A 144,179-nucleotide genomic window follows, 5' to 3' on the forward strand; every position below is an offset into this window, starting at 1 on the left:
TAGGAGAAGATGTGTCAGACACACAATATTGTGGTTGGGTCTGTGTTGAGAAACTCTCCATTCCCACGTGACAGGTGTGTGACTCCCAAAGGTCTAAATTACAAGTGATACCAGAAAATAAAATTGTTATAATTAAAATGGGTTCAGAATAGGTGAGGAAAACTTAAAAGATAGGAGAAGATGTGTCAGACACACAATATTGTGGTTGGGTCTGTGTTGAGAAACTCTCCATTCCCACGTGACAGGTGTGTGACTCCCAAAGGTCTAAATTACAAGTGATACAAGAAAATAAAAATGTTATAATTAGAATGGGTTCAGAATAGTTGAGGAAAACTTAAAAGATAGGAGAAGATGTGTCAGACACACAATATTGTGGTTGGGTCTGTGTTGAGAAACTCTCCATTCCCACGTGACAGGTGTGTGACTCCCAAAGGTCTAAATTACAAGTGATACCAGAAAATAAAATTGTAATAATTAAAATGGGTTCAGAATAGATGAGGAAAACTTAAAAGATAGGAGAAGATGTGTCAGACACAAAATATTGTGGTTGGAGCTGTGTTGAGAAACTCTCCATTCCCACATGACAGGTGTGTGACTCCCAAAGGTCTAAATTACAAGTGATAGAACAAAATTCAAATGTAATAATTGAAAGGGGTTTAGAATAGGTGAGGAAAGCTTAAAAGATAGGAGAAGATGTGTCAGACACAAAAGATTGTGGTTGGAGCTGTGTTGAGAAACTCTCCATTCCCACATGACAGGTGTGTGACTCCCAAAGGTCTAAATTACAAGTGATAGAACAAAATTCAAATGTAATAATTGAAAGGGGTTTAGAATAGGTGAGGAAAGCTTAAAAGATAGGAGAAGATGTGTCAGACACACAATATTGTGGTTGGAGCTGTGTTGAGAAACTCTCCATTCCCACATGACAGGTGTGTGACTCCAAAGGTCTAAATTACAAGTGATAGAACAAAATTCAAATTTAATAATTGAAAGGGGTTTAGAATAGGTGAGGAAAACTTAAAAGATAGGAGAAGATGTGTCAGACACAAAATATTGTGGTTGGAGCTGTGTTGAGAAACTCTCCATTCCCACATGACAGGTGTGTGACTCCCAAAGGTCTAAATTACAAGTGATAGAACAAAATTCAAGTGCAATAATAAAAAAGGGTTTAGAATAGGTCAGGAAAACTTAAAAGATAGGAAAGATGTGTCAGACACAAAATATTGTGGTTGGAGCTGTGTTGAGAAACTCTCCATTCCAACGTGACAGGTGTGGGACTCCCAAAGGTCTAAATTACAAGTAATAAAACAAAATTCAAATGTAATAAATTAAAGGGGTTGAGAATAGGTGAGGAAAACTTAAAAGATATGAGAAGATGTGTAAGACATAAAATATTGTTGTCGGGGCTGTGTTGAAAACTCTTCATTCCCATGTGACATGTGTGTCATGACTCTGAATGCTCTAAATGTCAATCAATACAACATAATTCCTATATTAATGCTCAAATTGTTTCAGAATAGGTCAACAAGAAAGAAAATTGAGGGAAACATAGATAAGTTACACAATTATGGTTGTTGGGGATGTGTTGACAGACTCTCAATTCCTACGTGACAGGTGTGTGACTCTGAATGCTCTAAATGCAAATCAATACAACAAGATTCCCATGTCAATGCTCAAAATGATTCAGAATATGTCACCAGGAAAGAAAATGAAGATAAAATATATAGATAATTCCATGCTAGCGGTTGGACATGCGTTGAGAGCCTTTTCATTCCCATGTGACAGGTGTGCAATTTCAAATTTTCTAAATGTCAATGGATATCATAAAATGTCAATGTCAATGCTCAAATACAATATGTCACCAAGGAATAACATGAAGGAAAACATTGATAAGCAAAACCATTATTATGAATAGAGATATGTTGCGAGTCTCTACATTTCCACGTAAAATGAATGAGATATGGATAAAATTAAGTCATAGTCATAGTGCTGCAACAGTTGTTGCGTCTCATTCCCTTCTGTTACAAGTCTATCACAAATGACAAAAAAAATGATACTCACTTTGTGCTCATGCACTTTCTCTATTAACAAATGTGGTGGTTTCAATCGGGTTCGAACTCACAACGTATGGTACCCTGTCACGTAGCGGAGAAGACTGTACAGTTGTATGCAGTATAGATATATGTACGAACAGCAATAGTTATTTGAGGGAAGCACTTGCGCAAAAGCCTGGCCTATGACCTTTGATCTCATATTCCGTGACTAAACGTGAGCATTCCCACATGACACATTCATTTCCCAGGTGACAGGCTCCCTGTCGCGCGCACTACCCCTATCATCAGAAGCGCAAAGGATGTTGCATCAGAGCTGCTCTCGAACGAAAGAAAATTGCACTTGGCTGGAGAAGGGCGCTGTTCACACGAATTGACACCGTGGTCACAGCACAGCTGATCCATCCATCCGGTTGTCAACATGGTGTGTTCATAGCTCTGTTGTGCTGTGTCCCGTGCTCCATGGTGTACCAAAATAGTCTTCTCTCCTTCTTACGCAGCAAGGTAAGTCGGTAAACTTTCATGATGTGAAGGTTAGTTTCACAGTCTTCTCGAAATGAGCAATATATACCGTCGAGGGTTGGTCTATGAGGCCCATGCGAGAATTACTGTTGCTACACAGGGAAAAGAGTTATCTGGGTGTTTAATTTTGTTGTTTTTGATGTTGTTTTGTTTATCAGGGTTGTTATTGTGCAATGAAATTGAAGAACACAAGCATTTTCTTTTAGTTGATTCATTTGTACTGTTAACCCTCTAAATAACTGTAAAAGAAAATAATAATTAAAGAGCTTCCAAAGCTTTGAGGTGCCAAGATTAGATAGAGTACAGCGTCGTGTCCATAGTCGTTCCTATATACACAGTGCCGGTGTCCATTCTTTAATAAAGCTCAACAAAAACAACAACATTTAAATCCTGCTTGTTCTGTTCGCTGTGGTTTCTATCGAAACATTGCAAAAGTGATATTGCTGTGTGTAACCTTCTTGTTTAACAAAACCAGAGCAAATTTATGAATGGAGGCAATTATAGGCAAGATAAGCTGATAAGCTGATCCATGATCCAGGTTTTCAATAGTTTATAGGCAGGCGCATGGCAAGCAGATTCATCGGTTCACGATAACAATGCAAGTGACAGTGACACCCACATTGACAAACGGCGACAAAGGCTGTGTTGAATAGAATAGTGGATGTAAACACGTATGCTATCATGGACCCCATTAGGGTCTATGACGCTATGTGGTTTGTTCAGGGAACAAAAAATGCTAAAATGTCTTTTTTTTTAAGTTACAGTGCACTGCGTGCATAGAAGGTTTTCATTTCCATCTATAACTCTGCATACCGGTCCATATTTTTCTCTCTTTATCATTCATCATTACATCATAGTGAATGCTTGAGAGTGGAGTATGAGTCTACTTATTTAGTTTGGCTGAAGGTGACCCAGCTTTTGTCATTTCTGAATTTATTCGAGGATTACTCCCCGGTAACACATTCACCTTGAGCTCACCCACATACACTGTACTGTCACTTGAACTGATCCAAGTAAGTACAAAAGCAATTACAAATATGACTGATTTAGTCATATTCTATGATGCATTTTACCTGTAAAATATAACGATTAAATATTTTTCATTTTTTCCCTTCTTCAAATTACTCAATCCCAGATTCTCTGTGTGATCAGTTGTTGACTTCTCAGAGTGTCGATGGCAATCAACTTCTGTCATTCAGCATTTCAACCTCATGTAAGCACATCGGCCGTGACATCGGACGGTTATGGAGTCAACAACCTGTGCACAGCTAGTGAGAACATCTTCCAAGTTAAGGGATTCATGGTGGAGTATTTCATCAAACCACCAATCGATATCGTATTTGAGTTCCCTTGCAACATCCAGCTTGATCAAATCGTCATCGACCCTAGTCTCGGATCACAGAAGTCTTGTGGTTTTGAACTGTTTACAAAGAGTGTGCCCATGAACATGAGAGACAAGTGGCTGATTAGTTCAGATGAGAAGGTGCAAAACACAACACAACATCGGAGGCAGGGTATACCAGATGTGGCCAACCCGATTGGTAGGGCCTTCTTCAGTGACACTGGGATAAGACAAGTCTGTTTTGTGAATAGACAGTTCCGACCAAGAGCGCCATTTCAAAAGTCCACCGAGTATTCAGGACAACATGCGACCATTGTACGCGAGCTTCGTCACCACTACTCCCAGACTTTGGCCGATGTCAGCCATGTGGTTTTACGCATCAGTCGTGTCTTTCAGTGGGAGCGTTCCGGCGTTGCGAAAAGTTGAAATTTATGGTCAGCCTGCCCGGTCATGTGGTCGGGAGATTGAATCGTCCATACTGGCTATTCGTGCATCCCTTATTGCAAGATCCAAACCAAGCACTCCAGATATAATTCCCATGAAACATGAATCAGCAGATGCTAGTAGCTCAAGTCAAAATCAAACAGTAACTCAGTCATCTGCCAATAGCATCCAAGAAATCCCCACTGACTTTGCTGATCCAATCACCTGTGAAATGATGTCACTTCCTGTGCTCTTGCCTTCCGGGCACACCATCGACCAATCAACGCTTGACAAACACATCGCAACTGAAGCCAACTGGGGACGGAAACCGAACGATCCGTTCACAGGTGTTGTGTTCACAGACAGCATTAAACCAGTGCCAAACGTGAAACTGAAAGCAAGAATTGATCAGTTTCTCCTTGGAGCTGACGAACGGTTAAAAATGGCTCCGAGAACCGTGGGCAGAGCCTCAGATTTGCACAACCGGGGACTGAAGAGGACAGGAAGTATGAAGGGAGACTCCTACTCTGGGGAAACAAGATGTTCTGATTCAAGTACGGCATGTGACTCAAGTCATTCTGGACATCAGATCAGCTGTCAAGCCAAAGGAAGTAACTCTGCTGGGATGGATTCTACTCTCAGTGATCATCCCAGCATCACTGGTGTCCGTGGTGACAGCACTGTAAACAAAAAACGAAAATACAGGAGTGTAAAATCACAAAGAGTTGCAAACTCAGTGATAGTGCCTTTCCCTGGGAACAAACAGATGACAGGTCACCTGGATCTGAAATCGGACAAAAGCACAGCAAATACATTTGAGGGAGGGAGCAACCACGCGCCCAAGAGACCGAGGTTGGATGAACTTCCAAAACACCATGATGACTGTGCAGGGGGATCGAAATATCTACGGACACAAGGTAAAGAGTAACAACAATGTCTTTTGTCTAGTTCCATCTGTACGTTACTTCCAGTGTGGCTGCAAGTGTTGATATTGTGTCTGATGCAACCAAGTCTCCATTTTATTCCTGTCGCTACCTCCTTGTGTGTGTTTTTCTCCTCACAATCATGAATTTTCTCGATGTCATTGTCAAACCGAAATGACCAGCAATCTGTCTCTCTTATAAATCTCAAATTCATTCTGACTTCAGTTTATCATTGAACACTCATATTTTCTTCCTAAAAATTTTCAATTCTTAGCCATTGATCATGAAAAGAGACTGGCCATGAGCTTGGACGACGCTCTCAGAAACACCCTAGGAACGATGAGATCATTTGGCAGGGCAGACCAAGGTGAGATATTTTCAGGCACTCAGAAGGAGTGTTTCATCAGAATTGCTTGTGAGCTAATCCACATTTATCAAGGTTAAGGGATCACCTATTGTTTGTTTCAGTCAAAGAGAGTGTTTTGGTGGAGTTTCTGCAAGTCCACAGTGTGAACAAGAAAGGTGTTTGGAGAAAAATAACAGAATGCCAATTTTTGACACTGAGGGCGCTATGCAACCCCCCATCATCAACGTTGAAAGCCCTGGTTCTTGGGAACTTTTTTTGTGGTGTCAACTGCAGCAGCCAAAGCAGCAGCCAATAAATAATTGCAACTATAATACAGAGCAGTAGACACATATATTCCAGGCATAGTGATGTTAATGAAGAAACTTAATGATAGAGACTACAGGAAGGCTGTGTCAATATAGAGGAAGGGATTTTGTAATGGCAGCCAACCAGAATGCAAGTTACTTAATGTTCCAGGAGGAGTGGATTATTAATATAATGCATCTAAAGCAGTATTTGTACATTTTTGAAGCCATGCAACTCTATTTATGTAGAAATAATAAAAATGAATGGACTACAACCAAACCAGGAGAGAGTGCCAAAACTATGAAACTCTCACGAATAACCTCTTCATGTAAGCATCTTGTGAAAATTCAGAAAAATGAAAGAATGATTTCAAACAGAAATATAACAGAAAATACAACTTTTTTGTTGAATATGTACCAAATTTCAGCCTTGATCATCAATAAATATTTAAAAATAATACATTTCCGCATTTTCAGGTCCTGGAAGCTCCCAAGCCCTGGAAAGTAGTGTCTGTTCATCTTGCAGATTGTCGATAGATTCTCTTAATGAAGGCTGCCCGGCCTACACTTTACCTTGCAAGCACATCGTCTGCAGAAAGTGCTTGCTCAAGACAGATGCTTCCCAGGGGTCAATGCTGAACCATGTGACCTGTCAGAAGTGCAAGAGGTCATTCCCGTCCAATCAAATTACCAGAACACATGCTGTATCGTGAAGGAATCTTGGCGAACAAAGAAAAACAAGTTTTGTGTTATAAATATTTTTCTAATAAAATATGGTTGAAAATGGCAATAATGTGGGTTGTTTTTCACTGTATAATTCAAGTTGCATAGTGTGATGGTCTACAGTTGAATCTGTAAATGGAAATGATTCTTGTAACTTTCCTAGCTGTGTAACAAATTCTGTCTGTCATAGTGTATCGGGGACTGGCAGGCCAGTTGTGACTTTTCAAAAGTTAGATAAATCTTCCATTTCATCAAATCGTGTGGAGCTGTTGGCTTCACCGGTTGAATGCTCATGTACCATGATGCTTCACTTTAAGTGAAGTGAAGATTATGGTAATGTGCATCATTCTCAAAATTCAAGTTTTAAATTGTTATTCACTCTTTTGGCAGTTTGGCCTTTGAAACGGCCTGAACAAAAATGGGCATAAACTTGGAAGTGTCTGTGTACTCCTTTGAATTGGAGAGCCAAATTACCCATTCTATTTGAAAACTAAAATTCTGTCAGTGTTTACATCTCTGCCATTTAGGAAATAGTGAATTCTTCTGGCCTGTACCATTTCGGGAGATCCGCCACTTGTCGTCATTCCTGTAGCAGCGCCCTCAAGCGACAGACATTCCTGTCTGTCTCTGTCTATATTTGAATGAAAGGTGTAGGCGTTGGTAGAATATCAGATTATATTAAATGCCAAAGATTGGTAATTATCCATAAAAGACCTGACTGAAGTCAAGTACGTGTCAGAGGAGGATGTATCATTTTGTTTCCATCTTGCTCTTTGTTGACCGGAGAACCGTGAGAGGAACGTTGACATCAAGAATTCATGAAGTGTGACACCAACAACTACCAAATAGTAAGGTATGAGGTCTTTTTTCCAAATAAGGCGCTTTAAATAAAATTCTTTGTTTACCGTCCGCATGCTGACAGGTTTTCAGAGAAAATGAAGAAAACTAACACAATTATCGTTTTCCAAAAGAAACGAAATAAAAAATGAGTTCATGTTAATACACTTGTGTTTTTTGTCTGTGTTTGTTTTTTTCCCTGGCTGGCTGGTAGGTTTTTCAAAAATCCAAGGACTGCAAACAAAGAATTTTCTTTAAATGTCCTAACAATAGATCCGAACAGAAAAAGTTCGAAAACTTGATATCTGCCAACTTCTCTTTCAGGGTAAAAAACTGTTATCTTTTCAGGATCGTCATCTGTTCCATAATCATGTCAACAATAATCGCGTTATTGTATTCTCATCTCAATGGGACCCTATATCGTCATAGTCTTAGCTTTGATCAGCATTCTACACTGTCAAGATTATTATTTCTTTGTCTATTTTCTTAAACCTTATGGACTTGACCTCTGTTGATACACTGTCACTCCAGACCAACTGTTCAAATTTCTGTGCAGCAGATATTTTCAGCGCAAGAAATAATAATCCCATTGTCAATGTCAAAGTCATGATTTGAAAGCCCTGACAGATTATCCTAATCCTTCCCATATTTCGCGTCACTGTCAACGATGCTGAACTTACCAAGCTCATGGTTGTCTGTTTATTGTCAACTTAAGCTTACATCTTTCTCGTAAAACCAAGAGGCTATAAATGCTCGTGTTTGAATTGTAAATCCATGGGGATGTTTTCATTTATACAGTTGCGTTCAAATCGCAATCAATTATCAATGTGTTGTATATTATTATATCAGTTCTTATCGAAATCTGTGAGACTGCCCGTCGTTCGCCCGATAGTTTTCAAATTTGGCACATCCACTGGGTCTAAAGATATTAATCTCGTTCAGGTATGTTTCAATTACGACGACGACTGCCACATCGTACTTTTGAATAAATTTTGTTGGATTTTCTTTAAAACATTTAAATATCATAGAGGGGGCTATATTTCTCAATAGGTTATATATTCTAGATTGTGCGCTGTAACCCTTTCACTACCACGGTTTGACCCAAAATCACTTTTTAATTTATCAATGGTGATTTTGGACCTGTTTATGGGGAATCGGGGTTGAACTCGTGACTCGTGTAATGTTTGATCGGAAATAAGAAGAGCGAACTTAGAAGTAGGCATGATTGTATTAAGACGAGTTAAAACATAAGTCGGTACTAGCCTAGCAGGGAGACCTAAGTTTGAATAAACTCTAGCATTGATGAGATAACAGTTACACGCCTTTTTGCAGAAATATGAGGTTGCCATTCTGTAAGGTGACATAAGCAATAAAATTTCCCGATTACGCTCCAATAGCCCAAAGAATCAACTGAAGGTCTTGAAACACTTTTTTGTTTGTGATGAGAGTGACTTTCCATCCAGAACCAGTAAATATTGAAGAGACTCGTGACGGTCGGTTTACCGCATTTGCACCGTGAAATGATCATAATCACCGTCTTTGTCACCTCCTAAGGGGGATATGAATGTTTTAAATGAGAAATTTGTCTTCTTAAGGTGAAATCTTATCTTTCAGAAAGTTACATGTGAAACCTACAGGTTGTCGTAACACACATTCAGTCAGATCACAGACAGAATGGGTCAAAAATATAAACGATGGCACAAATTTCCCAGTGTTATGGCGAGGATCTTTTTGCCCTAAAATAATTAGTCATGGTCGACATTGTTTGAGTCCGTGGCTGGATTTGTATATAAGTTATTTAACGTTTTCGCCACAATTCGCCACAAAACTCAATGTTATCAACGTTGAGTGTGGCCCTGTCTGTAGGGAACGGGCGGGGGTGGAAGAGTTTAGTAATATAGGGGAAAAGACAAGAAAACTTGGCTTTGTCGTTTTATTTACGCAGTAAGGGACTTTCCAGGAATGGGAATGACTGCCTTGGTATATGCCCAGACCTGGCATTACCTTCCACATTTTGTTTTAGCAAGTTTACAGAAGAATACACATCTACGAGATACCATTCACCACGTTTCGCTTCTTTCTTGTCTGGACGCATCTGGTGAATAATTAGTGTAACACTGCTTAATGTTCACAATCATGATCTTTTTTTGAATGTAACTCTTCTATATTTGGTTTCAACGTATCTCAAAGAATACTTCTGAATGTCGATCTTGTCAAATTTATTGTTCTGCAGTGTTGTCCCGTTCATCATGTAGAGTAAAAACCTGGAAAAATCCATGATAATCTCGCGTCACGATGACAGAGTATTGAAGCTGGGACAAGTATACCTGTTAGGTATACTAGCCGCGGATGGAAGCGACCATTTCTTGCATGGGATAGGCAGGGGCAATCCCCAGCTACATGGCGACGGTCTAAACATAAATAACAACAAATACAAACAAGAAAACAATAAGAACATGCCCGGTTCAACACGTCACTCTCTTTAGATCTCTGTCCCCTTTTACCGCAAGAAATCTATAAATAGAACGATGAATTTGCAGCTCTGCATGCTAAATCTTCCCTCTTCAAGCCATTGTAAGATCGAAAATTAATGTTTTCGATTTGCGCTGTGCAATCCAACTTCACGCATTTTGCATAAAGTTCCACAAAAGAACCTGTCATGAGAAAATTCGTCCAACGATACAAAATACATCTCAAGTCGATCGTCGTTTGCGGACAAATACTGTCAGAAAACATCGCTGATCCGATTTGATTCTCTAAGCTTTCATTTATGATATACATGATTCTTTGAACCGTAATTATCGTCGAGCTGTAGTGTAAAATATTAAACCATTTAACTCAACGGATTTGTCAGAATTTATTCGACCTGTCGTACATCAAACGCTTGCGTATTTCCTTAGGAATGAATTCTTTATTTCTTCTTAATCCTCATAATCGCTTTTTTTTTAAAACGGCCATTTTATTCGAGCGATTAAAAATACATGATTTTACAAAAGCATGAAAATATCATCCCGAAACATCAATTTCCCCTATCCCAACCGATTAGTGTCGATTAATTTCATTGTCGTAGGAGTTCCCATTTCAAGAGAGAAATCAAAAGTTTGTGCATCACTGTCAAATCCTTCACAGAAGATACATTATTGCTCGTTAGAGTGTGTCGATTATATACGCCTCGTTGCTGCCTCTCCAGATTTTCAAAACGACAAAGAAGTGTTCAAAAGACATGAAGAAAAGAAAATATATGTCCCGACAGCTCAAGGATATCGGCTGAAATGCAACATATTGCATCAAGTAATCTGCTCCCCCGGGAAGACACCTGTGCGTTTTGAGAGGCTGAGCATACATGGTTCCACGACACACCTGTCAGGGCTCGAAATTAGCGGTAGTCCCGTGTCCACATCAGACTTCCAACTTTTCTCTAAAGCCATGAAATGGTAGCCGACACGGACTACCAAAGCCTGGGACATACTTGGCATGCCAAAGTCCGGTCAGTCACTTTGGAACGAGCCGGCTTAATGCAGTCAAACCCAGCTGGACACAGAAAGGCCATACTATGACTTTGTTATGCAACTTACGAAGACGACCGGCCATGGGTAGAACTTTGCAACAAAGTTTCAATATCTGAACTGACTGACTTGAATGACAGGCACAGGAAATGATGGCCAATGAAAACGCATTTTCGTTGCATTTTGATCATAATGTATCAATCACAATTACACGGAAATTATGCCTCCTCCCTACAGAAAGACCATGGTCTATTTTTAGCCTACTACAGTATGTCTCAGTGCTGGGATGAGAAGGTCGTATCGTTGTCATGACTACTATCAAAATTTGCATGCAAATCTGAGAGTGACAGGGGTTTTCAAATAGGTCACCAAACTTTTGAGTATCCCTATCGTCCATTATACCTGATTCCTTCAAGTTGGGTATTAAAAGTGTGCAATATTCACATCAAATTACTAGAAAATTCACTTTATGGACAGAATCTAGAGAAATAGCCTTTTCTTGTCTGATCAAAGAAAAAAGATATCCCTGAACTAAAATATGCATGGGCTACCAGCCATTGTCACTGGACTACCAACTTAAGAAAATGGTAGCCCAAGTGGACTACCAGGGGAAAAAGTTAATTTCAAGCCCTGCTTGTCATTTAGAAATTTACAAATAAACCTAACATCTGCAGGAGTAACTGATGAAACTCATCCAATCAGAATTTGCTTCGGGAAAATGATTTTATCGGCTTACACTCCTACAGACCCGCGGACCTCAATAATCCAATTTAATATTTCAATCTCGCTTTGGTTGGAAATGTCATGAGTTGTGTGTTGTCAACGGTAACAGCGGGAAGCCCACACTTGGCAACTACCTTGCCACTTCTCGCCGCGAGATATAATTTGCCGGAGTTAGAAATTGACCGCAGATTAATGAAACGCGCATGGCGACCCTCCCCTGAAAGAATGTTTGGAGGTTCCAAAGTCCGACGACGAAATTGTGATTTGGAACCCCCCCCTATTTATCTAAGACGATAAATCGCTGAAATAGGTTTCTGGGAGTTTACTATACTGACAGGTTTTAGAAAGACTTTTTCAAAGCAAAACCTGAATGGTGATAGAGTATCACGAAGGTAATTTGAACGATCATGCAGTAACCGCGACGTTTGCATAGTGTAGTTGCGAATAAATCGACATGTACTCTGTAAACTGTTCTTTCCTCTGATAACAGTGTATTTGGTCTGATAAATAATTTTGAAAAAGTAGCAACATATAAACTTTATGGCAAGAAAACCCATATATATGTGTTTGACTGGTGACCCCCCCTCCCCAACCAATTCATCACGGAGATGAGTTAATCCTGATTGGCCAATGTCTGGATGATAGGAGAGCCTCCCCCGTACATCTGTGGTCGTCATACTGTAAATACACCGGGCGCAGTGAGGATGATCGTGCCGATACCAGCCATATCACCCATGATGAAGATAACAAGAAACAGTCGGTCGATGACTCTGGCTGCGTATTTCCACTCCGATTTCAGCTGTAAAATTAAAACAAAGATATCAATAACAGGATAAAGAATTTGTTACTGCGTTTGAAACTTTCCTTGTCATTATCACTAGTACCATCATCATCATCATCATCATCATCATCATCATCATCATCATCATCATCATCATCATCATCATCATCATCATCATCATCATCATCATCGTAGTAGTAGTCGTCGTTGTCTCGTCATTATGAAATTCAGATAGCCTTAGTCGCGTGAGCGTGAACGGAGCTTCACTTTGAAAACACAGAAGAGCTTAGCGAAAAGGGTTAATGGTTTGGAAGATTGGTTGACTTTTTGACAAGCGTTTTCATATCTTGGCCCTTGACGACGAATAGTTTACTGTTAAGGTAGAATACGCCTTTGGGACAAATATTCGGACGCTCAAAATTTTACAATTCTTTTCTGATATACCACTTGTGAGGGTTCATCTTAAAGCTCTTGGTGTAAGAAAACTTTTCATCAGCTTAGTTTTTCTAAATTCGAAAATTAAATTTTTCTCCATAAAGTTGACAGAGGGATGGCGGCCATTTTGAATTTTAAATATTGGTAAATCTTGTGTTATTTGTTTCTCTTTTACCAAAATTTGCACGATGACCGCCGATTTTTATTCTTGATTTGGAAAGAGAGTGGTTGGAGGATTCATTAAGGAAAGTTTGAGCAAAAGTTTAAGTCTTTGACTTTCGAGGCGCATACTACCTTAACTTCTTTTCTCCTTTTCTATCCAAGGCAAAAATCTTCCTGATATTTGTTCTGTCAATGCTAATTTGAGCTTTGTCAAAACGAAGCAAAGTTTTTTCCCCCAAAATCTTCCAAGCCCTCCCCCTCCCTTGATGACAGAGAATTCACCACATGTGTGGAACTAAGTATGTGAGCTGAACGAAAGAACCCTTACTTCAATCTCTTTGTCTTTATCCTTTATTTTGTCGGCGATGAATCTTAAATTTGAGGTAATGCATTTCTCAAACTCGGACCAGTACTTATTTTCCCTTCGTTCATCATTACTCCCTATTATCGGCGTCGTGTCGTCAAGGATCGTGATTTCATTTTGTGAGCCGCTCTTATTCAGCGAAGTCTTATCTGGCGACGCGTTCGGACGACTGTTGGAAAGGTCGTTCCCACTTTCAATGCCGCCGTCTGGTTTGTCCTTTTTGGGGCGTTGGTGGTACGAATTCTCCCTGGCGATGCGATAGCCGTAGCTCGTGTAACTGTTCCTGAAACGCGGGATTTTCCGTATCCTTCTAATTCCTTCGTATTCCTGCATGCACAATATCCGGGGCAGAGTGTACAAGAGTTTTCTCCTGACCGACAGGGGTACCGGGCGCGATCTATACGGACCCCGGTGAATGTTCAGGACGACCACTGTCAAGATGAGCGACACCGTCACCATCATCATGTTGAACGCCAGGTACCGACAGATCAGCGGCGTCGTTTCTGAGGTCGGCGGCACCACTTCGGCCACCGTCAAGCTGAGCAGCGATAAGGCGAGTAACGCAGACACGCTGAGAGTAATTTTTTCGTGGAAATCAGGCGGAACGCAGAAAACCAAGCTCGTGATGACTGAAAACAGAAAACAAGGAAATATTACGTTGACCAGGTAGTACAGCGGACGGCGGCGAAGCAAGAGGGTGTAGATCACGACGCTATAAACTTCCCCGGGGCAACATTCAAGTTCTTCGTCGACGGTGCGGACGCTGGTTTCGGATAGCTCCCACTCAACATTGTCGACAAACTTCTCCCTGACGACATATTTGTCCATTGGCTCCAAGTGTACTCGTTCGCTGGTGTACTCCCATGGACCGAAAGAGAGCATACACGTCTGCTGGTCGAAGGGGAAGTACGCTACGTCCATGTCGCACTGGCTGTCCAGCGTCGCCGGTGGCGTGATCCACACCGTGCCGTTGTGGAGAATCGTCGCAAACTTCGAGACTGGTAAATCTGGGGTTCCATGGACACTGTAAGATATATTGGCGAAATCAATAGGTATCTATGTTTAACCACGGTCACTCCACCCTCTGGTGAGGAACCGGAACAAGAACAGAAAAAGGCGACTCAATTGACAAGAGCGTATATAGTCCAGTCAATCTACGACATTTTGGCACCCAACCCACCACAAATTGCAGCAGATTTTTTTTTCTTCAGAATTCATTTTAGAGAGGTACCCAGAACAACATATTAAAAGTTTACTCGACTGTGCCTCGGGGAAATATGTCTAATTTGCATAAATCAAATATGGCTGCAAGCTACCTGACAAAATAACATTATGGCCATATCACATGTTAAACAATCTAAAATAAGTGATTTTATGTCTAACATTACTAATTTGGCACAGGGAATCATTTTGGAGATATAATGCTTAACATAGGAACTTTGATAATTTGCATAAATCCAACATGGCTGCCTAATCAGTGCCCCATTGCTTAACAGTTTCTAATATGAGTAAGGTTCTGGTATATTTTTAGCACTAGGAATCTATCAAAAAGGAACTGAAGTCCTTGGACGTTTATTTTTAAAATATGAAAAATATGCTATAAACCTATATAACGGCCCATTTAACACTGAAATTCGATTTTAATAGGTTTGTAGGGCACCTGAATGTGTTAAAATACTACATAAATATACTGTATTTTGTAAAGAACGTTTATGCCTATTCTGGAGTCTTCCATTCGTATGCTGTTCTGGGTACCTCTCCAAAATGAATTCTGAAGAAAACAATTCTGCTGCAATTTGTGGTTGGTCTAACCCTATTTTGACTGGACTAACAAACTTAAAAAAACCTAGTCGTGTATGAATACTCCACTGGCCACCGTGGGGTCGGGGTGAGTTTGCAGAGACCCACCACATGACTTGATCTTTCTGTTTTTGGGACATACAGAGCGTTTCGAAATATGGAAGGTGGTTATAACTGCAAAACGGACAATTTAGCTCGTCATTTCAATGAACATAATCACCACTTATGCGAAAAAAACATTCAAATTGTATATCAAACTGTATATCGGCGCCGCAACCTGAAACTTACGACACGGTGCCCTATGGACAATTAAAAACTATTCATCCCATTCTTAGGAACTCTTTCTCACAACAACGGAAGATAATCCATCCCCATATGTTAGATTTGGGTATTAATATATCGCCGCCACAGGCGAAGGACGTCTTTCGATGACGAATGTATTTTTTTCTGCCTTGCGCACTGTCCTCACGAAATGCATGTATGCGTAGGTGTTGCACAGTGCAAGCATCTGGAACATATCCTAAAATAATTGTGGTCGCTTTCTGTACATATTTCACCACATGCTGTAGTTTGGTAAAACTTAAATACAAGTGCAGGTCACACAGTTTTGTTTTGCTCTTCAAAGTAATGCATTTCACTCAAATAGTACTTTCAGCATATCCAATATCAGTTTTCACTGAAAATGCACAGGCGGACAAGGCATTTATAGTCAATTCAAAATACGTAAATAATCACGAAATCTAAATATTATTTATGCAGTTAGTTTGATATTTGATCAGAGATGACCGTTCTTTCCGTTCTACAACACTGGAAAATCACGGAACGGGTTCAACAAGGTTTGATCACGTGCGTAAAGATATAAGTGTATACAAATATACTATATTGGACACGCCGTGCCGTAAACGGCTTGTTAATTGCTACCACGGGCATTCAGTGACTTTACGTGTAACTGCATAGCTGAAGGGAAAGTCAGCCCGGATCAAATACCAAACTGATTTTATCAATATTAATTCATATTTCGTGATTATTCATATCTTTTGCTCAGACTATAAGCGCCTTATCAGCCCATAGTTTTGTACACATGTACAGAAACTACTTCACGTGGCGCCACTTTGGTTATCTTTTGTCTCATATCGTGTCGGGTGGCTTTGTACGTGTAGCTTTCCCGCGAAAGCTGCTTTCCCGCTTTATATTTATCTGGTACACCAACTTGCAGACGGTTAATTTCTGATAGTATCACTTTCGATCATTCAAGCTAATGGCCTGCCAATGATATAACGATATTGGGGTCACTATGCAAATCTTTAGGTCATAGACATCAAGATTACACCAAGTATACGCTTATATATTCCAGACTCCGATCAAATTGAACACATTAGTTCACTGTGTGCGTTCACCTCGAACACATAAGTTTACTTTAAAATCAAATTAACGTACTTTAAACTCATTAACTTGCTCGAGATTGCCAAACATCTTTTCGCACTGAGACCATTTTTAGAGATCGAATGGTAGGCCCTCAAGGGCGATTGTTACTCTGTTGTCTCACAAACGAAGGGATTTCTTTATATCACATGTCGCAAACAATTAAATAATGCATGCGTTCATTTAAATGTTTTATGCATGCATATACACTTGCATCCGAATATACAGCTCCCATCAGACGTTCTGAACAATCACTCAAAGGAAACCGATGCCTATACCGTTCTAGCTTTATTCATGGCGTACAAGGAACATCAGAATAAAATTGACTTGAGCTCTAGAGAGAAGGGTACATTTTAACTTTATGAAAACAATAACACCGACGAACATACAGACTGATATTAATGCTACGACCCCTTGTAAATACTGAGAAAACAAAATTGTATGTATGTATGTATGTATGTATGTATGTATGTATGTATGTATGTATGTATGTATGTATGTATGTATGTATGTATGTATGTATGTATGTATGTATGTATGTATGTATGTATGTATGTATGTATGTATGTATGCATTCATGCATGTAAGTGTCTTGCCTATTAATGCATGCATGCTTTCATACCTGTTATCATTCACCATGTCTGGATACCAGAGCCACGTTGATGGAACTATGACGTAATCGATACCCTGGTTGTCGCGGGGATTCCATGTTAAACGATAGTCTCTCCAAATCTGGTAAGAATGAAAGGACCATGGTAATTTCATTTGCCAAGGCACCAGAGTTGTATGGATGATAGCGTCAAGGAATGGCACGCGATCATAAAATATGAATGAAAGGAGCAGATTATATCGCTGAGAATATTTCAACGGAATACCTGAGACGAATTGAAAATAGTGTACGGAAGCCTCAGATGGTTTTGAGAGTAATTGTTGCGCTCAAGATATGAGGAACATTAAGGAGAGAGAGAGAGAGAGAGAGAGAGAGAGAGAGAGAGAGAGAGAGAGAGAGAGAGAGAGAGAGAGAGAGAGAGAGAGAGAGAGATGGTCAATCTCACAAAGAAATTGAATCCACTAAAAAGTTATTAGACTTTCCAGCACTTTTGCAATCATAGAAAAAAATACCGCCGCAATTATCGGCCTATGGACTCACGTATGTATCGGGGGAGCAATATCATAGCTTCATAGGTTAGGCTTAGGACCCAGTGGGCGAGTGTTTTACTTCGCTAGCTATTACTGGGTTCCCAGATGTGGAAACCCTTCGGTGATAACTACAGCATATCCCAATGGAATAAGTGGATTGTTGTTCACTGGTAATAAAACATATATACGCAGTACCTATACACTTTGCAGTTGCCCTCACCTGGTTCAACCAAACGTGTGTGGAAATACTTTGATCTTTCTCGTTCTGGAAAAAATGAAAACAAAAGGTCGTGTTGGAATGCAAATTATTAAGTTACTTTGTTCCTAATAAATCCTATCGCCATCGTAAACAGTAATAACCCCTTTATTAAAGAAATCTCGAAAACAATATTACATAAGAAAATAGCGTACACTTTCCTGTTGGCGATGTTACAGGCACTGCAGTTCCAGGATAATTTCACGGAGACGGAGCACAGAAAGTTTGTTTTCAAGGCTTTTCAAGACTGACACCAAGTTAGGCGTATATGCAAGGTAGTCACACATACTAGGTCGAAATGAGGCCTTTAAGACTTACGGCATGCGCCAGGACATCTTCAGTACGAAAGCCATACATGATTTGTTTATCGTTGTGTACAGTCAATCTCATGCTCGATCAGAGCCTCTAGAGGTTCTTAAACCAACCACAAAACATTTTACGTACAGAGACAACGAGCACACCAATGTGTGGTGTTTCATTTGTAAAAAGTGTTTTTGTCCTAAAATATTGTTTCATTCAGCAGCATACACAGTGATATACACTGCACTGAAGTGCTTGTGATGTCATGTAATGTCACTTGAGCGTACGTCGACTCCATTTTGTTGTCATCTCACGAGTAAACACAAAATTTGGCGGCTGCTTTTGAAAAGACGGTTCTGTATACAATAATTGCAAATTGAACATCAAAACTCCTGCCCGTAGAACTGATTTGGAGTCTACCATGTATTTGTACAAATTAACCCCGGGACGTGGGTGTAAGCAGGTCGTGTGGTGCTCGAATTACATAGATACATGATAACTTTAAATAGTCCCGCAAGCTGGACGGGTTATGAACGCGCGGGTTTATATACGGTTGACTCGCGGCAGAGATCTTGTTAGTTTCACGTACCACATCCAGTAGCTGGTTTATAGACAGGCCGAACTGGATCAACACGCTTTCGCTGTGGTTCTGAACGGGGCGGACGTACTTGTTGTAGGTTCTGAAAAGCTCGCTGTGTAACCGGTTCTCAATCTCGGAACTTACCACACCTGAAAAGACAGAAAAAAGAAGAAATAAGACCGCGGGGTAAGTATGATGCACGCAGCTAAGGTTCAACAAAATGGCATGACGATAAAAATAATTTTACATTGTCTGTAATTTGCCTGCTTTCCCCGTGTGGAAAGCAGGAACTCAACCACATATTTAATGAGATTCACGGTTACTCGACGAAGCATGGTTGAAAATAATCTTGTAATGGTTCAGAATTAGGTTACAGCCATTCTGTTCATGTAGAATATTTAACAGGGCAAATTCTATTTTGCAAATCTGAAGCGTGTAACTGCCATCTGCGCTGTATACCACCCGTTTGTCATGTTGAGATATTTTTAATAAGCGATTTTCCGCCAAGAACGTTTATGAGGTTTCTCTGCAGTATGTCTCGAGAAATATCGACAGTCGCTCTTTGGAGAAGGTTAATTTAATCAAATTCTATAGCAATATAGGCTACTTTGCTTGCTTTTGCCCTTGCCGCCAGTTTGTTCCATTTTTCTGTTGAGTTCGTTATTGCAATTTGCGACCGTAGGAAAGTGCGGGCGAGGCTTGCCAATCCTTGCCATCTGTTCAAAATGGCTTATTACTCACGCTTTGCCAGGACCTACATCGCTACCAGCGAAGACGTTTTACCTTTTACAAATGAGCGAGCATATTAAACTCAAATTCGTATCCTATTGAGATTGATATTAAGTCACCGAGAGCGATTCGGTTTTGACCTGGACCGGGCCAGTCTCGCGTCCGGAAGGTGTGATCAGCTGGGCCCGTAAAAAATTATCGCCCTAACACGTGAAAATTGCCTCTTTTATATATATATATATATATATATATATATATATATATATATATATATATATATATATATATATATATATATATATATATATATATATATATATATATATATATATATATATATATATATATATATATATATATATAATATATATTAAATTTTTTAAAGCCCCAAGAAAACTTTGATGATTCGCAATAGAACAACACAGTGTTTGATCAGTTAAAGGCAAACTTTGTTTCTTGGTGTAAACTTGATTATCTTGATGAAACTTCAAAGGAAGTACAAGGTGTCAAAAAGAACTTATGCGAGGACCAGGGACTGCTGCTTTGAGTACTCAAACGTTTCATCCAGCAACAAACTGAAGGGGATCTAGCAAACCCACTTTGTATTACATGTATTCTTCAACCTTTGGCCAGGTGTATTTGCCAAGTTCGTTTGTTGCGGGCATTGTTAGCTGCCCTGTTTACATTTGCTGTGCATAATGCTGAGCATTATGTGTATGTCTCTCTAAAGGTGAATATTTATAGCTTTGTGATAATTGGTGGGTTTCTAGCCACTGTACAATCGTAATGAATAATTTAGAGAAATGCCACAATAGGTTGCTTTCGGGCATCTTCTCACATACTTAAGGCGCTATGACCTTCGATGGGTTTTAACGGTATTGGGTCTGTTGGGATTCAGCTGGGAAAGCTTTCCTTAAAGAAATTTCACAATGTTGTCAACTTAGCTTTCACAATCCCAAAGTAGGGAAGGTTAGGTGGAAGTAAAAGGCAAACAGAATCTGAACCAGAGACAAGCTATCATTTGCTATAATAGTGTACTATAAATATCAGCATAAAATTAATTAAAAGGTGTATCAGTGGTGTGAATTTTGCTTGAGATTTGTGAAGTGTAATCCTATCAGATACCAGAAAAGTGTCAATTGACATCTAAAAGAACCCACAACCTAAATGCAACTTTTTCAATACAGCAAAATGTAGTTAGTCGTAACTTGACTAGCTGTTTGCATCGGTATTAAACAATTTGAGAGAGAGAGAGAGAGAGAGAGAGGAGAGAGAGAGAGAGAGAGAGAGAGAGAGAGAGAGAGAGAGAGAGAGAGAGAGAAGAGAGAGAGAGAGAGAGAGAGAGAGAGAGAGAGAGGGAGGGGAGGGAGGGAGGGAGGGAGGGAGGGAGGGAGGGGTGTATAATCCCATCTTGTTCCTTTCACCTGTCTCTATTGTTCTTCGCGCTTTGACCTAGCTCGTTGGTCGTCTGCCAGTCAAATGCTTTTGTACGTGATTTGAACAGTATATCTGAAGTCAGTCCAGGGAGCAATGGCGACACTAACTTGAGTGTCGCTGAGTTTCTTTCTTTTTCTTATATCAATTGTACGTGTTACCGTGGTTAGTTGGCGGATAATGTAACAGCTTTTCAATTCAATTCAGGTCAGTGTCTTTCTTGTTGATTGAGAGAAAAACCGAGATCGTGCGTTGATTTATTTTTGCAGTGCAATTTGCAGCAACTGTTCTTCAAAAGATGCAAAAATGGTAGAACACGCACTATTTCAGTCAAAATACTGTAAAGTTATGACGTTGGAAATATATCCAGAAAGGGGTGAAAGAAAACCGTTCTTGATCAAGGAAACGGGACCTAATAATATTTTACTTTAAGTGCCATGCGAGGAACATTAAAAGTGGCCAAACGTCATAAGCAAGTTCAGCTTTCATGTTTAAAGCGAACTCTGCAATTAGTTAAACAGGTGGTGCGACTGTGCACACCAACCGTATTTTCAGAAGCTTCCATTTGGTCACAGATCTCCAGTGCCGCGAGCGGCGAGCAATTTTTATACGTTCTCTTTTTCTGTCCAAAATGGTTATATTTAACTCAAGGGAGTGACATTTTAGTCATTGCAAAAAGTTGAACGATCAACGATCAGGATTTAGTATGCCCTAGATAACGTTATTTTTGTATCATATTTCTACAGGCTTTATAGTATATGTGTTGATTCTTTTTGTACGTGTAACATTTGTATGCAAGTAATCGAAACACTGGCCTTTAAGCAAATATTTTCTTTTCATATATATAATTAAACGGATGATGAGTATCTTAAAAATATGAATTATGATTATATGGTACATGTATATATGATGATATTTAAATAATGTGATTATAATGTGCATATAAGTGCATATAAGAGAGAGAGACAGAGAGAGACACACACGGGGGAGGGGTATACGTTTTACCCATTGTTGTTATCCTCATAGACACTGTATATGCCTATGCGAGTTTTCCGCGTTTACGTTTGGTAATATGAGCAACCTTTCTTAAACACCAAAAGAATCTGCAAGGTCTGCATCCGAAAAGTGGTATCCGAAAGGTTGTATTAAGCGTGGAAATAATCAAAAGGGTTGTCAATGTGAGGGAAGGTCTGTCAGTTAGGTTGTTCTCTGTCGCCCCTGTCTGCTGATGTATGTATTGATGTCCATATCTTTCGTTAATCTATTCATGTTTGTGTAACTGTCTATTTCAACTCATTCCTTTCAATCGCTGTAACAAAACAAAGGATATAAACAAATATCGGGTATTTTTCAGTATCATCTGACATTCACCATCTATAGTTGAGAATAGATGCAATCGCCCACGGTACAGTTTCTCCCCTGTATGGATGTGCCTCGGTATGGAGAGAGAGAGAGAGAGAGAGAGAGAGAGAGAGAGAGAGAGAGAGAGAGAGAGAGAGAGAGAGAGAGGAGAGAGAGAGAGAGAGAGAGAGAGAGAGAGAGAGAGAGAGAGAGCTGGAACGCATGCTGATGACGAAGAACGCCATTTTTTCAAAACTTCGACTCTGCTATATACCGTATTTGTCTACTAGCCTATTTATAAATTTGAACTATTCATCTTTAACAACTGGATGCATGTGGGCTCGTAAAATTTTCATCACAAATTTGCTAAGTTCACAAGTGACCATCCGGTGTTGACACATCATCCAGATATGCATATGGTGTCCCCGTATTATGCAAATTAAGATATTCTCCTTGTTCTCCATATTCTTAATATATTACAAACATATGTTTTCCTCAACGTGATATCCCATATAACTTATACTTTTAACCGATGGCGTTTTAACTGACAGTTTGACATCCGGCATTCCGTCGATATGGAGTAGGCAAGAAGTCAGAGATCGCTAAGTGTGTTAACCTATTTCTAAGATTTTAAAAATCTTGCGGGATAAAGTTACCTTCTTACTCATAAAAGAGTTTACATAGCACTATTAGGGCCTATATCTCTATTATTGATTCAACATTTTGGAGTGTTCATCGCAGAATGAGATATGCTTGAAAATAATAATTTATTCTTTCTCACAAGTGTTCAGTCAAAAGTTTTATCAAATTTGTCGAGCAATTATCGGCAAACGACAACAAATTCCAATCTCAAATTTTTGACTCCGTATCAAAGACAGAGCAATGCCCGCTGGTTGAGGGGTCGTTGGCAGAGTTAACATCCAAAATGAAAACCGTATATTTTATGTTCTGCAATTATTACAAATATGTGTGAACTGTATCAACTTTATTGGTCTCTACGGCCCTATTCCAACGTGTCTGTGGCTTGTCGGTGGCATATGTTTTATGGCGCCGTGTCTCCCGATGTCATTACCGCGCGTGTGGCTCGAAGTCTGACAACGCTCGTCAAGTTCATCACAATCTGTTGAGTAGGCACCTTGGAGGTGCATTTCACAATTTTGCTTGTCCTTCACTGAAGGAAACACCGAACCGAACCCTGTTAAAATAACGGAAGAAAAATTGGGGTCGCGGGAGAGAAATTGGGGTCACTTTGCATAAGGTGTACAACGCGGCTCGAAATGAAAGTTTCAGACGATACCTATTATTTGCGCTCACTTTGCTCAAATAAACTTGGACTGAACGTCTTTAAGACCACAGAAGAAAAATTAGGGTCACTCTGAGCTATTTTCAAAAAACAACTGCTCCAAACTAAACCTTTCTCTTAAGGTAGAATGAGCTTCGGGGACTGTACTTTTCTGATCTACCGCTTGTCAGTGATCGTTTTGAAACTAATGGAGTTAGTAAACTTTTGACCAGCTTAGACTTGTAAAATTCGAAAAATTGATTTCCTCCATAGAGCTACCACAGGGCGGGCGGCCATTATAAATTCCAAATATCAGTAATTTGATTCTCAGAGTTTCAAAATTTGCACAGTGACCTCTGATTATTGTTCTTGATTTGGTAAAAGAAGGGTCGAGAGTTTTAGCAAAAATTTTAAGCATTTCCGTTTTCTTGAATTGGTGCATATTAACGTAGTACTGGGAGGGTGGCCGGTCAGCTGTGTTACGTGTCACAGTATGATGATAAAAAAATTGAATAGCGATTTTCAAAAACAAGGGAAAGACGGAAATTTGTCTCTGTAGCAGAGACAATCAGTGCGAAGAGCGGTAACATATTCTAAGTGTAAATTTATTCAAAATATTATCCCAAAGGTGCGATCATTTTGATTCACACTCTCCACACATGATAACCTGTAACGATAACACTGGACATCATACATATGTAGCTTGTTCGGCAAGATGAATACCGCAGCGGGTGTTGAAGCAGACAAATTGGATTGTACAATATTTAACAAGGAATACACTTGAAATATAAGGAAAATATCACCCAAAGTCACTTAACAGCGGCTAACATTAATTTCCGCCTTAAGAGAATGCTTTTATTTCTGATTTCCCTTGGACACTTCACAATAACAGCAGTGCCTGTTTACTGCGACCGGGAATATTAATTGCCGTGCAAGAAGGCGTTTGTCACAGCGCGAAACGTGACAATGAACTCGTCAACTATACGCACGAGATCTGTTGAAACCTACGACATCAGCGGGAAGCCAGTCATGCCATCGGGGGATGTTCGTTTCACGTTTGAAGTGATCAAACTAAACGCGGCGTTTTCCACGCCGTGTGGCTGATGAAGCTACACGCCAAGGAGAGACGGTGTTTTATTGATTTCCGTATATGGCCGTCGGGCAACATGGGGGATCCGGACAAGAAACATACCTAACGGCATAGCCAATTAGGCCAACGCTTAGCGACATCAAAGGCAAAACACAATACGAAAAAATCCCCCTCAAGTAGCACTTGTTTTGCCGTGATCTGTCTGGGAAACGAAGTTAATATTGGATTTTATCGCCGATCGAAATTTTGAAGTGGATTTTGAGACGAAGAGTGTTTGTTTTCAGACACCTATTTCTTTTGAGAAAAACAACCATTCATCCAAATTCTTTCTTCTAAACCGTTTCAGCCTTGCGGCTTTCACAAGGGAATGACTCGGACCAAAAGAAATTTATCCAACGTTTGCCCATGTGTTTCGGTTCGTGTCACAGGCATAGAGGCTGTCAAATGAACCGTACGTATGTCGAGATTTTAGAGTCGATCTTTTCTTTAGCGGAAACATCTTCCGTGTTTTTTCACAAAAAAAGTCGTGTATAAAAACACGTTTCAACCTGCCTAGCTGCGTGTCTTATCAATATTGCACATTCCGGGGTGAATCAATAAAAAAACTACTGGCTCTATACCGTACGTGTTTTACATACAAAACGGCCTATTCGCTTTATGATTCACCCGGTGTACTATTTTCATCCAACATTCTTATATTTACGCGCCGAATAAATTTATGCAAGAAAGCTCTTTTTAAAATCTGACTCACGTCTTGTGATATCGTTGAAAATATGCTACTATGCCCAAAATACGTGCATTCTCTCTACAAGAAAATTCTGCTCTCAATACCCTTGCTGCTGGTAAATATTTCAAAAGCCACGATTACTTACTTTGCCGTTGTGTGGATTTTTTTAATTTTCTTTTATTTTCATCAATAAATTCAATACTAGTAATTCATTATATTGCTAATTGTTAAATATTTTTCACATTAATGATGGGATTTGACTTTCATCCGTATTTTATGCTCACTGTCTTACTGACTACGTATTTACAAACTGAAACAAAGTGAATTAAAAATGTTGAAGGCATATAAACTCTGCCTATCACAGTATCTAATGCTGATACAGTAAACATTACTGTTATTAAATTTAAGGTAGTATGCGCCTTAAACTTTTGCTCAAACTTTCCTGAATGAAATTTTGAACCATTCTCTTACCAAACCTACAATAAAAATCGGGGGGGGGGGGGGTGTCACCGTGCAAAGTTTGGAACTAGCGAAAACAATTACCCGACATTTTGCGATATTTGAAATTCAAAATGGCTGCCATTCCCGTGTTAACTCCATGGGGAAAAAACGAAGACGTTGAAAGTTTTTTTTCCCAAGAGCTTTAAAATGAGCCCCTAAAAGTGGTAGATCGGAAAAGAATCATTGTAGAAATTTGAGAGTCCGAATATGTCCCCGAGGCGAGGTCTACCATAAAAGATATAATTTTTTTACTTTTGAATACGCACAAGGTGTTCATCTAAGGTCAGATACTCAAAGGGGAGGATTTTCAGAAAAATGAGTCCTTCAAAGATGTCCTTTTCTGATATAACGAGGCAGACGAATCGTCTTTCTTAAAGTTACCTTGAGACATTTATTATAATTAAAGCAACCTCGCTTTCACCTTGGCTAGATCACCGCGAGATAGCATCAAGCATTAGCTAAATACCATTTCACTGTATATATTTCTTACTCGCAAATTTTATGACTCCCATGTGATAGTCAGCGAATATACTGTATTCTAATCAAAGCAGCAGACGATATTGTTGTAACTGTTACCGGAGAAGTGAATTCCATACAACTCAATGCGCTGAATTACGCGCCTTTGCAGCTGTTGAAGGTTCAATATCTGTGAAAATCATTTCATTCCAGTGAACATGTATTCTTAAATGCAGAACCTTAGTCTCAGAATGACTTAAGACTAAAATATGCGACGTTATTGTTGACAAGTGAACGAACGGAAATTTAAATTTACGACGTTATTGTTGACAAATGAACGAACCAAAATTCAAACGTGCGATGTTATTGTTGACAAATGAACGAACTGAAATTCAAACGTGCGATGTTATTGTTGACAAATGAACGAACCGAAATTCAAACTTACGATGTTATTGTTTACAAATGAACGAACCAAAATTCAAATATGCAACGTTGTTGACAAATGAAGGAAATAAAATTCAATTGTGAATAGCATTCGACATTGAACAAAATGTACACTTTATTGACGAGCCGAAGAAAAGTCATTGCGACACGATTTTAAAAAAGGAGAAGAAATTGTGTTTTCCAAATAGAGCAAAAAGTACTGGAAAAAACCTTGGTCCAAAAGTTGCAGCTAAAGTAATTAATGTAATGTAGCCAACGTAGCTGTAATGTTGAATGCGCCCTGGGGACAGATATTCAGACTTTCAAATTTAACGATTATACTGTTTTGGTCTAGTAATTGCGTTGGCTCATTTTGAGGCTCATTTTTGAAGCCGACTTAGTTTTGTGAAAATCGTACATCTAATTTTGATGTGATGTGATGTGATGGGATACGATGGAGTTCACACAGGATGGCGGCCATTTTGAATTTCAAGTGTCACTGGTAATTTGTTTCTCCAGTACTGTTTTAATAACATTTTGCACGGTGACCAGTGATTATTATCCTTAATTTTGAAAGGAGATGGTTTCAAGTTACCTTACTGTAACTTTGAGCGAAGTTTAAGTCTTAACGTTCTACACACCGCACGCAGAAATCGTTCAACATTTGCGCGTTCTTTGATAGACGCGACAGTTTCCATTTACGATGAAAGCAATGCAGATAGGAGATCATATCAGCAACATTCAAATGTTTGGATACATTTCATCAATCAAAATGACTGTGATTCTTCATGTTTTATATAATGGATACGCCCTCTTTAAACAACAAACATTTGCCAAATGTGTTTCGATGATACCTTTGGAAATTGAGCAACAATACCAGCCTTTAGGCCGACGATCTTATTTAAAAGGGTAGCGGCGTCTTCATAGATAGACCAAGTGCAGTCATTCTTGAATTTTTAATCCTAGCGCATACTTAACTCCACGGCAGCGCAAAAGTCTTAAGACATCCCTAAGGAATACGACTGTCTATGTAATATCCATTTTCAATGGTCTTGAAGGCTTAAGACCTTTTGCACCTGATGTAAGCTTAACTTCTCTACTCCCTATCGCCTGGAGAGCCTGTTCTAACATGCAACTGGTGAGCAAATACTGTAATCTCTACCATGATTAGGCCATGAAAAGTGAATCTTTCGGCCAAATCGTGACATGTGACCCTACAAAGACGCGATGAAATCGTCAAGTTTTGAATCCATCACCAAGTACAGCTCGCTAGAACACTCCCCTTTGACGTACGCAACGGCAAACGTGACGTTGAGCTTCCGAAGTGGATGGACTTGAGTCTGAAATTCGATAATCTTGATCGGGGATCGCTGATTGAAAAATACCGGCGAGCGTCATTCTGCCATTCTCGAGTGACAATTAATCTAAGTTTTGTCAATACATGCGAAAGGACTTCACCAGACGTCGATAAGAGATGTTGGTCCAATATCGACGTTATACGAAAAACACAAAGGACTAATAGTCGCAATTATTGGATTTAGGGGGATTAGAACAGTCAAGGAGATTTACTATGCAAATAAGAACTCCCTAAAGTATTGGAAGTCCATATTGAAGAATCAATATTTAATATGGTGCCGATAAACACATTTTCCACAGACGGCACTTCAGGCGGGGAATATCTAAAATTCCGTGTCGAACTTTATTTTCGTAGATTTGTGATTTTAAGACTTGTCATAAAGTAAGACACAATAATGGGGTAGACTTGTCTGCTTTTGAATAAATGGTCGCAGACGACATGACGACTTGCAAGGGGACGCCGCCATGTTGCCGCCAGACGATGGAAAGTTAAGGGGGCTTTCGCGCCTGTTTCTGCTGAACGGCGGATCGGCATAATTGATTCAAACTCAAGGTGTGACAGGTAAACCAACTGGAAGGGAAACGCCTCAAATGTGTTACAGTAACTACAATGTAATTTTTACAGTTTGCGAAGCACATTTTAGGTGAACAAGCCTGTGAAGGTAGACAGCGGCGCGATGATAAGGATTTTCATTTTGTATCATTTTATCAGTCGTAGATTTCAAGCCAAAATCCACTCGGCATTTCAACAAAGTGACAAGATCTACCAGCCGAGCTTGAACGACCGCAGGGAACAGGATAAATACCTCTTATCGATTTACCATAGAATGCTCGCTTGCTTTGTGAAAGTTCTTTCAACTCCGTTTACAGACTGCAAAATCAAATACCTTGTTAAAAGATTGAGTTATCTCTCCATCTACAAAATTTCTAATAGCCTAAAGAAAGGGCCATCTATTCAATGATAACGAGCTTATTCGTCTTTTGATGGAAGCAACGAATTGCATTCAATATTGACACCGGAGATGCATGATTTTAAGGCACGGAGATGTGTTTGCCGACACTTAGTTCAAAATCTAAAATTCAAGGCATGCCCGGAAGCCATAATTGAATAGAAAAGGCGTTTGTGTGAGCCAGAATCGATGATAAATTCAATTCATCGTCTGGCGGCCCTCTACCATGCCAATCCTAATGGAAATAAAAACCCTCTATTATATGTCACGTCTGTACACAACGTTTCTGTTACGTACAGGGCTTTACTGTTGTATACGTTTCGGGGCTGATTAGCCTCGTTAAATAAGTGTCGTTGGTGAATCAATGGTTTCAAATGACTTTTGTTAGTCTGTGTTATTTGCCGATTCCGAACAATGACAAAACATTTCACAAAGAGGAATCATTGCATTTTTTACTAACATCTGAATGTTTTACCCCATTTATACGTATGTATGTATGTATGTATGTATGTATGTATGTATGTATGTATGTATGTATGTATGTATGTATGTATGTATGTATGTATGTATGTATGTATGTATGTATGTACGTATGTACGTATGCATGGATGCATGTATGTACTTACGTAGATGTATTTCCTTAGAACCTGCATTTCCATAGTAATAACATGGCTACCGTAATGCAGTAAAGTACAGTTTTACACATAACTTTGTAAAAATTACCCTAAAATTAATCAAGGTTTTGGCATTCTATTGTCACGAGACTACAAATGGCGGTAGAAAGCTATTTTGATTTTTAAAAAAATTCTACTCCTACGGAATCGGAAAAAATGTATTTGTGGCCTTGATTCTAAAGCTAGACAATAGCTCGCTGTCTCACTTTGAAATCGCACCTAGTACATTGCAACAAGGATGCAATAATCTTTATTCTGGCGAGCATACTCTTTTTTTAAAGTTTAATGTCTAATTTTACACGGATGTGACCTGTCATAAAATATTTATTATGTGTGATATTATAGATTAACCCTTTGCATGAGATCTCATATAAGTTGCAAACAGGTTTTTAAAAGGTGTATTCCTTCATTATTTGATGGCAAAATAAAACAGTTTCGTCCCAAAAGCAGTATATTTCATGTTACACAGAGCATGATTAAATTTAGGATGGTTTTCAAGAAATAATTTGCTTAAGAACTATACAGTACGTCATTGTGTTTATGACGTCCCCTTATTGATGTAACACTGAGCGACTTAAATTTTGCCGCGATGTTCAGTTGATTAGCAATCTTTTTCGGGGCGACTTTCAAAGAGAAACCAATTTATTGCTCAGCATAGCTTTTCATGCGACTAACCTCACCACAGCTTTCGCTCATTACAATGCCAGGAAACTACAGCAACTAGATATAGATAGCCTCGCTTCTTCTGTCAATGCAGCGACCGAGGATTTCAGTATAACAAGTGTTAGGCAAGGTGCAACTCCAAGGTCACTGTCAAAGTTTTTGTGAATAATTTACAGTTTCAGGAGTTAAGTAACGATTAAATGTAAGCGAAAGAAATTCAGATTCAAATGCAGGAGAGACATAGACTTCTTTTTGCCCCTGTAATAACTATATTTATTGAATCCAATTTATCTACTACACCAAAGCACGATCCCTCTACGTGACCAAAGTCATTTAACTGTTTGCATAATAAATGTATATAATGTGATGGTTAAGTGACCCTATTAACTCACCTGAGCGACTTCATAAATGTTTATACGCGTTTGTAGGTCAATTTTGTCAGAGCTCGAAATAATTTATGTGTCAACTTCATCGTATATATTCTATGTTTGTCTTGTCTAATATTGAGAAATATTTTATTAAACATGAGCAGTCGAAACAAATCGGATTCAGCGCCTTGTCTTCGGCCCGCTTGTCTCTTTTATTAGACAAAATCGACGGGCATACTTTCTTGAAATCTTCTGACAGCTTTTTTGAAAAGAGTCTAAAAATGTTCTGTCGATGTTTGACAAATAGTTGAGCTCAAATCCAAGCGAGCTTCAAAGGCCTGTACGGCGTATTTTAAAACAAGCACTTTGCAATATGAAGCAAACAAACCGTAATGAAACAAGCGATCTGATTGGCTGTTGCCCATTTTAGAAGCCTAGACCACTTAAAACGTCTTCTTTCTTGCCATGGTAGCGACGGCTTATTTTTTGTGTTCTTCAATTGAACAGTACTGCAACTTTTCATACTTCAAACCAATATATCAACATTATCTTTATATGTCAGAGAATCCTTTCATGTTGTGAGTGGTGTTTGTATTGCGCAAGAATAAACACTCGAAAAGACCACATCATGATTGCAAACTTTTCCCCACGGAATAGGGCAGCGGGACAGCGTCCCAGCCTTTCAATATTCCGGTCAGCGACACCGTTCCGAGACTGACGCAGATTACGAAGATATAGGGCACGTAATGGGCGAGCTCTCCTGGGCGCTTCACATGTCGATGTCCTGAACTCGCAAAGTCTTCCTGACTTTCGCTATCAGCATCTCAAATGATATTCATCAAGCTACATGTAAGTTAATATTGGGAAACACGACAAGCAAGGCATTAGCGGGAGTACAACGAATCAACTAGTACACAGAACAACTGTGTTTGTGCTTTAAAATGGTGTATGTACATGTTAAAACCATTTAGGCTGTCGTCTCACCGTAACGAGTATCTTTCCTGGAAGGGTGTCAATTTCTTAACTTCTTTCATGTGAGTTTTCGGCTCAGTCACCGGCCTCAGACGTACTCTCATCGAAGTTATTTTTTAAAACCATGAAAAGGCAGTATTTTATTACACCGTGTGCATTTAGACGTGGATTATTAGTTTGTCGCTAAAGAAGCGCCACTTCGGAGGAAAGTGATCTCTAGTACCAGTCGTGCGGCGGAGAGGATATTGGCAAGTCAGTTTATCCAACATTCCAAGAGCGAAGTCACTGTCCGTCGTAACTGCTACCGTACGCAAAAAATTTGCATCGAGCCAGAAAAAAATTCTTCCTCGGATTTTTTTCGCAAAGATACAGGGACAGGAAGCGAATTTTTTGATATGACGAACTAGCAAAATCTCCCAATAGTTACATCGCTACTGATGACCTGGAGTCTAGATTTTACAAAATGTCCACAATAATAGAGGTATTAAATATACCGGCGTTACCGACAGAACAAATTTTGAGCATTTTCACATGTAGGAAACAAAAACTGTAAATTTAAATATATAAAGCAAAAAGGCCCTAAATCGAAACAATAGCAGTAAATGAGAATTTACCGCAATCATGTAGGAAAAAATCCAAATTGGCTAAAGTAGAAGCGGCTATTCCGAGAAACAATGACATTTTCTTACTGGCCTCATGTGAAAAAAGTCGGTAATATTGGTCGGAACACTGACATGATGATGAAAATGCCGTAGACAAAATACCACTTCAGCCTTGTTGGCTGACTTGAACAATGAAGGAAAAAGTGACACAATTTTAACGTTTACCAAAATGCATTTGATCGCATAGATTAAGAGAAGCATATCACACACGGACATTTTTTATTCAAAAAGAATTCATATATTCAACTCTGAGTGAATACACAATGACTCAGGAGAAGAGATGCACTCAACAATCCAGTTTCCCTGGGACACTATGCAACACGACATATTACTTCAACCATTACGGACCTTGATATTTTGTGATTCCCAAGATAGAATCGGTAAGGCTAGGTTGTCTTCTTTCAGTTTCTTTCTCTACGCCAACAATGTCCCTCCCCGCTTTACGAATGCAAATTCTAAGAGTGGGAATCCACAATGAATAGACATGGACCTTAGATTCCGAAAACCTCAACATTACAAAGAAATGAGTTGCCGAGAAGCCAATAGCAACAACCCCAACAATCTCAGGCAAAAATTTACCGTGTCTATCTTGCATGTCAGCCCTGAGGTTAGTTTTTTTAAAAAATTTGAGCATTTCAAGCTAACGAACACACATATGAAGAGATGCAGTTTCTCCCGAAGTCAAAATTGATTTTTCTGTACAGCAAGTTCGAATACCCGTTATTCCAAAATACAGCGTACTTTTGGTTCCGCGCGTAGAAGTCGAGTGTTTTTATCAGCTTAATTTAGCAGCAAATTTGTTTACTACTGTTAGAATTTTAATGGCTGACAAAAACTGACAAATCCCCTTAATCCTCTTACCACCTAGAACAAACTTTATCCAGAAGATCGATTAACTTGGCCTTAATCTTTGTCACTTCGGCTCTCAGAGTTTGAGTTTACCAAAACAAAAGTTGTGTGTGTGCACATAGACCCTGGAGCGAAGATTTACGGTGTGAAATACCGTAAATGCCTTCAAAAGGCACATGCATGATGGGAAAAGAAATATTCCCCAACATCTGGAACTCGCCTGCTTCAAGGGAATAAATCAACTTTCCCCGAAACATTTATCACCTTTAACTTTCTCTGTCAAAAAGCAACATATTCACATCATGTCATCGCGACGTGTACATCACCATCCCAATGAGCAAAGACACGATGATGCAGACATATTTTTTTTATAAAATGTCATTTTTATCTCACCTTATACACATGGCGGGATCTGGGGAGACAAATTGATGATCATACGTCGACTATAGAAGGCAAAGTGCATTTAATTTTGAAGTCCGTTCCTTTCCTAACTTAAATTAATCCACAAGGAACTTTTACCGTGACCCGAATGGAAATTCAACATAAGCTTCCGCGCATCTTCGTCGTGTTGTCTACTCAGCACTACGTATGTATTTGGTGTATTGACATTTGTGACATAACTTCTCCAACTTGTAAACTTTGAAGGTTGGCTTAGAAAGCATAGGAATGGTGAAAATGCAAAGCTCATTACTATGGACAAGGCGTCCACGCCGTTGTAGTGCGAGGATTAGTGGGACCCTGCAACACCTAGCTTTAGATACGGAATTATGCATGAGGCGACACTGCTAACATAACTCTTAATTCACATTTAAGAACCCTCATTTCCAGCGAAATGATTAAACACAAGTAAACGGTTATGTCATGCAAAGTCTGTACGATTAAACTTTTTTTTACCGAAATGTCACGGAAATGTCACTATTGATGTTTTTTCTCGCTGATGGCCCACTTGTGCCGAGATTTGGAAAAGTTTATATGTCTAGTTGTACTATACTGGAAAGGTGCATACCGAACACAAAAATCGCCTTCATAGGACGTTATTCTGATAATTTTTGTATCATTTCGTCATGTTCGTACACACAAATACAACGTTTTGTACTTTTAGCATCGTTTTATAATACATTGGTTGCTTCCATGGGAACAGATGCAGAAAACGGTATCTCAAGTCATACTGTCACCATGCAAATGTCTGTGTAAAGTGCAATACAGTGAGATTGTATTTCACTCACATCATATCATATCATACATCAACATAATATCTGACTTCATAGATTGTTGTTAGAACAGTATTTCAATGTTTTGTTTACATAAACAACAAATAAAGAATACGTTTTGTCCCTTCGGACAATGGAGTCTAAATGGCGCTGTAACTTTCAACTTTTTTTGGTACTCAACGCAGTTTGATCTTGCTGTCGTATGACAACTGAATATGGTGTTTTGGTTTCTGCCATTCCGCAGTGTTTAAATGCAACTTACAAATCTACTTAAAATATATTTCCGATGGCGGTTGGCTGTCTTCAGAAACAAGTGGCTGCACGTCACAAATACTGAGTCCAAACTTAGGAAAGACATAAATGCTTACCGCCATAAAACAAAGTCAGCGTAGCCACTGCGAGAAGAAGAAACTTCGCCCAAACATCCATTCCCATGATTGCGTGGTAACCCGCCTTCACGGCTTTCGTGTGACAGCACCGGTACGAGCTGTAAAAACGCCGCTTTAGTAGTTTAAGAGGGACTCAGTGAGATACGAACGTAGGATTCCCATCTCCTGGGCAGACTACAACTGAAAACGCGTTCAGAATACCCACATCATCGCCCGGTGTTTTGTGGATGGCCGCTGGGGACTTGTACAGACGTCTTGTCTACTTAACTCTGACTTAAAACATAGCACGGGCATCGCGTTCTTTCAGCCCAGCTCTCTCGACTTCCCCGGATTTGCATTATCGATCGGTAATGACGGGCTGCCCGAGGCGTTCCCGACAATAAGGCATTGAACGACGCTGTCGGGAATCTACTACACTTAACGGATTTACAACGCCGAATTTTGCGGGAAACCAAGGTCCCATTCAACAGGTTCTATATATCATGCTCGTTAACTCTGCGGGAGTTAAGTGTACATCACCCCTGTTCTACCTTTTCCCTCTTCTAAAGTGGACTTTGATCAGGCATCGCACCCTACTCTGTGAGAACCCGGGTCATCAAAACGACAGCTATATCATTATCTTTTCTCTGGAAGGTGTCAAGACCCTCCTTTAACGCAAACACCATTTACCGGGAATAACTTCTGCATAGTGATCTTCAAGAGATGTTACGCTAATTATGCCTTTGTTTTACCATGGTCGCCCTTTCATTTTGATAATCCCAGAATACTGCACTTTCTGAGCCCTTTCATTAAGTATTTAGGACTTCTGTTAATTTTTTGTTGTTGACCGACACTGTCCAGCAAATGTGTGGGGTGAACCCAAGACGGAGAGTGGAAAAGCCCCAGGAATTTATCTATCGCCAACTTCTGCCTCATGAAACCATAAGCTGAAACTGAATAAGCAATAAACACAACCGTGCGGTTTTAATTTGTGGTAACGGTTAAAAGATGCATATAAGAAGCTTATAAGCGGACAATAACACAAACACCATTACATAACGGATAGCGGGCAAGACTGTTACATGCCATCCAGACACAATGAATTGATTTACCCAAGATGCACCTGTGATACATCCATTGGAAACTTTTGAACAAACGATGTCTTGCCTTCTCTTTCAAGTCCTTTATCGGATTAAAATACCGTTACACCATAGCTATGCTTTTTTTTGAAAACAAGATGACGCTAATAAAAATACAACAACAGGAAACACACACGAGCAAATCCGCATGCACAGAACAATCACACAATAGCGGGAGGGCTGCGGACGTGACATTTTTGTATTAGAAGAGTTAAAAAGGAACGAAAGTGTCCTGCAGAAGGGCTCGACAAATTGGGGAGGTCAAATGAATTATTTTTAGAGGATTTGGAATATCCGTGTTTTGTTCAGTTAGTCTTAGAGGAGCCTACACGATGTGTTTTATTTGATCGGTTCAAAATTATATAAACGCCTCTTCACAGACCGCCTTGCACAAATGGAAGACTGTGAACATACGGCGTAACACAATAGATTCCTTTTGCCAGCCCGGTATATGCTTCCATATCCGATAATTTTAAAAAAGTGGTTGTGCATAACGTTATGACTGTTTTAAATATGAAATGAACTGGTCCTTTCCCCTCAACTACATAACTTGATTTTTAAAGCATTAGTTTATTATTATTTATCAATTATGTCGAACAACCACGTGACCCTTGTTCACAGCGCGATCGTACGATGAGACGTGACAATGTTGCCCTTCTCACCTTCTCCTTTCCCCCTCCTCTTACTCGCCTGTCTGTCAGTCTGTCTGTCTGTCTGTCTGTCTGTCTGTCTGTCTGTCTGTCTGTCTGTCTGTCTGTCTGTCCGTCCAGCCGTCCCTCCGTCCGTTTGAATGTCCATCCGTCTGTCTGTCTGTCTGTCTGTCTGTCTGTCTGTCTGTATGTCTGTCTGTCTGTCTGTCTGTCTGTCTGTCTGTCTGTCTGTCTGTCTGTCTGTCTGTCTGTCTGTCTGTCAGTTTGGCTTTCTCATAACCTTTCGTTTACACTTGTTAGGTCTCGTTGCTTTCAAAGTTTTTGTGCACCATTAGGTGTTTCAACTGTTCATCACTTTTCAGTAGGCTTATTTTGAGATCAAAGAGCGATTGAAATTCACCATGCGCAGATGAAATCATCTATGACCAACTAGGCAAAGCCGTCTATGTCCAGGAATTATTATCCATATGCTGTGTTCAGCTCGCCGAGCAGTTCAACATGTTGACGAGTACAACAACCTCGAAAGCCGCGCGGCCATGAAATTATCATTTAAAGGAGTTCGTCAATTGACCATTAACTCTGTAATTTCGTCCTTGAGTAGTTTGCAATAATTCGCCACTTAGGTGGCCAAATCACGTTTTGATTTCGCAGTGTCGCAATTCTACGAAGCAATGAAAGAAAATATTTGGCTTTACGAGAAAGAGGTCGTTCTTTTCTTTACGGGGGTGAGAGAACCAGCTGATCAATGCTTTCTTCAAGCTTATAAATTGTTTTTCGATGCTGTGTGTTTACGTACTTAAAATCTGAAAATATATACCTCTGGGCGAGACGTTAAAAGCAAGTCGTTGATTACGAGATATATTCTTGTTGTGGAAAAAGATGTCACGTAATTTTCTGACGAAATTACGTCACCCCCCCCCCCCCAGAAAAAAACCAAACCAAACTTGTGCACTCTATTTCAGCTCGAAAAATGAAGAAGTTTCGTTTTCATAGGTTTGCCCAATGGCGGTGTCGTGCACAGCGCCCTCATGAATGTGTCAGTGACCTTTGTCCGTAATACCGCATTCCTTGTTAACAAGAATTATGCCACGTGCTACGATATACTTTGCACACGAACGCATTTCCATGAACTAACACGGTTAATGGAAAAAAATATCAGAGAATAAAATCTCCAAGCTATGATTACTTTCTTAATGGGAGTGAACAGTATTTAGAACTTGACGGTCTTTGAAAGTCTTCAATTTACAACAATCAGGAACTGGTACAAAGTTGCGAGCCTATGTCAATGTACTTTCCGGGTCACTGTGTATGTAGGCGCCAAGACGAAAGGACTTTCCCTAATTAGCAGTTCGAACTTATTATATTTACTGATAATTAGCGCCTGCTGAGTATATCATAAGTACAGCCAATATTATATTATTTTATACATTATCTATCTATCTATCTATCTATCTATCTATCTATCTATCTATCTATCTATCTATCTATCTATCTATCTATCTATCTATCTATCTATCTATCTATCTATCTATCTATCTATCTATCTATGTGTGTGTGATTGAAAGGTGCTGTAGGTGGTTTAGTATGCATAGTACTGAGCTAATTTGCATAATGAGCCATTTTAGAAAAAAAGATAATTCATCCCTAAAGTTGATCGTTGCATTTTAATCACTAATCCTAACAGTGTTCACCTCAGGGCCAAAAGCAATTTAGCAAAGTACTAAAAACGGTCATAGCAGAATGACTGACACGTTTTGAGTGAATGTTACAGGGACATCCACAAGTAATCTTTTATCATTCTCTCACAGTAGCACTGTTCCTACCGATGTTTGTATGTATGTGTGTATGTCAGTCCATCGGTTCGAAGTCTAAAGAACAGATGAATTGGTAAAAAATCGTTGTTAATGGCTGCATGACAGTGTGGGCAATAAATGTAATTTTACAAGGGGTAACAATAAATGGGAGCGGACTTGTAGATCTTTTCAGTTTACATGTATAGAATCTGATACAGAGGGCTTCCTGTAGTGCTCTCAAGCTCAGCATGTGGTTTTATCCACCAGGCGGCCATTTTGTTTCCAGCTTTGTTCATGTTCATGTTCATAGCACAAACTCAGACATACCTGCACCACTTTTAATTAAAACTGACACAGAGACAAACATCTCGACCTAAAAGAACATGCATGTCATTTTTTTGCAGATTTATCAAAAATGGCCGTCAGTTGGCAATATTGTCACAATTTATATTGTTTTGGCGCCGTTACTCTGACATAAGTTGCCTGATTTGTGTCAAACTTTGTAACAGAACAATATTTCATGGCATGCATACACACATTGATTGCCCGACAGGTATTTTTTTACAGGTTTGCCAATTTGCACGTTTGATGTGCACCGACTTCTATTGCAATCAGATTTGGTACAGAAACAATATAACATGAGTACTTCTTCACGTCAAGTTGCGATATGACCCAATCGTCTTTAACCAGTTTTTGCAGAATCTTTGATCATTTGAATAATAAAACTTTCGAAAAAAAATACGCCGTAACTGTGATCTTTTAAAATGTGATTGCCAAAGTTTCCACAATTCATTGTAATCATTATCTAGGGACGATATGTGCGCAAGACACCATATGGGATTCGCAAAAAAATTATGACATTTCCAATATACGTTTGCCCGCCAAACGGGATATGGAATTTTCACTACCCTAATATACTCGCCAACTCCCACATTCTTGCAATATGTACGTTAGCAAAAAGATGCAATTTGATATAGGAGTACATTCGACGCAAAATGACATTTATTCAGATGAAATATAATGTGTACACACGTGGCCTCTCCGCAGTATCAGTGTTGATTTATTGTAAGTGGTATACCCTCATGGCATTACCGCCACACATACCGTATCTCTACAGTCGCTGTATTTCCAAGTACGGATTACACGCTCCAAATGTATCTGCATCTTCAAACCCTCTTGATGATTCAAGGCTGTGAGCAGACACACTAATCAAACAGGCTTGACATCGAAAAAAAATGCGGATTCAAGTGTAATATCCGCCCATGACTATCCTCTTAGGGCCGTAAATGTGTAAACAATATTTTTCGGGTTTAGGGAGTACCATCTACGTGGGTAATAAACACTGATTCCGTCATATGACGTCATGAATACACACCAACCGCTGGCACTCCCGTACGAAGACGAAGAAGAATCTCCTCCTAGTTGTTTTAGTAAGTTCCCCTCCCCGGATTTCAGTCTTTTGAGTGACGAGCCAAACTTTAACTTTGTGACTTTTGACAAGTTAAATTACTATACCCCGATGAGAGCGAAGAGCACACAAGTTGGCATTATACCATAGGGAACCCCGAAATTTGGTTGTTGTTGTTTGTATTGTTGTTTATGTTTGTTAGTCGTGTTGTTGTTGTTGACTAATAAAATTTAACGAAGATAACTGTTGTGTTTTTGTTGTTTCAAACGTAATGTAGATGTCATTAGAACCGCTACAAGGACACTATCATTATTTGACCCTATGCAACACTCTACCAACGTACACTCTCCTCATATGAAGAGATTTCTGGGTTCCCTATGATGATACATTGTCCCTGTCCTTCTGTGAATGTTCTTTTCAGCCCAGCACTTCTTATGTCGCTTTGACTTTTGACAGCTTTTAAAATACTACACCTATTCATATTCCCCTCACAGAGTACATTGCCAATAATTCATTTTTTGCTCACGTGTTGACACACGTGAGCATATGTCGCAGCGATGTCTGTGTGTGTCTGTGTGTCTGTGTGTCTGTCTGTCTGTCTGTCTGTGGGTCTGTCTGTCTGTGGGCTCAGTATCTCAAAAACGGCTCATCAGGTCAGAATAAAATCTCGTACATAGATTCAGTTTGCAAATGGTAAGAACTGATTAGTTTTTGGTGGGTGTGGCTTGCTTACTTTTTGGTCATTTGCATAATTAATGATTTTAGAAAAAACGGATATACATTGAGAACGATTGCACGCAATTTGATGAGATTTGCTACAAATGTTGATCACATCAAGATATATCAGCTGTGAAAGTTATTAAAGGGGTGATGTGAAAGATAATTACTAATTTGCATATTTAATGAAGTTTCCTAATTAGGCGTATATATCTGAATTTACTTGATCAAAATTGACAAAACTTGGTATGCATATTTAGGATACTATGATTAAACATCATTGATAGTCATTAAGAATTTTTACTTCATCCAAATCCTAATTTGTATATTTAAATACCTTTTGAAAGTAAGGATATATTTGAATTTACAAGACCAAAATTGATGAAACTTGCTATGTACATTAAAGATACTATGATAGAACATTATTAAATGTCATTAAGCATTTTTACTTCAGCCAATGCCTAATTTGCATATTTCATGAACTTTCCTAATTAGGGGTATTTATCTGAATTGACGAGACAAAAGTTGGCGAAACTGGCTATGTACATTAAAGATACTATGATAGAACATTATCGAAAGTCATTAAGCATTTGAACTTTAGCCAATTCCTTATTTGCATATTTAATGAATGAACTTTCATAATCAGAGATATTTATCTGTATTGACTAGACCAAAGTTGGCAAAACTTGCTATGTACATTAAAGATACTATGATACGACGTTACTGAAAGTCATTAAGCATTTTACTTCATCCAGCTCCTAATTTGAATATTTAATGAATTTTTGAAATTAGGGATATATATTTGAATTTACATGACCAAAATTGATGAAACTTTCTATGTACATTAAAGATACTATTATGTAGGCTAACATTATTGAAAGGCGTTAAGCATTTTTGCTTCAGCCAATTCCTAATTTGTGTATTTATGAACTTTCCTAATTAGGGATATATACTTGGATTTATTTGATCAAAGTTGGCATAACATGCTATGTATATTGATGATTATACCAGGTTATACCAATATTGAAAGTCATTTCGCAATTAAGTTTTCATGTCAGCTAATTAATAGTTTGCATATGTAATGAGCTTTCAAAGTTTGGAATATATAGTTTGAAGGACTTGACCAAAGGCAATTACACTTGCTATATAAAGTGGTGATACAATGACAGCAGTCAAAGAAATTAATTATTTCTATTTCAGCTACTTGCGTATTTGAATACTTAATGACCTATAGAGTTTAATCTGTGGTGAATATTACATGTTGATCATAATACTTTCAATGAAGTTGCAAACATGTGTCAAAGGTTCAAATTTACACATAACTGCAATATACAATGAAACACATGAGCATTTACAGTTCATATCTGGTCATTCTGAGGTTCAAAGTCTGAACATGTCATATTTTCACGTCGTTTAAAGGCGGGTGGTCGTCGGAACTCTGCTCAAAGGTTGCCAGGGACCCCTACGACCGATGTAAATACTATATCTAGGGTAGGTTGGAGATTGATGAAAGTTGAAGCATGCTTGTTAACAATTAATGTCGTAAACTTTATATATTGCAGCTATGTTGAAGTGATGCATATAGATACCATGCATGAAATACATTCTTCATAAACAAGAAAGTCGCACACGCGCAGTTCCGACGACCACCCGCCTTTAAATTTAACAAGGATAAACAATTATTAAGTCCGTCATAAGAAGTAAATCGAATGAAATGTAGAAAGTTGAACAGAACTGGCCCAACACTTTGCTTAGCATCTTCAACACAGACAATCATAGGAGGCAATTAGATCAGTATGCTGTCTACCCATAAAATTAAGTCACTGTATTGGAAAGTTGGAAGTCACCCTGGTGCCTTGACATCGAAGAAAATTTTGTATGATCTTGTGTATTAAAATTATAGGAAGTTAGATGCGAGACTAGTCTTTCATGTACTCAGATTTTAGATATCTTTGGAAGGAAAACATATATCATGCATGAAGTATTTACTTCGTTTTTAATTCTCGACGGACGAATATTTGGTTTTGCTGAGTGCGTGTTAGCGAAGCCATTACATGTACTTGGAATTGCCTTCACTGATTTTGAGTAACACGTGGCACAAGGGCAATAGCATGCATTTGTGCACCAATTCTTCGGTATGATCAAAGATGACTACCAGAGCCGATACCAAGACAGACAGACAGAAACCGAATTTCTGCGAACGTAGTACTTTGACAATGCATGTAATACACACACGTTAACACGTTGCACAAACGCGGCAACTTGGCAAGTTGTCGGGCAGTTCCTATCTGTATACTTTGTTCTGCGACTTCACTTTGATATGCCTGAACCGGTTCAAGTCGCTTAAAAAAGGATAGCGTACTATCAGGCACATACACGATTTAAATCGACTTATTCAGCCATTTAACCATTTTGTGTTTATATTTTTACACAATCATTGTGCCACGTTTGAGTGAAATCAGAGATATGGCTCCGCATGGAGGCATGTGATCATGCAGTGGACGGTGTTTTCACATTCAAGCCAGCGCAGGACGTTGAGCTTTAGAGTTTCACGTGATTGGGGATGTTTTTCGATGATATCTCTCCATCAGTTTCTTCCTAAGTGGGCCTGAGATAAGACATTTCCATTCATTGTCAGAAACTGTACCATCAAAGATTGCCTGTTTTTTCTTCAAAATCCTACTACTCAGTTGCCTCTGAAAATGCTGTTTTTTGACTCCAATTTTGAAGAGGTCGCGAGCTAACACCTGCAAGTGTTACTGTAAGATAGAGACGAAGGGTTCAGCAATATCAAACTGATTAATGCGTCGTCCTCCTTTTGTATCATAGTCATTCGGTGTCTGGAAGATTCATATCACACCGAGTTGCATTAAAAAAAAGGAAAACTAAATTGGATGTCGATAAGATTTGATTTTTCACGGAGTCAGGAAATCACATTTACAGCAAATTTATATCAGATACTCGCTGTATTTGCAATTTCGCTCTTCTCAAATGCGATATAATCAGGTATCCCCCCCCCCGAGATGTTTTCAAAATTTTCATCCAGCCCTTCAATTCTCTCCCCAAAATTTGATCCGAGGTGACGTCATTGATGCAACGCAATGTTAGCCTCGTCAGAGCATTTTGGAAGCTCGGATCCGAAACACCATGCCTCATTTAGCGTCAGAATATGAAGGGTATTTATCACTCAATATATAGTAGTAAATCTCTAAAATCAATCCAGCGGTTTTACTTCTAATCTTTCGTGGGGGCATTCCCTCGACAGGTGGTGGGGGCGTTGCTTTAACGAAGGAACGAGATTTAATACAGAATTGCAATTACGTCGACTTCTATGACGCAGGATGATGTATAAGATCGTCAGCCGGCTTAAACGTTTCGCAAACTCGTCACTGTCAATGCACAATACCTGTAATATGCGCTTCGATGCAATCGATACGATGGTGTAAAAAGTATTTGCATTGAAATATTGCATCATTTTTTTCACAATAAACCGCTTACAGTTGATTTTGCTCCCTGAGGCTTTGGTGATAGTCAGTGGTATTGTTTAAGCCTTGAACATTGATCTGTTAAGTTCGATATTCCATATAGTTAAGGTCCCTTGACCCTGTAGTGCACGAGGCCGGGGCACGAGGTATAGCAAAGAGAGTTTTTCATCTTCTCTGGCTAAGCTCTTTTTCTTGCGACATCTCTTGAAAACCTCAGGGATAAGAGGCCAAAGACTTCGTGATTGGCGATGCGAAACTGCTGTCATTTGTCAGGAAGGACTGACACACAGCTATGGCATCTGACTATCCCGTAACAGTATAAGTCCATGCCACACAGCTTTAAAGGTTGGGGACTCGATCCCAGGGATCAAATTTGTTCTAGTCTGTAAGACGATTATGGAGGTGCCATAGCCTTTTGTTTTCCATTGAAATTGTAAGCTAGCAAGCAAATTTCCTGGGAAGACAATCTGGTGCCTGACATATAGGCCTTTAGAGCCGTTGTGTATAGCTTCCACATCGCCAAGGTCGTCCTTTCCCGTCCTCCTTGGTCGCGGCAGGCTAAATCACCCCTCACGATGTAGATACCATCCCCTCATGGCATCTGAAGACAATACGCTGCCTACCTTCTTCCTTTGAAACTTCATCGATAGTATATAATATCGATATAATATAATTGAAATGCCATCTTGTCTCAGGAAGGTTAAAAGTGAAAACAAAATCCGTTCTTGGCTAGCCATGCAATTTAGATTTAGCCAAACAAGTTTGACAGTTGTTCCCTTTTTAATATTGGCATCCAGACGTACACCGCAGAACACAGACAGATGGATTTGCTAACAATTCCATCCAACATCTTCGCCTGGAAAATGGCGAAACATCAGAGTAAATTTTTTACGCGCGTGCGCATCGCAAATTAGTCTAACATCACACTATATGTGTGCGTACATGTTCTTCCTTTATCATTAAATTTCGCTTATCATTTGCAGATCCTGGCTTTTTAACTCATTCATTACAACATTACTCCATATCTTTCATCAAGGATATCATAGATAATGCATAACTCTGTGACTTGAACCATTGTTTACGCCATAATGCATCGAGGTTTTTTTTTTATCCTGGGTATATCGTCACAACCGATATACCTCGGTCTTCTATTATTCGAACTGTTACAATTCATTCTAGATCGTGAAAAACCAAATCACAAACCGGGTTATAATTCTACTCGAATTTAATATGTTCGACACGGCTCCCTCTATGTTTGTCATTGTGTCAAACGTATTTTTATTGGCCAGTCTTCCACCTCCTGGATCTTTTAGCTTCATTATTTGTCACTTTAATCAATTAAAATATTTATCGATTGTAAATTTGATATTTAAGCCACTATTGCGCCTTTGGTAGCAAATATACTTAACTTCATGTGGCATAAGGCTTCTATCCCTATCAACGTACGTGCTAAAGTTATCTTGGGTTTTGTCCCGTCTGAAGTTTTAAAGGACCATGGGTTGTATTTCTTTGTAATGTGTAAATCTCGCACTTATCTCTGATATTCTTTGATTTTCAGCCATTAAACACAATAGCTCTTTACTGCATTACAACAAGATCCGCCTGTGAAAGAATTGACAAATTTTTAGTTTTCACTGCATTTTGTATTTCCCGCCATTTTCAAATGCAAAATTCACGGAGGGGTATTTGTTGAGTGGGGCACCCGTTTATTCATCTTGTTTATTTATCTCGTTTTAAATTGCCCGTGTATTATGTCACATCCTTCAGAAACTACGTTTACACGTGTTAATATTACTGTTTAAGATAAAAGCACTACACCGAAGAATGGAAAACGTCGCGATTTTTTTCAGACAAGGCAAGAATGCCAAAGCAAAGTCGCGAACAGTTTTATAAGCTCGGAGTCATGGTCGCGTATCACTAAAAATTCGTGGTGCGATCGCCCTTTTGGGCAATAGCTCGTTGCTTAAGCGAATGCAGACGATAACGTTGATGTTCCTCACATAACAGACGTAGTCTTGGAAACAATAACTTGAAGGCCTGGACAGTGATAAGTTATCGCGTCACCGGTATTAATTAATCATTGTGAGTTACATCAAATATTAATTGACATATCAAAGCCCAGTGGACAACAGTAACGTCAAACTGTCCTGGATATTTGATAAGACCTTTTCAACATTATGCATGTTTAGAAATTTGACAGCCAAGAAACTTGTGGAATTGTAATTTTCCAGTGTTCATCACGGTGGAGGCTTTGACCTATACGGAATGCCAAGTGCTGTGGCCATTTGTTATATGCAGACCACTGTTACCTTCTTGATCAATTGCTTAAAATAAATATTTCGGTATATATCGCAGAAGTGACCACAAAGCAGACAGATATTTATCGAGATATGATGGTAATCGTAATAAAAAGCTCAGTACAAAGGTGCAACACAAACAGTTATAAGTAGAACATGCATACCTACCCACCTATACCAAGCTAGCTAGCTAGCTAGCCACCTAGCCACCTACCAAGCTAATTACCTAGACAGTTATAAGTAGAACATGCATATTACCTACCCATCCACCTATACCTAGCTTGCTAGCTAGCTATCTAGCTACCTACCTAGCCACCTACCAAGCTATCTACCTAGCTACTTACCTACCTACCTACCTACCTACCTACCTACCTACCTACCTACCTACCTATATACATATATTACATATATAGATACATGGATGAATACACACATAGCTAATAGATAGACATACAGATACACACGTAGAAATTTGTAAAGAGGTAAGTGAGCATAATAGCACAATGAAGGTACAAAAACTTCTTTCCATAAATTTAAATATTAATAATAATGAAAGAATATATATACACTGAAGGATAATGAGTTAGTCACCAATTTTACCGAAGCAGATACTGAGCGAAATCATAAAGCGTAGCTAAAATGGTTGGTGCCAAATGGAACCCCTTTCGGTCTACGTATCAGCGAAATAAGAATAAATTCGTACTATATTTGTTAGCGCCTATGATCGATCACTCAGGGGAAGTCTTGTCATACTGCAGTCTATGCGTCCGTGCTTGCTAGTATGTGTTTGTGTGTAAGTGTGTGTGTGTGTGTGCTGATTTAATGTCAAAAGACCAGATGACTGGACTGGACTGGACATAAATTACAGGGGGTTGCCATTTTTCGCGCGAGCATTTTTGAAGGGTCATAAAATTATGTGCAAGCCTATGGGGGAGGGTCATTTTTTTATACATCAAAGCTGACGTTGCATGTGCACGTATTGAAGAATATGGAATACCGAAAAAAGAAAAAATACCTCCTGGCACTTTCATTTTCTGCCATTTCCATTTTCGGCGCGCCCATTGGGCGCAAGTTTAAGGGTATAATAAACAATGTATTGATGATCCAAGCAGCCACACTGATTTAAGTTTTCATGATTTCTACTTATCCAACTCCTCTATTGTGCATAACTGTCCCCTATAATGACTCTTTCAATAACAATTTGGGAGATCACTTATTTGATATCATTCTCCCATTGACAATACATTGGGTATAGGTCGGTGTCAAACGTTCATGTCGCTGTATGTACATTTTTTTTATTTTTTAGGACATTGACAGAATACAAACTATTCAGAATAGTGCATAGTGTCATCAATAACAACTGGAAGCTTCAGGTCCAACAACTTTTGAATAACAATTTAGGATCAGATAACCTATGAGTTATTTGTAGTTTCCTCATAGCCTATAATGTATTAATGTATAGTGAATCAACATTTCGGTGAAATTCCAAAATCAAATTTCTTGCACAACCATTGACTTGAAACCACTCTAGTCTAATCATGAACATTAATACCAATAATCGAGTGTACATAAATGCACATATTTTCCTATTTTTGTATTTGAAAAAAATATTCATAGGGTTTCATCATTGACATGCCATGTATAATGAATCAACATTTCGGGAAATTCCAAAATCAGATTTCTTGCACACACATGGACTTGTTACCACTCTAGTCTAATCAAGAACATAAATATCAATAATCAAGCATGCATAAATACATATATTTGCCAAGTTTTGTATTTTAAAAAAATTATTCATAGTTTCGTCATAGACTACAATGTATAGTGGATCAACATTTTATGCTAAATTCCAAAAACAAAGTTCTTGTACACAGATGCACGTTTTACCACCCTCTTCTAATCAAGTACAATTATGTCAATTATTCAGGGTCCATATATGCACAAATAGTGCATATTTTTAATTGTGAATTTTTTTTTACAGTTTTGTCATAGAATCCCATGTATAGTGGATCAACATTTTGAGCGAAATTCCAAAATCAAATATCTTGCTCACATGTGCACTTGTAAACAACCCATGGTAATCAAGTATATTTATATCAGTTATTAAACATCTATAGATGAACAGACATTGCTAGTTTTATGTTGGAAAATACACGTTCATAGTTTTCTTATAGTCGACTACCATGTATAGTGAATCAACACGCATGCACTTTTTACCTGCCACTTCAAGCAAAGTACATTTACATGAATTATCATACACATATGATTTGATATTTTTTGGACAAAGCGGTATATCGGCCACATTTTGCCTTCCTTTTGGGAGGGGGACTTCAAAAGTATAGCAAGTCAGAAGGGGGACTTGAACACATTGCGGGTTTGTTGGGGGGTATTGAGTAACAGGGGAGGGTCACTTATTTTCATGCACGGATAAGGGGGAGGGTCACTAATTCTTGTGCATGAACTTTTGAAGGGTCACTATTTTTGATGCAGCGGTCGGCCCACCCCCCTGTAATTTATGTCCAGTTCCTAATTGTATAAATTTATTTGAAATAATGCCCAACTTGATATAAAACTCTAGAGTTTGTAGATGTGGCGTCAACTATGTCATCAAATATTATTTTAGTAATACAGTGAAACCTGTCTAAACCGAACCCTGTCTAAACTGGAAACCTGTCTATACTGAACAGTTTTTCAAATCCCTTCCACATAGAATGCCATGTGTGAGGAACCTCTATGAACCAAACACCTATGTAAACTGAACAGTTTTGTCAGTCCCTTTGGTGTGCGGCTCAGACAGGTTTCACTGTACAATGACCTCCTTTCGCGCCTTTGTGTGCATTTCATCGCTCATATAAAATTTTGAATCAACATTCTCGCCAACATTTTTGGGAACGTCGATGCTATGCAAGAGGAGAAGTATTTACAGCAAAATGTTTCCAGCCATTCTTCTGGCATTAATTCTGCACAGAATATTTGTCCACCTGTTCGACTAACGGCTTCTTTGACACAAACTGAATGGAATAAAAAGCGATTTTTATCTCTCCAATTAATTATTTGAATCGATAATGCGTCTTATATCAGAGGGGCGCATCAAATAAGAGATCTATAGAATAATTAATTCATCATGAGCTCTGCTCACCCATACGTGAAAGGCGGCGCTGAACAGGTTTAGTTTTAATTCATTTATGGCGGGTCAAGTACCCTCATAAGTGAGATCTCTTATATATGTTAATTATTTGAACAGTTCAAGACAAATCAAATGTAAATATGTTAAAAGAAACACCGAGGAAGAGATGAATAGTATCGTTAATAAGTAAGTAAGTAAATAAATAAATGAATCATATAAGGATAAATAAAGAAATAAGCACATGAATCAATTAATCGCTATAAAAGCAAACAGTAAAATAATAAAAAGATAGTAAATAAACAGAAATAAATAGATAAATGAGAAATAAAACACCAACAAATGATGGGACAAAACGTGCAAATAGGTAGCTGAATTACAGATAAATAAATGAGAAATAAATAAATAAATAAATAATTAAATAAATAAATAAATAAATAAATGGATGAATGAACAAATAGATAAATAAATATAAATAAATAACTGCATTGTGATACAAGTAATGAAAGAAATATCCACACTGAGTCTCGCATTTCTTTTAATTTAAATGACAAGCACGCATACTTTCTGCATGCTATTACCAACAGGGACTTTAGAAATTAAGCCAACTCTATTTTGAAATGTAGTCGTCTGGAATGAAAGATTTGTACTGTAGCGATGAAATTCTAGTATTGAGCCCCTTCCGGCCTTTATTTACTGCAATTAGTTGTGTGTCCTTTTTGTCTACCGGTGTATGTATGTGTGAGATGGTGTCGCACTGCTGTCAACAGATTCGTCATGTACGCTTTGGGGAAGGGTAACTACTGTAATCTGCGCGCCACTTTCTTATTTATTCCTGCATTGGTCAGTCTCCGCCGACGTGTGGCGCGAACCCTGTACTCAGATCACATACGTGATGACGTGAAGTCGAAAAAACGTGGAAATAAATGTTGTTGTGACAGCTAGTTAGCTGTCGTAGCTGCCTATTGTTGTGATTGCATTCTCAAAAACCACTTAAAATTGATTTCTACGCAATACTCTCTCCTTGTCGATAAAAATTTGCATCGAAGAAGATCGGTGACACCGTTGCACGTGAACATTGACGCGCAAAAAGGCTTTCCTACATCGAAAGATAAAGTACACCGATTGAGACCATCACGGTTTTTTTTTTGAAAATGTCGTCGCCGTTTTATCGTGACAGCAACGGTATGTAAAATTATCTCGAGGAACGGCTCTCGTACGTGTTTACCCACCGTAATTACCCGTGGATAATCGATCACAGCGCCGTATTACTGCAGTCGGAGATAAATTGTCCCATTATATGTCGGCAAACGTGACACAAATTACAGGGGCCATGGTTAATGCTCAGACGAAATGAAGGAAAGGAAACACATCGCAAAGAAAAATGAAAATGCAGGATTTATTTCTATCACTTTTTGAATGCATTCCCCCCAAAAATTTTCTTTTGTCAAAAACATACTAAACATAGAAAAGTCGGCCATGTGTCAGCATGTGCCACCGTTATCTTTAGGAAAAATAATTTGAGTCAGGATTGAAAGATGCTGCTCTGGCAAGCAATCGACAAACCATGTGCCACAAACCAAACTTCCTGCTCGGGCATGTACACAAAGAGACGAAACATTTTTCAGCCAATTAATGAAGCATCTGATTTTGGATGATAACACCTGTTCTGTTCCTTTTAAGTAAACTTCACATCCATGATTTTTGTGATGAGAAATTGGTTAACCTCTAGTCGTTAATCTACCTAACCGCAAACTGTCACGCATGCGCCGAAAATAGGACATTACGTGCGGGTAAAAAGTGCAAAAAGCTTACTGAAATTAGACTGAGTCAAGTCGTGCAAAGATCCTTCAAGAGATAGAAATTCCTACGTTCGGTCTTCTGTAATTGATTATTCTAAACGCACATCAGAAAAGAAAAAAATGAAATACTGTCGACGTTAAATTAACGATAGACGTAAATCCTACAAAATAAATTTTCGATCTCTCAAGTTATAACTCATTACGTCATACAAATGATTTTCCGTTAGTCATACTAATGTGGAACTTATGCAAGCCCCCTAAGTTTATTGTTCGCCTTCAAGCACCGCCTATGAGGGCAAACATCATATGCGCTTCATGATTGTCGCAATCTCTTTGATCAGTTGAGAACATTCCACCTCAGTAAACGGTGTACTCGCTTGTGTCAGGAGGCTTCCACGCCCAAATAATTACACGGGGCAAATTCGGTGTTTTCACGAAAAGCGTATTTCTCGATGTCTCTTACATGTCGGATTTCTCAGTCAATGGACAACTCGATCAGTTGAAAAAAAAGCGACGTCACGACACTTGCCATCTCGAACGGCAGCTTTAAGTGTACTACCCCGGCCGATGAGCTCAGGGCTAGCCTGTTCGTTTCCAGACTTGCCACTGACTGTCGCTTCTTCCGCCGACGTATCTTTGTGGTACATGCAGCGCAGATCGTGATTTTGTTGCGAGGAACATCGGATGAAAATCATTAACGACCCCATTGTAGTAGCCCTACGATCTGCATCAGATATAAAAACAGGTAATGTGTCATTTCTTTCTCGTACCTTTCACTCGCTATTTTTAATCTCACTTTTTATTCGCCGCTTGGAGCATGATGAACGGACGATCCACTTGCATTGTCTCAAATAGGGGGATGATCCGTTGAGCTGCAAAAGCAGACCAAGCTTCCTGTTTATTCTCCTAGTATTCGCCAAGATTGCACCGATGCCTAGCCAGAATCTAGCTCCGTGTAGCAAGAATACACCCAGCTGTGGTTCTAGTTCCTCGTAAGGACAAGTTTAATTAATATCACGTTTCTATTTAGCTACCACAGACATAACTAATGCCATCACTCCAAGCGGTTAAAACCCCTTTGTTGCTTGTGCATACACTTTGTTGTAGTCACCGTTCCAAAAGACCAATATAGTTCGTGCCGGTCATATCAACGTGTACATACAGGTTCAGTGGCAGTGTGTCACCGTGAGTCCTTAGAATCATCCAACGCGATCTAGCTTTGCCGGCTGTTTTATCCCATGTGACGGACAAGCCTTCAAATAAAGAGGGTCTCCGGCTGATTGCATTGTCTGTCCACAGCCTATGATGCTCCGAGCCAAGATTGTAACTGACAATATTTCGGCGGCGTCTTTATCGACTAACGGTAACGGATTACGACACCCATGGATAACGAAAGACGCCGGGCATAGTGATGGGGCTCGTTTCAGAGCACATTAATCGTAGATCACAGATAAAGTAGCAAACCGTCATTAAACAAACTATAATGAACCGACGAGGTTTCCGAAGAACAAACCAACCAGAAATCAAGTACAATTTATCTCTCTTTCGCCATCATAAGGCCAAGTGGTGGGCAATTTGTGACTGATATCGCCAACTGACAATTTTTCTCCCGCGGGAAAACAACCCCCGCAGGTCCTCGATAACGCTACAAGAAACTAAAATGTTCGTAATTAAAAACATTGGCATATGACCTTTCTTTTCTTCATTTTTAATCTTCTTGCTCCAGAATTTGTATTATGTCGTCATATTCATGTTGGCTTCAACAAATTGAACAAAACGCGGTCAACGATACTGGTGCGCAGGCGCAGTTAATGCGTGATCGCACGGTTCGGTAGTTTTTTGCAGGTGTCGGGTGCGCTGAGCGAGTTAATTTCTTTTCCAGCCATTCAGGTTTCTAAATATGGTGAAATGAACGCAATGGAAGCGGATTCTCCTGCAATTTAAAGGGATACAGTCGTCGGTACTGCCCTCAAAGGTCGTATGGGACCCATACGACCGATGGTGACTGGTGAAAGTTAAAATATGTCTGTCAAAATCTACTTAGTATAATTTAAATGTTGCAGCTATGATGATAAGGTGAACCTCGTTGTTCGTAAACAAGAAATTCGCACAGGTGCAGTTCCGACGACTGTTTCCCATAAAATAATGTTCAAGTTAGACGACAGTTTGGGGTTTCCCGGAGCAGAAAGCACTATCATTAGCAATGGCGTGGGTCACAGTGGGTTGATTGTGTTGTGGTACAGGGCCCCTAAGTCCCAACTAAATACTTTTATAGGGCTAAATCAGAGCAGTGCGACGTTTTATAAAATATATACTTATGTGTAACCCTGGAAATCGCGATCTTTTGCCAGCTAACAATGACCATGAATAATGCCGGGTGTGAAACTTGTACAAACAATGGCACGCGAGATTAATTAAACAGAACATTTGGCGATGAGGGTTTAGAATATTAAACTCTATCTTGAACCATCGCCCTCGAGAAGAAATTGTGAGAAATTGTAGATCAAAACTCTTACGGTACTGGTATGTAGATATTCAACCCTGACTACTTGTGGGTGATCCCTTTAATGCGTGCAATCTTAGACGGCCGACCAAGACAACCTTGTCGAAGGTTCGACAGAGAAATCAGTCGACGAAATCGAATTCAGGTGCTGTTCTCTCGCTTCATTTGATTGTAGCTCGGTAAATTGAAGGTTAATTTTGTCTCATATCAAATATTTTGTGAGATGTGAAAGCTACTGAATCATTGTCTTGGGACACCGCAATAAACATGGCCCGGACAAGAAACTCACTTTAAAACTGACACACTCGCTGGCTAGGCTGACTTATGCTGTCTAGAATGCTAATTGGGAAGTGCCTTCTAAGTGACATCTTCATTCCTATAATCCATAGTGAGCTGTGATGCTCCGCTCGACGAGGTATTAAAATTAATGCGTCGGGGTTGTAATTTTATGTGTCCTGGGAGAGGAGAGGATTTGAAAGGCAACAGCTGCGGCACCGCACACAGGTAGTCAGATATCAAAAGGTCAGTCAGCTCGGACAGGTTGTTGTTGATTTGTCAAATTGTCAGGATCAAGAAGTGTATGCACCGAGATACTCGAATAATACGCACTTGAAACACGCTGTTTGAAATTGTGGACCTCATGCTCCATAAAAACTATAGGAATATAGCTTCTACATTAAGGCAGTACGTGCTTCGAAATTGAAAGACTCAGACTTTTGCTCAAACTTTCCCCAATGAATCTTTCCACCATTCTCTTATCAAATCAAGAATAAAAATCAGTTGTCACTATGCAAAGTTTGGTACTAGAGAAACAAACTACCTAACACTCACGAATGCTTCAAATTCAAAATGGCCGCCATCCCTGTGTTAACTCTGTGTGGAAGAGTGGTACTTTTGATTTTCACAAAACTACGCCGGTGAAACCTTTACTTACTTACTCCGAGAGCTTCAAAACGAGCCCACACAATCACAAGCGGTAGACCAGAAAAGAATTATGAAATATTGAGGGTCCGAATATCTGTCCCCGAGGCGCATTCTACCGCAGTCCCACAGGAAAAATGTCAGACATTGTTTTGATTTACTGTGCATGCATTTTTAGATTTTTAATGAATAAAGAAGACGACGAACAACCTGAAAGTGTTGCTTGTTCACAGCGATCATCGACGTGAAAAGGACCTGTCCTTTGCAGTAAAGGATGGTTTTTGAGTGCCTGAGATGGTTTTGGTAAGCGCTAGAAGAAAAATGGCGCGTCGATTCGAATTATCTTTTACATTTTTCATAATTGTGGATGCGCAGGTTATGACAAAAGATGAAACCGTTGACATATATAAAGAAAAAATATGACGGTTCGAATTTACAACATCGGATGGCGCCGTATCTTTAATCAGGACGGATACAGCTCAAATTGTTGGCTTGTTCGAGTTGTTTGAAAATGTGTCGGGTCGAGATTCTTTAGAAATCAGTGTCATGAACTTTGGCAACACACTGCTGACAACTTAGACACATTTCGGTGATTAATTTTATTTTATTTTATTTTATTTGCTCATCAACAGCGCTATCAGGCAGCCACTTACAGACAAGAACATTAAAAAAAAGGATAAAATACACTAAAATTTAAACAAACAAAACAGCACTCTAAAATTCAAACAATGACAAAAAAAGTGAACATGTCTTTTGAAAGTTGAATGAGATTCTTCAAAAATATCGACATCGCAAACCTTATCAATCAGATCATTAAAAAGTCGTGACGTACGTCCAATCAGGCCATTTTTTGTAACATCAACTCTACAATAAGGGATGTGTAATAGAGGTCTATGTCTAGCAGAGTATCTAGGTACGCATAGACCATAAAAACCTGTACAATCTGTAGAGTCATAAGAAGATAAAAGGCATTTACGCACAAACATACAATCAAATAGTTTCCTACGTAAGAACAAAGGTTGAATTTCAAAAAGATTACAGAGCAAGTTATAGTCACAATTACACCAAGATGAAAAGTCACTATGACATCCCTGTTTATGATGTTTATGCTTTACCTACAATAGCCAATCGCATAATTGGTCTCATTAAACGCAATTTTAATTTGATTACTCAAGTTGCTGTCCTTCGACACCTGTTTATTACTATGGTGAGTCCAATTTTAGAATATAATACAGTCATTTTCAATTCAATTTCTGAGAGTCAGGCAAACCGTATTGAGTCAATTCAGAAACGTTTTCTTAGATATTTACATCATAAACAGGGATGTCATAGTGACTTTTCATCTTGGTGTAATTGTGACTATAAATGGAATGTTAATTTGTTTTAATATAGAAATGACTTCAGGGCGTGTTAAAATTTTACAAGAATGATATTTCGGAGAGCGCTGTTTTCATATTTTACAGTTCACCGATTTGCAGATAGTATGTTATGCAGAGTCATTTTCACTGTAGAAGCTCGACACGAGGATGAGATCCCCCAGCTCTATTTATTTATTCGAGAATAGTTAAGAAGTCGAATAAAATGGTATACAATAAGTGCTGATTAGGTTACAATTTTGAAACCTGGATCGTGATAAGAAAGTGGTTACTGAAGTTGCACTTAAACGACTACAACTGTAACTTAGGAGCTCAAAGCGACACTCAAGCATGTTTGTTAATGATGTACATATTTATTATCGTTCGACGTCTAAAATTACGTTTAAACACAAATTTTATGTTTTTTTCCCCAAATATTTGGACAATTTTTGAACGGGTTTTCCAATCGTGACACGCGCTATATTATCTTGGCCAATCACAGAGCACTGAAAGATATGGCGTTACAAAGATGGCGGCTGCCTTCAACTCGACCTGCTCTCTTTTCTTCTCTGGAAATCGGGTGAATGAACTATTTCAACGGCGTTTGAAAAATTAATTGGTCCGTCACCTTATTTAAGTCAATCACCCGGCACGATTGTTCGGCGAGTTTCTTTGTGTTGATTGTAATACACGGGTGGAATGCACTGGCAAGCAGTTAGTGTAACTATATAATTACAGGGTCTTAACATACCTTTGGTTCAATTCAATGTATACATATACAATAGCATATTGGTTTGAATAGGTGTATATTCTCTGTGACATGACTTTGCGGATGGTCAAATGAAAACGGTTTGTAATCCGGATTTCTCTCGAGGAACTTCAGATAAACGTACTCATCAAGTAATACGCTTTAATCCGGTAAACGTGTGATATTTGTCCTTGTTGAAACGGAACTATTTGTCGCGATATGCCGATTGAAAACGATGACGTCTGTTTGGGTTTTCCGATGTTTTGAAACCTGGATGTATTTCAGATGTATTTCAGGTAATACACACGAATATTTTAGATCTTTTAGTCACATATTGAAGAAAATATTGTCAACGATGTTTCACCAAACCATACCCGTTCTTTACGCGTGATATGAACCAATCCTTTGCGTTGAAAGACCACGCGAATGGTGATTTGCTTTTCTGGTGAATGGTTGGGAAAGTTATCTACTCCTTTGTTGACATTGGACACGTCCTATCATTTTTGATGGGATTTTAACTTTTTATGGTTGATCGACAATGTAACAGTCACATTTTACGGATTTCTCAAAATTCCACAAGCCTATAATTCAAGATTCTCGAGTGATACCTACGGCCTATTACCACCGCTGCGTATCACGACAGAGGGAGCTGTCTTGAATGGATTAAATTGGACTTATATAAAGATAATTTGCAAGGATAAGGATTTCCATATATGCATGCCCAGCGTGGCTTCATCGGATGAGGCTGGACTCATCATTTCCTCTGAAATATCCACGCTAAAGGCTAAAAGTGGCAACGACAGACTGTCCGTTGCTTGGATTCATAATTGTCAACGTGTCCGACTGGCAGAACGATGAAGTTTTGCCCGCGGGCTGTGATGACGTCACCACTTCACCGTGCAACGCAGCGATACGTCACCATATTTTATACTTGTGCTTTGCTGTTGAAATCTGAACTCGATGACACTTGGCAGTTGCCACGGAGTTACCCTTTCTCTTCGAGTGTTAACGCTAGGGTTAAATCCTCGTTATTTATTTCGATCCCAACCCTGGAGATATCTCTCATTGATGATCTCAGCAAGTTCACGCTGGCTAGTTACCGCCAGTTTTCGGGCCAAGCGCAATCAGGAGTTTGGTTTCGAGAAAAGTGCAGTTGCTTCTTAAATCTCTTGAAAGGAAACACATACAAGGCTGAAAGAGTTTTCGAGTATCTCCCTCGCGCATATGCGACAAAAGGGGCGCAAAAAATACGTGTTAATAGCAAACGCGGATACTTTGAGCGTGCGCAGTGACAGCAACGCTACAGTTATACGGTGTACTGGCGCTCATGTATTTAAAAAAAAATAGTACCGCGCGAAAGTTTAAATCATTAGTCATTGGTCATTTTGAAAATTGATTCTGGAAAACGGCAGTGTAAAATTAGAAATAAACACCAATGCCTGAGTCATATATAATACGCGGGGTGTTATATTACCATTGTTAACATGTTATCATCTAGTTTGATTTGATGCTCGTTGTCGGAATCGACTAAAAATTTGATGATTTTTTCTTGGCATACAACGATGGATACGCATATTGACTATACCGAACTTTTTTCCTTCTTCGAATACTTTTATAATTTTTTTTACCTAAAAATCAACATTTTCTCTTGACACGAGAACGATGTCCGTACCCTGGGAAACGCAAACGCTTGTCTAAAACCACAAACGATTATTGAAAAGTCATCCGGGCGATGTGCAGGTTAAAGTGATCGCTTCTCAATAAATCATTTCAATGCACGAATTCACCCCACAGTATCGACTCGACCTTGAGCAAAGGAATCCAGTTATCAGTGGGATACAAAAATGGATTGCACCCATTATTTTGATGAATTTAACCAATCTTCGCTTCATATGTTTTAATACGATGGATTTTGTGAACTGCAATCGACATCTACGTTATGTAGGAAGCAAGGCATTATCAGGGTCCGTATTAAAAGTACAAATACGCCGCTTTTTGATTGTGTCTGAACACGAAATGCCTTTCATGTTATCCAGCTTACTAAACCTAGCTGACTGACAGAGCAGAGCTTCCGTCGTGTTTCCTAGGATTAGCCAATCCCAATATCTAATTCCCATCAAGTTTTGGTGAGGGCTGGAAATTAGTTTTTCGTTATCGGGAGTTTGGCTTTTTCGACCACGATTTCTATGTATTTCACTTTGAACGACCTAGGTTAGTCTTCACAACCAACAGAAATGACCATGATAACCTAAGAAGACTTAAAATTTACCCTGGTAATATGTTGGCAACCATTAATGGATAAATGAACTCTGGGGGAGGAGGGAAATGGGTTTAATACAAACCATCAAGATATTTAACTTCGAAGGCATGGACGACTCTTTGCAGTCAGGTGTAGAGACTAGCATTTCCCTCATACCATATGTATGTCGTTAATTGATGTCAATTGATATTGATGTATATTTCACCAGGTTATTTGATTATCATAATTAGTAGGCTGCCCAAAATAATTTTTAGAGCAACGAGTGCTGTCAATCACGGTGCAACCGCCCTACATACAGGAATCCATACGCCGCTTAAAATCGTTCACTTGGCAGCAGGAATAGAGTGGCACGCGTTTGTTTTTTCATTGAAATTAATTGGGTTGACGCAGCCATTAATGTCAAAATGCAAGCGACAGCCACTTCAATACAGCTGAAGCCATTATAGAGAGATCATTCAAACTTCATTAAAAAGGAACACTTAAAATATCTGATGTAAATAAAGGAGTATCAGCCTTTGAGGCCATTTAGTAAACTGCATCGAGCTTAATAGCCAAGCAATAATTCACAGAAAAGACTCAATGATACTGGATGTTCAACTGACACCACGCTAGGAAATATGAATTGCAGTCGTTACTCTGTCGTTTCCGTTTCCGAGTGAGTATTTCCAAATGATCGGAAACGCTCGGCGCCTTCTGTTCTCACCTGAGTGCTTCTGTCGTGTCCTGTTGTCATAGAAACGCGAGCTTGGAAAGTGGGAGGCATCAATTTGCGCGCTATCATGTCGCACTTAACCCGTGACCCGACGCTTCTGAGGTCTTCTTCACGCAGAAAATTTCTCAATTTTCTGTGTTATGTTTATGTGACTGTCGCGTGTTTTCATTATCCGCTCAGCAGGACAGCTTTTTGGAGATTGGATGTATTTTCGTTTTTATTAGGCAATTGGAAAAGATAATCCCTTCAGATTCAGCGGCTAAGCATGTGAGCATATTTTGGCGCGCAGTCTATCCTTTCTTTGAGGCGGTGCCATTCATTTCTGCTTGAGGGGGCTAAGGCTTTCTCCATGTATCCGCAGAATGAACCACACGCACAATAATGTCTTGTCAAATCTCGTCCAATCCTCGTTTTCCGAAGCTTGTAACCACGCACGGACATTTCACACGCCCCTGCCGACGCATTGGATGCAAATACTCAAAAGTCCAGCGATGCTAAATGGGAGTTTTAGTTCTAATTTCCCCGCCATTTCCTGGTCGTAGATACACGGAAATGAGAATTTCTCGATCACTCTCAAGAAGCCATTATGCCGAAAACAAGTGCACAGTTGTACCGTTGTTTTAGTAATGAACAGTCTTTAAAATATTAAGTTCATGTTTTGGCTGTTTTGGCTGTTTTGGCGGTGGATGTTTGAGAAAACAGCAAGTAATCCGATAGCGTTATAGTTGTTGCTTGGTTACAGAGACCAAACAGTGTATGATGATCGATTGCTGGTGGAGAATGTAAGGTGCAACTGATTGGTCAATTTCGAAGGTATTCTATTTTAATGTTCACTTGAGTGGCCTTTTAAGCAAAATGGTTAAATAAGTTCTTTAAGGCAGAATGTGCCTCATATTCGGATTCTCCCAACTTTTTTACAACAAATTTTTGCTCTCACTAGTAGGGCTCGTTTTGAAGCTCATTTTGAAGTTTTCTCCGGATTATTTCTGTGAAAATCAAAACTTGTATTCTTGTATTTTTCCATAGAGTTAACACACGGATATCGGCCATTTTGAATTCCAAGTGTACATTGTAGGCAAATATCGAGTATTTGTTTCTACAGTACCAAATTTTGCAAGGTGGCCTCTGATTTTTATTTTGGTTTCCAGAAGGAATTATGTGTAAAGTTTTCTTAAGGAAAGTTTCGACAAAAGTTTTGGTCTTTTAAATTCGATGGGCGAAATACCTTAAATGGCAACATATGTACTGCTCGTACAAAACATCATCAACCACCTGAGTTTTTGCTCACAGCGTAGTTGCAATAAGGAATTATAGTAGTTAGAGGCACTAGTCGAAGATGCTATGATGGCACAGGGTAAATCAACAGTTGTAATCACTGGCAGTCTGGCATGCATACATAATAAATACACACAAACACACATCCATACATCAATTGATCGGTTGTCCTCTGCCATACCACACATCCATCATTCACAAACTAATTAACGCTCTTTTTGACTACCCACCGATATCCAATTGACATTTACCTGCAGTGGGCGATCAACTAGACAGACAGGAACGTTTTGTCCTGTAACCACGCATGTTTGTTTTTGTTAAAAATCTCGTTCTTACGATCGTATATGGTTTTAAAGTGTATCATATCTGTGTTGGCGTTCTAAATAGATAGATAAATAAATATCTAAATAATTAAACAAACATACATACATATACACACATGCATTTATACATGTATTTACGTGTTTAAATACATACATTTATATATGTATATACACATATGTAATATATATTATATATATATATATATATATATATATATATATATATATATATATATATATATATATCGAAGTATACAGATGTCCTCGAGGGAAATTACAGTGCTCAATGCAAAAAGCAGAGCGTTATAAATAAACAGATTACTTCAAGTACAAAGTAATGAAATCTATTACTTAAATTTCATGCATCTTGCAATCCTCAGATAGAGTGAAAGGATTTCTAGCTCGACACTCTTACATATATGATTGGGACGAACCATTCTATTTGTAGGTAGTGTTAAAATTCGATAAATAATATTTGTTTTGGTGGCGACATTTTGAAACCAACTCAGAGCGTTTGTTTAACAGTGTAGATTTGTCAGCATTGATAATGTGCAGCTTTTCTGATATACAAAGATTACATATTTATCGACAAGTTGGAGAAATTTCCTGCCGATGTTTGAAAATTTCTCCAACTTGTCGATAAATATTTTCCAAAGGGGTCTAAACTTCGCAAGATCTTCAACAGAAACACAATTAAAGTGAGTTATAGCTGTATGAGGAATATGGCAAGTATAATCAAATCGCACAATAAGAGGGTAATCTCCGGAGAACAGCGTAAGGACCAACCAGCTGATTGCAATTGCAGGGTTAAGTCGGCATGCCCCCTGAAGGGTAACTGTCAAGTCAAAGGCGTGGTGTACAAGGCCAACGTATCAACGGAGGACAACGGAGAGAGGGTTTATATCGGCCTCACTGATAACACCTTCAAGACGCGCTACGCTAATCACATGAAGTCGTTCCGCAACGAGAGATACAAAAACGACCCCGAGTTATCAAAATATGTATGGAACTTAAGAAATAGGGGACAAGACTTTGACATTTCATGGTCAATCATTGATAAAGCATTGAGCTACTCTAACATGAACAAGCGATGTAATCTTTGTATATCAGAAAAGCTGCACATTATCAATGCTGACAAATCTACACTGTTAAACAAACGCTCTGAGTTGGTTTCAAAATGTCGCCACCAAAACAAATATTATTTATCGAATTTTAACACTACCTACAAATAGAATGGTTCGTCCCAATCATATATGTAAGAGTGTCGAGCTAGAAATCCTTTCACTCTATCTGAGGATTGCAAGATGCATGAAACTTAAGTAATAGATTTCATTACTTTGTACTTGAAGTAATCTGTTTATATATATATATATATATATATATATATATATATATATATATATATATATATATATACATATATATATATATATATATATATATATATATATATATATATATATATATATATATATATATATATATATATATATATAACATGTAAGTAAAGCAATAACATCTATAAGCATCAGTCATCTCCACAATTTTTATGGTCGTGAAGATCATTTCAGATGCATAAAAATGTCGTGTTTAAAGTATTTTTACGTTTACAGAGATCTGCTGTTTTGCATCAATAATGCATTCCCTTGAAGACACCTGTAAGCTTTCCATTGAATTTGCTTCGACAGTCATGGAAGAATAATTATGAGGCCGTATTTCACTTGAAATCGAAAAAAGTAGTCTTTTGTTTTGGTTCATCCAGACAAATGAAAGTCACCGTAGTGCAAGGCATTATTATTTTAAAATACTGCAATATTTAAATTGTGGTAACTCGACGACTTTGCGGCTTCAAGACCCCCTAGTCCAGTCACAAAATGTAGATATGTCGAAGTGTCAGACTGGTTGACTATTCAGATCTTACCCATGGGTCAAGAAGTCGACCCCCCAATTGTCATTACTTCAAGGTCACTCTCGTTGCTCTGGCCAATTAAATGTACTTTTAGAGCTCTTTAATATTTGAGCGGGGTTTGAGATCATAAATTTCAGATCGCGAGACAACTCCCAACTGTCATGACTGGTTGAACGTCTGTTGACGAAAATGACGCTAATCTGTTTGTAATCTTCGATGCGCGGCGGAATCGGCTGGTTGGGTTCGAAAAGTGACAATTCGCAATGCACGATGTAAAAGTGCGTCGTGTGTATCTACATACGCGTAAGTCTTGAAATAACTGTGAGAAAAGGGGGCTAATTCACAAACCTTAAAGCTTTTATCAAATTCAGGAATCTCTTATCGTATGCACGAAATTGTCACAAAGCCGAAGGGGGACAAAACCCATGAACGTGATCTCCACAGCGACTGTCTTTGGCTATGTTCCATTCACTCAATCCAATCGAAAAAAGACTTCAATTAGGATTCGTTTTCAAATCTTTCGAATAGTCACATCGCCAGACATTTTCAAAAGCCTTTTTGAAGACACTGTAATAAAGCGTCGCCAGACTACACGTATCATCGTATCCTCCATCAAAAAGAGTCGCAAAATACGAGTTTATCTAAATTAAATTAAAACCAGCAAATGATTTTCACGTTGCGATAATGCATGTTAAGCAACAACTTGCGAAGTGTTCCTTTGAAGTCTTTTTTTTTACCAGGTCATGTTTTTTTAATTGCTCAGTTCCTGACAACTATATGGATTAAATTTGATTAAAAAAAAATTCGTTCCCTCGGTAATTTGATTGCTTTGTGAACGCGTGTCGCGGAAATTCTCATAACGGTGACAGTGAGTGTCATTTCCAACTGGCTGCTTGGATACCGATAGAAGGACGCGACAAAAAAAAATCCGTGGTAGCTGTCGTTTCATTTACAACTGACAACAGGGACTGGTACTAACAAAACGTTTCTCATTCACCGATGAGAAGCCCTCGCGATCGCTCGGGACGCGGTGCGTTCGGTGGCGCTTATTAATGTGTTTATTGAAATCTTTAATCGGTCACGTGATCTCCTGATGGAAACGTCTCGCATTTATCAGGATGGAGGTGGAATAGTCGCTCCACAGTTGTTGTCCGTGTTCGTGTTTTTTTGGAACTGCTCTTGTTGCTCACGATTACGATGTGGATGTAAGGGTGGACAGTGTGCGTATCGAAAACTGAATATTGCGATCAATTTTACGATCCTATCAAAGCAACGCTAACATCGTGTAAGTACCGACCGCTTATTTTAGCGTCTATTATGTCTCTTCTGATCATTACTGAGTGCGTATGAAAATACTGTACCCTCAGTTGATAACTGATAAAAGATATTTTACGTCAGGTCTTCGGACTGAGCGGCTCGAGTCGCCCTTCACTTCACTCAGTAGACTTTGTGGAGATCATCAGCTTACTTGACGCTATGTTGGACAGCTCCATTTTATCCATACGTTGTTCAAACGGCAATTCACCTGTTAGAGTGCTATATCAAGCGGAATGTTCGTCGCCCTTTTAAGTTCGCGATCATACGTTTGCCATACTCTACAGCTACCGTGGACAGATACAGACACCTCTCGGTACACATTCACTGTCCCCGAGCCCACTGCAAATGTTACCAGATAATGCCGTCAACATCATTGCACCACACAACCTTTGAACTTACTGTGCATGCAGCTTAATGTATTGTAACTGTCACCGTTGCGATTGTTTCAGAGCAGTTGGTGTCTTGTCTGTGAAATTTATTCGAAATGCCTTTTTATCGAAATGAAGACAGTTTACTCCGCAGGTTACCGATGGCATTTTGGATACAGTAGTATGGTTTTCTACCACCGTAACCCCGGCGACTTCTTGCCTGTATGGGCACATTGGATTAAACACAGATGTCGAAAACTATGGAGAATTTATGAACCTTGAATGATTAAGAGATTATTAATTTCGTTTTGATATCATGTTTAGTTTATACACGTCTAGTTGTGAACATACCTTCGCGCTATTTATTATCCCTGGCGATAATTAACGAAGTCTTTAGTCAGCGACAGTCGGATTATCGTCACGGTCCGCTAACCGTTCGCGTTGCGTTTCTAATAGCTCATCTAGTTCTGTATGGAATGGCAGGCCATCTAATCGGTGCGCCATTGAACGCCCGACTCCTTGCTTTGTCATAGACTGAATTCTCTTTATTTATTAGATCTAATATTGTTTGTTTGTTTGTTTTTAGAAATCGTCACCGTCTCTAGAGGGATCTCACAAGCTGTATTGGAGTAAGATATGGCCGAGACAATCTCGCTCAGAGCCGTCATTTTCGCCTGCCTGCTCGCCGGTGAGTAAAGTCAAGTTCTCATGGCTAGAAACTTCATCAGAAGTTCTGTCGTTGATGATTAAAATATTTCTTACGCGAATAACTGCATATTGCAGCTGCGGTCGAATCACTACTCCCGTCATCTAAGAAACCCTGTATGTGGATGTGCGAACGTCAATTGGGTGATAGAACTCCAGGTGTTCAACGCTCCAGTTCATCACATCTTTTCACGGCGGCAGCATTTTTTTAATATAGACGTTGCGGAGCCGGAAATTGCAACGTTTTGTGGACCTTACTTTAACAACACTCAAAGTAATGATAGTCAGATATAGAAATTACTCTCGATCATTCCTTCATTCTCCCCTTATGCTCTAAAGCCAATGACTTTTTTATCAGGACGTCTTCAATACAGCGAGTCAAATTTGTAGGAAAATTGCCATTTAAAGTAATATTTACATACGAAAAGGTGACAGAATGCGACGACGTTCTGAAACGCAGTGGATGAAAATATAGGGGAGCAATTACTCACAGACACAATATCTTAAGTCATTCTTAAACGTCGAAACTTTGCTATAGCAACGGGTACCGGGATCAAAGTAGGAAGGATATACAAGGGGATACACACAGACAGACACACAGACAGACACAGACAGACAGACACAGACACAGACACACAGACACACAGACACACACACACACACACACACACACATATATATATATATATATAATATATATAGATTTAAGAATATATATGTAATATGTCTAATACTGACCGAGCATACTGGTTCATGGTATGGTTCAGTTATAATGCCCGGGCCCTCTCTTTTCTTCTTTATAGCTTAAACAAAATTATTGAAAAGTTAAGACTTGAGACTGTTCCTAAGTTGTGTTATAATATCACAAATCACTTGAAATATTACGGACCACAAAGCAGTTGTTTACTCCCCGCTTTTTGTTTCCCTTCTCTTCTCCTGAAGGTGTGTGGGGTTCATTGATAGAGCATAGACTGCAGAAAGACATATTTGACGGGTACAACAAACACATTCGTCCAGTAGTTCAGTACAACCAGACGCTCATATTGGAATTCGGCCTGTCGATCACACAAATCCTTGACGTGGTAAGTTTAGTAAACTAGTTTCCAAAGTTTCATCAATGGCTGGGGGTCTCAAAGTGAAAAATATTCGTCAAAAGTAGCATGACGTGAGTCAAAATAATCTTCAGTATAGAAAAAGTGAAACTTCCTCCATTAGAACGAAAAAACAATCATTTCAATGGCTGCTAATAGTTGTAAGCCTATACAATGTTTCCAATGACCTTGCGCCCTCGTCATCGGCACAATGGTTTTAGAATAAGAACTACAACGTTGACAGATATACGGTTGTGCATCGTAAAATAACACAAGGGTGCGTAATATGTAATTCAATCATGGTCTTCGAAGACGAAGGAAAACAAAGCCCTTCGTAAAACTAGACTGAGAATATATGTAAAACCCTAAAACATAAAGCTGTTGCATGCAGCGTTGAAATTATTCACAGCTGAAAGGAACTGTTACGACGTTTTCTGATTCCGTGAATCATCGCAGTATAATCTGATATTAGCATCTTAAAACACTTCAATGGCAGTAGATACGTCTGAAAATTGTTTGCTAAACTTTGAATAATATTTCATATTTTATTTTGCAAATATAGTCCGTATCAAATAAAGTTATAGATTACTACTGCTTTCGGACGTTTTGTAGCGGTGAACTATATCTGCTTGCCCGTCGCTATTTTTTTGAGTGCACACATCGTACACATTCATTTTCTGGCCGTAGGTGCACACATATAACATTTTTTCCAGGGAGGCAGGTAACAGACGACAGCCGTGTCTTTTGCGCGCGAAAGGGAAGCGTGCTGAAATGCATGATGCGCGGTGCTTGTATGAGCCCGCGCGAGCGCGTACGCCGATGTCTTTCTTTTGGAGAGAGACTGATGATGTATGAGAACCTGTGTATAAGGCCATCACCTCCCAGCTTCAGGGCAAGCATAAGTATATAGACCGCCACTTCAGGGTGACAGAATTCCCGTTAGTAGGGTAACAAGAGGTATTCAGGAAAAAGTACAAAACCCGAACACCAAAACTCCTGTCGTCCTGTTCCTATCATCGAAATCGCTCCTAGCCGCTACCATCGTCAGTTGTCGTATTCCCTGTTTCACAATGAATCACTTCAAATTACCGCTGGTGATGGAGTAAATTTTGTAAGAATCTTAGACACGTAGATAACCGGGAAACAAACATTGTAAGTGATTTTTTTCGAAAAGAAACATTATTCTTCACTCTTTATCCTCAATTAAGCTGAATATTAATGAACAGATAAAGAAACAAACGAAAAAACAGACAGAAAGACAAAAACAAACAACATCTGATATAAATAAATAAATAAATAAATAAATAAATAAATAAATAAATAAATAAATAAATAAATAAATGGTATTCAAAGCTAACATTTTGTAAGCAGGCAAAGTTTGCTACAACGGAGAAAAAAGTTGTAAAATTCCGTCGGTTCTCTTCCTCAAAGCAACATTCGGTTTGGCTTTGGAAATAGGTGTACAAGAATGACCAGCGATGAAGACGATACGCATTATCGTCACCAGTCGAGTGAAGAAGAAAGATAATGAGAAAAGCTTACTGCTGTAGGCAACCAAAAAGCCATGCATATTTATTAGAGAAGACTTCCTATCACAGAGAGACGAGAGAGAGAACTTCGCCAGCAACACTGGAGGTCATTGGACAAACGAAACCGATATCTGTATCACGCACGATATGAAACTTCGACAAACTCGACCCGAAAGCCGAGTCGAAATCGATTCCCCACGAGCGGGAAACGATCTCGAACATAAACTGACATTTTATTCGTGTATTTTGTTCCCGCCTGTCGGCAAATAAATGGCGGGTCACCGTCACGCTCTGCTTCCATAATCTGTATCGTACGTGCTCGCTCTTCATACTACAGGGATGAAAATATCATCAGTCTTAAAAGGGTTTTGTTCATTTTATGTCTTGTAGTCAGGTGGGCTTTAGCAACAAAAACAGCGAGATCGTTACACGGATGACAAAAGTGCCAAATTGCTACAGAGGTTCACATATGTGTGTAGATCAATATTAGCTATTGCTCCAAAAGTTTTGGCCACAGGAAAGGCTCGATGACGTCATAAATTCAAAATGGCCGCCATTATAACGCTTAAAAATGGTAAAATAGAGTTTATTCAGCCAGTTTTCACTATTCTTGTAAATAAACTGACTCAAACATTCTCAATTATAAATAAAACATTGAATTGATGCAAATTAATTATTATGATGACGTCATAAAGCCAAAATGGCCGACTAAATTCAAAATGTCCGCCATAACATTGTCTAAAAATGTTAAAACACTGTTAATGAAGCCTTTTTTCAGCATTTTATCACCTGAACTGAAATGAACACCCCAAATTACAGACAAAACAGATAATTGATGCAAATTTATTATTGAGATGACGTCATAAACCAAAGTGGCGACCGAAGGTTACAAAATGGACAATTCAGAAGTTTACTATGCTTGGTACAATAGCCCGTTTACGTAGACGTTGACAAAATGATAGCATAAAAGTAATGTACAATTTGTATTAATATTCCATAAACTTAAAATAAAAGATAAATGTATCAAAACTTAGCCAATAAGTTCAACACAAGTAAAAGACTTTTATGAGATTATTGATTACTAAAAATTGTTTGTGTTTGAAAAATCGAATGGATATAAAGGAAATGAAGGCAACTTCACACACTGGTTCTACTTTGCTTGTGATACGGTATAGTGAGTAGATCAATGTGGTTTGGTGATAAGGGAAAATGGTGAGAAACCAGTGAATCGATAGTGCTTTGACCCTCGTAATGTGACCTTGGTCCCGGAAATAAGGTTTTATGTTGGTTATTCCTCCTAACGGCGTTTCGGGCCAAAGTGGGGCCCCTTCTTCAGTCACTTGAGTGGTTTTGTATTCCCACATGCTCATTTTAATGATAGCCATTGTTCATCAAAGAGAGATGCTAAAATCATTATGTTTTGGTCAGAATTTTGCGTGAATTGATGCTCAGACCGTTCATTTGTACTCTCCTTGTGTTTGAATTTTGCTTGAAGGAGGATATATTGTATGTTTTTCTTCCTTTTATACGTTATTATAGGTTTTCTGGAAAACCATGGCCAGCGTTTAATCGCCCTTCATAATTTTCCAGATTCTTATCACATTGTTTGATTAGGCTGGTTTTGATGAGGCTGTGCTGACTAGTATTTTGTTACATCATTACTTTTACTATTGTTGATGAAGGATGGCTGACGTTTTGTTACATTCTTTTTTATACAAGCTATGTCTTTCTTTTTGTAATCTCTTTGTTGAAGATTTTGCGTTGAGAAATTGACCTTTTTATAAAGTCCATATTGTTGTTGCATGTACATATCTGAGTAGTTCACCTTCAATGAAGCATTTGAAAGTTGGTGGCAGGTAAATATCGTCAGATGGTTTTGTATGGGATTTTGTGGATAGAATGTTCAATTATGAATTCCCAAGTTGAACGTAGAGTACAGGGTGTTGCACTCCTCGACAAATGTTCTGAATCTTAAAAGTGGATGTTCGATTCCTGTGTGAACCATGGACATGTCACCTTTTAAATTTCCATACGAATATTTGACCGGATTTGGGATTTAATATAACTTTCTCCGTTTCATGGTATATGATATCAGCTATTTCTGGTGAGCCCATACTGCGTCCATAGATTCGTTTGTATTTTTCTCAGTTGAAGTAAAATATGTTGCGTTTCAGAATAATCGACAGTTAAGGCTTTCATATACATTGATGGTGAGTTTTTGTATCATACCAGTTGGCAGTACTGTTTCAGAGTCCAACGCTACAATCGCTGCATATGGGGCTTCATTTTTGGCATGTTTTTCTACATTGATACCACGTCTAATGTTACCAGAATAGAGTTTGCTTGTTTTTTTCAATCGGTTCTAACTAGAGAATAAAGTTTTTTGTGTCCCTGGCATTTATAAGTCGTTTAGGACGATTGGTTTTATGACAAGGTCTAGAAATTCCGACATTTGTTTTATTGGGCTCGAGCAGCCATTTCTATTGAGACGTTGGGTGATGATTGTTTCTTCTGCTTTGGTTTTGTGTATTTTTGGCATGAGATACCATCGTGGCGTACAAATTATTCTACTTATGGAAATGGGGAAACTGTAAATCACCTCGTCAATGATTTTTTTATCGCAGATAAATGATTTCGTATACAATATCCACTGTATAGTCAATGTCGCCAAGTGTATTAGTGAACATTTTTCAATTCGCAGCTGTCTATAACTTTCTTTAATGTCATTTATCTTATTCACAATTGCTATGCCTCATCCTTTATTGATGGGTTTCATTAAGATTTGTTTGTTTTTAGACAGATTGTTCAGGGCAGTCTTTTCTGCCAGAGTCATATTCTTTCTGAAGTGGGTTGCGAATGGAATTTCCTCTATCGATCTAAGTTGCTTCGAGACAGTTTTACAATTTTTTGGTTTTCCGCGGTTACTACTGTTGAACATGTACTTATCTTAGAACAGATGCCTGATTGATTGATTGATTGTTTCTCAAGATATCGCACAATCCTATGATGCGAATAAATTTGTTGATATCTCATACAACAATTTTTCTAGACTCTCCGGAGTGGCAATAAATTTCAAGCCTTTTCTTAATGCTTTGATTAAGGTTTGGTTTGCAAGATTGTTGATGAATCTGAGAATCTTTCTGAGTTTTTATCTTTGTTTAACCTTCCATTTCTGCTTATGTTCTTCCTGGTATTTTTATGTATTTATGTTTTGGGTTTCCAAACAGCAAAACTCGTCTGGTCACGTTTTTTGCAGTTTCTTTCATCTTTGAATTCCTAACCAGTCTAGTAAGTGAACAACGAAAGGCAAAGACGCTTTTCATAAAATTCACGAAAGCTGCAAAAAAGTAAGCTAAGCTAGATTCAAAGAGCAAACAATAGTCTTCTTTTTGTTCATAAAACCCTGACCAAACGATCTTTTTCAGGCCGGCACATCCTCCAAAAAGAGAAATACAGTAACTGTAGCACAAAACTATGTCACCACTCATCGAGACATAAAAATCCAAGAAAATTCAAACGAAAAAGGCTTCTGAAACAAAGGAAGCAAAAGACCAAAATCACAAACATAAAACCTTTTTTCAGGGACCAAGGTCACATGACCAGGGTCAAGGCATGATTTATTCATCGGTTTCTCGCCATATTTTCGTTATCATGAAATCACATCACTATTGATTTACTCATTATAACGTAACACTTTCAAAGGTAGAACCTATGGGTAAAGATACCTTTATTTCCTTTATATTGGTTCAGTTTTTCAGACAGAGGTCATTGTTCAAATAAATAATTTCATAATAGTTTGTAATTTGTGTTGGGCTTATTGGCTAAGTTTTAGTACATTTATCATTTATTTTGAGCTTATGGATTATCAAGACAATTAGTAGATTACCTTTTAAGTATTATTTTGTCACGTAAATTGGCTATTTTACTAAGCACAGTGAACTTCATAATAGGTCATTTTGTAATTTTCGGTCGCCATTTTGCTTTTATGACGTCATCACAATAATGAATTTGTATCAGTTATATGTTTTGTCTATAGTTTGGAGTGTTAATTTCAATACAGGTGATAAAATGCTGGAAACAGGCTTAATTAACAGTATTTGAACATTATCAGACGATAATATGGGGGATATTTTGAATTTGGTCAGCCATTTTGGCTTTATGACGTCATCATAATAATTGATTTGCATCAATTTTATGTTGTATTTGTAATTTGGGATGTTTGTGTCGGTTTATTCAAAAAATATTGAAAACTGCCTGAATTAGACGTATTTTACAATGTTTAAGCGTTATAATGGCGGCCATTTTGAATTTAGGACGTCATCGAGCCTTTCCGGTGGCCAAAATTTTTGGAGCAATAGCTAATATTGATCTACACATATATGCGAACATCTGTAGCAAATTTGGCACTTTTGTCATCCGTGTAACGATATTTTTGTTAAGCCACTTTATCTCTTGCATATCATTGCACGTTCGGAAAAAGGTCTCAACTGCAGCAATTCGCCGCTTCAGTTCCTCTTTGGCTGTTATCGCTATTGCCCCACAAAGGAATGAAACTCCCAGTTGATACTTTTTAAATATTCAATAACATTCTGTGAGATAAGAAACAATATCTCGTGGGTCTCGGGCATTCTAAACCGAGTGACGTCATACTCAACAGACCGTCGCGGAAGCTTACTCAAGTTGAACACGTCCGTGTATTGCTACAGGCTAAAGGTTACTTTGTAATTTGACAGTAGGTTTGGAATTACTCTGAAAAAAATTAAGTGTGGCGCATGTGCTTTTCGCTGATGAAACAACGACCCTTACTTGCATTTGCTACGCCTGTAATCTTGCACAATTACAGGCAATTGCAAGTCTATATTCACAGACTTGTGTGTTAAAATTCTTTCCTCAATGATTAAGATTAAAGCCCCAAAAGCTGCTAAAAATGTGTAATAAATACGATCTCAAAACATCCTGTTTTCCTAGAATTTTCTTTGAATAAGGCCGATTAAAGACTGAAAAAGTATATAACACTGTCATAAGTGTCGCAAGTGATATGTAAATTCAAACTATTTTAACATCATTTTAGATTTCCCGCCATTTTCAAAAACTAATCATATGGCAGAGAAAATAAAGATTACAATAACAAAGTTTTGGCCATCGTGTGCTGTGCGCTCAAGTAAATGGCATCATGCTTGTTTCTTTTATGATCACTTTGTGTATGTGCAGGAAATACTGCATTTTTGTACTTTTCCGTTGGGCGCCATTATATGACTGCGGAACCCATCTATTATTTAACCTGTTAAAACGTGTAGGCATCGTCCAAATCAGTGAGCAGTGATACTTCGATATACATAGTGACGTCCTTTAGTTAGCTTAATATTAAACGGACCAACTTTGGTTTGAAATTAAAATAATGAAAATGATGCATAAAATTCGCAGCTATTGGGGCTTTAGTGCGAACGGTGATTTCATTTGGACGCGGAAAAAAATAAAACTAGTGGGTCTGATTAATGGTGATTGGAAAATCTTTACCAGATGCGTCACCTCCGTTAGCGTGTTGCAGTCGTGACTTTTATTGTTTGTCTCGGCACTTGTTGATAAAGTTGGTCCACGATGACAGCAGCGAGTTTATGAACTGCCGTAGGTTGATAAAGCAAGCCGCGTAACATCGCGTTATTCATGACTTAATTCGTCAGGTAAACCTCATTCATCTTACTGTATGTCATATTCCAATTGGAGAAATGTCGCGCTTGTTGCCCGAAGAACAGTCACCCACGTTATCAAGTGGCGATGCATGACGATAGAAACAATAGGCCATAAGCCCCGTGTTGTTTGTCACAAAAATTAGATCAATCTACCTAAATGAGAAATGATACTTCTGCAGATAACTACCTTCATACACATTCTGAGCTGTTTTCGATTCTACAACAGCTCTCAAATTGTTATGGAAGGACCTAGGTTTGAGCGTCTTGTCCACTTCCGTGTTAATAAACCTCGGGGGCGATATCTCTCGGAGAAATAAGATGATAGGAATTCTCAGGTCTTGAGAGTCTGGTTAGCAATTCTGTGTTAGGATCATTTACTGTTGCACTCCGTCATGAATCCATATAGCCCATAAGGAAAATGTTTTGAAGTTTTAATCTCTAGGTGTTTTTTTGTCCAATTTTTGTTCACAGCATGAGAAGAAACAGGTTGTTATAACAAGTTGCTGGGCAGAACAGGTTCGTACCGATGGACAGTGTTGTTGTCGTTGTTTTTTTCTTGCAGTTTCCTGCCTTAAGGTAGTATGCGCCACGAAAGTGAAAGACTAAAAACTTTTGCTCAAACTTTCCCGAACGAATCATTTAACCATTCTCTTACCAAATCAACAATAACAATCGGGGTTCACAGTGCAAAGTTTTAAACAAGCTAAACAAATTACTCAACATTTTGCGATATTTGAAATTCAAAATGGCCGCTATCCTTAACTATATGGGAAAATAATAAAGTTTTCGATTTTCGAAAACTTAAGACGATGAAAGGTTTTCTTTCTCCAAGTTTAAAATGAGCCCCTTCAAGTGGAAGGTCAGAAAAGAATTGTAGAAATTTGACAGTCCAGCTACCTGTCCCCGAGGCGCGTTCTACCTTAAGCTGAGAATTAAAGGTGTATTGTCGGTAGAAAATGATGAAATATTCGCATTTTGTGCAAAAATATTTTGAAGCCCTGACAGATTTCTCGCAATTATACACCGATGTCATGGGTTTGACATGTTGATTGGGCGCAGTGCATGCATTATCCAACGCATGAAAAGATCGGATCTTCTTTTTTTTCAACAGAAACCGCCCACCTGGGACAGGACTCTAAATCATATGGCACATTCAGAGTTATTTTGTTGCAAATCACTGTCCACGGACTGAGTGCTGAGGCAATCAAATTCAGTTATCTCCCAAATCAATGTGAGCTTTTTGTACATGCGATCAAAAGTGTGATGGTATTATCTTTCTGATCAACAAATCCAACTGAACGTGACATCCATATATACAGCGGGCTCACTTTGTCACTACATGCAATCAAATATGGCCGACTCTTGGTCGTTTTACAGGCCTTAACACCTGTTCTTCCGAAAGTTGAGAGCGAGCAGATGCTACGAATACCAACTTGCAAAATTTTCTTTCCCCCGCCGGTTTTTATTGAAAGCCATTATTCTTGTGCACGATGCAAAACAAGTTTTGGTTTGCATCTGAACTGCGTCCCATACTGTAAGGTATCAATTTCAAATTCCTGATAACGGCGCCAATTTAAACATGCACAATCAAAAATGCTTCTTCTGGTATTTCTAACTCTATGAAAATGAACTTAAGGTGTTCACGAACTGCTAGTTAAGCTTTGCAGTTTAAAATTCCACCATTGTTCATCAAAGTATGTTTGTAGAAGGTGTTATTTAAGGGGGGGGCCGGGGAGACGTTGAATATTAACTATCCTTTACGAATTTCTTGTACTGTAAATACTACACCATCTTCAGTGTTCAATGTCAAAGTTGTACCCTTTACGATGCAATACTTTGACTTATTTTTGCAAACTAGACTCCATAGTAACCATGATATGCTATATGTCCGAAGATGATTTTGATGCAATAATTATCGTTAATTTGCATGCCCATTTCATTCATTGGTAAATGTGTTACTCCAAACTACACGTTAATGCATATCAAGTGTGGCGTAGAATGCGATCAGAGCGTCAGAAAGGCCTTATTCATTTAATCTCTGCCATAATGTACCAGATTCTCGTTAACAACAACTCTTAGTGATTTAATGGCACCGCACAAAAGACAGTGATATAAAGTAGCATAATATAGTAATGAGAGTTTAGATCGTTAAAGTAATGGGTTCCTTTATCTATCTATCTATCTATCTATCTATCTATCTATCTATCTATCTATCTATCTATCTAATCTATCGAGCTATCGATCTATCTATCTGTCTGTCAATTATCTATGTTAAAGTAAATGTGTTTCCTTTATCTCTCTCTCTCTCTCTCTCTCTCTCTCTCTCTCTCTCTCTCTCTCTCTATATATATATATATATATATATATATATATATAGAGAGAGAGAGAGAGAGAGAGAGAGAGAGAGAGAGAGAGAGAGAGAGAGAGATCACAAATGAGTACGATTTTTTGTCAAGTGCCACCGCCATTAATTGTCTTACTGCTATTTCATCTTTGCTCATAGATCTGGCACGATTATCGTTTAGAGTGGGACCCGTCTAACTACAGCGAGATGGATTTTGTTGTGGTGCCCAGTGAATGGGTTTGGAAGCCAGATGTTGTTCTTGAAAACAGGTGCGAATTTCTACCTTTATTTTAGGGTACTCCGTGTTGCAAGCGAAGTGTCTACCCCGGAAGTGACGATTTGCCTCGTTGATATTAACACACATACAATGAAATGTATTCTAATTTCTGTTTTGCATTCAAATAATTACTTACACGTGTAGTGAATCTCATGGTAAGTTTTGATAGCTGAGACATTTTGGAGGACACAAGAAACAGCAAAATATATGCTTGTCTCTATCACATTACCACAGCGCTGATCGCAACAGTAGATTTTTACTGATAAGATAGTATATATGTATGTATGTATGTATGTATGTATGTATGTATGTATGTATGTATGTATGTATGTATGTATGTATGTATGTATGTATGTTTTGTGTACATATTGGTAGGACAATATGATATGGATAATTAACTGATTGATATATCTATGTATGTACGAATAGATGGGAGGCTAGATGAAAATGCGTTCGGGATGGATAAGCGCATAGACGAACAGATTGACGAATGCATGCTTGGTAACATAGGTCTAACATTGTTTCAGTCTTTACATGATAGTCACAATAGTGAAAATGCCATCAAATTTACACAAGATCCGACACTACGATACATCGTTTTAGCTTGGCTTGTAATATTACGTGGCGTGATGAGAAAATTGTAGCTTTACGAGGACCCTGAGTGCGTGCTAATTACAAACCACTCACTTCCAAAACCCTTGCTATGCTGATAATCTGTCTCTCGTACTCACGAGATGGAATCTTTTTTATTACCAGATCAGAAATAAATTATCAGTTAAGTTTCGAGGGAAAAATAATATTTCGCAACTTTTAAGGTGGCGGAAGTTTTATTGATACGGCAGTTAATTCTTGGGTTCTTTTGAAGAACTCAGGCATGGCTATAGCATTTTGAATCGTTTTGACGTAACCTATCCCCGTGTTCTTTTGTGAACGTTGCCGTAGGGCGGATCACAGACATCTTTCTTTACACTATCCACATAGTAGACATGTCATTAAAATTTTAAAATGGAATTGACGTGGCATTGTCAGTGATAATTTAATGATTTTAAGCAGCGCCAGAACATCTCAGAGGACCGTCAATGACAACTTCCCTTTCACTGCTGAATCGGGAGCATAGATCGCATCTCCTAAAATTATCAATAATTTAATAGATGCATCAACTTGAGTGTATTCATTGAATTCACCCTTCGGTATGCTGAGGGGAAATAGCTTTTATTGTACAGCTACTTAGTGAGCAATCCAAAATAATATTTCAGACTTCACATCTTTGAAGATAAAAATATTGACAAAGAAACCAATCACAAAATTGATTGTTATTGAACCTTGTTTAAATTGAAATCTTACATTTTGCGATTTGCTTCTAGTTTTTTGAAATGTTTGGGGCGTTAACCTAGAAAAAAAATATCTGTATCACTGGAACATTTGTTTGATAAAATCCATGAATCAGGTAGATATTGTAAGCCTACCGGATGAAAGTGAGAACTTTGTGACTGTACTGACTGTTAATATTAGTTGGTTTTCTCAGGTTTGCAGCTAGACTCGATCAGGTCTGTGATTTGTGAATGTTTGAGTGGAGTGAGCGCAATGATTTGTGGTCTGTTTTCATGTGAAACGCGTGAGTGGGGTGTACCCGGTGAGTGGGGTGCACACGCCATAAGCTTACAGGGAAGTTTCTATACAGGTGAATCCGACAGAAAGTATCTCACTGCTGCGCAGACTCAAAGGTAACGCGTTCAATCGCTGGAGAAACCTTACCTGGGCTGCCAAATTTTAAATACGTCTGTATGAAATAGAAGAGACAAAAGTGAAACTGTGCAAATGATTTTATTTTTTGAAAATTCACGGCGACTTGAACCAAGTCTATTTTGCAGCCAATTATATGTAGAATGTAAGATATTCTAAATGTGACGTTGGTGAGCATCATATAAAGCATCAAGTGAGTTATAGATTGTCTGTTTTCTTTGGAAACACAATATGCAGTTTACCTGCTTTTGTATTTTGCATATCGGATTTACAGCTTGACATATCAAGCAATATTAGGATCGGATGTTAAATCATCTCTATATTTTGTGATCATTTCACTGAACAAATTTACCGAACGTTTCAATGCCTCACAATTACTGTTTACACTCTTTTGAGACACAGTTCCGCAGTTCTAGGTAAATGACATAATTCTAGATAAACTCCAGAATCCATTTACGTAGTAAGACTTACGAAGTCCGAGGGTATGTTTTACTTTGGCTGCGATTGAACATACGTTCGGACTTCGTAAGTCTTACTACGTAAATGGATTCTGGAGTTTACCTAGAATTATGTCATTTACAGACAAAGCTAAGCAAAAGAAGCGATCCACATCATTTGTCATATAGTCATTAGCTTTTGATCAACAGGTTGCATGTCGCCAGTCGTCAGGACATTATCATGCCCAGACAGGAGCAATATTCGAAAAACACTGAGTTATAACTGTAATACGATATATGCAGCCATGACTAAAGACTGGTATTTCAAAATGTAGCATTTGCAGGTTTTTTTTCCCGAGCGCGGCATGTCATGGATGAGAAAAACAACAGTGATCCCGTTGCCGAGTTTTTACGAGACAATAAAAATCTTGCGCCTAAATACAAAAAAAATGTTCACTATAAAAAAATCATCACCGATAATAGCATTTCAAGGCTCATCTTTTTCTAAATACGGGGTTTCATAGAAGATGCGCTTCTAAAGAGAGTTGGTCATTGACCGCTTATGGTAGTCCTTGTGTCTTGGTCGATTACACACAAAATAATGATATTCTCTAAAATTAAAAAAAAAACCGTTGAGAAGCATAACAAATGAACATCGGCCCTTTTGACCGAAACAAGTACTCTGGGAATATATAGCTGTTTCGCCCCTCGACCAATATTCAAAATATACTTAAAAATAAATGGTTATATAACCTAACCTAGCCTCTTGACTCTTTATTCATTTTACATCCCATTACATTTTACATCCCATTTATCTCTCATATACACATCTTGTAATTAATTAGTCGACCCAACTAATTATGCTAATCCTTGGACATATTAAGGTGGAATGCGCCTCGGGACAGATGTACGGACTTTCAATTTTTTACAATCCTTTTCTGGTCTACCGTTCGTGGGGACTCATTTTCAAGCTGTTGGAATAAAAAAAAATCAGCTTTTTAGTTTTTCGAAAACGAGAAATTTGATTTTTCCCAATAGTGTGAACACTGGGCTGACGGCCATTTTGAAATTTACATATCGGTCGAGGTCAGGTAATTTGTTTCTCTAGTACCAAACTTCGCACGGTGACTTGACTTTTATTTTTGATTTGGTCGGTGTACGGTTGAAAGTGAGTTTGAGCAAAGTTTGAGTTTTCAATTTCGAAGCGCGATCTGAATTCAACTGGGAGTTACATAGTATTGTACAATGATCTCAAATATTACTTTGCCCGTATGTAGCCCGTGTAAAATGGTTATCTTTCAAAGCGAATGTTGGGTTCTCCATTTTCTTAAAGGATATCTCAAAACTTTTTCTCTGAAGTCTTTAATGCCCACAACTGTGTAAGTATTAAACGCAATCTTTTGAGAACAATCAATCACAATTTTTTAAATATTAGTATGTTTATTTGTTTCAGTGCGAGTGGAAATTACGAAATACCAGATTCGCGATTCGTGACCATCGAATCGGACGGAAGCGTGTACCTCACCCCTCCCTCCATATTCGAAATTCCTTGCACTATGGATATTCAGTTTTTCCCCTTCGACGTACAACACTGCCAGCTGCACTTTGGGCCCTGGGAATACACCTATGATCAAATACGGCTGCAACCGATGGCGGACACCGTCATAAAAGGGAAATACACCGAGAACACCGAATGGCATCTCGGGAACGCCACAGTGGCTTTGCTGACCGATTATTCCGATAGTGACCCGGATGAAGCCTACAGCGTGCTTGTTTACACTCTCGTGTTGGAGAGGCGGCCATTGTATTACATCATCAACATCGTGGTGCCCTGTCTGCTGATGGCGCTGTTGACGCTCTTGGTGTTCTGTCTGCACCCGGATTCAGGCGAAAAGATGACTTTAAGCATTTCGATTCTCATCGCCATGTCGGTGTTCAGTTTATTGGTGGCGGATATCATGCCACCAACATCGGAGACAGTACCCCTCATCGCCCAGTACGTGCTCTTCAACATGTATCTGGTGGCCGGATCTATCGTTGTGTCTGTCACAGTTCTGAGTCTCCACCATCGCCAAACGTACGCGCTCCGAATGCACCCATGGGTGCGAAAACTCTTCTTAGACATCTTTCCCACCATCCTGTGCATGAGACCCTGCTGCAGCGGCGAAAAGGGACAACATTCGGCGGACTTTCCGATCTCTATCCAACATCTTCGCGACCTGAGGGCCAACGAACACCAGGTGTACATGATAACTAACGCAAAGCTTGAAGACAACCACGCCAATCTTGGCGGCAGCAGGAAAAACAAATCCACTGCCAAAGGGAAAGGGGACGCGAACTACAAATCTAACGAAGATTTGTCTAGAACAAAAGACCTTTACGTCTTGCAAAAGCTGCTCGAAGAAGTGATCAGAATCAGGAGACGGGCAGAACAGTTGGAAACAGAAAAAGTTGTACGTATTTGTTTATTTATGTTTGAAATTTCCAGTCTATATAGCCCAGTGAGTTTGAACGTTCAGAAAGTCAGCGAGAAAGGAAAATACATCAATATAATATTCACCGTCGTTTACTTTACTAGTACTAGTACTAGTACTACTACTCTTACTAGGACGGCGACGGCGAAGGTTACAACCACGACGACGACGATCACCATCATCCCCAGCACCACCAGCGTCATCATCATCATCGTCGTCATCATCATCATCATCATCATCATCATCATCATCATCATCATCATCATCATCATCAAATGAATTTGTCCACATCATTATCGCATACACGCGCCTAATCCTTTTCACTCTCACCCAACTCTCACATCCATACCCGTAAAGCGTGACAAGGAAATGAATGAAACAGTCCCGGTACTCAGAGAAATACTATCCTTGACAAATTACCCTTTGTCGGTGATAACTGACTGTCACGTTGACAAAAGTTGAAGTACTTTCAGCTGTATGACAAATCCTCACAGCTCCAGTAACTCGACACCATTGTAAATGTCATAATGCATCTAATTTCCTTTTCAATATCCCCATGTTTGCAAATTTTGACACATTCTGTTCCACCTTAGCCCCTTGACAGCGTCAAAACACAATTCCTGCCTGTCGCCAAGCAAAACACCAACATAAATCTTAAGGTCAATATCGCGTCTTCCTAAACACATTCAAGCCAATCATATACATGTACCGTACAATCCAAGAGGTGATGTCGTCACTATAGAGAATACGAAGAGTAGGAGTAATTGAAGATGAAATAAGTTTGAACTCATGTTTGATTCAAAACGGTTAGGGAAAGGGGGTTAATATTGCGATTTGGACGACATATCTGTCCGATGAAATCGCAGCATTGACATGTCCTAAAGGTGTAGATCATCTTTTGTTTTAAAAATGCAAGAATTGAGGACATGAAATTTGCAAGAAATCCGGTGCTGCCGCGGGTCATTCACAAATTGGACACTATCTTGTCTGATTTCATTGGGATTCTTTACAGACAACTCCGGCTATTGCTCACGTCAAAACAAAGATGCGCATTTTTTAACATTCACCGTAAACCCATCAAGCAAAATTAAAAATGAAAGTTACAAACCGCTGAAAGTCAACAAAATGTCCATGATATAAAATCTTTTAAATGCAATGACGATAATTTCCCTGGAGAGTAAAAGTAAGGGGAATCTTAATAGCGCTATGCATCATTTACCGCATGCATGAAATTGTAAACATGAAATCACCAAAGACCAGAATCACTTGTTCAAACCCCCGAGTCAAACAGTCGTGGTTCATTTAATGCTGCCCAGCACAATATTGATAACTTTGAATCGAGAGAGAACAACGCCTTTCTGAATCAACTCAAATTAGGACGAGAAAGAATGCAAACCCAGGAGCAACATCGCCATGACGATGGTATACTTTGGTGGCGATAATGATGATGATGATGATGATGACGATGATGATGATGGTAATGATAACGATGATAAAATTTTTGTCATTTCTGCTCTCGTGAATGTTTACTCTTTGAGCGCCAAAGTCAATTTTTGTCATCTCTATAAAATATAGTCTAGGCAATTTCTTTTCAGATTTGATAAAAAACTGTAGCAAATGAAATATGATGTCTATTTGGTCCAAAAGTATCCAAAAAAATTATCGAAAAATACTCAAAAACTTGTAAAATGTTGTACCAAAATTTTGGCGGGAAAAATTCCAGCGCTCAAAGGGTAAATTTTTGTGTCATGTATCGCGATTTGTCTTTATCTCAAAATCCCACTATGCTTCATTGCAGATGCTTGACGAGTGGAAATACATTGCCAAAGTGGTCGACCGTCTCTTCCTCTTATTATCGTTGATAGTATACATCATAGGCACCATAATCATGTTTACTAAGCCAGAGATGAGGTATTTATGAAGAAGAACAAGTTAAACGGTATTCTACGCTTCTCTTTTTGGAGTTACCTAGAGAAAATCAGAGTCAAGCTTCGCAGGGCAGCATAAGCTTAGCCGTATGGAACTTCTGCTTTCGAACCCTTGCCGTATATGTGTCCGTGTGTCCTTTTTGACACAATACTGCTCTGCAGGTGTTGGAGGGTGCGTGCAAATTAAATCATGAATGGGCACAACGTAGTACAGGCAATCGCCAATATGTTTTAAGTGTCAAATTAGCACTTCATTTTTTAGGAAGGTCAAGTTCCACCATGACTCTTGTGATGTTATCAGTTAGGAAGGCCGATGAAAGTTGTACAGCACGTTGATCATCGGCATTGTACGAACTAGAACAGCATCACGTTGTTCATACTCGTTCAAAGGTTAGTCGACTTGAAATACGTTTAGCCCATAACACTTTTCCGCAATGTACATGTATGTTGGATTTCACGTCCATATTTTTTGCAATGCGTTGTTTACAATTTAGTCGACTGAAGCGCTGAAGTGTATTTCCCCCTGTAAAATGTCGATTTGAAATACGATATACCAGACTTTAAAGTTAATATGAAAAGGAGTTCCTTTATATGCAGTTAAAATACCATTCTACACAAAGGTTTTTAGATCGTTCAAAATCTGCATCGTGTATCAAACACAGAAAGATAACCTTACCCTGAAATATCACCCACCTTCTTGAATTTAGCTTGTTTACTCTTCACTATTTAATCATCTTTCGCACACTTGCTTTCTAAGTCCCCGGATGTAGAAAAGAGTTTGTGAGCCTCTAAAACCCTTTCAAATATTCCCAAACATGCACTTAAATTTTTCGCCAAATTTCCATTATATAAATATCCCTCTGTTATGATCTTATAGGCAAAGCTCGTTGTCTCTAATTTGTAAAGATTAGATTTAAATAATTAATTTACAGCCATAAGATGGCGTGAATATTGTTCAAAAAAAAGTCCGGCCATATTGGATTTCAAATGTTGGTAATGTTACATGTAGGTATCGTGTTTCTCTCGTATCAAGGTTTGCGCGATGACGTCTGATTTTTTATACTTGATTTTGAAAGATAGTGGTTTAACTTTCCTTTGCGAAAAGTTTGATCAAAAGTTATAGTCTTTGAGTTTTAGTTTCAGCACAGATGTATAGACTGCACGGAATTTCGACTCAAATTTAAAGCATAGCCTCATGTAACATACGACCACGTTCCGATACTGGCCATAACGATGTTAACAGTTAATGTTCCCTTTAATGGCGAAGAGATGTTCAACAACACCACTGCGAATAAGAATTTATATGCTCATTACATAAGGTGGAAATTTAATCTATATAAAAGGAACGAACGACGGGAAAAATCCCGTTTCTTCCCGAGTATGTAACACCGTAACGTTGATTACATTACCGTTGCTTCACACCGTATCATGTATTAGAAACCTGCAGCGACTTGAATAAGAATCGTTGAAAATTACGACCCGTCCGGTGATTCGAGTCACTTGCCTGCAGGCTCTCCATCGAAATGACGAAGTCTATCGAATTAAAAAGGTCGGAACAATAAGGACAAAATACATTAGCACCGTTCGAAAAAGTCTGAAAACGCTATCTGTTTGCATTTTAGTGTGACGCTGCAATCAGCAAAACTCACAGAAAACCGCCTACTATAGCGGGATCTCATTTTACCGAGCCTCCCTATTTGTTTGTCAAGTTTACAGCAGAAACGATCGACATCTGGCAACGGTTGAGTTGGCAGACCTTATATGCAGCGTCAGTTGAACAAAAGGTTTTGTAAGAAAAACCATATCAACATATGGTGTTTTAAGGAGACTGGGTCAACCTTTATCATGAAAACGGCGAAGTTTTCTTAGAGTGACATTCCATACATTTTTTGCAGTAGAAGGACCACCAAGTATTATGTTCATTTGGCATTTCATTTGCTGCGTGCCCTGCCTTAATCAATCTTGCCGAAAATATGTTCTTAAATGTGTCATCATGCTTGTTTTCAAGGTAAAAGTTCAGAGTATTTGTTTCTTTAAACACTTGCGTTTGAAACATTACTAACTAGACAAAGATACGTCCAGTGTTTGCTTCGTCTTCACAATGATTGATCTGTAGTCTATTTGCGTAGTAATAAGTTCGTATACATCAAAGTCATAGTTAGGTGATTTGGTACAAATCTGGACGGAAAAGAAATTACACTATGGATTTTGTAAACAAACTATCAAAAATTAAAAAAAAATGTCTACCACTTAACACCAAACGTTAATGTAAATTGCGATGCGATTTATCTCAAGAAGTAGGTCGGAAAGCTAAGTGTTTGCTCTGACATATCTTGTCCAAAACCTGACGCCTACAATATATGCAACTGCAAAGAAGATGGCGATACTTTTGATTTAAGGTAGAATGCACCTCAGTGACAAATATTCTCAAACTTTTGCAATTGTTCTCTGATCTACCACTTGCAGGGGCTCATTTTAAAGCTTTTGATGTAAAGAAAATTTTTGCAGGCTTAGTTTTTCGAAAATCGAAAATTTTATTTTTTCTCCATAAAGTTAATACAGAGATGGCGACCATTTTGAATTTCAATTTCAGTAAATTTCGGGTAATTTGTTTCTCTAGTGCCAAAAATCTGCACTGCAATACCCGATTTTTATTCTTGATTTTGAAAGAGAATTGTTGAAAGATTCCTTGAGGAAAGTTTGAGCAAAAGTCTGTCTTTCACTTGCGAGGCGCAAACTACCGTAAGGCAGACCGTTACATCAGTCGTCATAACATTTGGCTTAAATGAAGACTTACAGATCATCGGTGCTATTTGTTCTGTACTTGAGACCGGAAAAGAGGAAGAATACGATTAATTGCCAAATTCAAATTTAAAACTAAACTACCCCAAGAATAATTGTAGATCATGGTCTATCCAGTGAAAATCTTCAATTTTTAGCGATTTAGGTCAGCTTATACATGAACAATATGATAAACGGGCGAGATTCAATGCCAAGTTTACATCTCCAGATGATACAGGTTATTGCCAAAATTACATAGGAACGTTAAACAAGAAACTCTATTTAAGAAACAAGCCATGCCAGTCAATATATCAAATAGGAGAGCTTTCAAACGATACAGGCGGTATCGTTTTTGTAGGTTTAAATGCCAGAGATACAGTCTGTCCTTTACTCAAGTAATTACTTCTCTTATCTTTGTTTAGTGATGAAGAGACTCGTGATGGACAATATCAAAAATTCCATCACTTATGAAAGATCAGAGTACAAATACAGTAATGTCATCATCATAGAAACATTTACCATCTAACTGTGTCAAGACTCATTACTTGTGTACATAGATAAAAATTCACGTGCTGATAACAGAGCGATCTATTTTTATCCAGCTGCATTATTTTAAGTATGTTTATCACTTTATGACTATATTTACGAATGGGAAAATATATTTATTGGTCCAAGAGCGTGCATTGACTTATTCACTTCGTCGTCTCGTAGCTAAAAGCCGAGAGGCCCAAGGATGAATGCCGCGCCAATTGCCTATGTGCAGCTGACCATTTCTTTTTGATATCGGATACTTGTTCGTCTGCTAAAGTGAGCGGGAAACATGGAATAAGAATGAAATTCAATTTCTTGCTCATTTTGAATAAACATTTGGCGGCACAGTTTTCCTCTCTACATTCTTTGAGGCTTCAAGCAAAATTACGCCCCAAATCACCTTGATAAAATAGGTCGGTCGAAATAGTTTTGAAACGTCATGCAAACTACTTTTGTCCCAGGTCGACACAGAAAATCAATTTGATAAAATAAGCAAGCCCATAACTCTAGAATATGTGATAGAGTTTACGCTGTAGATTTCGGAAAATAAAAAAACGCCGATTTTTAGAAGCAAAGGACGTTTTCGCTCATGATCTCCATAATAATCACAGATTATGATGAGACAAGAGGAGTAGTTTACAAGACATGAGGAAACGGATTTCAGATCATGAAGGGCCAATCACATCTCAAATTTTGGTTTACAAGTTACACACCCCGTCTTTTGAGGTGTGACAGACATCCCGACTCTTTAGCCGCCAATCACGTCCTACGTAAATAACGGTGATTCATGCTAACTTAAAACCCCGTGAACTGTGATTCATATCTGTAGAGAGTTTTCTTGAGTCACTTCAAAAGTTGTGAGGCGTGAATCGCGATGAAAAATTGCCAGAAGTCAGTTACACTACAGTGCAATATGGATCAAACATTATAAAACTGTATGCGTTATTAAGTATCACCTACAACATGAACTCTACCAGAAGGACGTGTCTAATTCTGACATGTTTTTGTGATACAATACCCGAACACAGTGTCGATTCTGAGACATTGGCCCTTCCACATCTTTGCTTTTACCATTCAGTCTAAGGCATCCCTATATAGATAGTATAAAGACCTATAGATCTTAGAATTCTACTTGAAGATTTTTGTATTATTAGCTAAAGGGGTTAGGTTGTGGTAGCTTTAACTTTGCACTTGTATCATTTGAAATTTTAGGGTAGTATGAAGAGGGATTGCAACTGTTGTATTATTTTTTTGTATGCATGTCCACGAAACGTATTGTTAGAATCAAAAATTGATTTCTCACAGCTGTCCGTGTGATTTTAATCTGCATAATTTTATATCCACTGCCGCACTGAAAAGTACTCATATAAACATATGCTGTAGACAGACTTGTTGATATTTTATCGCCGCTCGAACCCTTGTCGAGCGAACGCATAAGGGTCGACGGGCGTCCGAGACTGCACGGAAACCGAGTTGTAGTGACGATAAACTATTAAGGATTGTCGACATAATTAACACGGACAGTAAAGCAACGAGAGCATCACCCTTTGAATACGTTCCACATTCTTTTCTTTAACCATTTTCAGAAGATTGACTGTTTTGCGGACATTTGTTTTGAGCTAGGTGTATTTTATCTGCTTTGAATTAGCCTGTCATCGTGTTTCGATATTTTCTGAATAATTTATTTATTATCTGTCTAAAGTGAATGTAATAAACATTCTCGCAGATCTGATTGTCATTCTGTCAGTGTACGTGTCTGCTTTTTCGCCTTATGGTGTGAAGTTGCGTGCAAGTCGCAGCGGTTTTAATTATTAACGAACTCTAAGAGGGCCAGAACTTTCAGATTCGCTGCTGGAAATTTTAATTGATCATGACAAATTGGGGAAAGGATACCCAACACTGTTCGGGGGAAAAGGTTGTAAACGAGGTCACAGATGAATGTCGGGTGTTCATTTCACGCGCGATGCGCGTTTCCTTCGGTATGTCCTTCTCTCGATGGCAGGTGCACCTCATACATGTACGTGCTACATTTTAGAATCTACGGCTTGAAAAGTACAACCTTGACAATTTTATTTTCCATAATTCATTATTTATTAAGGATGAATTTGCCTCCAAAATGTAAAAAGAGAAAAAAACAACCCTTTTCTCATATCTTGCTCAAGGAAACTTTAAATTATTCTCTTTCATAATCAAGAATCAGAAACTGCAGGGGTGAACGTGCTAATTATTGGACCAAAGGAGCTAAATCATGGAATCGTGCCAAGTGAATGATATTGAAACGTATATTTGCTGTAATGCTACGTCAAGTTTTATTAAAGATCAATTGTTTTATTATCTCAGAGACAACACAAACAAAACAAACTAAAAATACGTCGGAATAGTAATTTTCTCTGCGTTTCAAAAATATTTTCCCCACCGCCAGTAGACATGCGAAAAATAGTAACATTTAGAAATTTCAGAAATCTGCTGCATTATACTTAAAAAACCAACTTCGCATCCGGTTTGCAAAGGTAACGCCCCTTTCTGGCAGGATATTGCAGACACAGCCAATTTATTTTGTGTGTCGACACTTTCAAGGGAAATGAGAGGTGTCACCCAAAACAATGCGATGACGACCTTCTGTAGCATTGAAATAGATGCGATGCGACGGATCTTTTCGGTCTTTTAGTCAGGAAAAAAATTAATCTCAACACGTTCAGCATATAGTGTTAATTCCATTCCGCTGTAATGAATTGCTGCACTGAAACGGATCAATAAGCGAAAACATCGCTGAACACCTGCTTCTAACACCATTAATATACATGTGGTAAATTTTCTTGTTCTGTTGAAATTGAGAGTGGCCAGTTGAAGCTGTCAGTAGTAACCATGGACCTCTTCATCAAGATCTGCGGACCCATGCGAAACCGTTGAATTACCGAGTGACTGCTCCCATTTATCGCAACCGATTTCCACGACCGAGAAAAAACACAATTTGTTTACATACCACACCTTGAAAAATGAACTGAAACCTCTCCTGTCGTTTATGAGCGACGACGAGACGGTACTGTAAAAGTGTTATTGAACATTTCATATTCACCTAACACGATTGGAAATAATTTGGGACGATTGGATGGTGAAGTAATGTCGATATAATCTGCAAATCTAAGCTCATCTACTTTTCTTTTTAAGTTACACACTTGTTTTTATGAATAATTTGTAATATCGCAACATTCAGCTATGCAGCACCTAACGCTTTTGAGAAATTTGCAAAAAATAAAGATCCAATTATCCCAAATTAGTTCCAATCGTGTTACCTGTCTGTCTGTCTGTCTGTCTGTCTGTCTGTCTGTCTGTCTGTCTGTCTGTCTGTATGTCTGTATGTCTATTCGTCAATCTGTCTCTCTGTCTCGCCGGATAAAAACTTCTGCGTGCACACAGGCCTAACATGGAAAACTCTGTAGTACAAAACCCCTTCAGAGAGTCATTCATCCACTTTGACAACTCATAACTTTCAACTTGTTTACTTCGGACAGTCCTATGCGTTTGCAGAAGTGCGAGAACACTACAACATTACCGCCTTTACAGTGTCCTACACAGATTTTCTCGGATCATAAATCATGTCTGTCAACCTGTAATATATTTTCCATTAAGAGAGATCTCATAGACAACCCCTCCGTAATTTGTTGCGAAGTTATGTGAATGTCAAGGTCAACCCTTGACGTCATTGTTTGGTTGTTTTGACAGACAGCGTTAAGGGATTTGTCGTTGAGGCGTTTGAGCTGAAGGTTTAGATGACTTGATAAAAATGTTTACCCCTTAACCGTACCAATATATTTCACTGAGCCGCATATACAAGTGTCATCCGGTGTATTTTTGTTCACTCTCAATGAGAATGTCTCACACAAAGGGCAGAAAAGAAAGTCCCAGGTGTTCCAAGACTTGTTGGGGAGAAGATAATCGACCGAGAGAGTATTAACCTTTACGCAGAGCACGGCGTACGTTTTCAGTGGCGTCATTTCGGGTCCATTATTAGCACGAGTTAGGCATGGCAAGACGTAAATGACGGGTCTAATAAGCTTTAGGATTATGTCATGGATTTTCACAAATAAATTACAGGAAATAATATACAACGGATCACTTTCTTAGGAACGACAGAGAAATACGAGCAATACCTTTGATGTATGTATGTGTCGATATATTAATATGTGCATGACGTACCTTGCGTGGGCTGAAGAGTGAGTTAAAAATTCCCAATAAAACAAACTGTAAAAGATTAACATGTACGTGTATACACACACATACAGGAGTAAAGCGCAATCTCTTCGCATGCAGTTGTGTTTATTTCAGCTGCTCGTCTTTGTTGCATGGGAATGGAAATTGAGAGTCGAATTGTGAATGTGTACCATTGCGGAACCGATAAAGACCACAGACAGAGTGATATATTTCCACGAAGGCATACCTGCGTAAAGTCTTTGACGATCGCAATTACAGGAAATGTCACAAGATTACTGGAAGGGCAAAATTATCCGAAATCATCCACGCTTTATTGGATACTGGGATGTTGAGTGCTGTGTAGAACACACAAACATGTGTATATTACCTTGCTACAACCCACTCTCCTTCACCTGTGCTGTCAATTACAGCTGTCAGTGGTTATTCTGTTTGGTTTATCTCATTTACGAGGAAAACATTCCTGATATCTATCGACTAATATTCCATGGAATCTTTTTTTTTATTAAATATTGTTTTAAATAATTTAAGGGTTGATTAAACGAGCATGCTGAAAGATATAAATCGCCGATTTCAATTTAAATTCTCTCTCCAATATTATTGCCGCATGCGCATTAGCATTTAACGAATGCTCGCTTGTAATGTCAGTCTTGTCATTCCTTGCCCCGCTTTCCAAGGAAAATGAAGCCAATCAATCCGCAAAATATAAACTGGGATGAACTGGGAATCGAATCGCCCGTGCATTCAGCGTGTATTTTATAGTTCTCTTGTCGGCACCACATGGTGCAATCAGCGATAATTACGGCACTGTACAAAGTTGACAAAGACGAGAAGACATCCGACGTTAAGAGGAGCTCTGTGTGTTGTAAAAAAGAGTAACGGGACAACAAGGTATCGGGATTGTTGTCATGCTGTCTTCGTGTGCCTCGGTGCAGCATAAAACAAGACGGCAGCTATTAATGGATGGCCACTGAGGACTACTAATGGACCCCGCGCAGATAACCAAATCAGGCTCAGCGACCATCCATCATGCTTTGCGCTGTTTGTAGTATCAACAGGACTGGTCCATTGATACCGAACCCAATGAATTATTCACGACAAAGAAATAAAAAAAAACTAAAAAGTCACCCTTGTCGAACAATGATTGATTCGTGCTCTGCATCTCTCGATTTAATCTTCAGCAGAGAATTGGGTTCTGGAAGTGATGAGCAATCGTAGATCACATATTCTTTAAATCCACCCACGAAAGTTAATCACCAGAGGTATCGTCTAAAAACTGACAAAAATCGGAAGACATAAACAACGTGGTTTGGGAGTCTTGCTCGTCCCCATCCTATAACATGTATAAATCTGCTTGCGACTTCACAAACAATAGAACCTTGGGGGATGCCACCCTTTGTTCGGAAATATTGGTCAGTTTTGATTCATTTATAAAGTTATTCACATTACGCTTCTGGGTGAATAATATTTTCAAATAAAATCTTCAACGATAGAACTCTGCTGTTTTCGAAAAAAGGAACAGAGTATTGACGTCACCAGGAAGGTATACTCTTCAAAACGACTTATACTTGCCAGTGAGGATTTTATAAACATTTGGCATCCCGCTTGTCCTAATATTTCCGACGATTGAATTACCAAATAGTACCAATGGGACGACAAATGTACAGTAACTAGTCCACACATTTAAATACAGTTCAACGGGTGTACAGTCAAATTACATATATGTATATGACGCGTTTATTATAAAAAACAAACACATGTACATCTACATGTACATGTGTGTCGCGAAACTCACACGTGTGTTTTGTGAATCTAAATTTACTCATGTGTTTGAATCTCACTCGTACACGTCGCTGTTACAACGCACATATGCATGACCATTCAATATCCGTGATACATGTGCGTGTGCGTGTTAGTCTTTTTGACGGGTGTGTAAATGACAGTCACTTGAAGAATGTATTTCTCTCGAGTTAAAAGTTTACGCCAACGTTGATGATGTACAGTCTATGTGTGTTTGCGTGTGTGTTATTCATTTTTGTGCTTCCTGTGTTAATATCTATCTTCCGCTGAAAATGTATGTCTGTACACAGGCCCCCATTTGTCTGTCTGTCTGTTTGTACCTCATGTCTCTGTACATGTGTATACGCATATTCAGCATTCAGCGCCTAATACAAATGTCTACTCTTTGGAGCATGCACGCCACGAGGTAGCATTGTGAACGACAGAACGACATGGCCAACAATGTTTGTCTAAGACTAAAGCTGTATGGTGTAATTGTGAACGACTGGATACTTCCGGGTAACATTTTCCACCTATACAAAGAAGTATAAAAACATTCTTTCGCTGGTGCCAAGAGTTCGAAGCAACTGGTCACAATTTATGTGGAAGTATAAACATCGAGACACATGCATAATATCTAAGTGAAGTAAACTTATCCTTTATTTTAGAACAACATTACAATAAAGCCCCAGGCTTCCATTACATGTAGTGAATGACTTCGGCAATTGCATATATCACTCTTGGGAGTTTGTGGGCGTTTTATGTTGAGCAATGAATCGCGCATGTCAATATTTCTTGTCGTTATTTTCGGTCTTTTGCCACGACATATCTTCGGAAATTTCCGCGCACTTCTCAGGCTTCTGATATATGCAGACGACATCATTGATTACAGTAGACCACAGAAGGTTTCTTAGGGAGCATCTTAGATCATGAAATATGTTCCGCTTATACATGTGCATACCTGTGATGCACCACTCTAGGTAAAGTCTCAATCTCAACCAACCTTGAACGAAGGGCGTTTGGCCTTCACTTTGTCACAATGATCTCCATACATCAGCTTCTCTGTTTAAAGTCTCAACGCGCTGGGTTCTTTTACGGCGCCGGTCAACGACTTTTAAGCGATAACTGTCACCGTGTCCTTTCATCTTGGGGCCGCACAGACAAAATAATCGTATTTGTATTTTTATACAAACATCGGACAACGAATGAAACCTCTGGAACAGTAAAGGAATAATATTTAAAATTTACAATATCAGTGCTAGTGTACATGCTCATTGCATGGTACGTACGTAAGTACATACATACGTACATACATACATACATACATACATACATACATACATACATACATACATACATACATACATACATACATACATACATACATACATACATACATACACACACACATATACATACATACATACATACATACATACATACATACATACATACATACATACATACATACATACATACATACATACATACATACATACATACATACATACATACATACATACATACAGGCAGGCAGGCAGGCAGACAGGCAGACAGACAGAAAGACTGACATGCAGACAGACAGACAGGCAGACAGACTGACAGACAGACAGACAGACAGAAAGGCAGGCAGGCAGGCAGACAGACAGTCAGACAGACACACAGACAGAAAGACAGACAGACAGACAGACAGACAGACAGACAGACAGACAGACAGGCAGACAGACAGACAGACAGACAGGCGTACTATTACTGCCGACCTTCTCCATTCGGGCAATAGCTAGAGAGAGAACGTCGGGATACAGAATCAGACCCCTGATAAAATGCAGGAAATAGAACTACAAATTGACAAGTTATTAGAACAAGGTATTATCGAACCACCCTCTTCTCCGTTTACTAGCCTAGTGGTTTTAGTGGAGAAGCCTGACAACTAGTGACGATTTTTTACTGATTTCCGACATCCGAATACAATAATTAAACCCGGACTCTCCACCATGTATTACAGTCCACCGTCTCCCTTTAGGCAATAGCTACAGAGAGAACGTCGGGATACAGAAACAGTGTAGAGGCTCAAAGTTTCCAAAGTTCACCACCTCCTTTAAGGGAATAGCCAGTGAGAGGTCGTCGGGATACAAAAACAGTGTAGAGACTCAAAGTTTTCAAAGTTAGCTCCGTTTATTTCTTGTATAAAGATGTAACATCCTTCTAGGTGTTGTCCCTTCTCCTGAATGCTTGTGTTCGTAAAGACACCTACTATTTACAATCTTTACAGTGGTTATTTATATACAGTTGAATTGCAAATTCGTCAAAATACGGTGCCTTCAATCGGGGTTCGAACCCATAACATAGGGCATCCAGTCACCTAGCGGAGAAGCAACAGACAGAACCGCTGATGGCTAAGGTAGATATCAATCGTCGAGACCATAAACACAAGAACAATGAATTACTTGTTTGATTTAGCACAGTCCGTATCTTCATCGCACATCATTCACAATTCCGAACCTGATTATTTTACCTTTATGCAGATTTGATGTCAAAGTGAATGACCTATGTAACAGTACGTACATACATACATACATACATACATACATACATACATACATACATACATACATACATACATACATACATACATACATATATACATACATACATACATACATACATACATACTACACTACACACGTACATACATACATACATACATACATACATACATACATACATACATACATACATACATACATACATACATACATACATACATACATACATACATACATACATACATACATACATACATACATACATACAATATTGTTACATAACATATCGATGTCATGTATATTTAAATTTGAGCGCTGAGAAATAAATTTTACAAAAATTTAACGACATATATATGACATTTTATCTGATTTTATGATTTTATCTGCGTACTTCGCTTCACGACATGCATCAGAGGATAACATTTGAATCATTTGCAATCTGATATGTGTCTCTTGACATGAAGCAATCATACCGCTCTGATAAATGTCTGAATATTTTAATTAGATGCCGATCATATGTTGCATACCTTGACCTCCACGAATTGTGTCAATTAACACTAACGGCATAAGAGCGTTTCAATAGTACTTGTAATTATTAAGGGCCCTCTAAACCCACATATTGTTCCCTGAAAAGACATCGTCGTAAACCACAGACCTCTTTACGGCAACAGCTACTCACATAACTGTTAATGGAGGCACCGTGGACCAGTGAGGAGGCACCGTGGACCAGTTTGAGGAGGCACCGTGGACCAGTGGTTAGGGCGACGGACTCACTATCAGAGGATGGTGGGTTCGAGACCCGGTTCAAGACCCGGTAGGTCCAGAGTAATGGACTCACTGTCGGAGGACGGTGAGTTCACGACTCTAGCACGGTGTTGTGCCCTTGAGCAAGGCACTTTACTCCTCAGTGCTCCATCGGGGGGTTAGTGGGTTATGCGTACCTCATCCTGTAATTGGGCTAACGCCTGTTGGATGATGGACTGATAAAAAAAAAAAAAAAAAAAAAAAAAAAAAAAAAAAAAAAAAAAAAAAAAATTGGAATAGGAAAAACTCTGCCTCGCGAGAATGTGACAGTGGTGTCTAATCAAACGTTGTCTACTTGAATAAGGAATAAAGCGAAGGCAAAAGTTTTCATTTTAAGCACCACCAATTTTTGGATAATTTACCATAAATTTCATCGTATCATTTTTGTTTTATGTTGTACATTTTCCTTGTAATGGAATAAGTAAATGGACACATTGTTCTCTTACTGCTTGAAAGAGGCAAAAACAAACAAACTAGCAAATTGCCGCCATGCATACTATGTGTGGAGGGATACAATACAGAAAGAGATGACGTAATATTTACAGGCCGTGGATAATTAAAACATGCGCACGGTAAACGGAACTATATTGCGTTTGGAATTAACCCTTGCCCCTCCCCATGCGAAAGTTTGTAAGTGCGAAAATCCAACCAAGCCTCATTTTGTATCTGCATACCAACAATCGGTAATTACGTCGCTATGAAATCACGCATACGTTACCGACGTCCCCCCCGCTTACTCCCTCTAAAACCAATCTCTGTTTAGCGCCAACTCAACAATGACGTAACCAATAGAATGAAATGAAACAGTGTGTCCAAACTGATTGTTACGTTATTTTACGTTATTTTATCGTGCAGTGATTCACATGTATGTCAAAAGAACGCTGGCGTAGCGCCGGTGCCATACTGGCCAGGTACACGCCAAACAATTATAGCGCGATATTGTGCGATACATAAAATCGTCTAGAGAGATGTTGCGATATGAAAACTTGTAGTGCGATTTATGCGCACGGTAAGCAAAATACAGCCAAATCCTCTCCCCTAAACACAGAACTTACGTTTACCGTGCATGTGTTTTAATTATCCACGACACTTTGGTATTTTTCTAAGTAAGTGGTATGCTAACGAGTAACGATTCGATGATGGTTCCTCTGATCTCTTAACTTCAGCGTACAGTATGGTGTTGCAAGGACTTTATAAATCCTGATGGATGAGGTAATATCAACAGATATAGAACACATAACGAGCCTACGCAATGTTATTGGTGTAACAGCGAATCGCACGATGCCAAAGGGTGACTATCAATTTGAAATTTTCAATGCTATTTTCTAACCGGCATTTGAGGTCACCCTTGTATAAAGTTTATATAAAATAGCCGTCAGGCATGGGAGAATATCACTGCCAGTATTGAATAGAAATAGCTTTCTATGGGTTCTACGCTTGGCTGCATTCCCGATAAGTTATCATGATCGGGAAGCCATTCCATTCTCGTTTAGATATGCGCATTGCCCGTGGATATTCATGCTTTAATGAGGGCATTTTTAGTTGCACGCGCATGTACATTGACTCGCTCACGTAGTCTGTGGACGGTGGTTTAATACGAGTGTAAATCGCGTGAGAAGACGGTTCGTGGTTTTATTGAAAAAAAATGGGCTGTAGCCAAATGGCTAGTTAGCTTGTCTTGTAATCGGTCCCACCCCTTTCGTTTTGCTTCGGTTTTCGATGAGCGTCTACAATTTGGTCGACATTGATCTGGAAAAAAATGAGCAGTTTAAAGAGAAGGGCTATGTCAATATTCCTTGCAAGCCTGGATTTCCGGCTCGTTCAAGGTGCGAGTGAGTTCAATCCCTCAATCCCCCATACCATGTAAGCCGAGAGAGTGCAGAATGGTCGTCGACGCGTCGTACTCCGAGCAAGCTGCCCGAATATTCCACGGTGGATACGCAGGGTTTGGCAGGATGGAAGGTTGATTTTCGCTCATACCTTAAAAAAGGGAAAATGCACCTCGAAAAATATTTTTTAACATTACAAATCAAACGATTCTTTGGTGATTTGCAGCTTGTGAGAAGTTGAGAGGGCTAATTTTGAACCCTGTTGAATTTCACTGTAAGATTTCGTTTACATGAAAATTGAATATCCCGTGGCATTGAGACAGAACTAGAGACTCTCACTTTTTGAAGTTCAAATATTAGAAAATATGAGAAAACTTGCATCATGTCCAATCCAAAAAATTACAAAGTGATCCCAGACTTTTATATCGTTCGTGAAAGAAACTAAGTTTAACCCCTTATCAGTGAAGGTGATGAAAGTGTGTAGCAAGGAACTGATGTTTTTATTCTAATGTGCGTATAATGGTAAACATAAGCTATCATTACAGTTCATGGTGCAAATGACAGTACACTAGTTAATCAATCCACAATTTAACTTAATTAATTAGCGTCACCATTTCTCCTGTACGTAAATTACCAACCAATTATCATCGCGAAAAATATGTAAATTTGACAACGTGTCTAAAATCGAAAAATGACGCAACATTTTGTCAGTTTTTAGACTAAAGTATACAGAATGTATGTTGTTTCTCTTTAACACATTTACTCTTTCAGTTCTATACATTCCTGTACAGATTTATGACAGAAACCTGCGGATTTTCACCGAATTTAGTTCTACAAGGTAAATACTCACCTTGAAACAGAAAGTTTTTAACTTTCTCTCTAACCTTTTTCCAAATCGGGCATTGCCATGCAAGTTTTGGATTAAGGTGGTTGGAAAGGCTAGAGCGTCAGTTATAAATTTCAACAAAACTATTAAAATATAAAAGTAGTCAACATTCTCTGTGGAATAAAAAAAACTAGACATTTGGGCACAAAGGCATTGCAGAGTTATAGCCTGTTAAAACTTCTGAAAAACTGACCAAATAAGAAGAAGTTGGGGAGTCCTTAGTGTATTAACTATGGTAGAGGTCCCCTAGCTTTTAATAAAATGTTTGAAAAGGGAAAGTCATTATTTGCTGTTTTTCAGGAAAGTTTGACAAGCGGGTGATGGCATTCAGAGTGAGTGACTGCTATTGTAAATGCATTTTTAGATTCTTTGAGTGTCAAAGAGGTGTCAAAAGTGAGATTAACCCAAAAAAACTGCTCTATGACTTCAAACGAGGGGTGCAAATATGGCTTGTTTTCAACATTTTTGACAGAATAACAGTTTTCCTACATAATTGTATACCAATTTATCCAACTTTGAAATGAGATATGGGTATGGAATTTTTACAGCCTATTAACAAGGTTACAGATAAGATTTGTACGGCACAATTTTACTGTATATTGAAGTACTTTTTGAAAAATCACATTTTGAAATTTGAAAGAATTTTTAATAATTTTTTGATATATAAACCCATGTAAAATCATAAAAACAAATTTTATTTACAAATCCTGCCGTACAAATCTTACAATAAATAGTGTCAACATATTTATAACTAATTTGGTAATATTAATACTATCCAATTATTATTAAATTAAAATATGTAAAAAAATATGAAAAATTAAATTTTAATATTTACTGGTGTCATATTTCAAAATCATGGCTGCAAATATACAATTTTTATATTCTTTGGAGAAAATATTAACTAAGGGAGTTATCCTGAAAATTTGAACTAAATATCTTGATTCTAACACTTGAAACTTGACATTAATTCTGAGAAAGAATTGGTGCCAAATAGCCTTTCCAACCACCTTAAGAAACGATCCAGATTTATCGGATAATTTTAGATTTAAGATAGCCGTTTTACCCTGTATTAAATCGATGGGATTTTTTTTTAATTTCCGATTTTCATAAAAAGAAGTCAGTCGGTGAAAAATTCACTCACCCAAGGAGCTGCTAAATTAGTACATACAAGCAACAGATAGGAAATTTGTCGTTTACAATTAAAGTGTCAAAAAAGTCCCCAGTCTTTTTACACCCAAGGAGATTGAATTAGATCGTAGGCTTGAAGGAAAAGAAAATGCACTGACAGTTTGGTATTTTATGTTTGCAGTCATCTTGTCGCCTCATCGACAACACAATAATACTTATGCATCACTTTTGAAACAAACATAAGTGATAACTGACCCCACGTATGAAACAAATCTTTTGAGTAAATTGTGTTCAAATAATTTTTGGGGAAACAAGAATGTCTTCCAATGCGAGACTGCCCTGGTGAAGTAGTATGACCCGTTGCTAATGTTAGCCATAATAGACCGGCTGTACACAGTGTCGTGGTCTCCAAGATTTTTATAGCTCGACAATTTTATAACCTGTGTTCGACTATTTTGCACCCTGTGTCTGTGCTATACTTTCCATGGATAAGCAAGCCGATACAGAAACTGTCGGCTTGCTGGAAATGCGCGACAGTTACAAGGGTTTTAAGTGACAATTCTACAAACGAAAAGGTGCGCTTCCGAAGAGCGAGATCAAATTCCTTATTTCGTTTTAAAATTACATGCAACTGTTTCTGCCCCGTCTACTTACATTGTGGATTTACCAGCTCTATCAACGTACAATGTTACACATTGTTGCGTTAGAAGTAGTCCAGAAACGGCAAAAAAAACAAACAAAAAACAAAACAAAACAAAAACCTAGTTGCCTTTGGCTCAAAATTTTCTCAAGGAAACTCAAAACAATTCTCTTTCATAAACAAGAGTCCAAAATAGGGTCATCATGCAAATTTTGATACTAGAGACACCGATATTTGAAGTTCAAAATCGCCACTTCTCTATATATGTTAACTCCGTAAGAATATATCCTTACACGCAGAAGACCTAAGAAGTATTGTATGCTGCCATTACGCTATTAAAAATACAAGACTTCGCTAATGAAATGAATTTGACAGTACTTCGTGTGGGTTTCGTCTTACCCCAAAGATATGTATGAGCTGGTTTCGTTCTTGACCTGCCGAGACAGTTCTCGAAGTGGCAAGGGGGAATACGTTACATCCAGACATAACAGAACAATCGCATATCCGAAAAGCTATTACCAAAGATGCGTTCGCCTGGAAACGGGGAAAGTACTCCTGCAAGCAACCAAATAAGCTTCTTTGATATCAGGAAATGAGCTTTGTGATAATCTTGTGAATAGTGCTGATTTATAATGACAAAGATACAGGTGTACACGTATCTGTTTTTCTGTCGTACTATCCAGGAAACTCGCCAAGACAACATCAGACAACTGCCAATGACAGAATGACATAGATACAAACATAGATAAATAGATAAACAGTGCATACATACAGACATAGATACATAGATAAACAGTGCATACATACAGACATATATACATAGAAATATACATACATAAATACATACAGAAATAGATAGATAAATAGATAGATAGATAGATAGATAGATAGATAGATAGATACACACACTTACATACACATACATACATACATACATTACGTACGTACGTACACGTACATACATACATACATACATACATACATACATACATACATACATACATACATACATACATACATACATACATACATACATACATACATACATATGAATAATGATTAGGAAAGATTTCGTTTACGGATGAGTGGGTATAGAACTGTTATAATCAGGAACAGCTAAATAGATAATTCGATAGATAGAAAAAGTGACTAGTTCTGAATGTAGGTCTCCAGACGAACAGATCGGCACACAGACGAGAAGAGGCTATATAAACACACAAGAAACAGACGCTGATAAAGATACCAATGAAGAAATTAATTATCAATAAATAAATAAATGCATAAATTTTCTCTAACGTAACACTTGGCCTGCCAATACAATATCTAAATAACCTTTATATGAACTAAATAAATTTACTGAGATTTGCCTTCCCCCTTTTTATGCTTGTTTTGTATGTTGAGATTTGGTCTCTCTTGTTTGTGCAACACATAACTTTTTATTAGACGAGCGGCACCTGGGGGAATTGTGAATTGCGCGTTTTACCCAATCAATTAATTTTAATGAAATGTACATGTGTGTAGGGACCCTGCATATTTATCACAAAAGATTTCAATGTATCTTATGAATACATCGAATACTTTATTTTGATGGGAAGGATGAGAACATAATAACTTTTTGTGGTTATTTATTCGTGTATTTATAATCCAGTAAACGCAACCATGATTATAAAAACTCGTTCGTTTCAATGGTTAAAAACAACAACATTTGGGCTAAACATAAATGGCTCAATTATAAAATATCAGGCTCGAAATTAGCGGTAGTCCCGCGTCCACAGACTTTTAACTTTTCCCTGGGGCTACCCAAGTCCACGACATTGTAGCCCACTCAGACTACCAACGCCTTTGACATGAAATACTTGGCGGTCCGTCACTTTCGGACGAGCTAAATGCAGTCAAAATGCAGTTTCATTTGTTTGAAGCAATTATCCTTTCATCTGTGAAGAGTTTTTTCTGGTGACTATTACAATTTTCACAGCTATGTTGTTGTTTTCACAAGATGCAGGGCGTTTGATACTAGAATGTTGAGTTGCTTTTCCTTGTGCAGTCTTTGCATGCCAGTTCACACTATGCTGTTGATCGGCAGCATACAAGACGTAATCGTGTCAAGTTTTGGGGTTTTGATGCTGAAATTTCACAAAACTGTCACTTCTATATCAAGAGATTGTGTAATCAGTTTGATTTGAAATAGTAATATAAAACGCTGTGTCGGTTCAGCTTGGCTGAGTTTCGCTGTCTTTTATCTATGGTTGTCGATCAGTATCAATGTATTATGTTCTGTACAGAGAGACTCGGGTGTAACAAGGCATGCCAGTTCATAAAGATCATGAGAACATTTTTTTCTGTTTTTCTTTACTCAAGTTACAATTTCGATGTGTAAGCCGATTTTGAAAGTGATAGAAAGTGTTAAAATGTACATAAATTAGCATAAATTGAGCGTTCGTGACACATAACATGGGGTTTCCCGAGTTGAAGCCCCTAGTTTTACTGCTATTTTGAGTTGCTGAACCGGGGCTTATACTCGGACGAGTACAGTGTTACTAAATTAAAATATTGATGGACTACCAGCCATTGTCACTGGGCTACCAACTTCAGAAAATGGTAGCCCAAGTGGACTACCAGGGTGAAAAGTTAATTTCGAGCCCTGAAATGTATTCCACCAGTCCGGATGAATATCATCTTGTCATTTTGCCCAACCACATGGTTAAATGATGTGCACTTGTTGACCCAGAAAAAATACACTACATGCCACAATTATTGTAATTTGGAGTTATTGGACGAATCGTGACCTCACTTTGTCCTTGGCTCACCTTTCAAAAAGTTTTCAGCGAACAATTTCAACATTGCCTCGAAATGAATTAACGTTGAAAGACTAATTCTTAAACAGTAGACACTCACGATGATTGGATGGATGAGAAGAAATGGCCGTCGGTAACATTAATCCATTTAATTATTTGGAAAATTACTGTTCCGAGAGCTCGTGTATATGGTGATGAAAACGAGCACCGCCCTGGGTATACCTTTCTTGAAGATTCAATAACGTCGAACAATTCGTGGGCCGTGTGGAATTGCAGACATGTCAAAAATGATTTATTTCTGTGTGTGAAATATTTATCACCGATCCGTTGTAGGAGTATTCCCAACTCAGATAACAATCCCCGCGATAGTGTCCTGTATAGTTGATATTGGCGACTGCCGAGTGAGTTCAATAACGGTGTCAGCTTACATCTATGCGGGTCCTCAGAGAAGTCTGCGCGGCGCCGCTTTGAGTCAGGCAAGCGTTTTTAAGACGATTGGTATTGGTGTTCCGTGATCCCGACGTACATGAGCATTCTGCTTGCGCAGGGCAAGTACCAGACCATCATACATAAATGATGGCACTTGCTCTGTTGATGCGACCTGTCATTCTCAACACAAATGCATACACGACCAGCCCGTGTTAACTTATATGCTACAGCGTGCTTTAGCGATGTGGTGATAACCTGTAGAAGACTTGTGTAATGGTGGTCTTAATGCTTTTGCATGTTGCTGATCACATTTTTGAAACATTGGGGTACGAGTGGCCAAATGTAAAATAAGTGATTTACACACTAATGCTTATTCAAGAGATATAAGAGATGAAAAATGTGTTCACAGTCAAATTTTCAACACACACACATAACACACACACACACACACACATATATATATATATATATATATATATATATATATATATATATATATATATGTGTGTGTGTGTGTGTATATATAAATAATAACACAAATTGCTTCAAGTACAAAGTAATGAAATATGTTACTTAAGTTTCATGCATCCTGCAATCCTCAGACAGAAGTGAAAGGATTCCTAGCTCGACACTCTTATATATATGATTGTGACGTACCATTCTATCTATAAGTGGTGTTAAAATTTGATAAATAATATTTGTTTTGGTGGCGACATTTTGAAACCGATTCAGAGCGTTTGTTTGACAGTGTAGATTTGTCAGCATTGATAATGTGTAGCTTTTCTGATATACAAAGATTACATCGCTTGCTTATGTTACAGTAGCTGGATGGTTTGCCAATAATTGATCACGAAATATCAAAGACTTGGTGCTTACTTTTTCAGTTCCACACAAACTTTGATAACTCTGTATTATTCTTATATTTCTCGTTACTAAACCATTGCATTTGGTAACAGTAGCGTCTTGAAGGTGTGATCAGTAAGGCCGATGTAAATCTTCTCCGTGTTGTCCTCCGTTGATACCTTGGCCTTGTAAACCACGCATTTGACCTGACAGTTCCTCTTCAAGGAGCATGTCGACTTGACCCGGTAATTACAATCAGCTGGTTGATCCTTACGCTGATCTCCGGTGATTACTCTCTTATTGTGCGATTTGATTGTATTTGCCATATTCTTCATACAGCTATAACTCACCTTAATTGTGTTCCTATTGAAGATCTTGTGAACTTTAGACACCTTTGGAAAGTGTTTGTCAACAAGTTGAAGAAATTTCTTGCCGATATTAGTTTCCACGATCCTGCTGAAAAAGGGGGTTAGCCTTTCTCTTTGATGACATAACACCTTGGATTAAAAGAGAGGAGAAGGATTTATTCGATGTGGCAATGAGGAGCTTCGACGGTGCTGAAATGTGTGAACTGTTGGGTCTGTATATACTTAGCACACATAAAGATCATATCGGCTTATACGGGGATGACGGGCTTTGTGTACTCAAAAATACCACGGCCAGCAGGTCGGAGAACATCAAAAAGGAAATCATCAAGGTATTTCGTGATATTGGCCTGAAAATCATAATCGAGACAAACCAGAACATAACAAACTTCTTGGGTGTAAGGAACAAGATTAAAGTGAGTTAAAGCTGTATGACGAATATAGCACTCTAACATAAACAAGCGATGTAATCTTTGTATATCAGAAAAGCTACACATTATCAATACAGACAAATCTACGCTGTTAAACAAACGCTCAGAGTTGGTTTCAAAATGCAATATATATATATAAATAAGAGTGTCGAGCAAGGAATTCTTTCACTTCTGTCTGAGGATTGCAGAATGTATGAAACTTAAGTGACATATTTCATTACTTGAAGTAATTTGTATATATATATATATATATATATATATATATATATATATATATATATATATATATATATATATATATATATATATATATATATATATATATATATATATATATATATATATATAGATGTGATTTCGTTTATTCAGTACTAATGGCCTCCGGCCAAGATGTACAAACTTCAATAGAAAACAATACAGATCGCTAGTTAACAAAATAATGATTCAAAAGAACACATACACATACATATACAAGAAATCTTAAATATTTGCCAAGTGGGCAACTCTAGCAATCTCTTCCCTGCGTTTTGTCGCGAAAAAAATATATCTGCTCAACTTCCTTAGTATGACGGTATTTTGAGATGAAAGGAGGGTCTTGAATTTATACATAACAGGAGGATTAAAGTAATAGTAAGGTAAATATTTCGCTCTCAAGTCCATATATGTTGGACAAACAAGTAAAAAGTGAAATTCGTCTTCAACGATACTTAGATTACAAAAGCTACAAACTCTGTCGGGTCTGGGAATATTATTCCACCTGCCCGTTTCTATTTTTAGTAAATGGGAAGATGTTCTAAATTTACAAAGGGCAAGTCTGAAAGCAGGTTTCTCTATACATGTCAAATATGGTTCCAAAGTGAGCTCTTTCTTAAATGCACGATAAGTATTTAGCCTCTCAGAGTTATTCAAGTCGCTCATCCAAAGTAGGATATCAATATCTATACACCTTTGCTTAAACAATCTTAAAAACACAGTCTCGTCGCCTATACCTTGGTGTTCCCAAACTTCTCCGAACCAAACCATAACTTTGAAGTAAAGCTCTTACACTTTTTGCCCAAAAATCATAACATTGTACATCTATTTTATATTTTTGGAACTCGTAACATTTGTATACCATTCTGTTTTTGTCCATTTTCAATATTTTTAACCAATATTTAATAATTTTACAATACATATGAATCTTCAAAGTTGGTCTGCCTAGCTCGCCCCTCATAGCAATGATCGAAGTATGTTGTACAGTTTTAAAATATGATGCAGCATTTTGTTGTGAATTTTTTCAATATCTAGCGCTGGATGAAATCCCCAGATCTCAGCACCGTAGAGTAGGATTGGCAGTATTTTACAATCAAATATTTTGAGAGCAGTTGAAACATGTAATGTACCAAATTTACAAAGGCAGGTAGTGAGACTGAATAAGGCTCTTTAGCTTGGTCACTTAACGCTTTTTGTGCTTGATACCAATGACCAGTCCAAGAAAGAACAACACCAAGATAGCCATAGAAAGAGGTTACCGCCACCTGCTGGCCATTGTAAAACCACTTCTCGTATCTTTTTTAGACCCCCACCTCTCCTAAAGACAATTATCTAGTTTTGCCGACATTAACTGTGAGTTTCCATTTGCAGCAATATTCATACAGTTGGTCAAACAAACGCTGTAGTCCTATTCTTGAAGAACTAACAAGTGTGAGATCGTCAGCGAACAATAAATACATTATTTTCAACAGACCAATTTCGACACCAGAATAACAGTAAGTGTTGGCTAGAGTGGTTCCAATATCATTGACAAAAATCGTAAATAAAAGAGTGGACAGTACTGAGCCCTGCTGGACACCAAACTTACAATCGAAAAAATCAGTCATACCTTGTGATGTCCGGACACACGACTGTACATTTCTATACATGATAAGATAACTCTGAAAATTTTACATGACAACCCACATTTAAGCAATTTATAAAATAAACAATAATGATCAATGCGTTCAAACGCTTTTTCAAAGTCAACAAATGCTATGTATAATCTACTCTTTTATGAGCCAAGTATTTTTTAAATAATAGTGTGTAAAATGAAGATATTATCTGATGTACAGTAATTCTTTCTAAACCCCGCCTGTTCATCTACAATTGGATAGTTCTTTTCAAGCCACACACGAAGTCGATTGTCTAAAATGCTACAAAAGACTTTACCCATTATAGGAAGCAAAGTTATCCCCCTATAATTACCGGCACAATTCTTATCACCTTTTTTATGAATTGGTGCAATGACACCTTGTGCCCAAGCAGTTGGAAAATTTCCAGACTCAAGGACAGCATTGAACAATTTGCACATCATCTCTTTGACAGGATATGGACATACTTTAAAAATATCAGGTGACACACCATCAATACCCGGAGCTTTACCATACTTGAGTTTGTTGACACAACATTCCACTTCCTCAATTACAATAGGAAAGTTCAAAAATTCTAGGTCAACATCCATAATTTCTTCACTATTTTCAACGTTGTCGACAAAGCTCTTAATCTCATCATAAAATTGAGTAAAGTCATCGTTTTCAAAACCTTGAGTGTTCAGTAAAGTTGAAAAATAATTAAACCACGCATTGTTCGATATGCTCCGAGATGGAGGGGCTGATAATAATAAGTGACCAAAATTCTTTTGAATCAACTCTTCTAGCTGCAATTTCCAACTTTTCCAAAGTACTACTGTTAAAATCTTTTTTCTTTTAATTGGTTAATCAGCTTCCTGTAGTCTCGTTTGCATTTTTTCAACAAGTCAAGGTTGTACATGGATCTATTATTTCTAAATCATTCTATTTCGAATTGACTATACGTTTAAATCTCTTACAATCTCGATCATACCATGAATTTTCAGAACATCCCGTGCGTTGCTGCCGATTGCAATTAAAACAAGTACAACTACGTTTCATTCCACTTGGTGCAGATTTGATCATACCAATGAGGCATTCAGCAGCTTGCTCAATAGACACACTGTCAATAAAGGCATAAAATTCGCCGATCTGGTTTCTAGCATCAATAGAGTTCCAGTATTGTAAAAAATTCTCTTGTTTATTGCTATCCCATATAAATCTATCATATGAGAGTATTGCGTTTCCAGTGTCAGGGTTGTTATCAAAACTAATAGGTAAAGTATCAGTAAAGCATTCACTTGGAGCATCTAGAATGATGTCAAATACAATTGGTTGATGATCAGATTCAACCCTAATGTCGATATAAAACTTGTTAATATTTGAAAAATTACATGCATGAGTTTAGAGGTAATCAATAACACTACAACCAGTATCACTAACATATGTAAAGCTACCACTACCAATTTGTTTGAAAAGTCTCCCATTGACTATTCGTAGTTCTGTAGTTTTACAGAATTCTAGGAACTTCCTACCAGCAGAATTTAAAATACCATCACTTGAACTACGTTTAGGACTAGCAGAACGATCCGAGACGACATCTGCAGGGAACACAAAGGTGGCAACATCCTCATTTGCATAATCAGGCTCCTCCGCAGTGCGGGCATTAAAGTCCCCGCAGACATAAAATTGGGACTCAGGAAACTTTCCAATAAAAGAACCTAACTCTTGTTCTAATATATCAAGTGTACAATCAGAATCGACCCTGTCGCTATCATCAGGGGTATTGTAAACTACTGCAAATATAATGACAGGAAATTTATCGTTATTGTTGTAAAAAGAAAGCCAAACAATGTTGTCAGAGCTGCTAAGCATGTCATTGACGGTCAAGGTGAGTGAGTCTTTATAAAACACATTTATCCCCCCTGGATGTCTTCCATACTTTGATCTTTTACAACCAGCTTTTTGAAATGATCTGAACCCATCAATACAATACAGTGACTCATTCTTAACCCACGTTTCAGATAAACAAATAATATCAAAGTCTCGCAAATATGAGATGAAGTCAAGATCCGGTATTTTAGACGCCAGATCATGAATGTGCCAAGAAATGCAGTGTAATTGTCGAAAATTCACATTATTGTTAGATAAATTCTGGGTGTGTATTAAATTAGACGTTCTGTCCGTATTTGTCTCATGACCGTGGCCTTGGCCTTCATCCTAGCTGTGGCTGAAGTCTCTTCTTGATAAGGGTCGAATATCGTCGCTTGAAGTGTCGTACACGTACGTAGTACCGTCAATCTTCAGTTTGTCAAACGACAAAAAAGCTCTCTTTCCCTCATTTCTAGCGGCTGCAAGATGGCGGCCAAGCTTACGTCGTGTGTCTCTTACTGTACGGGTAAAATCATCTGATATTCGGAAATCTGTACCTTTCTAGTTCTTGGCAGCCTCGAACACCTGTTTGCGTTGTTGGTATCTGGAAAACTTGGCATATATATATATATATATATATATATATATATATATATATATATATATATATATATATATATATATATATATATATATATATATATATATATATATATATAATTTATATAACCTTGGTCCACTGTTTACTTTAGGAATACAGAAAGAAAGAAAACTAAACCTAAAGCGAAATGTGTTATTCTGAAGTTCTCGCAATTTATGCAAAATGCTCTCTGAATATCTTTTTCAAGTAACAGTACTTACCTGTCTAGAAGAATTGTTTTAACTCAGCTATTCATGAGATACAGACTGAAGTGACCATAATTTTATGTTTACTGTTAAGTTTACCTATGGTGATGTAAAGTAGATGTTCTTTTCACATAAACATCCATCACACAGTGGTTCACGCTGGAACCTAGAGCTACTTGACGGAAACAAGTTATTAGTATTTGCCAAGACAAAGCGGAGTGTGTCTCAATTGGAACAGATGCCATAAAGAAATCAAACGACCCACCTGAATACTTTAACGTAGTACGCGCGCCATGCTTCTCTGCTCACTTCACTCGACTTAATTGCTCAACTACTCCACACTCTTCAGGTTAGAGATAGCGACTATTCGGATGTGACTTACATTTTTTTCTTGATTTATAGATTATCGAAAAAGGAACAAGAATCTTGTGAGTTTGGTGATGCATGCAGCGTGGTATTAGTTGGGTCATGTAGGCCTACAGTCTGTTGGGAATTTTTGTACATCCCTCACAACGAGACAGTGTGTTGTTTACGCATCGGGTTGTTAGCCTGGTCGAAATCTTACATATTTTAGCATTTACTTGCATTTTCCTCGACGAAACTTCCAGAATTCGGCAGGCATTTTTGTCACAGATTGCCATCTGATAAATTTAAAAGCGTGGTACGAGAAGCAAGACGAGGGCCGGTTGGCCGAATAGCTCAACCGAGAAATAGATCCCGTTTTAGACCCATAACAGTTGTTTGCGTTGACCCGTTGACTTTAGACGATCTAGACTAACTCGAGGTGTTGGCAACACTCCCGGGGGGCAACACTGTCAAGTGCAATTATCAGGTAAGAGGCAATACCAGTAGATCACAGAGATGCCAAAGTCCAGAAGTTCAAACGTAGTCAAAACAACTAAACCTGCAAGCAAGTGATTTGCCTTGGACGTCGACAGTTCGCAAGCTGTGCGTGGACGTGTGTGCTGGTGGTGTTTTCACTAAGTCTGCCCTCCTGCTATAGACAATGTTTCAACTTTCACAGGTCCGATTTCTTTGTAAGTGACTGATATTACCGCTTAGCTGATAGTTACGCCTGACAGTGTTGACAACATCTTGATTTAGACAATATGTCTAGTTCGTCTAATGCCAACGAGTCAAGCAAAACCACTGTAACTGTATTTTTGACAGTTTTTTTTTTATTTGAGTATTTTGTCGCATGAGTCAACCGCAGTTTTTCCGGCTACTACCCATAACATGTTGAAATACCTAGTTATCAGCTTGTCAACAATGTCTTCATACGTGTCCTGTACTGTTAGTAAGTGTTGATAGCCAAAGTCAGGTCCGGACTTGAATTCGATTGTCACCAATAACAATGCAATATCACAAACTAGCACGCCTCATTAACAAACCAAATACTTGGTTCTTCAAAGTAGTGTAGAGAAGGAGACCAAGTTTGATACATGGAACAAAAATGACGAAAAAAAGAGAAAAAATTAAATTAACCGTAGTTTTAAGTCGACATACAGTCGCCACTGCGCCATAAAATATACACTAATGTTTTTTCAAGTGCGGTGCAGCAGAAAGCTGTTCATTGAATTCAGTAATATGAGTTATTTGGTCTTCTATGCATGCAGTATATGAATAATTCAAATCAGATTAATTCTTGCAAATAATTGTGATGATTTATTTGAGTCGGAGCTTTTCTGACAACACAGCCTCGCTGAACAAATTTGAAACGAGCGTCACTGACAAGCCACTCGTGATGGTTCGACCATGATACAGTAGGTTGACACCGTCTTATTAAATCATGTTGTAATTGTTTAAAAAGTGATATATATATCCGTGCTAATGCATACACTTGAGTTGAAGTGTACACACAGGTTTTGCTTGGCTCAAAGGTTAGGTACTGGTACAGATTAAACTACTCTCATACCATACTATTAATCACAGTCACTGTTAAAATAGAATATTGACTTTTTTCAAACACAATGTCTTGCTTTATCTTGATACCGTTTTCCGCGAATCTTTCGTGCCGGGAAAATGATTTTCTACTGCGATGCATTGTTGGTTGTAATCACTCTCATGTAGCGCATGTCGTGACTTGTGTCCCGGTGATCGTCCCGTCAAAGTGCGATGTCCCTGTCGCGCATAACAGTGTCCGGCGGCAATTTAGTCTGTAATCACTGTTAAGAACACGTTTCTTCCATTAAGCATGAAACGCATTCAATCACCGAAAGCTTATAGAGAGAAAATCGCCTCACAATATTCATAGTATTCTCTTCTTTCAGTGACGAATAAAATTGTCACCACACCCCGAGATCTGCGGAACTTCAAGTTCGCGTGATAATCCCTTAAAGACTATCATATAAAGGGGGTAATTTGAATGTCATATTCAGAAGTTATATCAGACAAGGTTAGAATCGAGATGTTAAAGCATGAAGGCCATGACAAAATGACTGTAAGAGTGGATTAGGCAGCGCTTGTACATATAAAACAGCATATGTGCTAGATACTTGAAACTGTATAGTAAGTGGTCTAATCTTTTTGTAATACTTGGCGTTTGTTCTTCGGATTTCTCCATGTCATGTAAATTATTATTACCATGATTGATAGACCCTCATGTACATAACGACAGTTCAACACATGAAAATTGCTGTTGCAATGATAATTTAGTTGGCACAGGGCAGGTTAAGGTCAGTAGCAAAGTCTGCAATATGTTAAAGTTGGCCATCATTAAAAGAATAAAAACAAAGAACGACATCTAGTTTTATAGCCGAATTCGTATCGGTTTGTGTTCACTAATAATTGCAGAGTTTTCAATATATAATTTGATACAATGTCGATATTTGCGGAGATATGCCCTAAAGTTTATGAATGATCAGCTAACCTTTTGCAATTTTCGAAACGGAATTCATGGTGAATCGTGGCGTTAAGTCGTTTTTGAGCATTTTGTAACATAGAAGTTGCTTAGAGTGCTAACTGAAAGGCGAGCTTTATATTTGACGACCGGATAAAACCATGTGTACATTTTGCAATAAGTCGTTTAGGCTGTTTCTTAATGGGCCAACCAGCTGTTCCGGTGTTAAAGGTTCCAGGGCTAAATTGCTGGCAACTCAACACGTCTATGATCAATTTCAAACCTTGACGAACTCGTCAATATCAACATGGTCATCACGATTGTCGACAATTTCAAGTTCATAGGAGAAACCGCGTCATCAGCTTTGAAGATCTAATTCATGATGTCTCCCATTGAATGTGAAAACAACGGGTGTATCGATGAACATATAAATCACTGATAATGCTAAATGATTGATCGTGTTTGCCTTTTAGCGCTTGATTTGTTTGACGGATTTCGAAGGTTATTATTTACCCTTTTGCGGCAAAACCATAGCAAAGACGCATTTTCAGAAGGATATCACTTAATGCTGTTTGCTATCGTTACTTATTCGTACAGTTCTGTTTATATTCCCCCTTCCTTCCGGAAACGATGAACACGATTCGGATGAGTCTGTGCATTTTCAACGGCTATTCGGCCTTGCTCGACATTCGTAATAAAAGTTCGATCAGAAACGTGTTTCCTACCGAAACGATAGATTCCGAACAAAAAGGAGTAATTTGTTCATTTGAATTTGCCGAATACTTATTCAGATTTGTCTTAAAATTGCGCGAATTAAACTATTTTGCACCGTAAATACGTTTACATCTTCAGTCCGTTCATAATTCCTACGGAGACTATATATATAGACTCCGATCAAATATCTATTACATATAAATTTCATGGGAGACACCTTGCACCCTTGCTATCAGCAAGTCCATAATATTGGCATAAAGGACACGATTGTGACTATGGTTTTGTTCTCTAGGAAAAACATATTAAGAAAGAATAATTTAAAGGTTCAATTACCTTCTCAAAATTCTACCCAAGCATCTTACTCGAGGCGATGCAAATTAACGGTTTCCTTTAAGACCCGATGGTACATGTCCTCGCCATCCATTCAGTTTATCGATGGATTGTTAGTCTGATCCGAATCAAAATATCACCAATGAGCAATAAATATACGGAAGCCCTGGGCTTCGGTGACTTTTCACTGTCTACGCCAAGGTTGCGCTTATTTAGAGAGCAAAGATAAGTCTGGCCAGATAAGAAAAACTGGAGAATAATCCGTGCAGATTTGCCTGCGGGTCTTTGGCGTATATAACTAATGATGGCTATTTATCAGGATTCAACAGGTTGGAACAACGGAAATTGATCATCTTATCGACGACAAAAAAGCCAAACAACAAAACCGTGGAGAAGTTTTCGCAAACAAACAAGCTTGGGACGTCGAAACTTGTGAAGTAAGGATTATGACATTTAAACTTCTCAAAATTTTTCGGACAGAATAATCTTGGGAGAAATGTTCGCCGTCTAGAGTTCTTGCGAACACACACACAGAATCTCTGCTTAATTCAAAACAATGCGAAGAAAGATCACTGGCGGGAACTTATATTGATCAACCTGGTCTGTTTGCTTGTAGTCCGAATTTTACTGGAAATTGTTCGAAATGTCCATGCGCACACAAAATGTGATATAGAAGTTTCAGTTTTTCATTTTCGATACACGTACAGCCCAGCCCGAACGTGAAATAAAACTTTGTGATATTGTTTATTTAAATGACCCCATTCACTGTGTTTGACAACATCGACATTGATTAAATGTACCTTGTAGATTTAGTAGCCATGGTTACATCTTTACCCCAATAATTACACATTTTAAAAATAATGTCTTAATTCAGAAAGGAATACAACGAAATGGCACACTTAATACTAAGGCGCCATTTTCATTTTGCAATTACTGCGAGTCCCGATCGAATTCATTTTAATAGCTTCAAGTCATGCTAGTGGTATTACGGGGCACGACAACCAAGACCTCACGAGAGCAAAGTAATGATACAGAGAATCTCCTAGACAATTGGTCGTGTAAATATTTCATGTGTTTATTCGAGACTCTGTAAACTTCGCAATCGTCTATTGATGAAATGAAAAGATCATCGCAGATAAACAGTTACGAGTGACGTCAGAGGCAGATTAAGAGCTGGAGAAGAAGAAAAAAATCATTTTGGCTTATTTTATTATGTTGTTTCGTTGATAGATGAAATTTTAATCAGTCTGCAGCCTTCGCAACGCTTCTTTCTCAAAATAGCAGTGGAGGAGTTAAGGATTAATGCACGGTGCATCTTGAAACAAAGTTTTTCTAGATATTTTCTCGCGAGGAATATGTCGTGAACACCTTTACTGTGGCGCGCTTCTTCAAACAGTAGTGGTCTCAAGGTGGCGCTATGCCGTCAAGTTGTTCTGCTGCATTTCGCTGTTCGTTCTCGATCTTTGGCACTGCGATTTTGCAAACAAGGTATATTTCACATGGCATGAACTTGATATATACCATCTCAATCTTTTTATTTGAAACCATTCTTCAATCAACTGTACATCAACTTTCTATCATTCAATATGGCAGAAAATCAACATAGAATATTCTCGCATTACATAGACCAGCACACAAATGATCCCACAAAGGGTTTTACAGTACCTCATGTGCAATATTTAGGCAATAAAGAACACCCAGCGACGGTATACCACGAGATTTTGACCAGTTCACGACATATATGCACTAGCGATAGCGAGTGCATTTATGTAATGAACTGGTAAAAATCGAGTGGTATACCTTCGCTGGTTGTGCTTTATTGCTATTATATCATATTATGGAACATAAAAAAAAAAATTTTACTCTTGCCGAGAGCTCGCGTGTGCAGCCGTGGTATATCGCAAATATACCGCGGTTCTTTTCGCGTCTCGGCCAATCAGATCGCTGCATTTGCGCAGTGTAACGTGAGGAGTCTGGGCTTTTTTGTTTTCCATGTCTTACTTAGTGTTACAGTTAGTTTGATTTATTTCTACAATGATTAAGGGCTTGACGAACTGTAATCTTCATGCGACAGCAGTCATAATCAAACCACCAAGTATGATTAGATAAACCTGTATGAGGGGTAAACATATTTGGAACAGCGACTTTCATACTTTCAACTGAAGACTGGATAGGAGTAAATAAAATGGTAGCAGCTTTCGTAATGTCACTGTTTCACAGGGAGTCAACAATGTCTTTCAGAACGTTTTCCCCTGGTCCATCTTCGCAGAATGCATTGAGCATATCTTTGTAATTTTCATTCCCAATGTATTTTGCAATTATGTTTTTCCTCTTTGTTTCTATGGTGGTGTATACATAAGATTAAAAATAATCGGTGGATGGTCCGATTCTATTCTATCAGACACAAAAGTAACTAAACCTCTCAAAATTTGCATAATCAGTAAAGATATAGTCAATAACACTCCCCTTGCTCTTTTATATAAGTCCACTCTGTTACAATCATCAAATAATCTCCCATTTACAATTCTCATTCCTGTACGTTTGCAAAAATCGGGCAATAATAAGCATGGGAATTCATAGTATAATGATCCATAGAAGATCTATCGGGAATGCCTTCATCTTTTACATAGTACTTAAAGGGAGAAATTCAGTGTCAGCAGATACGAAATAATCGATACCATCAGCAGTTCTAGCATTAAAATCACTGCACAAAGGAATTAACAATCTGGACATTTAGCTAACACTGTAGCAAGTTCATCTTCAAGGTAAGAGAAATTTTGGTCGTCAGCATCGTAATTTATTGTAATTAACAACACGTACCAGGATGACAAGTTACGTCCAGCGTTTCTAAAAGTGTGTTATTTCATATTGTAATGAGCCAAAAAGCCTATTTTTGCCTCTGTAATAGTGATGTCACTCAAAATTATAGGTGACATCGCCCTCAATCCTCAAATGTAGAAAGCGTAGAAGTAACCAGACCCACTTTTCAACCATCCCTTTATCAATCATCCACTGTAGTGACATTTAATGTAGAAAAGTGAATGAAACCGCTGTAGCCCTGGTACGTTTGCTTGCTCTGAGAGCAAAAAGTAAAGGTTGTGTACATGTAAGCTGCACGTCAGAAATCCGAATAGTGTGGGCGTCTTTGCAACACTCTAATTATAATTAAAATATAGGTTTTCTTCAGAATCTGTTGAGGTCAAATTCTCAATTCTTTGGTCCATCCTCGATGACAGACCGGTGGCAACAAAATAAATTACGTTTTCACGTTACACTCACAATCCCACATCGCAGCTCTGAAACATTTTCGCCCTCTGTAGTTTGGTTGACAAATCGAATAAGTGTTAGGGAGCCTTCAGTTATTATGGAGGGGGGGGGTTGGCCGTAGGAAATTGAGGGCTGTCTCTCATGTAAAATGTGACCCTCCTCGCTCCAAACCCAAACGTTTGAAATATGATTACAACCTTGTTAGAACTGCTGACTTTGTTATATTACAAGCAAGTATATTAAAGGGACATTCGCTGTAACTTTTTGTCATACTTTTAGTTTTCTTGTTCTGGTAGCAAAAGCTGTTCCTGTCCAAGTCTATATAGCTGTTAGTATGCAAGTATTCTGCATGTTATAATCTAAGGGCCTGGACAGAAATTTGATTTTTGGATTTCATCGAAAATTTTGATTCAATATACATGGTAGTCTATGAGAAAACCAAGAACAATTTTTCCAATATAATACTAACACCATTTACTCATTTATACTCGTTGGATAATTGATGTAAATGTACTTGATTAGAATAGGGCGGTTACAAGTGCATATGTTGACAAGAAATCTTATTTTGGAATTTCACCGAAAATGTTGATTCACTATACATGGCAGTATTGTTGTGAAGTTTCTTTACCGCAACTCATTCAGGCATGCATCCATCATTAACTTAGCAATGTAAAATGTGACCTTCCCCCAGGGCAAGTTTGTAAAATGTGACCCTCACCTAACCTCAACCACCCCTCATAATAACTGAGGCTCCCTACCACATACATAGACTCAGTTGTCCCTCTACATGTAGTTTTCTGAAGCAACATTGACAAGTTGCAAGTTCAACAGTAGCAGTCAACTTGTGACGAGTCGAGCTGAGGAAGCGACTGGCGTTCGTTATTTCTGACAGTACCGACGATAGTTCTTCGAACTTGAGACTGATCAGAAGAAATGCCATTTTGTTCTTTAATAGCGACGATGGTTCGCAGGATTTTCAGTACATTTAAAGGTTCAAGTTTTTGCACTCTGCATGCATATTGTACATCACGTTTCCTGAATTGTATCTTCTTGTTGAACTTCCGTCGTCCGAGCCCCAGGACAATAGTACCGATTTTTGAATTCGAGCCGAACACCGTTCTTCATCGACAAGCTCAAAGTCTTTCTATTCGTAAAATATTAAACAAATACTTGATAATTTCTTAAAACTTAATGTTGATAATTTAGAAATTTCATTAAAAAATTGCAAACCAGAGTTATAATGATGTTCGAATATTGACAAAAATAACAACCCGTTCTTGGTTACAATGAAACACGAAACAGCATAATACGTCGCGGCGTCCCACTTGCACGTCCATACCTTGCGTTCAAAATCTCTGTTTCCGCTTGATTCGTTCAGAAAAAGCATCTTCTGCATGCTCAAAGTTAACCTGGACATTGCCATGAATAGCGGCGGTCATGTCGGCGGTGTGACCTAGCAATGAATGAACAACAAAAAGCGCATAAATTCCTTTCCAATATAATTCCCTTTCGTTCTTTCCCAGTGTAAGTGTGAAAAATCATACCTGAAAGGTTTATTCACGGAAAACTTGGTCTATGCATGTGATAAATATGTAATCCCCTGTATACCGAACGAGTGTGGATGCGTAGCGGAGTCGTGATTCCCCTCGTAGCGCGTCGCTAGCCAATGGCTCTTAGGATACGGTCGCTACACTGGGAATCACTGGCCTGCAACGAAGCCACATTGGTTCGGAACACACTGGAGGGATTATCACATAACTGTATATGTATACTTTTCTTGGTCTCTCATCATGACATCGCAGTGCTGTCATAAAATGAAATCATACTAGGTGTTGAATTCTACAAATCTCAAGGTTGAAGCTATTAAATGTCATAATTGAGCTATAGATAGGAAAATATCGCCATAAAATGATTGATACTGGCTGCAACTAGTTCAACAGCATTTTGTGTCAAAGATTAAGTACAAAACTATACCTTGTATAATTGTTTGGATTAAACTGATCATTCTACTGTTAGTGGTATGGCCTGTCACTCAAGTGTTTTCGAATTTCGCTGTGCTGTATATCAGACTTGTGTGGCTGAGAAGCCAACAACCGTTGTATATGAATATATTCAATCTTGCACATTTTCTAAAGGTACGTTTATTCCAAAAGGACAGATTTTCTCTAACTTTTTTTTTCGCCAGATATCAATACAACTGCGACACAAACTATATAATCATGCTCATAATCTTCCAAGGCAAAATAGCGAAACGGTATAGAGTATGTGTCTTATTTTGTGTATAGCCCATGATATGCTATCTATGTCAAAAATGAAATGAAATGTAGTCGTCGAAACATACTTCATGTATTGCTTTGTATTCCAAAGAAGTACTAAGGTATTTGATTCACATGTTACTCGGATGATGAGGGCAGCCTCGCTCTAATTCTGAACTAAAGCAGATAGATTCATACATTGCAACCTGGTGGAAAGCGATGAAGGTCATTACACTGAATTTCAAAATAGTTTGGAATTACAACGTGCTTGGGTGATAAGAAAAACATTTCTGGCGATAGAAAATGACGCCACCTGCATTCGTTATATTAAACGTTCTCTTTGGATAAATTTTGCAGCAATTTAACCCTATACGACGTTCACTGTGCCACACTCAACATCGTATATGTATACTTTTATATGTATACTGTTACTACGTTTTCGGGTTTGCTACGTTATCGGTTACTTACTACGTTATCGGTTGTAACAGTGGACGTCGCATTGGGTTCAATGTTGCAAAATCCATTAAAGGAGAACGTTTGCAAAGGATGCAGTTGGCGTTATTTTCTTTTGCCAGAAAAGTGTTTCTAATCACCCAAGCACACTGTAATTCCAAACTATTTTGAAATTCACTATAAAATGTACTGTCACTGGAAGAGTAAGCCTTCGAAACAGGAGGGCATCTTCACGTTCCAGCAGACTAGGAACAAAACAGCATATCTATATGAAAATTACATTTAAAACAGCACACAACAGCTGGAACGCATACAAAATGATGCCATTTACACTTTTAATATCATAACAAAATTATTATTAAAAATAGAGAAAAAAACAGGAAGCCGCTGTAGGGGCGGGCGCAGTATATTCTTCTTTTCATCTCTACGAAGTTCACAAATATGTTGCTAACACAACCGGCTTTGATTACCCACAAATAGCAACGTCGTAATATTTCCTGGACACTGCCTGATGCCGTAATGGGATATCTCATTCTGTCACAATCAAGGGGAAGATGACTGTAAAGTACTGATGACGGGCGTTGCCCTGTCATAATGTTGAAAGATTGTTTTTCAGCTTCCGGTGAAATGGGCAAGTAAAAAGGCACCCGATCGTTGGCGAAATTGTTGACAACAAATTTGATAATTCAGACATTCTGACCCTTAAATTTTTTACAATACTTTGCTGTATGCTGCAAGTGTAATCTCTGAAGCTCGAGAGGTAAATTGAGTTTCCACCGTCTTGTTTTTGAAAAAATGAAAATTAATTATTTCTCACAGGGTTAGCATAGGAATACCGACCGTTTTGAATGTCGAATATCGATTAAAGGGTACAGTCGTCAGAACTGCGCTCAAGGGTCGTATGGGACCCATACGACAAATGTAAACACTGTATCCAAGGTACATAGTGATTTATGATAGTAAAACATGTCTGTCATAATCTACATAGTAGGCCTATAATTCAAATGTTGCAGCGGTGATGATGAGGTGCCTCTAAATATCGTGCACGAAATACATTGTTTGTAAACAAGATACTCGCACAGGCACAGTACCGACGACTGTTTCCCTTTAACACTGGGTCCTAGCGATGTGTTTCTTCACAATACCAACTTTGCAGGATGACCTTTGATTTCTGTTCTTGATTTTGAAAGAGAATGACTAAAAGTTTTCCCGAGGAAAGTTTTGAGCAAAGCTAAATGTTTCAATATCGAGGCTTGAATACCTTAAGATCATCATAAATTCAAAAAGATATTAAGGGTATACATGTATATGTATCTATCTGTAAAGGTCCTCAACCTTCCTTATGATAGACAAGTGAACCGATAGGAGGAGCAACTTGATGGTCAGATAAGGGTAACATCGTACATCTCCAAGGTCAAGAACCGTGTAATAGTCGTGTGAGGTAATCAGCTGTGACTGAAGATGACAAATCTCAATTTTGTAGGTCATCCTTGTGATTGCTTGAATGGCTACAGAATGTTATTTACGAGCTCTTTCGTTGGCCACTTAATCAATGAAATGGCTTAAAAACACAGGGTAATTATTACATACAACACAAATTTGAGAGAGCGAAATTGCAATCGCTGAAAATAATTGGCACGGCAATGTTTAGCCTGATTACTTTCATTACCGCGACGTGCAACAACGTCCGAAAGTAGATGTGGAACGCAGTGGTGCGCTTGTCTTACACAGTATACAGTGCACGTTATGTTTTGTAATTTTTTCTGTGGATATGTTAGAAGAGATAGCATGTTGCCTTTTCATAATTTTCACTGTGTAGGTAGTAATGGCGTGACTACTGAGAGGCAAAGTGTTTTCGAAATGAGCTGAGTACGGGAGATTTCTTCTAGCTATCTCTTGGCGCCACCCGACACAAGTACAACAGCGAGATTCAATCAGGACTTACGCATATTTTAAAGCGTTGATAAGGGCAGAGCAAACTTACTGAGCTTGCCTTTTTTTACAAACTGGAATACCGCACGATTCCAGGCAAATTATAACGATCAGATTATTTCTTTTGACGCCAATACGAGCCGGAGGTTAAATAATTCATCTTACACATTACACACAGGTCTAAAACATGCTCAATTGGAAAATAGAACTATTTTTGAACGACTTTAGAAAGGTCACCATTTTCGAGCTATTTAAAGAGTACGGATATCTCTCGCCCGGTGTTAACATTTATCAATGACCTTACAAAATATTTTGGTGTACAGTCGAGTCTAAAATAAAGCCGTTTTGCGTTGCCTTCGGGACTGCTTTATCCGCATGGATCCACTCTGACGTACAATGCTGGAAATAATCAGAAAATAAATCACTTAAGCTTTACTTGAAAACACCGATTACAAGGGAGTTAGTCACCGGATTTAGCGAAGACAGAATTTGTAAACCGTTAATTGGTAGGAAGTGCGTGGCATACGAGAGTAGGGCTAGGCTATCGTCTTGCATGTAAAATGAAAGTTCTTGCACGTCTCTGTAATCTCTCCCCCTCCCCATTATGGTTCACTCTGGCATCAGAATGTATCTCAACAAACATGTACTCGCTGAAGGAGCTCAATTATCGTTCAAAAACCTCGACGTCATCAAAATGACAACGGGAAGGCTTAGTTATAATTATATATCGACGAAGCTGAACAAAATCCCCTGATCAGCAATTTTCCACAGGCATGTAACTGCCTTACAATGAATCTTGCGTTATGGAAAACGGTAGGATCGCGATTTGCGGCATGTTCTAATTATCATTCGAGATGGACATGTCACAATGCGAAGCTACGCTGCACAAATATAGCTACGGTCTACCAAGCCTTAACTCTCCCTTGTCGGCGACACATCGGTTATAATGGTTTGGAGGAATTGTTTTTTTTTACGCGGAGACAGAAGAGTTGGACCTGATCAAACTAGAGATTACACGACGTAGAGCCATAGAGTAGCTAGCTGGATTAGGCGAGTAAAAGTTTTGAAGTTGTGGATGAAAATGTCGTGTATTGCTTAAATTTTCATTTTTTTCTTGTTGACGTTGATGTTGTGCACAAAGTTATTGTGAGCAGTGCATAGGGACTTTGTTAAAGCATAGAGCTAGAGAAAGATAGATAGAGTCGCAACGGGTATCGTTTAAGGCGTGAAGCGGTTACGTAACCCATCCATGTTCGCCTCGCCTCAGGTTGCTCTCGCCTCTCTTTTCCGAAGAGTGCCGACCATGAAGCCTTCGCTAATTTTCGGATTTTCGCCAATTGTTAAGCGAAAGTATGTTCGGCAAAGTTTGTGTTGTTGTTTTCGTGTGGTGCTGAGCAGAATTGACGTGCTGGCGAAAACGGGAGTGTTTTGAGCTTCAGGAAAGTGAGTTTTACCGTTTTAAAAATTCCTCTCATATTTTTATGAATATATAATGAGTGTGTTTGAACCAAATTTGAAAGTCTTTTATCGATACTGTCTGGTTTTACTCAATGGTTTACGGTCAGTCATACCGTCTTTCACACGTGCGTCAAGGAAGGACATGTTTATGAAACTGCTGGCGTGTTTGGTTTTGATTGGCGTGAAGCAGTGTTTCTGGCCTGAGAGCTCACAAAGTAACTATGGTTGCTACGCGACGGGCAGTACGATGCCATCTCGTCGTATATTTCGCATAATCATTATCAACCACAAACAAAGCCTCTAAAAAGTTTAACACCTTTGAAGCTCATTTTAATATGAAAAGCCAATAGTCTACCTAGACGACCATGGAACAAAAGGCATGCAGGCGTTACCACTCTGTTACTCTGTTACTCTGTGGTTAAAGCAAACCACACGAGCTCTCCATAATGTTAGACGGTGTTGATTTGACATAATTCTGAGGTGATTCAGACGTTTTTATAGTAACTTGTGCTTATAGCGAAACTAAACAAGATAGGCCACGGTTATGATGGAATGAGCTACAAGACAGAAAAGTTCTGATAAAGACATATCAACAGACTTAAACATACTTACCACTCTTTAATATAAGAACAAAACTAAAACAATTCCTTTATCCCATGACCAGACCGGCGCCTTGATCGGACTCATATCTTGCAGTTTACAATTCAATATCTTGTGTCACTAATTTTTGTCGCTTTGTAACGTATTATTAAAGCTATGACTCTGAGTTTTGTTCGTTTTTTCCAGTTTTCAATCGAAAATTGTAAAAAACATGCTCAAAGCTTGAAAACGAACGATTATTTAAGTAAGCCTTTATTGGCAGATTTACATATATACCAATGGATATGATAAGGCATAAGTTTGGCATTTTTGCGGATGTACAACATGCAGAAAGTTGATCCAAATGGAAAGCCTACGCTATCAGCGCACCCTGCAAGATTTCACTAGGAACGGTGAAGAGACGCTTTGGACAACTACCAACTCAGCAGCCAAAGCCTGTCATGTGAATGTACATCGTCATTGCCAACCGCAAGGCAGATAACATTTTGCACTTAAATTCATCAATAAAAGCATTTTTATCAGTGAATCTGGGGCTCTTCACTCTAATTATGTGATAAATGCACAGATTTCGCTTATCGAAATCTCTGCTCAAGGACATTCATCGCGCATATCGCCATACATTATTTGGAGGGAAAAATCGACTGATTGCAGCCTTGCCTCTACAAACATGGCTAAATGTTTTTTAAAGGTTTTAGGAATGTGTTTAAAAGGAAAGGACCCTCGGTACTGATAGAATCCGTGCCTGGGGAAGTTGCGCCCTATACTGATAGAGGCGAAGTCTGATTTTCTGTTTTCTTTCAATTCCGGACACCCGTGACTAGTTCCTCGAGCAAAGCAGGATATATAACGAATGGCAAAACATGGAAGTTAAATATGTCAAGTATCGTACTTGTACTTTGAAACTGTTGATGCAAAACACGTATAAACGCTTATGATGGTGCGGTAATAAGTCCGTTAATCGGGGAATCAGTGCCAAGGTGTCAGTGAATTTGATGGAAAGTCTATTTGGTTGAAAACAGGCGATTTCTGTAACATTCTCGGTATTTTAAGGAGGTATTTACGTGTTTGGATCTCAAAACGAATATGCTTGAACGGATTCCCAATTATGCCACAAATCCAAAATAATGTAGAGTGCTCCCTTTATGCATCTGTGACTTGGCTTTAGGGAATGGATTGTACTGTTGCAGTAAGTATACGACGGAGTCAATTAGCCCAGACCTGATTTCGGTTCGATAATTCGCCATTGTAATTATAGACGTCGACAACATCTAGAGTTCAACATCTAGAGTTCATTATCGTAAAAGTGGGCTGATGGAACGGTACGCGGTTCATTGCTGTTTAGTTTGGCCATTTTAACCTCGATGAGACACGGGCGTTGTTTAGAGCACCGTTGTTGAAACTTTTGCAAATTGACTGACGACACAGTGACAGGTGCAAAATTAAATTCCCGTCTTGTGTCAAGCCCTGTTCCTGATTCGATGTCGTTTCAAGACGTTCCAAAACATGTATTTTCCTTTCAGATGAAAAGAAAACGAAACGTGTCCGTTGACGAAAAATCTAATTAAAACAGGGACAGGTTTCAAATTGAAGGTAAATATGAGTACAGGTAATTAAATTAATGTATCAGAGGCATGTATCGTTTAAATAACTACACTGTTGCTGATTAAGACATGAAAGTTTTTCTTAAGCAATTTAAGACATTAATTCAAGGATGGTACGTATACGAATTGGAGTCGTGTCGACTAACGTCGGAAGCTTACCTACTCGAAGTTTTAACTGAGTCATTGTATCCCTGCTTGCTGGTTTTTTTTGTGGTTTTACGCTGGGAAAAGCATCAAGTTGGAGACGGGGTAGATTAAAATTTTGAAACTAAAGGGCTCTCTTTCCTTGCGTCAATGCAATTTCTGACAGTCAATTTAACGAGCCGTTAGTAGAGGTGTCGCATTGTCCCTCTCACAAAGAGCCCCGAAAATTAACTGTAATTCGTTTGGTAAAGTTACTGTCGTTTCACCAGGCACAGTATCATTATCCTGTCAGACTATAAAGAGACTTGGTAAGTCTTCGGGGATCAAACTATTGAATCAAAACCAACTTGGTAACTATATCGGGGATCAAAATTTTGAGTTTGTGACCAGACGAGTTATTCGCCACACTGTGTGGTGACGACACAATACATATTAAGCAGATCCTAGTTTCACTGTTTTCTATCATCGTTTTGCTTGTGACGTTCCTCAGAATTTTGATGATTGAATTCATCATTCGCTACTTCAATTAGAGTGAGAGGCTAAAGAGTGCAATTTTAGGAATCATATCGTTTCTAATTAACATACATTAGGCTGCATTCACCAACGCCTCTTGGGGAGAATTGACGGGAGGGGGCTTCAAAATATCTAAGGCATGTTGGGGGACACTTGAACGGATTTGGGGACTAAAAGAGGGACTCGAAACAAAATTGTCTCTGACTGATATGAAATATGTCTTGTTTTGTCAATTTTAAGCTATTATGATAATGTTTGCCTAATTGTTTGGGTGATTTTGTTTTGTGTATCCACTGCAGTTTCTTGTTCTTCTCCCTTAATCACGATGAAAAGTCCAGTACAGCCATATGTGTACAGTCAGCATTAACATTGTCTAAGATTAAATTCAAATCCAGACAATAACTCATTTGTAATCAACGACAATGACGGTCTTTACATGTATACAGAGTATTTGCCAAACAGAATTTTATTATTCTGGCAAGCTGTGGGGAGTAGAACAAGAAACTGCAGTCGATAGACAAAACAAAACATACATGATTGGCCAAAAGGTACAGCCAGTGTCTCTTTTATACAAATATGTTAATTGTGTCAAGTTTTCCTGATAGGTGAGGGAAGTCATCCTTTTTCCAACCCAGCTTTATGTGATCACAAAAGGGACAATAGCTGTAATGTTTACCTTCATTTATAGTTTGGCTTGAAATTGTACACAGAGCACTATTATTTTTTATCAAGAAACTTCTTGCAGCCGAAAAGCCAACATTTAACAACACTTAAAGATATACATACATACATACATACATACATACATACATACATACATACATACATACATACATACATAAATACATACATACATACATACATACATACATACATACATACATACATACATACATACATACATACATACATACATAAATACATACATACATACATACATACATACATACATACATACATACATACATACATACATACATACATACATACATACATACATACATACATACAACATACATATTACATACATACATACATACATACATACATATTACTGATATAGAAAGTTTTGTACTTCTTACAGCCGAAAAGTCTAGATTTAACAACACTTAAAGATATACATAAATACATACATACATACATACATACATACATACATATATACTTACATATTACTGATATAGAAAGTTTTGTCAGGGAAAGTGTTCAATAGTTTACCTGTAGACAACCGCGAGAAGCAAAATAAGAATACTTTTGGGCGAAATTCCAATATCATATTTGTTGTCCACATCTGAGCTTTCAAACACGCTATTTGAATCAAGTACATTTGTATCAATTGTCAAACACTTACAAAATTACAGAATTAGCTACTTTAGTATTGTACAAAAATTATTCACAGTTTTCTCATGGACTACCATATATAGTGGATCAACATTTTTAGAGAAATTCCAAAATCAAACTTCTTTAACACGTATGCACTTAACACGATTGGAACTAATTTGGGAGAACTGGATCTTCATATCCTTCAGATTATTATCAAAAATGCAAGGTGCCCTATAGATGAATGTCGCAATATTACAAATTACTCATACAAACAAGTGTATGACTCAGAAAGAAAAGCAGATGAGCTTACATTTGCAGCTTAAACCGACATTACTTGACTATCTAATTATCCCAAATTAATTCCAATTGTGATACAATGTACTTGTAACCATCCTATTTTAATCAAGTACATTTATATCAATTAACAAATACATATATAAATGCACATATATTGCAGTTTATATTGGAAAGACATTGTTCATAGTGTTCTCACATCCTACCATGCATATATTCAACCAACATTATGATGAAATCTAAAATCAATTTTTGTACACACAGGCACTTTTTACCTGCCACTTCATGCAAAGTACATTTACATTAATTATCAAATATATATCAATGTACAGATATAGCTTGCTTTTTAGGGGAAAATGTTAGTAGTTTGCCCGATAGACTCTTATGTATTAATATTTGATATTTTTGGACGAAGCACTATATCGGCCACATTTTGCCTTCTACTAAATTGCGCAAAAATGCCAAGAGGCATGCGTAAAATTTCTTTGTTCTTCAGAAATGATTGCGCAAAAAATTGCAACCCATCTGTAATTTCTGTCCAATCCCTTTGAGGGGGATTTTTCAAAATTATGGCAAGTCAGAAGGAGGGATTTGAACGCATTGTTAGTTTGTAAGGGAGGCATTTGTAAACACCTGAGGACTGTTTTGGATTCTCCCGCCCCTCCAGAGATGTTTATGAATGCAGCCTTAGAGGCTGTAGAGATTTTCAACCGAAACTTTTCGGAAAAGAAAAACAGAAATTAAAGAGAGACTAAACATTATTGCATAGTTTGCCTGTCTTTAATGTATTCATGTACAGTGTGTGCAAAAACAGGAAACAAAATTGTATTCCTAGTTTCAATCTGCTCTACATAATCCTTATAGTGCCATATAGTTATGAAGGCCTTAGAAATGCAGTTGATTTTCTGAACCAAACGGTACCGTACAGATGTACAACACTGAAAGAGTCTGGACAGTACCATATCAACCGTGCTGTACTATAATGTATGGTCCGGTGCAGTACAAAGGCACCGTACATGTTCTGCTGAAATTCATTCCGTACAGTATCTATACAATATCCGGCCTCCACAGCACAATATACCTGCTGTACTATACTGTACCGTACCGTGCCGGACATACGGGTCAATTTATGGCACGTGCTGTATGTAAAAGTGCTTCTTCCTTCTATGCTAGGTAAGTGTGCATAAGCATTATAATTTATGAACGAAATTTTGTATGATGATTTTCAATAATTGTAAGGATGTTGTCATGGAGAGTTTCTTTTGCGGTTAGTGACTCTTGACCTCAGCGGTAAAACTCATTCAGTCGTTTGTTCGCGTCCCTTCTGATTTCATAGTGTCGCCGTTATAGAAATGGCAAGTACATGTGGTACAGCTCTCAGAATTTTTCCCATTTAGTTGATATGTCGACGTGAAATAAATTACAAGGAATCAGACGTAGTTTTATTGATTATTTCTCTTCGAAGTCAATTACACAACAAGCAAACAAACAAACTAACAAAAATCATTTTAAGTCAATAAATGTCAGATAAATAAACCGCCACCCGTCTGAACATATGTAGATGCAAACATGTATACATGCCTGCATACATGTATACATGTATACATGCATGGATGCATGAATGCATGTATGCATGTATGCACACATGCATGCAGGCACGCAGAGACATGCATGCATGCATCATTACATACATACATACATACATACATACATACATACATACATACGTACGTACGTACGTACGTACGTACGTACGTGCATGCATGCATGCATGCATACATACATACATACATACATACATACATACATACATACATACATACATACATACATACATACATACATTCATTCATTCATATATACGTACATATATGCAAACAATATGTTATAAAACGCTCGTGTCAAGTCAAAGGCTGCGAACCCATGGCTGCATGTAAAACAGAAATTTTCTTCCTAATTCATGCAAATGATTTTCCAACAAATCTATGTATTCACGTCATCAATCGAGGTCATAAATTGGAACATTTGAAATCATATCAACATTGTCTGTTCTTTATAACTGTTAAATTAGACAATTAATAACGTTACATAATTAAAGCCCCCAGAGGGCTTTGCGTCAAGAGTGATAAATTTCAAGTAAAGTATCTTATCACAAAACTTTTCATAAAATGCAAATTGGTAATATACACCAAGAGACAAGGTCAATAAACTGAACAATCAAATCCGACTGAATTTATTTATTGCATTTAGCAATTGCATCACAGTGTAACTTCAGACAGCATCAGTAAATATTACATGACAAAAGACAAAAAATGAAAAATCCGCTATCAGGGTTTTCAGTCAATTTTTAGAAAAAATGCGGGACATAGGGGTTGCTCGTACGACAATAAAAAACCGCCAATTTTTGCATTGCTACTCTTAGTTACAACATGGAGTGACACTGTTGAAAACATAGTGACATATTATTGCCGTATTTGTCGACGTCAAATATGAGCCGTTTATATGGTAATACTTCAGAAGGAATAGATAATGTGGAAATCTAGACAATAACCTAATTGATCAAGTTCATTGTTTGCAACTTGAATGATCAGCAACAGTACTTAAAATCTTTGCAATGTCATCGTCACGGTGGTAAGTTTCTATGCCAGCTTGTGTGATGTTTGAGGTTCTTTTACGAATATTTACAAAACTCTAAAGTTCACTTCGTATCTAAATAAATCATAACTGATAGGTCTTAATTTTCATGCATATTTAGATCACGGTACACTGTCGTTGTTACTATTTGAAAGAAATTGCTTGCGATCTGTTTAATCAATTAAAGGTGACAAATTGTAACAAAATGACCATGGCAACAATATAGAATCGTAATTACGAACCAAACTGGCATGCACATGCTTGTCGGCATATTGTCTGTGTGTCTTCTTTACCGTGCACAGTTTAGTACAAGAGAAACAAATTATCTTACACTGACAGATATTTGCGATTCAAAATGGTCACCTTGCCTGTGTTAACTCTAAGGGGAGCAAAACATTCGATTTTCGAAAAACTAGGACGTTGGAAACTTTTCACACTCCAAGACCTTCAAAATGAGCTCGCACAAGTGGTAGTAAGATCAGAAAAGAATTGTCAAAGTTTGAGAGTCCAAGTACATGTCTCCGAGGCGCATTCTACCCTAAAAGATCAGTTGATCAAATGTTCTAACCTCCCTGTGTTGATGTATTTCTGAATTATATGAGAGTATGAAGTATACACGGTGTGTTTTATAGCCCAATCTCACTAATACATATTATACATTCAATATTATTTATGCTACTTTATTACCCATGTTATAAAATCAAACATTTTTGCGAAAATTTATTCCTTATGCAAACTATACTTAACACTCATTATGCAAGAACTTTAGAGCAACTTCGCCATCGAATTTTAAATTATTGAATTCATTCTGTGGCGACATATCGGCTTGCCTTACATTTAATTAAATCGGTCGGGAAAGACACGCAGACAATCAAGGACCGTGGCGTGACCTGAGTGTACGGGCATATTAAAGACCTGCATATGGATAGATAGCTAGATATTTATTATAGTGACTAGTGAAATTACACCAAGCCTATATATAAGTAGTAGATCGGTGTGATCGATAATAGATGTGTGCAAAGGATGACATGTGCATGGCATAATTACGGTGGGGGGGGGGAGGTATTCCTGTCCCCTCATTGATTGACTATGACCAGAACAACAGGCAGCGACTTAGACAGAAAAATAAAACATGCAAATGATTTGATAGCTAGAGATAATATACCCTCTTAAAGTAAATTAGTTTTCAAGATGCGGCATACGTTGTAAGTCAGTGATTTGCTTTGGAATGTGCGCATCATCGAGAAACGCTACTCTGCATTGAACGTTTCCTGATGCGTGTGTAAACTTTCACATAATAATTAGTTGTCAATGTCGGTTCATCAAAGTTGATTTTTTTCACATTTCACTCAGCGTTTATGCGCTTTCCAGGAATTCCCCGAATAGTCGAAAAGACTGTGTTTTGGTGATATATAGAGAGGAGTTTTGGAGGAGCTTGAGTGGTACAACACGCAACAACGTAGCAGCAGTAAACACAATACCTTGGTTTACACTCCTATTTTAGAATTAATTTTGATTCAGAACAGATTTTAAGATTCGGAAAAGAAGAGCAGCATTGCTGATTTTTGTCTGTAGTTCAGTTGGACTTTTAGCGCAAGTCAATATCGCCACGAATCTAGCACATTTGATGGGAATTTATGACACTGTTGTATCCTAGCGTGGAACTGTTGGCCCCTGCCTTCTAACTGTGCTGTGTCCTTGCCCTCAGAACCCTGTCTCACTAAACTCGCTGACAGCACATTCAGATAATGTCAATCGGCAAAGAAACGTGATCTTTAAGGGGGTTAGAGCTGGTAGGGCATAAAAAGCTTCTTTTCAATTATCGCCGAAAGCCAAATCATCGGAAATATTTATTACAATGACACGCATAAACCACTTACCGGTATTATGGTTATGGGGCAAAATATTTAGAAAATTACTTCCTTGAAAATCAGAGTTTAATATTTTCATACTGATTTGAGATAACAGCTAGGAAGTAAAAACTTTGAGTTAAAGCTCTCGTTTGATACATAACGCTGACCTAAAGTTCTAAATAATGAAAAATTTAATAAAATGTGACTGGAAATTTTTGAAATATTCAAGTTTGCAATTGATATTAAACCTAAAAACAGGTGAAGAATGCGCTCATTATATTCAACATTCCCGCCAAAATGGCTATATCGTTCGTAAACGAGAGCATTTGCTATCTGATAAAAGTTGTACGAATTAATGCAATAAACACTGAGAATCTACCATTACACTCACTCTCAGGGTTACTCACATATGAAATTATTTCACTATATGAGAACAGAAATTATTATACAAGTAATGATATCTTTGGTATTTCTTGAATGCGACTGTTGTATAGTAGCAATGATTGAAATCGAGGACACCAAACTACGGAAGTGGCACCTATAGGAAACCGACCATCTCAACATTTGTAGACAGAGGTACGGGACTTTGAAGACAAAAAAGCTAAATCTCGAATGAATTTATAAGGTGTGTGCTGTTTCCGTTTAGCGCGTTTGTTACACTTTTCCCATTCAGATTCAGATTCCAACCATGTTTTCCATATGCGTTTTAAAATTTGCATCAGACTCAGAGTTCGATAGGAGAATGGCATGGTGTGGGCATCTCCCGATCGCCCGTTATGATTTTCTCTGTAATTTTAACTGTATCATTATGTGTACATCATGAATAGAATTGATACAGGTTATTTCTCTACGTTATCCATGCGTTCCTCTTAGTTTCGAATCGTACATTTAATTCAATTGATCATCACAAGGATGTCATCTGTATCATAGTTATGATGCTATAATGACTTTTAAGTTAATGAACACGGTGAATTTAATGGGTTTCGACAGTTGTTGTGATGTTCTATTCAAGCAGGCATCAAAGTATTATGCATTAATTAAGCGTGGTTGTTCCGACGCTTGTGTCCAATGAGTTTGCCAAGAATATGTATTAGCGGTCTTGTCGCATTCTACTCCTTACTACATTATTGAGGTTCACAAGTAGATGTGTTTAACGGCCAAAAAAGTCAAAAAAGATATTTGTGTTTTTCTGTTCCCTATTCAGAATGGTAATTTTATTATCGAAGATCTCCTTCGATGTGGTAACTAACTAATGAACCACCGCATCGTTTGTAGGACAAAATAGTATCGTTTTATTCTCAAGGCTAACTTCGGATCATATCATTACAAGGTCGTCACCGCCGATGCCATCATTGCCATAATTGTCGCCACTTATTATCTTCAGGCCGGCAATTCAAAACCGTTCATCCAGAGAAGGGAAGTGTCATTAGTATGGGCGAGTCATACTTCAACGGTAAATCGTTACAGGCGGCGCGATCTCAGACCGACTGAGGCCGGATACAACAGTGCGACGCGTGCAGGTTACCCGGACGATAGCTGAGAATCATATCAGGTAAAAACAAAATGTGTTAAGCAGATTAGAGTTTGAGTCAACGGCAAGAGTAAAGTGAGATACATTAACTAGCCGTTAGACTGCTACACTTAGGGAGGCACACAGGTTTTATTTCCTCTCTGACATCCTCGTATGCGTCGATCTAGACTAGCCGCGAAAACAATTATTCCGAGTTCACTTGAAAATAAGGTAAGAAAAAATTAGGCAATACTCGCGATACGAACAGCGGAAACTCTCGGTGTTTGCGGGATCGCAGATACGCACTGAATTCTTCTAACCAGTGAATTTATATCCTTTCGGTGCGTTGCGTCTGGATTTGAACATCCCTGTTCAGCGATTGCGATGTCGATTTCACAGACCTTGGCTGACAATAGAGCCTATAAGATTTTGCTGTACTATATCAGGGCATATTTATTACAACAAAACGTCACAACTTTCCTTTACGACAGACATCCATGTAAATAATTCGAGAACCGGTGGATTATACTGACATATGAAAGAGAAATGATTTAAACGCTGCAGACGTTCCTTGAAGCTTAATTTCCTTCAATAATGGAATTAATAAATAACATTAGCGCAATGAAGTATGAATATTCTTTTTAATGTCAACATTCTAATCTTATACTTGTATCTAATCTAGAGAAAGGGTATTACATCAAAGTGTCGTCAAAGCATCTGTCCTTTTTTCACCTGGCACAAGGCTTGTCAACGAACCCTGACTAAAATGATTCATTTTCCAGCTCTTGACATTGTATCTACTACTATACACAACGCTTAACTGTTTATACATTTATATACGGGGCTCCGTTAATTTCTCTACGTTCAACGACAAATTCATTTTAAACGTGGTGGTTTAGCAAACAGCAATTACATTTGTTTCATAGGAAAAATATATGTAGCCAATGTAGGTTCGCTCCTTGTTCATGAGTTTCAGGCAGCAATAACGTGACATAAATTTTAGATATGTCACCATGGTCACCAGATCGAGGACAATCAACAGAAAACACTCATTATAAATGCACAATTCCGGAACAATAATCCTATATATGATTAAAATTAAAGCGTAGACTGAGATGCACAGTTGGTATAAGGAACTTGGAGGCTGCAACCATCAACGAATGTTTCAACGTACTTGGGCGATTACATTTCCCAGGGTACTGTGCACTTACATACTTACTTTTGTTCTGCGCGCAAAAGATGCAAATCTCGTTCGACTGGGACAGTTTAGTCAATTCTGCAGTTAATTACATTAGTGAACGTCTTCTGTAGTTTCACATCCGCATCAATTAATAATTTATGATGCTAGAATCGCAGTCCCCGACGCTAGTCTGGCCGGCTTTGCTACATTGCAATGCAAAACTTTGTTGCAGCGCTTAAAAGGAAGCGGCGAACGAGGAGGTGCCATACACCGAACTACAACCCCAGGATAACGAGATGCTTTCCTGGCTCCCGGGGATTTTGCTCCTGTATACGGTAACCGGTAAGAGAGTTTATCATTTGACTTCTAGCGACGGAAGAGGACTTCGAAGAAAACGTTTCCGCAAACTTGTTCTCAGAAATTTCTCTGAAATTGTAGACAGTACAACTAAATTGGGTGCCAAAGCGAGATCTGTTTGTAAGCGGCGAAAGAAGTATTCCTTCCCACTTTAGATAAAATGAATGCCATATAAAGTGAATATCATGATCTGGATCGCTGTTTCTTTCAGACAAAATTGAAAGCCATGTCATTGAAGAAAAGCTTCAGCGCGACCTCTTTGCTAACTACAGCAGAAACGCTCGACCGGCAGAAGAGCACGACATGTTACACATGCAGTTTCAACTCTGGATAAACTTACTGCTCGATGTGGTGAGTAATCAGACCCTAGAGTCTGTTCGAGTGTAACTGGTAACTTGGAGAGCAATGCCCTTCAGGTAGACACGATCATACATATACACCATTTATCTCCGATCAGTTTATGAATATGGCCAAAATGCAGTGTTACAGAAGAATACGTAAACGTCAATATATACAGATGGCGTGACATTTTCTCTAATGCCTTGCTTCAGATAATCTCCAGTAGTTATGTATGACCATCATTTTATTTTTCCTTTGAAAATGCATTATTTCGTCATTTTATTCATCTCGCCGTTAAACCATATATGATTATTGTAATTTCATCCTCCTTCTAATGTATTATACGGTCGGGCTGTAGCCCATTATGATCCCCTTTTAACACAGGAATTTCCTTACAGGATGAGATACGGCAAGTTATCATCACAAGTGGATGGATAGAGCTGGTAGGTTTCTTCTCTATATATGTATCTTAAGTTTGTAGGATGGATGACGTGTGGCACATGTTATATATGTCTTATATATGTCTATGTGTGCATCTGTATGTCTCTGTGTGTGTCAGTGTCTGCGTATGACTGTGAGTACAAAATAACTTTTGAATCGATGTATTTTTTTCATTATAGCTGTTTTGTTTTATAAACTGCAGTAGAATTCTTTTGAAGTGGCCAGATCTTTGGGGTGTGTTGTGTGTGCATCCATGTATGTGCGCATGTGTTGCCTACAGGTGTACCTGTGTATGTATTTAAGTATGTGAATCAAGTGATCATAAACTCTACTGCAGGGGATTTGAATATCCTTTCAAGAATGCAAAATTGGAACTTGACACCAAAGCAATAAAAAGACCTCTCTGCATGTCCATCTTCGTTTGACAGATATTCGTATTCGCGTCCTTGGTAGTGTCAATTTCATGATGTATAATCTCAAGGGGATGTCTCACTTGGGAGGTATTCCTCGTGTCAATTAGCGAAAACTGTAGTTTAGAGAATTGAGCTTCTTAATTGGCGGTGACTTAAGTTGATCATGGGAAATTCGTTAAATCTCTTCACAGTGTATTACTGGGCAAGTGTGGTTTCATTAATTGCTGAACGAAGCGAATGTCACCGTAGATGTCCAAATAGGTCAATACAATCGCACGCGACATGTCTCTATGTTGTCTCCACTGGACCCCAAAGCATAACTTTATGTTTCGCTGTGCAATGTAAACTAACTTTATACACTCCAAAGTAAACCTTTTGTGTGTCGTCGGATTGTTCATACCGCGGCTCAATTCAGCAACATGCCGATCCAAATCAATTATTCGCTCCTCAAACCATGGCACTTTTATAAATTAATCTCGTTTCTGATTCCATCGCCGTCTTAACCGTCTCCCGTTTCCTTGATCAGGGTTGGACAGACATGCGATTGCAATGGAACGAAACCGACGTGGGCCTGCAACGGACGATCGTGCCAACTGACTGGATATGGCAACCCGACATAGTACTTGTTAACAGGTATGTAATCGCGACGTCTTCCTCTCGATTCTTACAATGCGATTAACGTTTGTGTTTTAAACACAATGGTCGTGAAAGCTCACTCAGTAAACAGCAAAGCTTTGATAGAGAAAGTTTAAGCGCCTAATCTGAATATGTACAGTTTTACACACATTAAATATTGATAAAATTGACAATAAATGGCAGATTTTGGCTGTGTGTGACAGTATAAGAGAAAATGAAAGATACAACCCTTTTCAGAATTAGAGCGCGAAGCCACTGCAGTGAACTGCAATAAAACTGCTTACACTAATTAGTTTCAGCTGTAGTCGTGGCCACTTTGGTGTTGAACAAGGCTACTTGATAAAGACCAAAAAGTCTGCTTGTACAAAGGCAAAACTAGCTCTGTCTGAGGCTCGAGTTGTAAATGAGAGTTTACGATTGGCACCCTGTGTCCAAGATTAAGATACAATGTAACATTACCATGCACTGGTCCATGTACAAATCTTTTTTATTTCAACTTCCCCAGACAAACTGTCTGCATGGGACATACAATGTTGTCGACTTTGCCAGCTGGCTGCAGCTGAAACTAATTAGTGTGAGCAGTTTTATTGCAGTTCACTGCAGTGGCTTCGCGCTCTAATTCTGAAAAGGGTTGTAATGTAAAAGCTACACTTAGGGAGTTTTTCAGCAATCGACACTTTCTATAATATAATATAATATCATATCATATCATATAGCATAATATAATATAATATAGCATAATATAATATAATATAATATAATATAATATAATATAATATAATATAATATAATATAATATAATATAATATAATATAATATAATATAATATAATGTAATGTAATATAATGAATATGATATGATATGATATGATATGATATAATATAATATAATATAATATAATATAATATAAAATAATATAATATAGTATATGTCTGTATGTGAGTTCGTTGTATGTATACAATATGTACTGTATATACACTGTATATATATATGTCTGTATATGTGTTGTATGTATAATACATACAATATATATATACTGTATATTTCTGATACATATATATATATATATATATATATATATATATATATATATATATATATATATATATATATATATATATATATAATATTTGTTTAGTTCAAGATCAGCTGGAGTAGAGAGCAATTTGAAACAAATTTGTGGTGGAAATGTATTTTAAACTATCCGATCAACTCAGTTGTGTATATGTATATATATATATATATATATATATATATATATATATATATATATATATATATATATATATATATATATATATATATATATATATATATATATATTATTTTATTTTATTTATAGCGCAAACAAAGATTATGCCCTTCCTTCGACCAAACGGGTTGTCTTGTACAACAATGGTTTCATCAATCTGGCACCGGCTGCGGTGTTCGAGACGCCGTGTACCATCGACATTCGTCACTTCCCCTTCGACGTGCAACGCTGTCAGCTGATCTTCGAGTCGTGGACGTACACCACCGAAGAGCTGGTCTTACGTTTGAACAGTGACGACATCAGGCTGGAAAGCCTCACCCTGAACACCGAGTGGGATATCATCAACACGACCGCCGAGATCATGGTCAATTCATATTTCGGTATGTACGGCTCGAGCTGGTCGCGTGCCTCGTACACGCTCGTGCTTGCCCGGCGACCGCTGTACTACATAACGAACATGGTGCTTCCGTGCATGTTGTTGGCAGTGCTGACTTTGTTCGTGTTCTGGCTTCCATGCGATTCAGGAGAGAAAGTTTCTTTCAGCGTGTCCATTTTGATCGCTCTGTCCGTATTCTACCTCCTAGTCGGCAGTATCATGCCTTCCTCAGACAGCGTTCCCTTGATGGTCCGATACCTGCTTTACAACACTTTCTTCGTCGCCGCCTCCATCGTAACTAACGTTTTTGTGCTTCGACTGCACCACCAGCCTGTCAACAACCGCTCCATGGGAAGGACAACCCAAAAAGTCTTCCTGGAAATTTTACCCAAATTCCTGTTTCTTCCACCATACGAAAACGAGGACACAACTCTGAATCCGGTAGATGGTGCTATTGGGTTCGACAAAGAGGCAAAGGACGGGAAATCCGCGGCACCGGCTCACCAAGACCATTGGATAATTTCTGAAATCGCCGGCAACGAAAGGTCCAATGCAGAGACGGGGTGTGTAGAGCAGCTGTCACTCTTAAGACAGTTAGTGCGAGATGTTAACTTTCTGAAGAAGGAGATGCAAGACGAAAAATATGAAAACAAGGTAAATTTCTCCCGTTGCCATTATTATTTCGATATGCATCAACACATGTGCAATCAGCTTAAAGTATTGTTGACAATGAATTTGTAGCAACTTATGAAGATAACATCCTTTTTGTCTGGTAAATTGTAGCTAAATAACAGAGTGAAACTGATCACCGATACAAACAAACAAACTAACAAAAAAAAACTAACACAAAAAACAAACAAACAAAATAGCAAAAACCAAACAAATCTGACATCACAACTTCAACTACAAGTTCATAATGCATAAAGGATACCCTGAAAAGAAACACAGAAAAATATCTTTTATACAAGTTGAATGGAAGATTACCCTGTTTTAGAAAGCGCTAAGTCGAAACAATGCATTTTGATAACATTTTTGACCTTGCTGAACCTCGATCGGTTAAGGTAAAGTTTGAGTCGGCTGCCAAATATAGCAAATGGGTCTCGTTGGATCGTACTGGTAGTACTGCGAATCCGCGTTTGCTCTTTCAGCCGGTGATGTTTGTTGTATAACCCTCTCTCTTCACACGTCCTGGTCGATTAGTTTTCGAATTCAAGCGAAAGCGATAGCATGCCGACTGTGCTCTCTCGAGACCGCTACATGTTCAATCTTGTGAATCAAACTGAGACACAGCGATGCGGAGAGTGTGCATGTGGATGAAGAGGTATGCTATAGACTTTGCAATACGGTGGATGTGCCAATATAAAGTTAAACGAATAATGCTATTTGTTTGTTTTTCACTTCTTTCAGATATTTGGAAAGTGGAAATACGTTGCTGTGGTTGTAGATCGCCTCTGTTTCATAATAACGCTCCTTTCGTATGTGATTGCAACGATGGTTGTGTTTTTGGACCACGATCAATAGAGAACCTCGGCCCGAATTACGGAGTGTATCGAATTGTAACGAAGTCAATCGAAAGCAATTAAGACTTTAGGTCTATCAGTACGTATAAATGCATAGCAATATCAACTTTACAAGGAAACGGGAAATAATACCATGCAAACATTATTAAAGAGGAGGCTGCGTCCGGTGGCTCAAGGTCCTGTATCATTTATTTCACCGCTGTCTTTGCCATTCCCTGGTTCGGGGGACCAGGGAATACCGATGCTCGTGAGTGGTAAAGAACGAATGCAGACCTGTTCACCCTGTTTTCCTGAACGTAGGCCAAATATAATCGCTGTAAACAATCAAGTTGGGCCAAGCCATATGAATGATAGGGATAAACTACAGGCTGCAGAGAAGGTCACGGTTAGATCAAAAGTTACCGTGGTATTGGTCCTGAAGATACTACTTTGCCTCTGATGATAGAAGTTATGTCGAAATTTTCTCGAATACGTAAAAAAATTATAAACTGACTGTCTTAGTACTGTAACTTATGCTCTTCAGTTACGAATAGCGAAACACAGCTTACGTTGTACGGCAAAATGGTTTAACGGGGCGAAACTTAAAAGCGCATACGCCCGTGTACGTGTTTGCCTCCGTCAAATGTCTGTTTGTCGATATATATACTAGTATCTGGTCTCTCTTCTTGTATCCATGTGTTTCGGTGCGAACGTTTATGTAATTTAGTGAAATATATGTATAAAGTTAATGTTTTTAACATTTAGGCGATATGTACATGAACATCGAAATTGTGGACGATACAATGTATGTAAATGTTTGTCACGTATCTCTCTCGATAAGCAAAATGTATTGTAGCGAAACAAGTACACTATCAAAGTTGACGATACCATGTCACACAATGTTTGTTTTTGGTATTGTGCAAGCATACATATATGCCGTATATTCAAGATATTGTATGACTTTTTACAAAGTAATTTGACTGTTGCACCAATGTCCCGATTTAATTAACAGGCAAACGGCCAACACGTATAGCGATGTAACATGCCACCAAACGCTGTATTTGAAGCAGTTTTGACCTGCTTTTTCCTTGGATTTCAATAATGTAATTTAGCGATATTAATTCAGTTACTTCAATCTCGTCCATCAAAGATAATTGCTTACGCTCGTAGGGAAGTAGTGTTTACTCGGCTCATAAATTTTAAAAAGGCCTTGAAGTAATCGGACCTTGTAACCTAGCTTGATGTGATTACAAGATTGTATGTGAAAGGTTCAGAAATAATAACTGGTGAAGTATATCACGCTTTATTTCACATGTATTTCTGAAGATTTAAAGTTTCCTTGTGTGTTAATGTTATTACTTACTTGTCACACTTTTGGAAAAAAAAAACAGGACGCGGGTGTATTGTCACATGACAACGGAATAACTCTCGATATTTGTAGCGTCTATGTGACTAACGATAACCGGCCCCACTACCAAGATTATTAACCCTTTGAGCGCTAAAGTCAATTTTTGTCACCTTTGTAAATATACCCCGGTCAATCTTTTTTTAGATTTTTGCCACAGTTTTGACTAAAAACTGTAGCCAATGAAATGCATTTCATCCAAACTTATCACCAAATTAAAATTCATAGAAATTGGTAAAATGTTGCACTTAAATTTTGGTGGGAAAAATTACAGCACTCAAAGGGTTAAAATCACATAACTCCGTAACACGATTTTAGCTCCCATGTTCACTAACAGTAGTGTCGCACCCATAAAGGTCTGTCCGTATCGTGTGTGTGTGTCTGTTGGTTCAATACCTCATTGACTCCTTTTCTGAATAAATATATAACATGCCCCCGACACACTTGCATTTTTGGACTGACTAGAACCTACTATACTTTGGTGTCTATTGCTTGCATGATAATGAAGTAACTGAAGATGAAAGTGATTTTGGAAATTACAGTCTATTTAGACGAATTGCAGACCAATTGGATTATACATGGCGCCTATATGCTCCGGTGCACTCTTACTTTGCATATCTTATTAATACAACGCAATATGGCGGCCAGGATGGCGATGTGTTGCAATTTTGTACCTATATAGCTATAGAACCTACACTACAACGTGCTCAAAGTAGGCTATAGGATACTGTACCCTAACGCCAATTTGTCCTAGAGTATGACCCAAATGGGCGCCACACTATTTTGATGCCGTTTGTTTATAGCGGGAATGTTTGCGAAATGATAATTAGGCAAACGTTTCTTAAGATACCATGCCACATCCGAGAAATATGCAAATGTATTACCGATTTCTGTAGAACCGGCACGTAAATGTGTTGGTGAATTATGCTACTAAGGGTATGACTATAAATAGATATATCGGCATATTTAAGTTTATGTATTGAAGTATGTATGAGTTTACATATGTTACAATACTTTGTATATGGGTTTTAATCTTTGAAGAACATTTAATTTATATGAGTGCATTTCACTGTTGGTTTTACTGTTAATTTTCACACTGCTTTTGATTGCAAAAGTAATTGTGCAAGAATAAGCATCACTACACACTAATTGGCAACTACGAGTCAATTTGAACAGAGAAAAATAATTCCCTTTGAGAAATATCCAAATGCTCATATTCCTCTTCAAAACCGGAGCTATTCAGTTCACGTCTGGTCAGTGTTGACAACAGTCTCAAGCTTATACCCCTTAAGGTAGAACTCACCTCGGGGACAGAAATTCGGGCCTTCAAATTTTATCAATTTTCTTCTGACCTACCACTTGTGGGGGCTCATTTTGAAGCTCTTGGCGAAAGAAAAGTTTTCACCGTCTTAGTTTTTCGAAAATCTAAAAAATATTTTTTTCCCGTAGAGATTACACAGGTTTGGCGGCCATTTTGAATTTCAAATATCGAGAAATTGCAAGTTATTTGTCTCTCTGGTACCAAAGTTTGCACGGTGACCCCTGAGTTTTGAGAATGGTTGAAAGTTTCACTGAGGAAAGTTTGAGCAAAAGTTTAAATCTTCGATAATTTAAAAGTACACAGACAGCATATAGGGCCTACAGAGTCAACATTATGAGCATTCGTACTTACATATTTTAATCGGATCTATCTTGAAGTGTCTCCATCGCTGTTGATATTGTCTTTCTTTGAGGTCCATTCGGGACTTTGTGGTCTGCAAATGACCGACTGATAAACTATCTGCAGTTGACAAAATAAGAAAGTACAAGTACCTCGACATAGCTCTTGCAATGTCTGGTTTACAGATTAGGAACGCTCTTCCTAATATGAACGATCTTCAAGCTTCCATCTATGAGAATATGACCGACACACCATTTACAATCGATATGGCAAGTCCGCTTTTATACTCCAACGCTGTATACAATGCATTTCTTTACTGAATAGCTTAATCTGTACATACAAATTACACTAGGAACGGGTACTAAGTAAAGTTAATGAATTCTATATTATTTACACATAAAGTAAACTCGAAAATCTATACTTACAGTCAGTATGTTTTGCAGGCACTGAAATTCCAATCACTGTCATTCACGTCATTCATATAAAAATATGCTATGCTGTATCCTATTTCCAGTGATAAAGATTGAAGATCTGTGTTGTAATGACTCTCAGTAGCTATTAATAGGAATCGACATCAACTAGATGTGCCCGGCTGTATTGATGCAGCTTATTATTACTTTGTATAATTCATATGCGTTTTTAGTGCAAACGGGACCGAGCAACTGCCGAGTAAAATTACCAGGGGACTTACCTAAAATTTTCGTTTTAAATTTAAGTAAACACTTAATGACAAACTGAATTGGTATGCTGATGAGATATTTACGCTACAAGATGCTTTTTACTTTCATTACAAAGCAAGTTACCAGCGAATTTTTGCGATGCCTGATTTTTTGCTGTCTATCCAAGTTCACGAAATGAATGACTCATGTAATTTATTGAGCTAATTTCCCATTCATTGGCATCCCTAATTGCGCAGTCTTGACCGTAAATCTAATTATCTACTCAATTAAAGATTAGATCAATTCAAATTATACAAACGAGATCAAGTACGTGTTGAATACAAT

The 144,179-nt window shown here is 38.3% G+C and overlaps 4 protein-coding genes across 5 annotated transcripts; 3 read left to right on the forward strand and 1 right to left on the reverse strand.

Moving 5' to 3' along the window:
• The first annotated feature begins 2,418 nt into the window (after positions 1 to 2,418).
• On the forward strand, positions 2,419 to 6,734 carry LOC139120213 (RING finger protein 37-like). The gene is given in 5 exon segments (XM_070684411.1): positions 2,419 to 2,555; positions 3,709 to 4,305; positions 4,307 to 5,255; positions 5,536 to 5,628; positions 6,390 to 6,734. Coding segments are annotated over 4 exon segments (1,836 nt in total). The 5' UTR covers positions 2,419 to 2,555; positions 3,709 to 3,747; the 3' UTR covers positions 6,626 to 6,734.
• Positions 6,735 to 9,994: 3,260 nt separating this feature from the next.
• On the reverse strand, positions 9,995 to 35,355 carry LOC139120214 (acetylcholine receptor subunit alpha-like). Its single transcript, XM_070684413.1, has 6 exons — positions 34,998 to 35,355; positions 18,951 to 19,090; positions 18,026 to 18,070; positions 17,288 to 17,397; positions 13,408 to 14,467; positions 9,995 to 12,500 (listed from the first exon to the last, which is right to left on the reverse strand). The coding sequence occupies exons 1-6, from the start codon at positions 35,062 to 35,064 to the stop codon at positions 12,375 to 12,377; spliced, it is 1,548 nt and encodes a 515-aa protein (XP_070540514.1). The 5' UTR covers positions 35,065 to 35,355; the 3' UTR covers positions 9,995 to 12,374.
• Positions 18,987 to 88,371, forward strand: LOC139120215 (neuronal acetylcholine receptor subunit alpha-3-like). Of its 2 annotated transcripts, none has more exons than XM_070684415.1 (7): positions 18,987 to 19,127; positions 65,690 to 65,791; positions 66,751 to 66,890; positions 74,590 to 74,634; positions 76,622 to 76,731; positions 80,373 to 81,372; positions 83,192 to 88,371. In XM_070684415.1, exons 2-7 carry the CDS (start codon positions 65,740 to 65,742, stop codon positions 83,312 to 83,314), a joined length of 1,470 nt encoding a protein of 489 aa, XP_070540516.1. In that variant the 5' UTR covers positions 18,987 to 19,127; positions 65,690 to 65,739; the 3' UTR covers positions 83,315 to 88,371. The 2 variants fall into 2 exon arrangements, with proteins under 2 accessions (XP_070540516.1, XP_070540515.1); XM_070684414.1 differs by lacking the exon at positions 18,987 to 19,127 and adding an exon at positions 64,275 to 64,703.
• Positions 88,372 to 134,802: 46,431 nt separating this feature from the next.
• On the forward strand, positions 134,803 to 143,391 carry LOC139120216 (acetylcholine receptor subunit alpha-type unc-38-like). The gene is made up of 6 exons (XM_070684416.1): positions 134,803 to 135,139; positions 135,366 to 135,505; positions 135,892 to 135,936; positions 136,874 to 136,980; positions 138,326 to 139,265; positions 140,019 to 143,391. Exons 1-6 carry the CDS (start codon positions 135,094 to 135,096, stop codon positions 140,130 to 140,132), a joined length of 1,392 nt encoding a protein of 463 aa, XP_070540517.1. The 5' UTR covers positions 134,803 to 135,093; the 3' UTR covers positions 140,133 to 143,391.
• Positions 143,392 to 144,179: the final 788 nt, after the last annotated feature.

Source organism: Ptychodera flava, chromosome 20 (assembly GCF_041260155.1).
Source record: "Ptychodera flava strain L36383 chromosome 20, AS_Pfla_20210202, whole genome shotgun sequence".
Classification (NCBI taxonomy): Eukaryota; Metazoa; Hemichordata; class Enteropneusta; family Ptychoderidae; genus Ptychodera; species Ptychodera flava.

What these genes read in the sequence shown, in the direction of transcription:
- LOC139120214 (XM_070684413.1), bottom strand. Translation starts at nt 35,064, where the DNA reads ATGGGAATGGATGTTTGGGCGAAGTTTCTTCTTCTCGCAGTGGCTACG. An exon ending in GCTGACTTTGTTTTATGGCG is followed by an intron (nt 19,091 to 34,997) that starts GTAAGCATTTAT and finishes CTGTCTTTTCAG; the next exon opens with GTGTGGTAAGTTCCGAGATT. An exon ending in CACACGTTTGGTTGAACCAG is followed by an intron (nt 17,398 to 18,025) that starts GTGAGGGCAACT and finishes CATTCTTACCAG; the next exon opens with ATTTGGAGAGACTATCGTTT.
- LOC139120215 (XM_070684415.1), top strand. Translation starts at nt 65,740, where the DNA reads ATGGCCGAGACAATCTCGCTCAGAGCCGTCATTTTCGCCTGCCTGCTC. An exon ending in CAAGTTGCTGGGCAGAACAG is followed by an intron (nt 74,635 to 76,621) that starts GTTCGTACCGAT and finishes CTTTGCTCATAG; the next exon opens with ATCTGGCACGATTATCGTTT. An exon ending in AGTTGGAAACAGAAAAAGTT is followed by an intron (nt 81,373 to 83,191) that starts GTACGTATTTGT and finishes GCTTCATTGCAG; the next exon opens with ATGCTTGACGAGTGGAAATA.
- LOC139120216 (XM_070684416.1), top strand. Translation starts at nt 135,094, where the DNA reads ATGCTTTCCTGGCTCCCGGGGATTTTGCTCCTGTATACGGTAACCG. An exon ending in CAAGTGGATGGATAGAGCTG is followed by an intron (nt 135,937 to 136,873) that starts GTAGGTTTCTTC and finishes TTCCTTGATCAG; the next exon opens with GGTTGGACAGACATGCGATT. An exon ending in ACGAAAAATATGAAAACAAG is followed by an intron (nt 139,266 to 140,018) that starts GTAAATTTCTCC and finishes CACTTCTTTCAG; the next exon opens with ATATTTGGAAAGTGGAAATA.